General features: G+C 41.6%; 4 protein-coding genes and 1 long non-coding RNA gene across 8 annotated transcripts; 3 read left to right on the top strand and 2 right to left on the bottom strand.

Moving 5' to 3' along the window:
- Positions 1-13,485: 13,485 nt before the first annotated feature.
- On the top strand, positions 13,486-18,597 carry LOC308309334 (uncharacterized protein; the record flags this gene model as incomplete). Its single annotated transcript, XM_080754885.1, has 2 exons — positions 13,486-13,735; positions 16,664-18,597. The coding sequence occupies 2 exons, from the start codon at positions 13,486-13,488 to the stop codon at positions 18,595-18,597; spliced, it is 2,184 nt and encodes a 727-aa protein (XP_080611011.1).
- A 4,028-nt stretch (positions 18,598-22,625) lies between these two features.
- LOC308280483 (protein jagunal homolog 1-B) lies at positions 22,626-27,254 on the top strand. The gene is made up of 4 exons (XM_080720761.1): positions 22,626-22,718; positions 24,873-24,985; positions 25,186-25,258; positions 26,234-27,254. Exons 2-4 carry the CDS (start codon positions 24,897-24,899, stop codon positions 26,621-26,623), a joined length of 552 nt encoding a protein of 183 aa, XP_080576887.1. The 5' UTR covers positions 22,626-22,718; positions 24,873-24,896; the 3' UTR covers positions 26,624-27,254.
- A 13,110-nt stretch (positions 27,255-40,364) lies between these two features.
- LOC308309308 (voltage-dependent L-type calcium channel subunit beta-4-like) lies at positions 40,365-83,912 on the bottom strand (the record flags this gene model as incomplete). 4 transcript variants are annotated; one of them, XM_080754853.1, is made up of 15 exons in its annotated part: positions 40,365-40,625; positions 42,835-43,020; positions 44,637-44,732; positions 50,558-50,709; positions 51,272-51,381; positions 54,200-54,258; positions 59,820-59,900; positions 62,133-62,152; positions 63,889-63,965; positions 69,049-69,176; positions 69,919-70,041; positions 71,023-71,073; positions 71,155-71,220; positions 79,087-79,170; positions 83,850-83,912. In XM_080754853.1, the coding sequence occupies 15 exons, from the start codon at positions 83,910-83,912 to the stop codon at positions 40,365-40,367; spliced, it is 1,557 nt and encodes a 518-aa protein (XP_080610979.1). The 4 variants fall into 4 exon arrangements, with proteins under 4 accessions (XP_080610979.1, XP_080610977.1, XP_080610980.1 ...); XM_080754851.1 differs by having other exon boundaries at positions 71,023-71,220; XM_080754854.1 differs by lacking the exons at positions 79,087-79,170; positions 83,850-83,912 and adding an exon at positions 75,007-75,051.
- Positions 83,913-85,979: 2,067 nt separating this feature from the next.
- Positions 85,980-103,669, bottom strand: LOC308280125 (ATP-dependent RNA helicase DDX4-like; the record flags this gene model as incomplete). Its single annotated transcript, XM_080720388.1, has 21 exons — positions 85,980-86,057; positions 86,615-86,719; positions 86,814-87,084; positions 87,180-87,279; positions 87,869-88,014; positions 88,114-88,280; positions 88,443-88,572; positions 88,752-88,906; positions 89,550-89,702; positions 89,793-89,958; positions 90,048-90,184; positions 90,691-90,738; positions 90,978-91,028; positions 91,148-91,297; positions 91,730-91,783; positions 92,940-93,011; positions 94,136-94,197; positions 101,616-101,741; positions 101,884-102,044; positions 103,088-103,138; positions 103,470-103,669. The coding sequence occupies 21 exons, from the start codon at positions 103,667-103,669 to the stop codon at positions 85,980-85,982; spliced, it is 2,583 nt and encodes an 860-aa protein (XP_080576514.1).
- A 13,554-nt stretch (positions 103,670-117,223) lies between these two features.
- Positions 117,224-121,444, top strand: LOC308280429. Its single transcript, XR_013961729.1, has 7 exons — positions 117,224-117,424; positions 118,166-118,658; positions 119,267-119,340; positions 119,445-119,553; positions 120,088-120,163; positions 120,765-120,841; positions 121,125-121,444. It is a non-coding gene; the product is annotated as an uncharacterized lncRNA (long non-coding RNA).
- The last annotated feature ends 22,735 nt before the right edge of the window (positions 121,445-144,179 follow it).

Genomic DNA, 144,179 nt, shown 5'->3' with positions numbered 1-144,179 from the left:
TTTTTTTCAAACTTTTGAGACCAGCTCATAAATTGACTGTGACATCTGCCCAGCTTATATATTGACTGTGTCAATTCTTGTTCTTGCTCATTTGAGTTCACAAAGTTGGTCTTCAAATCCTTCCAAGTGCATAGCTCGCAGACAGCATAGTGGATTATCAGTTTGGTAATCGTCTCGCCTTGATTTTATGAAGCCTATTATTTATGTAAAAACTTGACGGACCACCATATCGTCACTGTCGGGCAGAAACCTCGTATCTCCAAGTTTCAAATTTGTAATTTTTTTCGCAAAGCAAAGCCCTGCTTCATCAGACAAGGCCATCGCACAAAAGTAGTGAAAACAGCCGATCTACAAGCACACAACGCCTCGCACCACAAGTTTCAAAAGAAAATTGTTTGAAAGTAGCAGTTCTATAAGCTTGCGCTTGCAGATGGGCTATTTCCTATTTTTGATTATCTGAAGTATAAAATGGCACTCAAAGGTGTTTCTTTTAACTAATTGTTAAATAGCTCTGTATTTCCATAACAATCATTGCTTAAGAGTGTTTTTTTTTCTTTCTTTTTTTCAGTGACGGGGCTCCCCATCTCGCTAGCTCTTCAGTAAACAGAAAATGCATTTTAGGATAGGATAGGATACAATTTTCATCCAACCAGGAGAGAGAACTTTAATCAGGATAAACAAGTAAAATAGGAAGTAGGCCTAAATACATTATCAGACACATTTCAAACTGGAACACAAGCAGATAAAGGATCTTTGAGGGGTTCTCTCTCTTCTTTATCGAATGAAATGTGTAACCCTTCTGAACATTTCTGTTTACTAAAGAGGTGGAGAGACCCCTGTTACTGAGCAAACACTCTACAATTGCAATTTTCCCCTCTCTCTTGTATATGCTATAGATAGACTGCGCTGTGGATCCAAACCTCTAGACTCCACAGTGGGGGGCAGGTACTTTACCCCTGTGCCACCCAAGTGCATTAAGACCAATGCATGCTGCACTTTTAGAGCCAAACTAAATTCGGTTCAGGGAGCCCTGCCAAACCTAACCATTTTCGGCTCTCCTAGTGTAGCATGCATTGGGCTTTACTGCAATGATTGCTATAAAAATATAGAGCTTTAGGTTCACCGTTCATTGTATAACTATAGTTAATTACAGTATACATAAATGTCCATAAATGTCTCTTCAATGCAGGGACATGCTGGGCCCCTGATTCAGCCCGGGAAAAAGAGTTGGAGAGGCCCTCATTGCACGCTATAGAGGGACATCTCTCTATAGTGCTGCTGCTACTCAAAGATTTGCCATTTCAGATCATGACAAGTAACAAGCCAGTGGGCTAATTAGCCAGTAGCTATGCCCCTCCCCTAAAAGCTTTTGTCCAATGCTAGCTTAGCAACCGGCAGATTGCCAAGGCTGTCGCCAAGGCAAACCTTGGCAAGCAGGACGTTATTCTAAGCTAGCATTGGACAAAAGCTTTTTGGGAGGGGCATAGCTACTGGCTAATTACATGAGTAAAATTTTGTTGTTGTTGGGTGGAAACCTTGTATGTCCAAAACCGTTTGTTTTGTATTTATCATTTTAAAAATGATTTAAACTAGTGAAAACAGCCGATCTACAGGCGTTGCGAGGCATTGTGTGCTTGTAGATCTGCTGTTTTCACTACTTTTGTGCGACGGCCTTGTATGGTGAAGCAGGGCTTTGCTTTGCGAAAAAATGTACAAATTTGAAACTTGGAGATACAAGGTTTCTGCCTGACAGTGACGATTTACTTTGTTGACTGCCCAGCCCCCAAAATGGACATTTTATTTTTATTTGGACCGGCCGGGAATGAACCGGCCGTTCGGGAGTTGACCCGCTTTTCCCAATGGCCAGCACGTCCCTGCTTCAATGGCATACTTGTTTTGGTGTTTCAGTTTACTCTGATGTGAAAAACTGTAGTATGCAGTGATGCCTTCAGACTGACCGGTTCTAGTGCATGTCTAAGTAGTGGAGCTACTGGCACCTGTTTCCAGCTCACAGTACATACAGGGCGAGAACACTGCCAGACTTTCTGTCCAGCTTTTTAAATGAGCTGTGTGATTCACGGCGGGGTCTTGTCTGGTAAATGAAATAGGATGTGTTTTTGTCTGGTTTCTCTCAGCAAGCTGAAGCAGAAATCCCGATTTGTACTTCACCGCGGGACGGTGTCGTGGACTGAAAACAGCAGGTCTATAAGCGAGGAACGTGCCGCTTCAGCCACACCTTGTGAGCTTACAGATCTGCTATTTTCCATCCTATGATGATGGCGCGTAAATTAGGCAGAAGTCTTGACGTGTCCTTGGAGTACGGGACGGGAAAGAACATGCAAGTATTTCAAAGCGCCGATCCGGCCTCCTTGTTTGTCCCGGCTCGTTGCCTTTATCAAGAGCACCTGATGTCCCTGCCAAGCATATGCTTTGATTTTTCAGTGCCGTCCTGAGAATGCGAGGGATTTCTGACTGTAGCGAAGTCCAATTCGACTTTGAGTAAAACATTGTATGACATGGCCGCTATGTCTGGTTCAGTTAACATCAGCGCAGGTAGTGGATTATGGCATTAGTTGAGACAAATGAAGCAGGGACCCCCACAACCTCTTTATGGATTCCATATAGTTTCATCTTTTGACTGCACAAACAGCACAATCCTCAGTGTATTTTGGAATCAGGTCAATTTGTGTTTTCAGATATTTAACCACTTGAACTGTCAATAAACTTGACCTTTCACTCTGTACTGTCTGTTTTTCCCCTCTACACCAAACCTCTTTGCCAAAAATAGCCGATCTACAAGCTTGTAGATCTGCTATTTTTAGCTAAAGTTCTCAGAATAAGGACGCTATAGTTCAAGTGGCTAATATAAAAAAGGAGAAAAATTTAACTCTGAGGACCCTCTAGGGGTCCCAGTCCCCCTGTTGAAGATCTCTGGATTATTGGAGATTGGAGGGACTCATTGATACAGTGTTGATTTTGACAGCAACTTTTGATTTGGTTTTAGTCATAGTCTTTTGAATAAAATGTGTCACGTTTAGTCGTCTAAAATGATTTAGTTTTAGTCTAGTTTTAGTCGACGGCATCAGTGAACCTTCTCGTCTGCTGTTCAGAAACCCCCCCCCCCCCCCACACACACACACACACACATGCACAAAGAAACACATACGTTTGTATTACTATAAACTTTTTTTTTTGTGGCATTTTCACCTTAACCCTAAAGCCTGACTTATACTCAGTTGCATGCCTGGGGTTTACACTGAAAATAGCTGATCTAAAGCATCAGCATGCGACATAACACAGACGTGTAATTAATATACAATAAATCATGCATAACTCTATAACCCCTAAATGCCTAATACCGACCCTAACCACAACCTACATCTTTTCCTACGTAAGTCGAACTCTACAAATCTTTTAAAACCATAACAACAACCGTTTCGCTTGTGAGGAGCAGGGTCTCTTTCTCAAATTCTACTATACTGAGGCGATGTTTGGCCCTCACACGTATAGTCATACAAGCACACAAGCCAACACACGCACGCACACACACACACGCACGCACACCCAAACGCTCGCAAAACAAGTAGACGTGTGTCTTGGGAAACTGTATCAAGGCCAAGTTCTGTCTGGTCGGGAGTGGCAACTCGGTGTTACAAACCCCAGCCCCCTGAGAAACGCCATGGAGCCTCACTGCCTGCCATTCAGCCTGGCTTTTCTTTTCCTCTTTGCACACAGCGACTGCTGGACGGCAGCGAGCGCCTGGCTGGATCCCCCGTGCGGCGTCAGAGCCCCCTCGCTCATGCCTCGAGCGAGTCCCAGAGCAGCGACCCAACGCCAGGGGAAATAGAGGAGGCCAAAACACCAGAGGCGAGCCAAGACAAGGCTTGGCTCATCGAACCAGACGAGGGAACCGCAGAGGGCAGAGGCCTTCGGCTCGCAGCGAGGAAAGGCCTCTAAGGTGATTACGTGTCGCTTTGCTATTTGAGAGGTACGGCCTTGTTAATTGACGTGTCACAGCAATTAGCGGGCGGGTGTGAACACATTGCGTTTGTACGGGAGGTGTAACCCGCATTGGGATTGGGTCGAGATTGTTATCAATTAGATTCAACATTCTAGTAGCCGCTATACATTTTAATATAACTACTGTGTCTCAGCTGATTTCCCATTTGCTAGATTCTTGCTTAGGTTGAGAACCTTCTTATATACATAGTTTTACACCAGTTGTATAATTAGTGGTTTTGATCATACAATCTGGGTAAAACTTTCTGATGGCAACAAATGAATGCATAAGACGTAATAGTGTTTACTTTATTACTAATTCAGAAAGAGAGAAAAACAAGGCTAGCACTTCCAACTCTCAATCAGAATATATTATATTTGATCTCTTTGGCATCTTTTTTCTTCAGTTTTAGAGCAACAAATAACCACAGCAGAGGAAAACATACATTCAAACATCAGCGTTTATTTTCACACCATGCTCTTGGCAGCGGTTTGCCAGCCTCTTTAGCACCGACATGTTTAAAGGATTAAGGAGCCCTGCAAGAGCACTCTGCGGTCTAAACCAAACGGAGGCACTCTCCGGGGCCCCTAATTGTTCATTTATGATCCGTCGTACAACAGTGTTGCGCATCGAAAATAACAAATCTTCAAGCTCATATTACGCTGCGTCCGCGACACGCTGCGAGCCTGTAGATCTGCCTTTCCCGGCACACGACACAGTTGTGCGACGTAGTGCAATTGTTACATCTCATGCAGGCACGCGCACACATAGACATCAAAGGGGGCTTGTATCCGTCTGTAAAAAGTGCCCTCTCCAGACCATGAAAGCAGTTTTTACTATGGTGAAAGAAATGCAAATGCCCTCTTTCCATGCCATAACTGAAGGCAGCATTCAAGAGAATTGCCTTGTCCAAACTCTCCTGAACTTGAATGCAGCATCTTATGTTGAAAGAATTGCCCTCTCTGTGTAGAAATCCACGTATCTCCAGTAGTGACTTGATTATGTTTAGTTCAGTGTGGTATCAAGCACCGAAAATAGCCGACCTCCAAGCTCACAACGCGTCGTGCTGCGACGCGTTGTGAGCTTGGAGGTCTGCTATTTTCGATATTTTTACCAAAAGGCCCTTTTAGAAATTTCAGCCCCTGCCTCTCTCTAACATTCTCTGCATGTCCCATCTCATTGGTGCTAACGTACAACTCCCAAGGAAATATGACTACAAGGCCTTTGGGTTGCTGTTTTTCAATGGATGTGTGAGTGAGGCAATTGAGATGGGGAAGGTACACATTCATTATTTTATTCTTTCCGCTGTGGCTTGACCTTGACATTAAAGGCTTGTGTGATTTGGTGGTAATTTATGATCATGGCACCGGACAGCTAGTAGGCTATAAAGTCAGCATAAGGCTGCTGTAAGAAGAGAGGTGGATCGAGTGGAGGAACATCAAATAGAGCAAACATTTTGTCGTCGGGTGAAAACCGTTAGTTTTGCATTTATCATTTTAAAAATGATTTAAACTAGTGAAAACAGACGATCTACAAGCATACAACGCCTCGCACCGCGAGGCATTGTGTGCTTGTAGATCTGCTGTTTTCACTACTTTTGTGCGACGGCCTTGTATGATGAAGCAGGGCTTTACTTCGCGAAAGAACGTACACATTTGAAACTTGGAGATACGAGATTTCCTCCCGACAACAACAACTTACTGATGAATTCTCCACTCAAAATGGAAGACTGGGAGATGGAAGCTGCAAAAATATTGTTGTATGGCCACTGTGAACTACTGTTTTTTTCTTTTTCTTTTTTTTTTGTGATCCTTGAGAGCTTGTCATCATGGCTGGAAACGATGCGTGATGCGTGTGTGCCCCCTTGTGGTGGAAATGTTGTGCTACAGATTTCAGCTTAACTGTAGTTGGAAAAGCCAAGCAGTGGCCTCCATTGTTGGATGAACACAGTGATATCCCACACATTACCAGACATGGAACTGATGTATCAATGATATCACATGTGTCCACACAGACAGTCATGATGCAGCAGTAGCTATCGTTGTCCATACACATCACATTATTATTGTCTCTACATACCAAACAGAGATGATGTCACAGTATTATCTATCCCATATTTGGCAGGTTGCCCGGCAGGCAGACCACGGCCACGTCATTATGACTCAGACATAAAGTCTTAAGTCGTAAACATATTGCACAAAATCCTTATTTTTTTAAATCATCAATTTGGGACCAAAAGTAAGGAGATGCAATGAGGTGTGCAGATTGTTTTATTTTCAACCCCGTAAAAGGAGGAAAACAAGAGAAAGAGAAGCAGTCCACAAAATGCACGGTAAAGTGAAGAACTTGTCTTAACACAAGCGAGAACCTTTTTTTGTCTCCTACTCATACAACTTTAATTTAAGAGAGAGAGAGAGAGAGAGAGAGAGAGAGAAACAACTGTGGTAGATAATGATAGGTGGGCGACTTCTTCTGTGAGAGCGTGAAGTGCAGCATTTGTGCTTGTTTGATATGCACAATGAGTGACGACCTTTTTTTATCATAATTGTTGATTTATAGTCCTGTGAATATTTAGTTGCTTTTACAAAACAGCAACAAAACTACTTTATTAGGAAAAACTAGTTAAAAGTTTAAAATCTATAGAGCTCTCTATCCCAATAGATTCTGTTCTCTGTTGTCCAGTGTTGTATATGATGTGCACTGTCCTTTGAGCTACACTGTCTTGCATACGTAATAATAATATACATAGAGTAGAGTAGGTCAAATTGGTCACAGCATCTTTGAGGTACATGGTAAATAAAATGGTGCATTTGTATACAGTAGAGCCTTTCTCCAAGGAGCTTTACATAGATTGTGCATTACATTCACCCATTCGCATGCACATTCATACACCGATGGCGAAGGAAACCATGCAAGGCACCCACCCAACCTGCTCATCAGGAGCAATAAGGGGTTCAGTGTCTTGCTCAAGGATACTTTGACAGTAACTCTGGGGGAGCCCAGGATCGAACTGGCCAAGCGGTCACTCCACCCCTGAGCCACCCTACTTTAGGTGTTGAGTGTTTGGTTCCTATAGATGTTAACCCTATGTGTATGTGTCTTACGTATGTGACTGATTGAAGAATTTATTTTTAGTAAGTTTACTAAGTTTTTTTTTTTTTTCTAAGTTTGCATTAGAAAAAAAGTACAGTTTCATGGCAGCACAAATCACTGGTACAAGGTCTACTAAAAGGAGATCCTAGAAAGCCAAGGCTTATTTCCACTGCCTGAGACTAGGAGAGTCATCCGCGACTGTTGCACAAAACTAGTGAAAATAGCTGATCTACAAGCACACAACGGCGCTTTGTGCTTGTAGATCAGCTATTTTAACTAGTTTAAAATGATAAAATGATAAATACAAAACAAAGGGTTTTGGACATACAAGGTTTCCACCTGACAACAACGATATATGAAAACCGATATTTAGAACCAATAACCGACGTACTGTAATCTTGCTCATGTAGGTTAATCGAATAATCATATCCAAATACTATCGGACAGAAGTCCTGAGCTGAGTGTGCTCTACTGTCATTGATTAAGACAAGGACAGATAGGTGTTGAGTCATAGACTCTCAGTGAATAGTTTACTCTATGGAACAAGGTGAATGCTTGAGCAGTGCTAACCGCTCCTACACTTGACTTTGTGTGTATGTCCCTATGTATGCAGTGTATGTCCCTATGTATGCATTACCAACAGCTGCGGTCACGCGAGACTAACATCATAGAAAGTATGCAGAGACCGACATCACCACAGCTGCTGTCACGGACAGAACGGCCCATATACAAGGAAGGAGATATGCATGTGTTTCGTGTTTGATACCATGTGGACATGTGTGTCCTTATGTCCGTAGTACGAGACTAACGTCATAGAAAGTACGCAGGAACCAACATCGTCTGATCGCAATTATTTGACATAATCACGATTCTTTTTCATAATCGTTTCCATGTTGAAAAATGTTCATATATTTTTTTTAAATTTAAAAATAGTGGAAATAGCAGACAAGCTCACAACGTGTCGCGAGGCTATCTCCACTATCAATGTTCTTTTTTAAGTATAAAGTTGTCAAATATGTCAGTAATTTCTTTGTATATTTAGGTTATCTGCCATGTGCAACTTCAAAGCCTACAAGCCAAACAGAAATGTAATTGTTGTCAATGACAAAAACACAATTAAATCGTTAATCACAATTATTTGAGTGACAATTAATCATGTAAAATGTCATAATCGTAACAGCCCTAGACATCACCACAGCTGATGTCACAGACAGAACGTGTGCCATGTGAATGTGATACATACATTTCTTTCTCAAAATGTATTTATTAACATGAAAAAAATCTAATTGTATGAATAAACCACTCATGTTATGTCACGGTGGTCAACAAAAGTTGTAGAGAGATTACTTTTCAGGAAATGTAGAAAAGCACATGTGTTCCGATTTGGACCCAATAGCTATTATTTGGTCACAGGCTGTAATACATTTCATTGGTTAAATATATGTATAAAACCCACAGACACGCTTAACCACTTTCACTTTTAAAACAGCAGATCTACAAGCTCACAATACGTTGCGTGACGCTCTTGCACGACAAAGTAAGGTATTATTTTATGGAGACAAATATTAAAAGGTTGAATGAAATATGTTGATAAAATGTTTGTGCCTGACAGCAACAATACTGTATGCTCAGTGCCGTGTGCATGATGAATTACATATTTGGGATGACGTCATCAATCTGACAACATCAATGAAGTCAGAGATCCACATTAAAGACCGTTATTAGATTCTGTCTGCATATACTGTAATAACAAGATATTTCTCTCAAACAGATTTTCTCTTATAGAAATGCTTGTCTGCATTGGGCATTCTGGGCTAGGGCTGTCACGATTATGACATTTTACATGACGATTAATTGTCACTCAAATAATTGCGATTAACGATTTAATTGTGTATTTGTCGTTGATAATTACATTTCTGTTTGGCCTTTAGGCTTTGAAGTTGCACATGGCAGATATGACACATAACCTAAATATACAAAGAAATTACTGACATATTTGACAACTTTATACTTAAAAAATAACATTGATAGTGGAAATAGCCGATCTACAAGCTCACAACGTGGCGCGATGCGACGCGTTGTGAGCTTGTAGATCTGCTATTTCCACTATTTCTGAAAATGTTTGTAAATGTATGAACATTTTTCAACATTCACAATTATGACAAAATATTTGCGATTATGTCAAATAATTGCGATTAGACGATTATGTAATAATTGTGACAGCCCTATTCTGGGCTACAGTATGTCAAGATGGATTAAGGCAGATTATGAACAGGGACAGGGAGAAATGATCTCTTTAGTTACCCTCTATCTCCCTTGATGACAGAGTCGTTGATGATTTACCGTACTAATTCAGTGATTCTCAGCCCTTGGTATATATCCTTTTAAAAGCGGCCATTCGTAACTCAAATATTTGCTTCTGGGGGGGTCCCTGGAACAACATATTTTGAGATGGGGGTCCGCGGCCAAATACATGTAATTTTGGGGGTCCTTGACATGAAGAACAGTTTGATATGCATTAGGATTAGGCCACAGTCCCAATTGATTCCATTTTGTACACTCTTAGAGTTTGGAGACCCTTAGATCCGAACTCTGGGAGTATACTAAACTAAAGAGAAACGGTATACTACTAATTAGTGTGGTTGCCATAGGCAACACACTATTGTATTCGGTCCGAGATTCTTTTTCCCAGCAAAGTGAACGTGTGTTTTGTAAACTTTCTGAGTGATGTTATCCGGGTTGTGCGACTGCACAACAGAAAAGTGAAGCTTGGTCATGATGCTTCGAGGATTGGTCATGTCACAATGAGGCTTGGAAGCTTGGTCATGTCACAATGCGCTGCGAGGCGCCTCGTGCTCACAACGCCTCACGCTGCGAGGCGCCTCGCGCTCACAACGCCTCGCGCTGCGAGGCGTTGTAACTAAGCTAGTAGATCGGCAAGGGAGGGAAAAGAAGAGCAGACTAGTAGGTATTGACAGTTCAAGTGGTTAAATACTGTATATGAAAATACTAATCCAACCCACACAGATGATGGTGCTGTCAAGTCTAAACTGTATGTACATTTTTAATCTGCAACCCAATGTTATACGATATGTATGTAGTGGGGGTCCCTGCTTCATCTCTCTCAGAGCTAAGAGGTCCTTGGCCTGAAAATGAAGACCCCTGCGTTAGAAGGCTGAAAGAGTATTTGCTGAAAAGACATCCACCGTACCGCACCTCTAACTGTATGCATAGTAGCGTCCGTCAGTCTCCAGAGACCAGGGCACACAGGTGGTGCTGATTGCATACATTGTTACATCACACGATTATCAAAAGGGTATATGCAAACAAATCTGCTGCTTATTTTGGAAAAGTTTGGGTGTTCATTTTCAGAAGCAAGGACAAACATTAGCAGGTTGCCATACTGTACGTGAGCAGTGATATATATTATTTACTTAAAGGGGAAAACCACCCATTTTCAATATTGAACTATGTCATTACTATACCTTAGACTAAGAGGAGTTGTGTGGAAATAAATAAAAAAGTTCCCCCCCTTCTGTCTTGCCTAGAACTGGAGGATTGATTTTGGGGTTTGTATTGCAAATCACACTGGTGTGATGTCATCACGTCGTGATTTGCAATACAATACAATTCAATATTGAAAATGGGTGGTTTTCCCTTAACTTCCTCTTCACTCTACAGACTGTAGAAAAGTCTCTAAAACCTGGACAATGAGAACATTTTAGAGATCTAGCCGAGTCCATCGAATACACTGACTGTGCTGTATGTCTGTGCATTCTGTGACTGTATATGTACTCAACATTATTATCATACATGGGTCTAAATATTTAGTCGGTTTCTTCTGTCACTCTTTATCTATGTCATGGACTTGCTGTATACAGTGGTGTAACAAAACGAAATACTTTAAGTATGGGGGGTCTTAAGCATTTTTGATGTATTTTTACATACATTAACCACTTCAGCCCTATACATTTTGGCCTTTTGAAAATAGCCGATCTACAAGCTCACAATGTGTTGCGATGCGACGCATTGTGAGCTTGTAGATCTGCTATTTTCAAAAGATTTCGTACACATATTATACATTTGCAATTTGTGAAATGGGACATTCTGCATAATAAGTACTTTCTGCTACTTTCTTTCATTTTGATACCAATTCTTTTGTACTTTTACTCAAGTAAATTCTTAATTTAATTTAGTATTTCTACATTGCATTATTGTTACTTTTACTTAATAAAAAAAAAATAGTACTTTTTCCACCACTGGCTGTGTTCAAGACACAAGACAAGCAGACCTAGCTACAATGCTATTTATGTTTCCCTATGAATATTGCACTTGCCAAGTGAATTATTTAAAAAGAAAAACCTGTGATAGCATTCATGTCTTTGGTAATTTTTTATTAATAAAGTTACACAGTTTATCCATTTATCAGCATAATAGTCTTTCTTGATAGTGTTCCAGTTCCATTGTAAATCTTTGGTTTCCACCACTGATCCAGTAGTGTGGACAATGTGGTTCATACAGAATGCATTCTGTCTAGCTGTCACTAGATGTCGCTGTTCTTTCAAAATGATTTCATTTCAGTCATTGTTATACTGTAGTTGTGCATGAACTCAACAGCCAAAATAAATTTGGAATTGGACAACATACTATTTTAGGTTAATAACCTGTCAGGCTAAACGACACATCCAGGGTAATTTGGAAAATAATAAATAAAATAAATATTCAAGATGTTGGACTCATGGTTCAAAGTTTGGTACATAGAGCTACTGTAATATATGAGCAGTGGGCATGATACGCTAATAAAATAGCAAATCTACAAGCTCAAATCATGTCAAGTTGCAATGCTGTGTGAGCTTGTACATTTGGCATTTTTTATGCTAGTTGCTCAACCAATATAACTATGCGTGGCACCCACATTTACGGCTTTACTGGGAGAACAGCTGCGCTCAATGAATGCCGCAAACCGAAACTGTTTAATTATCCACACATGATGGGCTATAGCTAAAACACTATAAACTACAAAAATGAATAATAAACACCTGCATGATAGTCGACGGCATGCAATGACTATTTTTTCAGACATGTCAAAGGAGCTTCAGCTGTCAGCTTTGTTGTTAATTGACAAAACACAAAACCACTGAGGTCTGGTCTTCTATAGAGAATGTTTTGTATGTCATAAGGCCAGAAACTACTAGTTATGGGTTATGGGTCCAGTTCAAGTTTGACCTGACATAACATTTAATAAAGTACCAATAATATTGTAGTAGTAGTAGTATTAGCCTCTAAATACACAACGCTAAATATCATACTCGATGTACAATATCGGGTTGAACATTCTTTACTGGAATAACTAGACTTTTAAGTAACAACTATTTATTCCTTTAAGCATGGCACATTTGGTGCAATGGTGTACTACTATGCACACACACACACACACACACACACACACACACACACACACACACACACACACACACACACACACACGTACGGTACATACAGTAGCCTACATACATACAAGCTGCTTGTGTAAATTGGTTGTGGCGGCTGATTTATTAACCTTTTCAATGAAAGATGTTGATCAGTTTGTTGGTGATGTCCAAAGGACTGTTTGTGCCGTCTCAACACTCTGGGCTTAAGGCTCTGCAAATTAGTTCACAGTCACAGTCCGCAGAAGTTATGAATGCATCTCAAATCTGCACATTAACGGTGGTTGTTACGACAGGGCGGTTTAATGTCATGCCCAGGACACTTGCAAAGGCTCTAGATGTAGACATGTAAAACAATAGTGGTTCTCAAACATGTCCATGTCAACGACCACCAAATGTACTGTATAGTATGTGTTTGGCTGCGGCCCCCATAAGAAAAGATCTGTCAAACATTTTTCAAAAATGGCATGATGCAGCCGATAGCCCATGACAAGACCAAGGCTCATAACGAGTCAATTATTTTGTATTCCCTTTGTATTTTGGATTTCCTCCTGGAGGCTGACACCTTGTAGGTCAAAAGTGCCGATCCAAAAACAGTGATTAAATGACATCATAATCATCCCCTCCCCTTTTACCAGTCACCCAACACTGTGAGTGTGGCTAACTTCAGCTGGGTCACCACCCAACTGAACAACCATCTAAATAACTTCAACTCTTTCTGTACACTCTTTTGGAAAAACTCCTCCTCCTACTATAATCATAATACCTGATAATCATGTGTTCGGGGGAAATAAATCATGGCACTGTATCTTTAAAAGAACACATAATTACAATACACTGGCAGTACAATATTATTATACTTGGACACATACTGTACACTTGGCGAGCCGAGTGACAAAGCGGCCTCTCTAATCTGATATGCCTCCCCTCTGACTGACTCCTCTCTCCTCCGCTGCAGACACCATGGCCATCCGACCTGTCCATCTCTGCATGGTGGCCCTCCAGCTGTGCACGTGGTCGTCTGTCCACGGCGGGGCGTATTACGGACACAAGCAGCCCCTCCAGCAGCACCAGCCCTTGCTGCAGTACAACGACGGCTTCCCCCAGCAACAGTTCCTGGGGAACGAGATGCCCATTCAGCCTCAGTATGTACAAGAACTGCCACAGCTGCCCATGAACAAGGGCAAAGAGAGGCCTCTGAGCGAGGGCAAAGGTGAGAGTGAAGTGAACCATTATTTCGTTGCTGTCGGGCCAAAGCCATTTTTGAGGTTTTCGGGGGGGTTTTTTGTTTCATAAATCGGTGCTTTTGAACATTGGAACATTGGAACCAATGAACTCCTATTGGATCCTCACACTTTCTGCCAAACCAACTAACTGCACCCATTTGGCCCACTTTTTCTTTTCATAAATCTGTGCTATTGAAGACCTTTTATGTCTGTGTGTTGGTTAAAACAATATTAATCAAACCAATGAAAAATAGTCAAAACTGCTTCGGCCAAAACCTCCTAATTCCACTTGAGCTTGATGTTTTTCTCATTTTTCTCAAAATAACATTTTGGAGTTGTTTTTTGTCCCGACAGGCAGAGATTTGCTCTTTTTAAAGTAGATCACCCTGTGTGCGTGCATGCGCGTGTGTGTGTGTGCGTGTGTGTGTGTCTGTCTGTGGCAGGTAAACATATCATATTACATGTATGCCCACATGTGGACTAGACATGCACTGTATGGCAAATAACCCTATTATTTGGAATGGACATGCCCGCCGTCAGTGTAAATCACTGTCTTTAGGCAGAGGTTTCTGTTGTGTGTGACAGCAAGCCAGAGCTTAACCAACGAGAGAGATGGAGAGAGAAGGGGGGGGGGGGGGGGGGGGATTGAGAATGGGAGGGAGGGAGCAATACTGGGCAAATGTATAACACCCGCACAAAAATGAAGCGTCAGCGTTAGTTTATGCAGGACATGGGAGTCAAGTCGCTGCAAGCTGTAGTCAGATGTCAGTCAGCTCCGTTCTCATACCTCATTATCATACCTGCTGGTCATTACGTCACATGACTGCCATACTCCAATCAAAGCTCAATCAGTAAGGAAGGCTCCTTTAAATACGGCTTGCTTTCTCTTCCTATGCTTGGTTTCCGAAGCTTCGGAATCATTTGCTGCTAGCTGCCTCCTCCACCCCAGCCTCCACCTTTGCACGATCAGTCTGGCTAAGCTCAAATACTTGTGATTGTCTGATTAAGTTACATGTCAATGTAAAGTTCAAATACTGTGATTTTGACTAAGTTACATGTCAATGTTATGCTCAGATACTGTGATTTGACTAAGTTAGATGTCAATGTATTGCTATTATTCTGCTATTGTATCCCTATGGGGGGTATTGCTTACGTTCCCTGATTTTGCTTAGCATGCTCAGGAAAGCTTGCACAAAATTTCAGGGAGCATCTCCTATCGCGGAGCCCTTTAAACGCCAAGATTAACTGTATTCCATTTATGCAATACATGGTTAAATCTGCTTATTGTGTATTCCATTTTGCAATAAATGGTAAATGACTTGACGTGAATGTTTCTGACTAAACTGTATACCGTGGTATAGTGATCTGAACATTGTGAGCGTGGCCTCGGGCTTGCTCGGACGCAGCACCCTGCGTCATTTCATCTCACGTTATCACACGTGGAAGCAGTAGCAGTAGACTTCGTGTAAATAACAAACAGAGCCGCGCATCTCCATGACAAGCGGTAGTGATATGTCTGAGACGTTTCAGACAGTGTTCTTGCCATATCTAAAATCCCCAGCTGTCTAACTCACAGATTGTTTGGACTGCTGCCAAAAGTCTACTCATTCATTTCACATCTGTCTTCTTTCTTTTGGTCATCCACGATGTTCCACAGTAGCAATCCAGATACAGTGAATGTTTGAAAATTGTTTGGACGGCCACAAACATCTGTATGCAAATCAGGAGGGTTAGGATTGGATCATTGAACCAAGCCCAATGGGCACCGGTCTGAATTCTCCAACATTACTTCTGAGACTTCCTACATTCAATCCCTCATATACTGACTGTGCATACCCCCCGGGGACAGGACTAGTTGTTAATAAAACACACTTAACTACTTTCACTTTCACTGTGGAGGGACAGTGATCGTGACATTCACAAACATAACAGCTGTCCATTACTGATGTGAAAATATTCATGAACTTGACAGACAGATAGACGGACAGGGGTGCAAACAAAATTCTCCGCCCTGCTGTTCCGTTCTCCATTCTCCTCCTCTTCTGCTGTTGGTGGAGAGAAAATTGGGATATAAGAATGACAGTAGAATAGCATAACAAAAATAAAATATTTATATATTAAAGGTATATTCAGTGATTGTATTTCATTCAAATAAAAATATAATTGGTACATTTTCCATTCATTCTCCTCACTAGAATGTGTGCTGACCATATAAAGACTTCCACCATGGCCCGTGTTACGAGCATAGCTAGATTCGGTTTTCAGAGGTGGCCAGCCAGTCCTCGACCAATCAGGGTAGAGTATGGCCGTAGTTATGTTATGATGTTTAGTTATGATGGTCAAAATACAAGTTTTGAGAACCACAGTCGCTCTGTCTGCTAAATGCCTAGATTGTAAACTACTGAACTCATAAAATGCCACAGTCTCGTAGTAAATCAGTATCATACATATCCTGAAGCTGGAGACGTAGGCCAACCAATATTCAGTGATTGGGTCTGATGATCAAAAGGAGAACATTATAATGGTGTAAAAAATCTATAAAAAAAAAAAAAAACATTTCCACGCTGTAAGGCCAGTAAGGGACAAGATGACCCCCGGCCACTTTCATTATCACTGAATACACCTTTAAGAGAAATGCTTTTATGTTGAATAACAATTGAAATATTGAACTAGTCAGACGCCCTAAGGGTGAGGTCTTGATCTCCATATATGGGCATAAAATCTCCATCTATGGGCATAAAAGGGACAAGGACGGAAGTGTGTAATAAATTAATGGCCATATATGGAGCGTGACTGACTGACTCACTGACATGAGGCGGAGGTTTTCATACGCAATAAATATTATATAATAATTCTGGATCAATCCTGACTACCATCCTGTAGGTGAATTTTTACCTTTCTCTTCTCGTTTATAGGACAGACCTTCCCCAGAGGAGGATCTAAAGGCCCACCTCCCCCTGGTCCTGGTGGAGAGGGTCTTCGAGAGGGGCCTGCAGGAGTCCAGGGACCTCCAGGGCCACAAGGTCCTCCTGGGATGCCAGGCCATGCGATGCCAGGCCCATCGGGAAAGCAAGGCCCTCCTGGCCCCCAAGGTTATCCAGGAATCGGAAAACCTGGAATTCCGGGAATGCCAGGAAAACCTGGACCACCCGGATTGCCTGGACCAAAAGGCGATCTTGGGCCTAGTGGGGGTGGAGGGCCCATAGGACTGTCTGGGCCTCCAGGGCTACCAGGTCCTCCTGGTCTGCCAGGGATTGGGAAGCCAGGCGGTCAGGGACTCCCAGGACAGCCTGGACCTCGGGGGGAACCTGGCCACAAGGGTCTGCATGGACTCCCTGGTCTCCCAGGGCCCAAGGGGGACAAAGGACATGGTCTGCCTGGTTTGCCAGGAATGAAAGGGCCCAGCGGCCCACCAGGCCCCCCTGGTCAAGGGGGCCTCCCTGGAATTGGTAAACCTGGTCTGAATGGACTTCCCGGGCAGCCAGGAGGACCAGGAAAACCTGGTCCTCCCGGAGATTCAGGACCGGCAGGGCCACCAGGTGATGGTGGTGTACCGGGACCACCAGGCTTGCCAGGACTAGGAAAGCCTGGCTTAGATGGTGCACCAGGAAAGCCTGGGCTCCCGGGTGGGAAAGGAGAACCTGGCCCAGGTGGTCTACCTGGGGGGCCTGGCTTGACAGGTTATGGCAAGCCAGGTTTTCCAGGCCCTAAAGGCCACAAGGGACATGGTGGCTTTCCTGGACTCCCAGGTCCAAAAGGTGACAAAGGTCAAGGAGGTCATCCAGGGGTCAGTGGCCCTCAAGGGCCCGGCGGAGCGCCTGGTCCACCAGGTCCAATAGGGCTCCCTGGGGGTCTTGGTTTCCCAGGACCAAAAGGGGACGCGGGAGCGGGAGGACACAAAGGGCTGCCAGGTGGAAAGGGTGACCTAGGGCCTCCAGGTCTTCCAGGCCAGCCAGGTTTACCAGGAGAGGGTGGACAGCCAGGACATAGAGGGTTGCCAGGACCAATCGGCCCTAAAGGAGAGCCTGGTCACAAAGGTTTACCTGGGCTCCCCGGTAACCCGGGATTACCAGGACAGAGAGGCGAGGCGGGACAACCAGCAGAGAAAGGCCCCCAGGGACCCAAGGGGATACCAGGATTTGCTGGACCAGGGGGGCCCATCGGTCCTCCTGGGCATCCGGGGCCAAAAGGTGAAATGGGTCCACCGGGTAAACCTGGATATCCCGGTGAAGGGAAACCGGGACTTCCTGGCCACACCGGCCCTCAGGGTACTACTGGCCCCAGTGGGCCCCCTGGCCTTCCTGGAAAGCCAGGAATGCCTGGAACCCCTGGCCCCCCAGGACCCTCTGCTGCGTCTCCTGACCTGGGACATATTCTCCCCGCGACAGGCCCTTACAACGGCCAAAAGCAAGGTTACACGAAGAATGGTGGCGATCTGGGCGGGAGCGGCCTGGAGATGCCGGCGTTCACTGCCTTGCTCGCGAACCCCTTCCCTCCTGTCGGCTCTCCCATCGTCTTCGACAAGCTTCTGCACAACGGCAACCAGAACTATAATCCCCAAACTGGCCTATTCACCTGTAGTGTCCCAGGGGTCTATTATTTTGCGTACCATGTCCACTGCAAAGGAGGAAACGTGTGGGTGGCTCTGATGAGGAACAATGAGCCAGTAATGTACACATATGATGAGTATAAAAAGGGCTCTCTGGACCAAGCATCAGGGAGTGCTGTGCTGCCATTGCACCAAGGGGACACGGTGCACGTACAGCTGCCATCTGACCAGGCAGCGGGACTTTATGCTGGTCAGTATGTCCACTCAACGTTCTCTGGATATTTATTGTACCCACTGTAAGTGAGATAGAATAATGACCCATTATGACAACTCTATGATGCTGATGAAATCTACTACACATCCAAATGTACTATGTAGAACCAAGGCGATTGATTTGGATGGGTCGTCAGATTGTAAGCAACTGTATACAATAACACTTTGACAGATTGTACTGTAATGTCTGAAATGAATCTTACAGACACAGAGAGGAACAAATGGGATTGTTGTAGAATCTGTATATACGTAGATATTCTGCTAAATAGGTAAATTCTTTGAGAGTTGAGTAACCGAGTAAAAGACAAAAGATACAAAGTTTGGAATAATTTGTGAGTATGCATCAGTTTCACAGGAAATATGTTTTTAAATAATAAATATAATCTATGTCACAAACAGTGCTATTGTTAATCTCATTTTCAACTGCCGATGTACGTATCTCAATCGTTTCATGTTATTTTTCATTGAGACTTCTATTGTTTAAATCGTGGATTTGTTGTTTTATTTAAAAAACATCATTGTGCACTGCATACCTAGATTCATATTGTTTAAGCCATGCATTATTGTTCTATTCATATCAGTGCAGAATACTTTTCTGGAGATTACCTTGAGCAATGAAAATCTGCTTGCATTAACTCAGACTATACTCACATTTTGGCACATAGGACCTTATTCGTGTTCACTGTACAATAATGCATTTACTCAGTTTATAACAATATATGGTTGGTTTATATTCATTTCCTCCATCTTTTCAGCAGGGGCCATCATGATTATTGTTGTGGTTACAAAGCATCAGAGAATCAATGTTTGTTTTTCTTTTCAAATGTTTTACGTTATGAAACAAAAAGAATAATTAATATGACAATAAAATAAGTGTGTATTTTGGATATTTTAAGTAGGTGGCCCAGATTAGTCCCCACTACAGCACAGTAATCAGATAGTGATATTTTCCCCTAAACTCAGAAGCTGAACTGTTCATCCCAAAAGATTTCACTTTTTTTCTATTGATTACTCACCCTGGAGACTTTAAAGAGGTGGTGCCATAGTTTTGTACTTTTTCTGTTTTTCATGTGTCTAGGAGGTTGAAAGTACTTCAATAAACCACCTGGTGTGGTTTTTATGAGCAATTATGTATTCTCTTGGTATTTGTTTGTTTTCTCTTGGAGGCTGCCACCTTGTGGTCAAAAGTGTCAGTTAAAAAACACACATACTTATTACATCACAGAATCAACTCCTCCCCTAATTACCATTCACCCAACACTGTGGGGTGTGGCTAACTTCAGCTGGGTCACCACCCACCATGACATCCATGCATACTTAATGAACTGGGGGTGTGGCCACATAAAAACCCAATTTTAACTCTTTCTGTATACTTTTTTGGAAAAAATCTTCCTCCTAGTATAATCATAATACCTGATAATCATGTTTTAGAGGGGGTGGGGGGGTCATGGCACCACCTCTTTAATTATTCATGGATATCTTTTAATTTTTGTCGCATTCCTAAGCCAATAATTTGATGACCAGCAGGGATTCCCTAATCCCTATGGAGACACAAAGAGCCTGCTTGGTTCACTATGGAGACACAAAGAGTCTCCTCAAAGTATTGGCTTAGGAATGCGACAAAAACAAAACAATATCCACAAATCAAGTCTCCATCAGGTGAGTAATCAATAGGGGAACATTTTTCATTTTGGGGGAACACTCTTTAATTAACAAACTGAGTGTAAGTTGCCTCTGTACTTTTGGTGCACTCTTTTTTTTTGGTCACTCTACACCAAATCTCTTTGAAGAACATAGCTCATCTACATGCCATGATTTGTAAAAGTTGAAACAATATGTGGGTTAGTTCTCCCATACAGATATCAAAGTCCTAAGGTTATGTGGTCTGGCTGCTCTCCTATGATGATGACCACTGCTGTGAAGCTCTCCTCAAACCTCACACAGCAATGAGATCAAGGAGGAAACTCTCCTCATCTTGCTTCACGTGTGACCAGTCACAGACTTCGCTGTTACTGATTACACCACCGTTGAGTCCTCATTGTTCCCTTGGTACTTTAACTATTGAAAAATAGCCGATATACAAGCACACAGTAGATCTGATGTTTTTGAAAATGAAAAAAGTCTTTGAATATTTCAAATCCTAAGTTTTTTTTTTCCTTTTTTTTTTAAAACTATGTTTCTATGTCAGTGTTGCTCAAACTTTTTCATGTGAAGGACCCCCAAAATGATATGTATTTGGCCACGGACCCCATCTCAAAATATTTAGTTCCAGGGACCCCCCAGAACACAATTTGAGTTACAGTTGTTCGCTTAAAAAATACTGTATATCTGCTATTTTTCAATAGCTGAAGTATAAAATAATTAAGGCCCTCCACCTTTGGCCCTAGTAACTCAGTCCCACTGCCCAGTTACTGAGATGCTTCAAAGTAATTCTATAGCCATTGTCCAAGACAATTAGTAGCCTACTGCTGGCGGACTTCCCCAGGGCCTCATCAAAGAACGCAATTTGTTGCTTGTATCTGCTATCCCAAAATAGGGTAGGGTTCAAGTGGTTAAAACCTTTTGAGCCATTTGAACATTTGCTTTACAAATTAATGTTTTGTAACCTGAGCAATAATAGCTCCTTGTCTATTCGTCAGTATTCCTTTATGTAATTTATTTGTATGACTACTGATTACCTGGAATTGTTATGTCGTGTTGAACGATGAATGAGGGGTTTTATTGCAAAATGACAGTGCCAGTAGGCTAATCCATTAAAACTAATATTGTTTAGAATATGAGCACGTCTCAAGAGATTAATATTAAAGAATATTGGTTATTATGTAACCAATAATTCAGTATAAACCTATCTGTCACTTCTCATAGGTTTACATTCAATAGTGGATTGATATCTAATTTTGGAATTAAACTCCTCAAATGTAAATATATTTTGTTGATATACAGTAAATATAATTGTACTCTGGACAAAGGTGCACAGCATAGGCAAACAAAAGTTTTTTTTTTCTTTCTTTCTTTCTTCCTTGTTTGTATAAAGATGAACCAATAAAATGATATTTGTCTTGTACATTCTGGATAATTGATTTTGTGTGTGTGTGTGTGTGTGTGTGTGTGTGTGTGTGTGCATGCGTGTGTGCGTGCGTGTGTGCGTGCGTGCGTGCGCGCGTGTGTGTGTGCGTGCGTGCGTGCGTGTGTGCGTGCGTGCGTGCGTGCATGCGTGAGAGAGAGAGAGAGAGAGAGAGAGACTGGGAAAGTCTATGTTCATATTCTTCCTCACTCACTTCACTGTAACACAATGAATTATAAAAAATAATACGTTATGTTATTATGATATGATATGATATGATATTGTTTACAGTAATAATTTACTCCCATGAATGATCCGGGTACAGTGTTCATTGGCCATGGCATATTATCCAACCACAGAGTGAGACGTCACACTTCCTGTGTTGTTCGTGACGTCACGGTAACATAGAGAGATGGGATTTATGGCTCTTTGAAGTGTGCCGGATCTCTGGGATCCGTTCCTTTCAAAGAGTCGTTCAAAAGACTGGCTCAGAGTCATTCTAGTTACTCTGTAGATTTTGATTATAATAATTACAAATAACTTCAACTTCATTTCGGACACACATAGGTACATACCTGTATTGTGAGCTTGTAGATCTACTATTTTCAAATTATTTTTCAACATTCATTATTATTATTCATTGGAAAACCTGTGAAACGGGACATTCTGCATAATGAGTACTTTCTACTATTGGTACTTTAGTGCATTTTGATACCAATAGCCTACTTTTGTACTTTTACGCAAGTACAATTTAATTCCTTAGTATAAACTTCTACTTGTGGCAGAGTATTTCCACATTGCAGTAGGCCTATTGATACTTTTACATAACAATTAAAATTAAGTGAAGAATGTTTGTACTTTTTTCCACGACTGTTCATTTAGAAAGGAATGGCTCCCTAGTGCGAACCGGATCCCAGCGTTCATTTCAAAGAGCCGTTCAAAAGACTCGATTCGTTTGTGAACGTCCCATCTCTAGGTCACATCCGCCGGCTGGCTGCAGCGCAGGAGAGGTGGTGGTGGTTGGCTGTTGTTGTTTGAGTTTTTATCTCAAAACTACATTAAAGTAAACTACATTGGATCGAAAGTAAGTGCCACAATGAACCGTTGTAACACGTGGTGTTGTTCTGTGCTGTTAAATCAAAGGCTACTGCCTGCTAGCTAACGCCACGCACGAGCTTTTTAAACTTGTTGTTAGCGTTTAGCTGCTCACAAATGGCAGCTGGTGACGATGTACATGTGGTGAATGAATGAATTGATGTTTACAGTACATAAAGCAGCGTCAAACTTATACTTGGCTAACCCGAGGTGGAGTCAATTCGATCTATAGCAACGTTTTCAGGCCAAGGACCCCTTAGCTGAGAGAGTGATAAAGCAGGGACCCCCACTACATATTGTATTTATTATTCCTAGATTTCTTAGACAGAGTAGACTTGTTTGACAGCACTATCAGGCTGTTGGTCTAATGTGTATTTTTTAGACATTTAACCACTTGAACCATCAATACTTTGTCTGACTTCTATTCTTTTTTCCCTCTACACAAAACCTCATTGCCAAAGAATAGCAGATCTACAAGCTCGGAGGCGTTGTGAGCTTGTAGATCGGCTATTCTTGTAGATTGGTTATTCTTGGCTAATGTTCCACACATAATAGAGATACTAGTATAGGGTTCAAGTGGTAGTGTAGGGGGGAAAAAGTACTTATCACACAAAGATTTGGAAGACCCCCTGTAGTAACTCTGAGGACCCCCTAGGCCTAGGGGTCCCGGACCCCCTGTTGACTATAGTTCAATAATGTAAACACTGTTGCTTGCTTTGTCTACACTTCTAATAACAGTGGAGAAATAAAAGCAACACTCAATCCCCCTCCACCACCTAAAGTCTGATAGAACAAGTTACTTTATCTGGATTAAGATACAAAAAGATCAAACTGATTCCATCCCTGAGGAGAAATGGCAGTGCCATAGCAACAACAACTAGCAAAGCAAATTGCAGGTGCTAATCTGTATCTTGCTTTTAGTTAAGCAGCAACGAGTCCCAGTCAAGAGCCAAACATAAAATAAAATAGCACTGACACAAAACATATGCATTGGGTCTCTGAATTAATGGTTTAACATTTACAGTCTAACAATTTAACTGATCAACTAACCTTTAGTCTTTTATGCTTTTAAATCGTGCCTTCCTCCTGTTCATGTGGACATTTCTGTTTCTGTGGTTTTACTGCTTCTCAACTTCTCCTGGTTGCGAGACATGAGCAAAGTTCATGTTTATTTATTTTCTTAGTACGGTTTTGATTGATTGGATACTATCATACTTTAATAACAGTATGCAAAAAAAAAAAAAAAAACGCGCGCGCGCGACACACACACACACACACACACACACACACACACACACACACACACACACACAGGTACAGATGTACAGAATACAGATCCATTCATACACTAAAAGGATAACCCAAGAAAGCTTATGGCTTGTTTCTATTGAGGTCCTTCTCAGTGGTGTAAAGTAACTAAGTACTCAGTAAATTAACTAAGTGGTGTAAAAGTAGTAACTATGTACTGTACTTTTACAGTTTTATTCCACTATTTATTTGAAAACTTTAGTTACTAGTTACTTTGCAAATGTACATGATTATATTATAAAACATACATTAATCCACTTAACCCCTATTTTATACCTAGGCTATTTGAAAATAGACTATCTACAAGCTCACAACGTGTCTCATCGCGATGCGTTGTGAGCTTGTAGATCTGCCATTTTCAAACATTTTGTACTTTTAAGTACATTTTTATGCCAATACTTTTGTACTTTTACTTACTGGACTTCTACTTGTAACAGAGTATTTCAACATTGCAGTATTGATACTTTTACTTAAAGAATGTGAGTACTTTTTCCACCACTGGTCCTTCTACCACTTCAATGAATTGAATACACTGGACCCCACCTGCTGTCCTTTCAGATAGCTCATGAATGACCTCTAGTGGTGAGTGGTGACCTCAACCTGCTCAGGGCTACAAAATAGTAAATATGCACACCACACCAAACATTTGTTTTCACCTAAACATGTGAAGAAGGACACTCCTTCACGCTCGTCTAAGACCTATGCTACCGGCAACTAGCTTGTCATAATAGTGTTGGGCTAATTCACTGAAATTAATAGGAAGCGTGCCATGCACACTGCACAGACAGAGTGTGACACTCCTTTCATTTCATACTTGGATGTGTTTCCCTTTCAGGGTAGAACAGAAGGAGAATCAGTCATGGCTTCGCGAGCGGGCCCCAGACCAGAAGGCACAGATGGCAGTGATTTCCAGCACCGCGAGAGGGTTGCCTCACACTACCAGATGAGGTTTGGTCTTTGATTTTACACTAAATACAGCACTAGTATCTAGAGGACACCAAATTTGACCTCCATAACAAGAATGAACCCAAATGATTAAAAATGTTTGATAAAAATGCACAGTATGCATTATTGTATTTGTATTGTTATAATCATTTGTGGAAACTGTTGTCCTTTGAGACGCTGTTTCCATTTTTTATTTCCTACAGTGTTGCCTTAAAGTCTGAGATCCGTAAACTTAACATCGTCCATGTCCTCATCTGGGTCCTGATGGCAGCTCAGGTAATGGCCAAACATCTTCTCTTCTGCAGCCCTTTGATTTAAAACCATTTGTCTGTATGTAGAAAAAACATATTTATTTTTGGACATCTTTGGAAGTGGGTCCTATTATGTAACATACTGTTGGGCGATACATCAATATTTGGCATTTATCGTTGTCATCATCGTGTTCTATTAATTCATTTTCATTTGAACTTATCAGACCGACACTCAGGCACTGTCAAATATATAGGCTATATTGTAGCGGCTGCTTCTTCTTTCGTGTGTCATCGTCCTTGATGATTGGTTGACAACATTTTATTTCACAAGATTTCTTATAATGTCCAAATAGAGATGCTATCCTCACCTGAAGAAAGCTTGTTATACTGTACCACCCATTACCACTTTTTGTATTAAGAAGAAAAAATAAAAAACATTTGAATTATAAAAAAAAAAAAGAAAGCTTGTTATACTTTTATCCATGTTGAGTGCAAGTCATTGGACAGCACCTGTGCGATTGAGTTACTAGGGCCCAAGGTGGAGGGGCCTTAAACATTTTATACTTTAGCTATTGAAAAATAGCAGATACACCAGCTCACAGCGCTGCACCGAGTGCCGCGCTGTGAGCTTGTAGATCTGCTATTTTTGAAAAGTCATGGAAATGTTTTAAGCGAACATTTTTAACTCCAATTTAGCTTTTGGGGGGTCCCTGGAACTAAATATTTTGAGATGGGGGTCTGTGGCCAAATACATGTCATTTTGGGGGTCCTCCTTCACATAAAAGTTTGAGCACCACTGACATAGAAACATAGGTTTTTCAAAAAACCTTTAAAGGATTTGAAATATTCAACGACTTGCGCACATTTTCACGATTTTTCAAAAATAGTTAAAGCACAAAATGTGAGTGAATCCTTGTACCCAGGGCCCAGGATTTGGTGCAACACCCCTGACGCTCGGAATACCAGTTCTCATTTCACATTGGTTTGGTCTTCACTGCAGGTGACCGTCAGCCAGCTGGGCCTGGTGTCCCACAAGGTGGTGGCCGCTCCATACCAGTGGGAGTACCCGTACCTCCTGAGCATCGTTCCAACCCTGTTCAGCTTCATGGCCCTGCCACGCAACAACATCAGCTACCTGGTCATCTCCATGATCAGTGCTGGCCTCTTCTGCGTGTCTCCGCTCCTCTATGGCGCCATGGAGATGTTCCCTGTGGCGCAGCAGCTCTACCGCCACGGCAAGGCCTACCGCTTCATCTTTGGCTTCACCGCCGTGTCCGTCATGTACCTGGTGATCGTCATTGCCGTGCAGGTGCACGGCTGGCAGATCTACTACAGCAAGAGGCTGCTGGACCAGTGGTTTACCTCCACACAAGATAAGAAAAAGAAGTGAGACTGTGGACACTGGCTGGGTGCATGCCAGGTCATGAACATTTGTGACTTGGTGACAAAGGGGGAATGGTTGCTACTAGCCAGTCCATGCCTGGCTCGATTTCTCCTTAAAAGACGTCTTTGTGCTCAGAAGATCTTTCTTTTATATTTGTAAGCATGTCAACAGTGATTATCTCGGTTGTGGTTGTTTTTGCGGAAGTCAGTCAGTCTGTCAGTCGTTGGACTCTCATTCTCAACACCTAGCACATAGCAACGCTAACGTGATGACAGCCTCGTTCAACTGTAATAATGAATCTTAAATGGTCTGTAGTATTTCTAGTGCTTTACAATGGGATCACTTTCACCTGTTCACGCACCAAGTGCGTGAATGTTACCATGCAAGGCATGGTAACATTGGGCCAGGGACCAGGTATTACTTATTACAGATACAGTCTCCCAGTACAAAACAGTTGTGAAGTTTTTGTTCTGTGTGCTTTTCTAAATGTAAAAATCCCATATTTACTGCTAATAAAGTTCTGATCATTTTACCCATATTTGTCTTTTAGTTTGAGATGACCAAAGTATAGCAGTTTTAAAGATCTCTCTGTTTGCTGTCAACGAAAGATGAATTCTGGGTGCAGAGTAAAACATGTTTTAAACAGTAATCTATATCTAAGTCATTCTGTCACAAATGAACCCTGATAATCGGTGGATGTGTGTGGTAGATTCAGTCATTCTGTCAGGGGGAGAGGATAGAGGTAGCCACATATGCGTAGAAAAAGTCGCAGCTCCCATCCACTCCCATGTTAAAAGAAAGATGAAAGACCTCTTCCGGGTTATTCTTTTAACATGGGAGTGGATGGGAGCTGCGACTTTTTCTACGCATATCTGGCTACACCCTTTGCTGTGGATTCTCATCTTTTGACCTGCCATCTAACCCTTCAACCTCAAATATGCCCATCCCATCGATGAGAAAGGCCTGGCTGCACAAGAGAAATGGAGATGCTTCACAAATCCGATCATTGGGGTGGGTGAGTGCCGCGCTGCGAGCTTGTAGATCTGCTATTTTGTGAAAAGTTGTGAAAGTGTGTGCAAATCTTTGAATTTATGTGTTTTTTTATGCGAACATTTGTAACTCAGATTTTGCTTCTGGGGGGTCCCTGGAACTAAATATTTTGAGATGGGGGTCCGGTCCGTGGCCAAATACATATCATTTTGGTGGTCCTTCACATGAAAAGGTTTGAGCACCACTGACATAGAAACAGGTTTTTCAAAAAAACCTTATAATATAATATGCACAAATTTTCACGATTAAAAGAAAATAGCAGATCTACAAGCTTGCAGTGCGGCACTCGCGCTGTGAGCTTGTATATCTGCTATTTTTCAATAGTTAAAGCACAAAATGTGAGTGAATTCTTGTAGCCAGGGCCCAGAATTTGGTGCGACACTCCTGTGTGGGTCACCTCACCTCTCTCCCCTCTGCAGGCAATCCTGTTGATTGGGAAGGTGCCAAGTATTGTAAAGGAGTAGGAGTGTTTGATTCATGTTTAAGAGCAATCTTATTTTAAAATAGTTTGAGTATGAATGGGCACCCCGAAATTCATGTTAAGTTGATGGTAAAACCTTCAGTAATTGTGTACGTTAATTCAGGCCTGGTGTTAGCATATTGTGAGTTAATTGAATTGCCAAGCTGCTCTGTCACTGTGTTTTGGTATGACTCACTACCTATAAAATGGACCCTTTTCAAATTGTAAGCTCAGTTGGACTTTGGTTGATGCACAGGTAACAGGCAAAGAGAGAGCTGCCAGGGCCCTTTGCAGTAAGGGTGTAGCCTGCTACAGCTTCTTGTCTCTTCAGATGTTTCTTATTATTCTTGTCTTCAAGTGTGTATTTTGTCAAAAAGTATTATGGCTTTTCTTATTCATCGTTTTTGTCTTTGCCAGCCTGCACTGTATTATAGACGGCACTGCTGGTGTTCGGGAGGTGAATTAAAAACTGCTAAACGTATCTTTTTGGAGTGTTGACCATCCGGCCAACTATCACTGGCCATTCGACCAACTTCACAGTATGATTATTTGGCTAACTGTTTTCAATTTCACCTAAGTAAAATCCTGCCAACTACTGTTCATCACATGGCCTGTTCCTTGCAGGAGTTGATGCAATAAAAGAGTGTTATTAATCCAGCCGCCACATGGACACAATGGTATATAAAATAAGTCATACTATATGTTGTCATGAAAAAAATATAAATCCAAATAGTACTGTTAAACAAATTCATGACACTTTGTACTTGTTGTTCACAGCACAACTATCTGTTTTTGTAGAGAAAATGAAGCATGAACAAGATGACCTGAAGCGAAAAGAAGAGGTGGTGACAAAAACAAGGAACGAGACGCCGACGCTGAAGGTGAAGAAAAAGAGGATGAATTCGAAGAGGAGGAAGAGAATGCGCCTGCAGAAACTGGAGAAGATGATGATGATGCTTAGCTTAACAACCGTTAACAATTAACATGATTGGTGTTTGTCATAATAAATACATGAAATAGAAATCATTGGATTCAATATACACGTTGTAAGAAAACTTTATTGTCCATTAGATTTAACATAACATGAAGATGTGCTTTTGGTACACTGGCAGCCAATATACAAACAATACGAAACATTAATACAATGCATTCCCAACCAGCTTTGAGGTGAAAGAGCAGGTATGGTATTATTACTGAACAGCACTGTTTAGGAACCTTATAGCCATATGTTTTAATGTACAAAGTCATCATACTTCATTTAACAAAAACAAAAGAATAAAGTTCTGGTTGATTGAAACTGCTATAGATTTGATCACATGAAACTAAGAAATGAATATAACAAAAAGGGTAGGCCTATGAATTTAAATATCCTAAAAATGAAAGCTCTCTCTGTTTGCTTTCAATGAAAGTGTAAATCTGGGTGAAGAGTAAAAAAAAAAAGTAACGGATGGTTTTAAACAATAACCTAAACATCACTTGTGTGTCTCTAGAGATGAACCCTGATCATCAAAGAGTGTACCTGTAGATTCAGTCATTCTATCAGGGGGAGAGGTGTTTGCTCTGGATTTTCATCTTTCGACTGGTCACCTCTCCCTTCAACTTCAAATATGACCTCCAACACTTCATTAGTGTGAAAAGCCTGGTGGCGCAAGAGAAAAGCAGAGGCTTCACAAGCTGAAGGTTGTGGGTTTGAATCTTGGTCTCAGTAAACCTTCATTTTTGGTATTTTTTGGTCTTTTTAAGGCAAGAATCCCGGAAGAAGCCCACCTCCCTCCTCAGCTCCTTGTAGGAGAGGGTGGAGCATGGAGGGAGACCACCTCCAAGGGGAGGAGTTTAATTTACATATTATTCAAAGGAATTATTTTTGTGATTTCACATTTATATATATATATATATATTTTTTTTTTTTCCCACAATTTTTACCAATTCAATTATTATGGTTTTATTGGCACATTGAGTACTGTTGTATGCTGTTTCAATACCCCTTAGATTTGTTAGGTCTTTAAGTCGTTTGAGTTGTCTTTGGTGATTTTTAGATTTGCTTTTAGTGTGTTTTGAACTTTGAACCTTAGGTTTTCAAACCCTGTGTTTATCTATTGAGCCACGCTGGCTTTCAAGATACTTCCAGGAATGTAATACTTAACCCACTTTTTGGAATTTAGATGAATGGTGAAAATGTGAGCCTTGAACCCTCTTCCTTCAGCTTAGGTTTTCAAACCCTGTGTTTTTCTATCGAGCCACACTGGCTTTCAGGCTTCTTTCGGGAATGTAATACTTAACCCACTTTTTGGAATTTCATTTAGATGAATGGTGAAAATGTGAGCCTCGAACCCACCACCTTCGGCTTAGGTTTTCAAACCCTGTGTTTATCTATCGAGCCATACTGGCTTTCAAGATTCTTTCCGGGAATGTAATACTTAACCCACTTTTTGGAATTTAGATGAATGGTGAAAATGTGAGCCTTGAAACCTCTACCTTCGGCTTACCAGGCATTTATTTATCTTTTGAGCCATGCTGACACAGGAGATTCACCTGAAAACATAGTATTAGCTCTCATTGTAGATTCTGATGGACTGTGAAAACATCTTAAGGAGTGTCAAACCCCTTACCTTTGATTTACAAAGCATTTATTTATCTCTTGAGCCAGACTGACATGGAAGGTACAACTGAGAATGTAATACTTAACTCACATTTTAGAATTTGGATGAACTGTGAAAATTAACTTTTTTTTTTAACCCTAAACCTTCCAATCTTTAACCATTGGTTTATCTCCTGAACCACTTTGATATGGAAGGTGCAAATGAGAACGCAATACTTAACTCACCTTATAGAATTTAGATAGACAGTAAAAATCACACCCGTGTGAAGTGGAGCTGTGTGTGTGTGTGTGTGTGTGTGTGTGTGTGTGTGGATCATGTGTACCGATTTTTGTGACATTTGAAGAAAATATGTAGGAAAAGGAGCAAAAAGTGTGTTTTGGAGAAAATTCAAGATGGCGGACAATCTATCATGGCGCAAATGGGCGTGGCCTATATGGGGAGATGCGTCATGGCCCAAGGAATCCAGGGAAAAAATATTTTTAATTTTCCGACCTACGGTTCAAGAGTTACAGGCCAAAACGTAAAGTGGGGTGTTATGGCGCCACCATGCGGCCAAATGACACAATTATTTTTCATTTAATCCTTGAAATCATTATGAACCTCCTCTCCAAGTCTTGAAACTCTAGCCCCTATGGTTTGCGAGAGACAAATAATTGAATGTGAGTTTTTGCGATTCCCATTATAAGTCAATGGGGAAAATTAATTCACTAATAAATTAATATCAATTAAACTATAGAACCTTTCTCTTAGAAAAGTAATAGCCCACGATTCCCGAGTAAGCCGGTCGATTTGACATATGGCGCGAGTGTGTGGTGGCAAAACTGTGGGACTAGTGGCGTGCCGAAGTTTAGGAAGTTCAGGCTACATACACACACACAGACACACAGACACACCCACACAGCCACGTATAGGGAGCCTGTGCTTCACACAGCTCCAAAAATGTCCTTTAAGAGCTTTGAACCATTTTCCTTCATTTAACCTCTTAAGCCCCAGGGGGGTCCAGGGGGAAAATCCGCCTAAAATGCATGCCCAAATTGGAACAATTGTGGACACAAATCTACAATGATTGTGGCTACTCTTGACTCACCAAATGTCAGCTAACCCTTGAAAATTCACAAATGCAGTGTAAAACCTCACATTTCTCTTACCAAATTGTCCTGCTATGATCACTTACCTAGGAAAAGATGATTGAAAAAGACCTCCGCCTATGGAAATGTTGCCTTTTGAATAGTGAATGAGCCTCAAGACCTCATTGAAAACATATATAGTGAATAGAGAAATTGTTCACCAAGGTGTCATCAATTGATTGGCAAAATGTTATGAATATATTCCAAACTATGTAAACTCTACAGATGTTTTAGTGAGAGTAGTGCTGTAATTTTAGTAATGTTAAAGTATAGGGTGAAAAATGATAAAACCGAGTAACAATACGTAGTAATAATACTGTAATAGGAGTAATTTATGGATGAAAAGTACAATGGCAGCTGTTTACTATGCTGTAGGCCCACTGTAACAATAATCAACAATGAAATTGTAGTTTTATTTGGTCTATATTGATTTATTGGCATTTATTGACAGCTGTTCAGAGGTCAACACCTTTTGCCCCCGCCGGCGGGGGCAATGGGGTTCAAGAGGTTTTTGATTTCTCAAGCATTTTAATATTTCCTTAGATTTTCTTTCTCACAATTTTATTGTCATCAACAGTTTGTTTATATTACTTTGTTCAGACATTTGAGGAGTGATGCATGTCACCAACCCTTTGATTTGATAGGTTTTTGAATTGTTTTAGGATGTTTATTAGTTTTGCTTTTAGGTTTTTGAATTGTTTGAGTTTTTTTAGGATGTTTATTAGTTAAGCTTTTAGAAACTTTCGAGAATGTAATATTTAACCCACTTTTTGGAATTTAGATGGACTGTTAAAAGTTTCTTTAGGAGGTTTGAACCTCTTCCCTTTGGTTTACAAGGCATTGAATTATCTTTTGAACCACACTGACACCGAAGATACACTGGAGAATGTAAAATGTAACTCACATTTTAGAATTAGAATGAACTGTGAAAAACACCTTTAGGAGATTTGAACCCTTTACCATTGGTTTACAAACCATTGAATTATCTCTTGCACCAGACTGACTTAGAAAGTTCATCTGAGAAGGTAATACTCACATTTTAGAATTTAGATGAAGTGTGAAAAAGATTTTTAGGAGTTTCGAACCTTAAACCTTCCAATCCTAAACCATTGGTTTATCTCCTGGACCACACTGACATTGAGGCTGCATTTGAGAACGTAATAGTTAACTCACCCTATAGAATTTAGATGGAGTCAGTCATTCTATCAGGGAGAGGTGTTTGCTATGAATTTCCACCTATTGACTCGTCACCTCTCCCTTCAACTTCAAATATGACCTTGAACACTTCACTGGTGTGGAAAAATCTGGTGGTGCAAGAGAAAAGCAGAGGCCTCAGAAACTAAAGGTTGTGGGTTTAGCCCCACCCCTCTTGTAACTGCTGAATACCCAATGACATTGCTTCCATGATCTTGGCATAAATCTAACTCACATCTGACCAAGTACATGCATGTCTGCCCCCTAGTGGACACGGTGCTTTAGTGCAGCTGTTAAGAGATCAAAACATCACTCTGGCAACATTTAAAGTGTCATTACTCATTTAATATGATGATGATGATGATGATAATAATAGTAATAGGGGTAACAATAAAACTGCTGTGTGTTTCTATAGAAAATCCTGTGGCCCATTTGTAATGAAGGCTGATCAAACGCTGGCAACTTCCACAGGGTGTCCAGTCAAAACACCACAAAACTGACTTCAATTAGATTTTTTTTTTCTTCACACATACCTGAGGTGCCCAGGTGCCCGGCGCACTTTCAAAGACATTTTGAGTTACTCATGCATATCTTTACAAAGATGCATTTGTTATATTGTTATAGTGATGTGTATTACCTGCTTTTTAAAGTCGCTTTGGATTAAAAGCGTCTGCTATTAATGCCTAAACTGTAAACTGTATTAACTGTAAGAACATTCCAAAGTACTCCATCATCAAACAGGTGGACTGGGGTTTGAATATAGAACCTCCCTGCTGAAAGTCAGATCATTAGACCACTCAGGGACGGATTAACCTCAGCAATGGCCCCTGGTCGATAATTTAATTCTTTAGTCTTTTGGATTGAAATTGAAGTGTTTAGATTGCTGTGGCCTATATAGGCTAACTCATGACAACTAGTGGTGATGTCTTCTCTATGTGATGACAAAACTAGTAATCAATAACCATGATACCTGGGATTTGGTCATGGCATCTCTGCTCTGAGAGTCTGATGAATTTTATTTGTAGACCTAATGGCACATTTCAAAACAAAGTAAGAAAGTGAAACAACATAGGCATGGCAAAACAAAAAACAAAGCATGAAACAGTTTTATTCACAAATATCAACACAAAAGAGTATCACAAAGCTAGAACAAAACAAAACAAATATGTATAGTTTAATAGTTCAAATAAAGTATGATAAGATTTGAACCAGGTGGTGGTGACTGGATTGGAATGAGCAGTCAGCACACTCCTTCATAATATCTTATGAATATCATGTAGCCTAATCTATCCATGGTCCCAATTTACCAGGATGATTCTTTCTGCTTTCTGTTCTTCTTTTAATTTACCTTGGTCCAGTTGTTGTTCTAACTAAATTATCTGGTGGTCCAAATGCCCTTACAGCCCACCAGTGGATCCTGTTGGGCCAGGGGTGGATAGGGTGGATGACATGAAACCTTGAATGATTACGATTGCAATTTCTTCTGTGGGTCAAATCACATACTGACTGGAGAGCCTGCATGATCAGTGGCGTCACAGTGGGGGGAAAAGTGGGACTGAGTGGCCCAAGGTGGAGGGGCCTTCATTATTTTATACTTTAGCTATTGAAAAATAGCAGATATACAAGCTCACAGTACGGCACCGAGTGCCGTGCTGCAAGCTTGTAGATCTGCTATTTTTGAAAAGTCGTGAAAATGTGTGCAAATCTTTGAATATATGTATTTTTTAAGCTAACATTTGTAACTCAAATTTTGCTTCTGGGGGGTCCCTGGAACAAAATATTTTGAGATGGGGATCCGTGGCCAAATACATATCATTTTGGGGGTCCTTCACATGAAAAGGTTTGAGCACCACTGACATAGAAACATAGGTTTTTCAAAAAACCTTAGAAAGATTTGAAATATTCAAAGACTTGAACAAAATGTTCACGATTTTTCAAAAATAGCAGATCTACAAGCTCGCAGCGCGGAACTCGGTGGGCTCCAAATGGGTTAAACCCCCTCCCCCTATGAAGAACATTCATGGGGGGCCCATAGTGAATCCTTGTACCATGCAGGGCCCAGAATTTGGTGCGACAACCCTGTGCATGCATTTTTTATTTTTATTTTTTCAAATAAAATATGTTGAAAATAGTACAATAAACACACATTACTGAGACAAATCCACCGGAGGCAACTTTATAACGACTCTTTATTTTGAAAAAGAAAAGCTTTTTTTTTTTTCACTTTAAACTTTGCCTTTTGACACAATCATCTCCTGTTTGACATGTTTTTCTTTTAATTCATTTTTATAAATTAGAATGGTATATTATGCATGCAATACCGCATTAGCCGTTAAGGTTTCATCTCCCACATAACAAAAAAGAAAAGAAAAAAAAAAGAAGAAAAGAAAATATTAACACAAAATTCTCTTAAGAGTTCAGATGAAAGCTGCTTGGAAAAGGTGGACTGGAGAAGCCACAGCAGGAAGCGATGTACACGGTTTGCGGTTGCATAGTACAGTACGTGACGTTCCTCATTTTAAAACAGCATGCCGTTTTTTGTATTGCACATTACTGAAACTTTGTATGCTGGACCTTGCTGCTGTTCTAAGTGTCCCACTCATTTTCAATGCGAGCACAAGTATACAGCAAATAGCATCTCTCAAAGACATTATGTACATGTATGTAATTTTGTTATAAAAATAATCACCAGCAAATATTAATCTATCACTTTTTTTTCCTATTGGGATAAATGTTTGTTTTTCGTACCTTATTTTGCAATTCCTTTTTCTTTCTTTTTTTCTCCTAAAGAAAGAAAACTTCCTTTTGTTGTATGCTCAACTCAACCGTTGGCCTCAATGCTGTTAAAGAAAACAGGATCTTGATGAAACCTTAGCTTCTTTAGACACGTTGAATTGGGGGTTGTCCGCTTAATTCTAAACAGAAAGACCATGACATTGTTTGTACTGACATATCTACACTGTTCAACGAGCAACATCTTCTTCCAAGAGGGGCATTCAAAGGGGGTGGGGGTTAAATTAATTTAATTTAAATTACTTTTACTTTACTGCAAAGGTCCATAGTTATGAATGAGCTCAAAAGGAGGAAAGCCAAACTCCTGGGAGAAAAGTTGATTTATGTGATGGTGAGGGTAGGTGGCCATTTCCTGTTGACTGGAATTGTAACAAACCCGGACCTCGCATCCACCCACACCAAAGGGCTGGGGAAAGGTGACAGAGGATGATCAACAAAGTAAAACAGATTAAAATCCCCTCTGATTGTCGTGAGTAGCCAATGAATGAATCTTGGCTGGTTTAAGCCCGCCATACTTTTGTTCGGCACAACAGAGCATAAATTAGGCATTAGCGTATACAGTTTGTGAATGTATACAGGAGGGGGCTTCCCTGTTAAATTATTATTATTTCCACCATAGGTCAATATTACAAAGCTGATGCCTGCTTATAAATGACAGTATGTACTTGCAATACTGCTCTCTATTTTTCTGAAAACATTTTCAGTCTCAAATGTAAAACAGTGGTAAATTTAAAAATAATTTGGCAAATAGGATCTTCAACCATACAGTAAATCCTTAATGATAATGTAATCCTTAATGATAGGGTACAAATGGAACCTATTGTACCTGTAAGGGTGTGTATTTGACACTTAACCTCTGCACTGTTTTACGCTAGTGACAAAGGTGATTTCAAAATTATGAATAATTAATCAAATGATTATACATAATCATTTATATAAATGATTACAAATCACAAATTAATCATTCGATGAATGCAAACTGGAATTGAAGGTGTGTAGTTACACCACCATAAAACAAAAAGATAACTGACTTCCTTGTTCCAAAATGGTAACAGTACCACAGAAGCACAACTTAAGTCGAGATGGACACACACACGCGCGCAGTGTTCTCATCTGTATTGTCACATGATGATACAGTATGCTTCTAATTTGAGGAATTAATTAAATGTGTATCTTTTTTTTATTGTCTCCACCAGCCGAAGGCATGGGGGAGAGTATGTTTTCCCCTCCGTCCGTCCGTCCGTCCGTCCGTCCGTGCGTGCGTGCGTGCGTCCGTCCGTCCGTCCGTCTGTCCGTCCTCGCAGTTTGTGAGCACCTAATCTCAGTCGCCGTTGGCCCAATCGCTGCCAAAGTGAGCACACACATTCCCTGGATGCCAATCTAGAACCTCTGCCCTAAATTTTTTAAATGGGCCTTTTCTAGCGCCACCTAGTGGCCGATGTTCGCAAAACACATTTCTGTGCACTACTCTTACAGATTTTGTCCAAAAATCATACAAATCGGTAGGCAGTATCTCGACAGTCATGTGATCGACACGGATCTGTCCGATTTTGCATATTCCATCCTGATTGGCTAAGATTGGCTTCCAAAGTTTGTAGGATCGAGCCGTTTTGAACAAAATGCCTCAAATCACAAACGCAAAGTGCGATTATCATGAAATCGCGCACACACGTTCCCACTAGGCCGAGGAAGAAATGCCACTTATTATTTTTTAAATCAGCCTCATGGTGGCGCTATAACAGGCCGATTTGTGGTTTTACCTATAACTCCACCGATCAGTTTCAAACTTTGCAAGCACACTCCCTAGAAGCTAAGGATAAATCTTTGCCCTGCATTTTTCACATAAGCCTTTTATAGCGCCACCTTTGGGCCGACTTATGTAAAACACATTTTTGGATATTACTCCTTGAGATTTTATCCAAAAATCACGCAAATCGGTACACAGTATCTCTATAGTCATGTGATCAAGTCCGATCCGTCTGATATTTCATATGCCATCCTGATTGGCTAATATTAGCTTCCAAAGTTTGCCTGGTGGAGACCTGTGCTCGGAAGAGCACTGCTTCTAGTTAAATAAATGTAATTGACTCATGGTTACCAGCATGGATATCCTTACTTTCATTGATATAAAAGGGTACTCAACACAGATTTCAATCATTATAAAGGAAATGTAAAACATTTTGTAGCATTATCGTCTGTCGGGTGGAAACCTCACAACTGTTACCCTTCAGGATTAAAATTCAAAAATATCAAAAGTAGCAGATCTATTTGCCGAAAATAGCCGATCTCCAAAAATAGCAGATGTACAAGCTCTCAACGCCTCGCAGTGAGAGCTTGTAGATCTGCTATTTTTGGCTAAAGTAAGGATTACTTCAAGTTGGTACGTAATTTAAAGAATTATCCTCTCACACAAGGATTTGTGGCCCCCCTGTAGTAACTCCTGGGACCCCCTGTTGAAGACCCCTGTTTTAAAGGAAATGGTTGGGTGTCACGGGGGCCAATTAACCAACTCTTCAACATCCATTCCTAACATCACAAAGTGCCAGACGAACAACAAAGCCGGGGAAGTATTCAACAGTTAACAGTTTAGCCTCTCCTTAACCTTTACAGCGGAAAACTGTGCTGACTAATTATGACATAATAAAAATATATAGATGCATGTCTTAATGTCTTCCAAGATCGGGAGTATGAATTAAGAAAAATCCCACCCTCATTTGAATCATGCACTTCGCTAACACGTGGTTTAGGCATTTTGGAAATCAAAAAAAAGAAAAAGAAAAAAAAAAGTATGAGGGTTGTCTTGGTAGTGGCATTACCGTTCATCTGCGTTTTTGGGCCATCTTTTTTTGGGGGGGGGGGGGGGGGGGGGGGGGTGCACGACATCTTCCTAAAGACTTTCACTTGATAACACTAGGATTTCTATTTTACTATTGAAAGGATCATGCTCAACATGCCAGCTACACGGAGAATGGACATGATGCAAAGGGAAACCTGGGTTGAGATATTACCCAATGTCAACACAAATAACTTATACTTCGTCATACGACGCCGAGTCACGTTTTTCAGTTAGAAACCGGTCATTTTCATGGAGTGACGCGGTCGCACGACCAAGCATAAATTATAAGCTTTACAGTAGTTGAGAACTTCTCAAAACCTCCAGATTAGGAAAGAAACAAGAACCCAACAGGAAGCCACATGGATGGTGATGGACCAATCACACAAGGCCGATCAGCGAATAGACCACCCTACTGTAGTTGACTTTGTTTTTTTTTATGTTGCCTCAATGTGACTTTCACCATAATGTTTGCGATCACAAAACAATTGGTCAGCAAGAGATGCTCTATTAACCCCAATCCATCTAAACATCCAGTTCCTATTGTTTTAATGAAGCCGGCAAGTGAGAAAATCCAGAAATGTTATGCTGTCTTATAGCGTGACAGCATCAATTCCACTCTCTGAGCGCATGTCCCCAGACGACATCAAATAACATCTCATATACTCATCTTCTATTGTAGTTTTTTTTTGTTATACCTCTGTTGCCGTTTCCTAAATGTCCAAGTGCTAACTGTTGAGAACAAAGCCAGCATCGACAGTCCCCACTGCGTCGAGATCTGATCCCAGCACCATCGGACATGCTTAAGCTCACGAGGACGAGGCGGGTCTTCAATCTCTACACGCCTCAAAATAAAAATCGTAAACGCTATGCTACTGAAAAATGCCGGCCAACCTCAAACTGAATGTCAAAGGGTATATTATCTGGCAAGTGGAAAAATTGCTGGTTGACAAAACCAGCAGGCAGACCAGTAGTCATTGAAAAACCGGGGCCTCCGCGTCAGCGCCTCACCGCAGAGTAGTCCCATGAATGGCGGGTACGAAACCTCCGCGGAGTGGAGGTTGATACTCCGTCAGCATGCAAACAGCTAAGTGGTGAAGAGGATTTACATTGAGCACGGTGGGAGTCGGGGACAGCCGCGTGTCTATGTGCAGCGGGGTTCGGTCCAAGGCCGGTGGCTCCTCCCAGGCACTTATAAAGCCTGTACACGTGTACCATCCAACCGCACTCCCCTGTGGACCTCGCCGGACACTATCGCCCGGGGGTCAGCCTGCACTGCGTGTCCGCTGAGCGTGCACCCACTGAGTACTGTAGTGCAAACGAACCCAACAGGTCTCAGAAAGAAAAGAAAAAAAATATATATATATATATATACGGACGGTTAAAATAAATCAGAGATCACAGCAATTAGCTAATGGTGGCTCTCGCTCTCATGCTGATTAATCAGAGTTTTGGATCGACAGGGTTTTCCTGGCAGGCTAACTGGACAAAATATGACTGTAGCTTGTTGGACTTTGTTAGAGAGGAGAAAAGAAAATACAGGACAACAAATTAGTACTATCAACATAAAAAAATACATATGGGAGCCTCTTGGTTCTGTTGCAGTGTTTTCTTTTAAGGGGGCAGGGTGTTGGGGGAGGGGGAGCTTCGGTTCAGGCCATAAGTAAAACTGGAAAAGGTAGGGGTTTGCTCAGAGCCGGTGCCGGGAATCATGGCTGTAGCTACCCGGCGAGCTGCGGTTGCGGTGGGGCTTGTAGGCGTCCTGATAGGGGTCCTGGTAGTCCTGGTAAGGGTCCTGCTGCTCCCGGCTATGCTGTGAGCCCGACGACATGCGGTTGCGTCCCTTGTGTGCACGTTCGTTGTGGTAGTTCTCGTCCGACGTCATCAGGTTGCGGCGTTCGTTGGGAGTGGAGTGGTCTCCCGTGTGGTTGCTCTGCTTCATTCTTTGGCTCTGCTAATGTTAACAAGAACACAGATTAGAATGAGAATGAAGGAAAAACAGAGGTTAGGTTCAAATGATGTGAGCGAGAACTCAGATTATGCTAAACAATTATTTGGTGATAACACTATCAAACCAGTCATTTTGACCATTAAAAAGACAAAAAATGTTGGCTTTGTGAAAATAAAACCCTTGTGTTAGTGGTGTTTTTAGTATTGTAGCATTATTTCTTTTTAACTATGATTAGCTTGAGATTTCAGCAAGTCATTGAAACGGAATTTCATTAATTTAGGCATTTAATGTATTTTTGAATGACAATAAAGCCATGTATCTATGTATCTTGTACTGTATCTATCTTAGGACACCATTCTGGGAACCCATTGGTTAGAAATACTGTACATATACTGCACGTATATTTCGTGAAGGAGATCTGATGGAGGCACAAGATAGTGACTGTCCTACACTTATCCTAACATTACAGATCCATGTATTTTTAGATGTTATGCTGATTATGGGAATTATATGCAAATATCATATAATGCAAATATAATGATCCCTATGGTCATTCTAGTTTATGAATTCAAGGTAGAATGTTTAGATTAATTCATGCAATGTACAGTAGAGCACTGGTTCTCAACCTTTTCAGGCCACGAGCCCCAAAATAATCATAGTGAACTGGGGACCCCCCACCCGGACGAGCACTACTTGGATTTGGAAGAGTTGAGGGGTTACATTTTGTTTAACACGGTTCTACTGTGAAAATAGCAGATCTACATGCTCACAACGCCTTGCGTTGCGAGGCGTTGTGAGCATGTAGATCGGCTATTTTCACAGTTTCTGCCTCTAATATTATTTTTGGGTTAGGGTTGGTTTGTTTAATTTTTCATTTTAGAGGTATTAACAAAGGTCTTAAAAGTCCTTAAATTGTCACTTTAGAAATGTGCAGATACCCTCTATACACTTAAACTGTATGTTGGTTTGTTTACTGTTGAGTGAGAAAACAATGTTACACATTATGCTAATCATCTGGGGACCTCCCAAAATCATCTGGGGTAGCTTGTAGATCTGCTATTTTTGAAAAATCGTGAAAATTTGTGCCAGTCTTTGAATATTTCAAATCCTTCTAAGGTTTTTTGAAAAACCTATGTTTCTATGTCAGCGGTGCTCAAACCTTTTCATGTGAAGGACCCCCAAAATGATATGTATTTGGCCACGGACCCCAATCCAAAATATTTTGTTCCAGGGACCCCCCAGAAGCAACATTTTTGTTCCAAATGTTGGCTTAAAAAAACATATATTCAAGATTTGCACACATTTTCACAACGTTTAAAAAGAAAAAAAAAAAAATAGCAGATCTACAAGCTCGCTCTGAGCATGTATAGGCCCCATCTGCTATTTTTCAATAGCTAAAGTATAAAATAATTAAGGCCCCTCCTCCACCTTGGGCCCTAGTAACTCAGTCCCACTTCTCCCCCCCCTCTTGTGACGCCCCTGGCTGAGCTAGTACCTGCAGTCCAGAGATGGTGGTGGGATAGGGAGAGAGGGCAGTGAGCTAGTACCTGCAGTCCAGAGATGGTGGTGGGATAGGGAGAGAGGGCAGTGAGCTAGTACCTGCAGTCCAGAGATGGTGGTGGGATAGGGAGAGAGGGCAGTGAGCTAGTACCTGCAGTCCAGAGATGGTGGTGGGATAGGGAGAGAGGGCAGTGAGCTAGTACCTGCAGTCCAGAGATGGTGGTGGGATAGGGAGAGAGGGCAGTGAGCTAGTACCTGCAGTCCAGAGATGGTGGTGGGATAGGGAGAGAGGGCAGTGAGCTAGTACCTGCAGTCCAGAGATGGTGGTGGGATAGGGAGAGAGGGCAGTGAGCTAGTACCTGCAGTCCAGAGATGGTGGTGGGATAGGGAGAGAGGGCAGTGAGCTAGTACCTGCAGTCCAGAGATGGTGGTGGGATAGGGAGAGAGGGCTAGTACCTGCAGTCCAGAGATGGTGGTGGGATAGGGAGAGAGGGCAGTGAGCTAGTACCTGCAGTCCAGAGATGGTGGTGGGATAGGGAGAGAGGGCAGTGAGCTAGTACCTGCAGTCCAGAGATGGTGGTGGGATAGGGAGAGAGGGCAGTGAGCTAGTACCTGCAGTCCAGAGATGGTGGTGGGATAGGGAGAGAGGGCTAGTACCTGCAGTCCAGAGATGGTGGTGGGATAGGGAGAGAGGGCAGTGAGCTAGTACCTGCAGTCCAGAGATGGTGGTGGGATAGGGAGAGAGGGCAGTGGGTCCCAGGTTGCGTCCCAGCAGAGGGTTCAGCGGCGTGGCCAGAGAGGTGTGGGTGGCCTTCCAGTAAGCCTCCAGATACTCAGCTAAGTGCTCGCAGGCGTCTTCCAGCTGGTTCTCGTCCAGGATGATGTCAAACATCTCCTGTTGGGAGCCCAGACGGCGGGTGGAGAGAGAGAGTGAGAAGAGGGTTCTGCTTAGTGGGTGGGCGATGTGATGATAAATATCGTTGAGACGACGCAATGTCTCCACGATATGCCTTTTCGGAGATATCATATATATCGTGATACAATAAGGGAGGGAGCCTTATTGAAAATCCTGTTGAATTGCTAATACAGAGCTTCATTGCAGAATTCAATTTAAACTTGCATTTTGGTCTAAATCAGTAGTTCTCAAACTTTAAAATGTCAAGGTCTCCCATTAACTCTGACAGTATACAGTGAGGGTCCATTTGGTTTCATTGTATACTGTCAGAGTTAAATACTTGTAAGGGTCAATTTAGACCTCCCAAAAGGAACCCAAAGAGTCCCTGGACCCCACTTTGAGGACCGCTTTTTCTTTTAGTTTTTGTTACCTTGTAGGTGGTTGTACTGTTAAGTAACTTGAAAAAATAACCATAAAAACCAACATGAAAAAGAATCATGATAAGATCGTGTATCGTGATACAGCTTGGAAAAATATTGTGATATTGTATTTTTCCATATCGCCCACCCAAAGTTCTGCTGGTATGTTAACAGTGCATGCACACCAGAGCCGTCTATTGGAGAGAGCGCGTCATCTCCCGTTCACTTCATGTGGCCAGGTCTTCTACATAAGACTTGTGTTGGCGAAATGTGACAAAGCGCTGAATCGGACGTTTACGGAATGCATTGAAGTCTATGGGGAAATGTCACTATGTCCCCATAGACTCAAATGCATTCTGTAAACTTCCGATTACATGAACCACGAGTTACATGAACCACTTGACCACTGCTGTTTTCTGCCCCCGCAATGGCGCAACCCTCCAATAGATGGCTCTGATGCACCATAGAAAACAGGTTTACATATTCCCTGTAAAACAGTGGTTCTCAACCTGTGGTACATGTACCACTGGTGGTACTTGAGCCCCCCTCTGGTGGTACACAGAGGGGTCTCCCAAAAAAGAAGCAAAAAGATAAAAGTGGAGTGAAATATTTATATTATACTACAGGAAGTTCTGATTTAAGCACTTAGTTGAAAAGGGCTCTCAATGTGACAACTGCAGGAGTGAAAGGGGAAAAAATGACTTATTTCTATTGATTACCCATGAAGCCTTTCGTGGTGATGTTTTTGTTTTTGTTGCATTCCTAAGCCAATATTTTGATGACCGGCGGAATCGGTCCGATTGACCCCATCATCAAATTATTGGCTTGTGCATAGCAGAACAGGATGGGATATTATGGTGGTACATGGAGAGACAGATATGTTCTAAGGTGGTACTTGGTGTAAAAAGGTTGAGAACCACTGCTGTCAAACACAGGAACTCAGGAAGTAACCAAAAAACACACAAGGAAGACATATTTGCACATTATAACCACACCTGAGGGTCTATTAGACAATATACCCTCAGGTGTGGTTATAATAATTAGAGTAACGTTAACTCCATTACAAAACAGAAAAAGTACAAAACTATGGCACCACCTCGTTAAGTTACCACTAAAATAAAGTTGTATGGTGTCTGTGTGGCTCCACTGAAAAATCCGAAAACCATATGATGATCAATGAGTTCCGTTGGTTCTCACCGGTGGACACTGGGCCAGTTTGTCAGCCGCCACCAGCTGTACGTTGAGGTGTTTGCTCTGGGACTTTCCTCTGGACTTCACCAGCCTCTGCAGAACCTAGATGCAGGGGCGTCACAAGGGGGGGGGGGGGAGTGGGACTAAGTTACTAGGGCCCAAGGTGGAGGGGCCTTCATTATTTTATACCTTAGCTCAAGGTTCCCCAATTAGTTTTCCCCAAGGGCCGAATCATGTCTAGGGTACCAAGCCGAGGGCCACAACATTGCTGGGGGCGACGGTGGCGTTCCCACTACTCCAGCGACAGTTCAGATATCGTCGTTGTCGGGTGAAAATCTTGCATGTCCAAAACCGTTCGTTTTGCATTTCTCATTTTAAAAATGATTTAAACTAGTGAAAACAGCCGATCTACAAGCACACAACGCCTCGCGGTGCGAGGCAAAAGTAGTTTTCACTACTTTTGTGAGACAACCTTGAATGATGAAGCAGGGCTTTACTTTGCGAAAGAAAGTACACATTTGGAGATACGAGGTTAATTTCCATCTGACAACGACGATATACTAATGTTGTTGCTGCTCTTATACCACCATTAATACTGGGGTTGGTGGGGGCCTGACAGTAGCTCCCCGCGTGCCGCAAATGGCCCGCGGGCCGCCTATTGGGGAACCCTGCCTTAGCTATTGAAAAATAGCAGATATACAAGCTCACAGCGCAGCACCGAGTGCCGCGCTGCGAGCTTGTAGATCTGAATAAGGACACTTATGGGTTCATGTGGTTAATTGACTTGACCTTTTAAATGAGACAGATGTATCCCAGTGTTCAAAGAAAAGGGCAGCAGATGTGCAGACACTTTTCCATGCATGGTGACACGTATGTAGGGCTGTCACGATTATGACATTTTACATGGCGATTAATATTGTCACTCAAATAATTGCGATTAACAATTTAATTGTTTTTTGTTGTTGACAATTATGTTCCTGTTCGGCTTTTTAGGCTTTGAAGTTGCACATGGCAGATATGACACAAACAAAAAATATGTATACAAAGAAATTACTTACATATTTGACAACGTTATACTTAAAAAAATAAAATAAAACATTGATAGAGGAAATAGCCGATCTACATGCCCAAGCTTGTGAGCTTGTAGACCTGCTATTTCCACTATTCTTTTAAATATTTGAAAATATGAAAGATTTTCAACATGTAAACGATTAAGACGATTATGACAAAATAAATGCGATTATGTCAAATAATTGTGATTAGATGATTATGTAATAATTGTGACAGGCCTAGTGACATGCAATAATCAATTTCAGTTCTACAGCAAATGTTTTATGTCCATGATACATAAACATATCACCATATTGCGTAAATATCGCAATATCACGGTAATATTGGGCCCATTTTGGGTCCACGCCTATTATACCTATTGCATAGCATACACAAAAATGGCTGCATTTATATTGTGAGGTTCAGACAATAAAATAGGGTATTTTTTAGGCATCACATAAATAGCAGATATACAGCTCACAGCGCGGCACCGAGTGCTGCGCTGCGAGCTTCTAGATCTGCTATTTTTGAAAAATCTTTGTGAAAATTCGTGCAACCCTTTTAATATTTCAAATGCTTCTAAGGTTTTTTGAAAAACCTGTTTCTGTCAGTGGTGCTAAAACTTTTTCATGTGAAAGAACCCCATAATGATATGTATTTGGCCACGGACCCCCATCTCAAAATATTTAGTTCCAGGGACCCCCCAGAAGCAAATTTTGAGTTACAAAATAATATGCATAAAAAATAAATAATATTCAAAGATTTGCACACATTTCATCACAACCTTTTCAAAAATAGCAGATGTACAAGCTTGCAGCTCGGCACTCCGTGCCACACTGTGAGCTTGTGCTATTATTTTTCAATAGCTAAAGTATATAAAATAATCAAAGCCCTTTTAATTAAGGCTATTTTTTAGGCATCACATTGCTTGTAGGCTAAGATACTGCAAGGGTGAGGGAGGGGACAGTCTTCATCTGTGCTTTCAGCAGGGGGAATTCATATTTACAGTGTTCATGCGCTTTTATCAACATTCACAATCAATAAATCCCAATTGAGGCATTCTGTGTGACAACAGTGGACAAGTCGAGAGATGCAATTAGTGCTCCCCCCTTTTCCACCTCTATGTCACCTGTTTTCCGATCAGCTACGCAAAGACCAGACGACGAGGCCCTGTGACCCACTAAACACTGCTGGTCTGAGAGGAGAAATAAATGTCATTGAAATTGGCTACCTTTGTAAGTATGAGTTTGTTATTGTCACAAATAGATGCTACCCGTGTTGATTTTGTTGACTAAAACTATGACGAAAAATGATTGTCAACTAAGTTTTTTTCACTGATGAAAACTAAATGAAAACTAAGCTATGGTGACTAAAACTAGGACTAAATATATTGACAATTTCGTCAACAAAATACAAATTGTCTAAAACGTTTGGGAGGGACTAGTGGAGAAGAGAGTAATGTTATGTTTGGTTGCTCTCAGGTGTTGCGTCTGTGACGCGTTGTGAGCTTGTAGTTTGGCTATTTTCAGCACGCAACCAAGTGTAAAATCAGTCATTAAGATGCCATCAAGGCCTGCCAAAATACATCTTATGATATTTAGTCAACTAAAATTAGACTAATACTAAAACTTTTCAGTTGACTAAATTATGACTAAAACTAAAATACATTTTATTCAAAAGACTATGACTAAAACTAAATCAAGATTTACTGTCAGAAACAACTGCTTTGTAAGTATGAGTTTGTTATTGTCACAAATAGATGCTACCGTACCAAACCTCACATCAGAGAGGCGAAGGCCAGAATGTTACTCAACCTTAGAGATCTTATTGAGAGGAGCTTCTTTCTTTTTTTAAATGCTGTATTCCTTCGAGACAGTGGTTCTTATTAAACCCTCTAAAATAAGAAATAAAAGAAAATACTTACGCTCCCTTTCCCCTTCAACAGCAAATATCTTCGCAGAAACTAGCTGATCTACAAACATGCTCACTTGTCGCAACTTGGGTTGGGTTCCCAAACACCTCCTATACATGTACAGTAGGTCCAGTATCTTATCCGCCAAAATGCGTTGCAATGTGTTACTGTATGAGCTTGTAGATCTCCTTAAATAAAGTCAGCACAAAAAGAAAGGAAACTTGACTTTGGTCCATTATATCTCCTTTAATCATTGCGACCGTAGGTCGCACTTACTATCAAAACCTGCACAAACTGTGAGTGAGTCCGTCAGTCCGTCAGTCTGTCTGTCACACCTCACACGTCACACTATTGCCCTGCTCATATCTCCGCAACCGTTGCCCCGATCCATGCCAAATTTTGCACACACGCTCCTTGACTGCCAAACTACAACCTCCAAGGACCCCCGGAGCTAAAACTAAAATACATTTTATTCAAAAGACTATGACTAAAACGAAATCAAGATTTACTGTCAGAAACAACTGCTTTGTAAGTATGAGTTTGTTATTGTCACAAATAGATGCTACCGTACCAAACCTCACATCAGAGAGGCGAAGGCCAGAATGTTACTCAACCTTAGAGATCTTATTGAGAGGAGCTTCTTTCTTTTTTTAAATGCTGTATTCCTTCGAGACAGTGGTTCTTATTAAACCCTCTAAAATAAGAAATAAAAGAAAATACTTACGCTCCCTTTCCCCTTCAACAGCAAATATCTTTGCAGAAACTAGCTGATCTACAAACATGCTCACTTGTCGCAACTTGGGTTGGGTTCCCAAACACCTCCTATACATGTACAGTAGGTCCAGTATCTTATCCGCCAAAATGCGTTGCAATGTGTTACTGTATGAGCTTGTAGATCTCCTTAAATAAAGTCAGCACAAAAAGAAAGGAAACTTGACTTTGGTCCATTATATCTCCTTTAATAATTGCGACCGTAGGTCGCACTTACTATCAAAACCTGCACAAACTGTGAGTGAGTCCGTCAGTCCGTCAGTCTGTCTGTCACACCTCACACGTCACACTATTGCCCTGCTCATATCTCCGCAACCGTTGCCCCGATCCATGCCAAATTTTGCACACACGCTCCTTGACTGCCAAACTACAACCTCCAAGGACCCCCGGAGCTCCAGGGACCCCCAGGTCCCTGGGGGACCCCCAGATGTAAAAAATGACCAAATGTGCTAAACTGACCAAATGACCACCCCAACGGGGCTGCTCACGGGGAATTCCCAGGGACCACCCACTCCTGGTGCTCCAGAACGGATGCAAAAGTGGTGGCGCCCCCAGTGGAGGACCCCCTACACTGCAGCTCACATAAAATGCCGTAACTCCGGCTAGGAGCGACCGGGACAGCCGGGGCCGGTACCTATTCGTCCGCCTTGCCGGCGCGGAGACCCCACCCCTCATTTCTCACATGGCCCTCTTCTAGCGCCACCATGAGGCCGATTCTTGCAAAACACATTTTTGGACACTGCTCCTACAATTTTTGCCCTAAAATCACGCAAATCGGTACACAGTATGTCTACACTCATCCCATCAACATGAATCTCTCCCATATAGCGCCACCTCCAGGCCGAACTGAGTGACCAGCACAAGTAGAAATAAACTTGCAACAAGAATGACCAATAAATATACATTTATTAGTAAAACTACTAATACTGAATACAGTACTACTAGTACTGATGAGACTCTCATCAGTAGGCTAGTGGTTCTCAACCTTTTCAGACTGCGCCCCAAATAATCATATTTTAACTGGGGACCCCTCCACCCTATAAGCGTTCAGGCAACATTTTGTAGGCTATAACACGGTTCTACTGTGAAAATAGACATGTGAGCAAGCATGTAGATCTACTATTTTCACAATGTCTGCCTCTAATACTTGACAATTTGGCCAATGTTTAATTTGTCATTTTAGAGCTATTTTGTCACTTTAGAAATGTGCAGATACCCTCTATACACTTAAACTTTATGTTGGTTTGTTTACTGTTGAGTGAGAAAACAATGTTTCACATTAAGTTAATCATGGCGACCTCCACAAAATAATTTGGGGACCCCTGGGGGTCCCGACCCACATGTGGAGAACCACTGCATGGGCTACTGGGATTCTTCCCTCTAGTAGAGTAGTAGACTAGTGTAGGCCTAGTGTTGGTGCAAACCTCCCTATCTCTTCTAAAGCCCTCCTCAGAATATGGGGATATTAGGGTTCAAGACATAGTAACCCATGAAATTATTGCGCGTGGGCTCTTTCGTGCATGCGCTCGCGGGAGGCAAGAGCTGGATTGTGGTCATCTTTGTGAAATATTGCCCGGCGTTTACTCGCGGAGCGAGTGTGTTTCTCCACCGCGGGGGCGGCGCGATACCCGGCCCCGCAGATCGAAGCGAGAAAGCCGCCGTCTGTAGGGCTCTCTCTCTCGCTCCGTCGCCAGCATGTGTGTATGTGTAGAGGGGAGAGAGAGTGGAGGAGCAGAGCAGCTGCATTCACTGCGCTTAGAATTCTCCGTGCGACTTTTACCGAGTGAGAAAACCCCCGCAACTTTCGGGAGAGGTCTGTGGGATGGGCCGGATGGCTGTAAAATTGCGTGAGAAATGGCATGTGTGGCGTGTGGCGTGAGAAGAGGTTAAATTGCGTGACTCTCACGCTCAAAGCGTGAGACTTGGCAGCCCTGAGAACAGTATTGCAAGACATTTTGCCATTTTGGTTGGCGCTAACCACACGTTATGTAGCTCATGACTCGAATGCCGATGCTTACAAGCTGTACCTCAGTGTAAAGGTGACGAATCAACGATAAAAATGATATAAAACACAATACAATTTGGTATTATTAAAGGGGAGATATAATGGACCGAAGACACGTTTCCTTTCTTTTTGTGCTGAGTTTATAATTGAAGGTTACATGACTTTTAAACCCCCCTCTACCATGCCTACCTTTGGCGAGGAGACCTTCACATGGACAATGATGGGAGCTAGAGAGGTTTTCAGAAGCTGGGCAGGGTGGTTTATCGTGTCAGCATCCAAGACCACGAGCTGGAGGGAACGAGCGAGCTCGAAGATCCTCTCAATTTCACTCTGCACCTCCGCTAGAAAGGAGGGCAGAACCAAATGGACTGTTTATATTGATTGCAATGACTCAATGTCTTCAACATTCACAAGGTTCACAAAGTTTCTGGCATGAGTAGATACTAAAAGCTATACAAGTAAATTAATCCATTCAGGGGCGTCACACCAAATTCTAGGCCCTGGGTGCATTTGTGTAAGTAAGTCTTTGAATATTTCAAATCCTTCTAATTTTTTTTAAAACCTATGTTTCTGCGTCAGTGGTGCTCAAAACTTTTCATGTGAAGGATCCCCAAAATGATATGTATTTGGCCACAGACCCCCATCTCAAAATATTTAGTTCCAGGGACCCCCCAGAAGCACCATTTGAGTTACAAGATTTGCACACATTTTTACGACTTTTCAAAAATAGCAGATCTACAAGCTCGTATATATCTGCTATTTTTCAATAGCTAAAGTATAAAATAATGAAGGCCCCTCCTCCACCTTGGGCCCTAGTAACTCAGTCCCACTCCCCCCCTTCCCCCCCATGTGATGCCCCTGATTCCATTTACTTGTATTGCTTTTGGGAGTGTCATACTGTACCTAGGCTGGAGCGGGTGTTGGATCTCTCGATGATGGCCCTCTTACTGGGATTATTTAGAACGGACCGCTTGGCTAACGATATATCTGCTGTCACTCGTGTGATGGATATCCTGGAACAGAAAAGGAGAAACTCTTTAAGGCAGTGGTCTTCAACAGGGGGTCCGGGACCCCTAGGGGGTCCTCAGTTACTACAGGGGGTCCTCCAAATATTTGAGTGATAGAAACTTTTTTTCTCCTTTTTTATATTAACCACTTGAACCCTAGCGTCCATATTCTGAGAACTTTAGCCAAAAATAGCCGTTGTAGATCGGCTATTTTTGGAAAAGAGCTTCTGTGTAGAGGGGAAAAAGAGCAGACTAAGTACAGAGTGAAAGGTCAAGTTTATTAAGTATTGACAGTTCAAGTGGTTAAATATCTGAAAACACAAATTGACATGAATCCAAAATACACTGATGATTGCGCCGTCAAACGATAAACTATATGGAATATATGAACAGGTTGTGGGGGTCCTTGCTTCATCTCTCTCTCAACTAAGGGGTCCCTGGCCTGAAAACGTTGAAGACCCCTGCTTTAAGGGACTTTTGGAAAAAACAGACAAAACGCAAACCTCAGTTGGAAGTTTTCTAATTTCTTGAAAAGAGAAAAGCTCCTACGTCAACATAAAAAGTACTTTATTTTGCTGGCAGGTACAGCTGGGGAAAAGTTTATTCTCCAAAACTGGGAAGCTGAAAATCCTCCCTCTCAAAGACATTGGTTTGAACGAATTAACTTCCTATTGTACTCCTGAAAAGATCTTGTATAACGTCAGGAGGAAACAGGCAACATATGAGAAAATATGGGGTCCTTTTATGTCTTGGTTACCATCATTCCGCCCTTGTAACTGAATGGGATATTGTATTATGCTGTTAATCATACAAATGTAAGGAGGAAACTTATACTGTAACTGGGGTGTGTGTTGGGTGGGTGGGTTATTTGTTTTGTTTTATTGTACTTGTTGTTCTTGTCTTTGTTATTGTGTAAAATTGAAAATCTTGTGACTAAATAAAAAAAAGAAAAAAAAAGAGAAAAGCTCCTGTGGTGAAAACCTCATTGACTTTTAGACCACCAGGAGAAAGTTGACCTGAAACCAACAACGAAATCATACATTCCGCTGTTACAGAACGCAAAATTCCTAGGGTTATTATTAGCATGATTCCATGAGGTGCGGTGGACTGGAGGCCTCTAATAAGCGTTGCCTTCTGAGCGTATCAAAGCCAGAAATAAGGTGACACAGTGGGTACAGGGGTGTCGCACCAAATTCTGGGCCCCGGGTACCAGGATTCACTGCGTTATTTTGTGCTTTAACTATTGAAAAATAGCAGATATACAAGCTCACAGCGCGGCACGAGTGCTTGTAGATCTGCTATTTATTTATTTTTTAATCATGAAAAAAAGTCTTTTGAAAAACCTATGTTTCTATGTCAGTGGTGCGCAAACCTTTTTATGTGAAGGACCCCCAGAAAGATATGTTTTGCCACGGACCCCAGTCTCAAAATATTTCGTTCCAGGGACCCCCCTGAAGCCGAATTTGAGTTACAAATGTTCGCTTAAAAATACATATATTCAAAGATTTGCAAACATTTTCACGACTTTTCAAAAATAGCAGCTCTACAAGCTCACAACGCGGCACGAGTGCCGCAGATCTATAAGCTTGCAGCGTGGCACTCGGTGCCGTGCTGTGAGCTTGTATATCTGCTATTTTTCAATAGCTAAAGTATAAAATAATTAAGGGCCCTCCACCTTGGGCCCTAGTAACTCAGTCCCACTTTCCCCTCCCTTGTGACGCCCCTGACAGTGGGTAGGTAGTGGTACACATAGGTGTGCTTTGCCCGACAAAGTCAAAGAGCACTGAAGTCTGGCTGGCCTGGTTTGACTGGGAATAAGTGAATTGAATGTTTACACTGTTCTTTGCAAGTGATCAGATCAGATTTTTTTTGTATTCAGACATCGTCGACCAGCATTGGTTGTGGTAATGACGTAACTAAATAGACATACCAGTAATACTTTGTTGTATCTACAGTACAAGCTCACAAGGCACCATGACACTTGTAGATTTATTTTATTTTGAATAAATCAGGCTTCAGTGTCCAAGTGACCAGACTGAGACATATCTTTAGAAATCAGATTTTAATCAGATTTCAATCTAACTAGTAATGTGGCTCAAATCTGATTAGCAAAAATCTGTTTCCATGGGGTATTTTTCTGTTCAGAAAGATAATCTGATTCCAATCTGCATAGGCCAATGAACTCAGGTTTGGGCTGCCAGTCTGAACATAGACCCAGAGGTACTGTATTCAGTGTGAAAATCTGAACTCCTATTCATTCACATTTAAATCAGCGCTGGCAGGGACATGCTGGGCCCCTGATTCAGCCCGGGAAAAAGAGTTGGAGAGGGCCTCATTGCGCGCTATAGAGAGAGATCTCTCTCTATAGCGCTGCTGCTACTCAAAGATTTGCCATTTCAGTTCATGACAAGTGACAAGCCAGTGGGCCAATTACATGAGTTATATTTCTTCGTTGTCGGGTGGAAACCTTGTATGTCCAAAACCGTTTGTTTTGTATTTATCATTTAAAAATGATTTAAACTAGTGAAAACAGACGATCTACAAGCACACAACGGTGCGAGACGTTGTGTGCTTGTAGATCTGCTGTTTTCACTACTTTTGTGCGACGGCCTTGTATGATGAAGCAGGACTTTGCTTTGCGAAAAAGTTAACAAATTTGAAACTTGGAGATACAAGGTTATTTACTTTATTGGCCGCCTAGCCCCAAAATGGAACGAAGGCCGACATTTTATTTTAATTTTTTTCGGCCGGGAATGAACCGGCCGTTAGGGAGTTGTCCCGCTTTTCCCAATGGCCAGCACGTCCCCGGGCTTGTTCAGCTTACCTGCCGTCAAATCTGTGCTTGAGGAAGTCGAACAGAGCTTTCTGCATCATATCTGTTACCTAGGACAGGACAAGAAAGATCTGTCAACTTATTAGTAAAGGCTACAGTTGTTATCCTGTATAGACATCTATTTGTTGCCTTAGTTTGTTGCATTTCTTATTCTTTTCTTATTCTTGGCCATGCTGTGACGCAAGATTTTACTGCCAGCAATGTTACTACCAGCTGTACAATATACCTGCATGTCACAATACAGGGTTCCCACAAATTTATACCAATTAATTTCCAAAACTCTTCCAGAATATTTAACCCAATTTCCAGGACTATATAACAATAATTCAGCTCAATAACAGGTTGCTTACTCCTATGCGCAATGCCCAAAGACAGGTAGCGTATTCCAGTGGTTCTCAACCTTTTCAGGCCGTGACCCCGAAATCATGTTTTAACTGGGGACCCGGCAATAGCCGATCTACATGAGCATGTAGATTTCCACAATTTCTGCCTCTATATATTTGACAATTTGGCCCATGTTTAATTTGTCATTTCAGAGGCATTTACAAAATCAATAACCAAAGACAATGCATAGCTATTCTTTCCAGGACGTTCCAGGACCCTTGATCAATTCCAAAACTTTTCCAGTACTGGAAAAAAAAAAATCTAATTTCAAAATATTTCCAGGAATTTCATGACCGTGGGAACCCTGCTCGATCATCATCAGCAGGTGAAAGGTGCAAAAACTGAGTAAACACAGGGAGCTGATTTACTGCTGAAATAAGAAAAGATACTGGCTGCATCTGAATAGTATTTTTTGGCTAAATGATTGAAATCACCCAGAGTATCTGAGTGGCAGCCATGATAAGAGCCAGTCCTATCTCTAAAGTCTAAAGAAAGGCTCTTCAATGCTTTCTTATCTCCTCGCATGGGGAACACTGCATCATCCTTTACCAAAGGAAAGGAGATTTGCCGCCCCACAATTCCTTCAGTAATATTAAAAAGACAGTACAGTACCTATCAATAAAGGCTCAGCAATGCCTGAAAAAATAACTTTAAAAGACGAGGGAAAGAAATCAGCTATGAGTTATGTGGCGATTGAACACAGATCTGTAATCAGATCATCCTATCATTCCGCCATGACTGTATAAAATTATTTAAAAAAAAAGATCTATGTGTGTTGCACATCATAAAGAATAAACCTCCGGAAGGAAATAATAACCTTGCACTCCTTGTGCAAATGTGCATGATGGACTGATGCATCTTTATTCCAGTTTTACATAATGAACGCCTTTAAAGGACAACTTAGTTTTTTTTTTTTTACAAGGGTTCATATTTTAGATAGTCATTAGAGAAAAGAAAAGATGAGTGTTCAAATGTTTTCATTTACTTATTTCTAACGATTTGCATACATGCCCCCAGGTTGGGATACATGCAAGTGGCTATTCCCAAGATGCACCGCAATCTTTCATGGGCAGATGTGACTTATGGGGGCTGGTGTGAATAGTAACAAAGAAATTGCTGGCTTGTTGTGTCTAAAAAGACATATTTAGCCACTTGTACGCATGCCCCCACCCACTGAAATCAAAATACCAAAATCGCTAATAGCAGTAAATGAAAACATTTAACATCTTTTCTTTTCTCTAATTATAATCTAAAATATGAAGCTCTGTTGTAAAAAAACAAAGTTGTCCTTTAACATCGATGACCTTTTATTATACAGGCATCATATTTTCTTATATTTTTCAGGCATGGGCCTGTTTATATAACCTACATGATATTACATAGAATTAATAGGTCCTGTGAGTGTATTTGTGTGTGTGTGTGTGTGTGTGTGTGTGTGTGTGTGTGTGTGTGTGTGTGTGTGTGTGTGTGTGTGTGTGTGTGTGTGTGTGTGTGTGTGTGTGTGTGTGTGCATGCTTGTTAGGTATAAGATATTAGTCAATAAAATGTAATATATAGCAATTGTCTTAAATTGTTTTGTTAAATGTATGTCTTCTGAGCCTTGGAAAAAAAAAGTCAATTTATCTTTATCTTTTATCCAAACACAGACAGTTACACCCGCATGCATAACAGACGAGAGAGAGAGAGAGAGAGACACACACACACACACACACAGAGAAGCATACATTTACATACAATCTCACACACACACACACACACACACAGAGCATTCAGGGGCTTCGCTGCTCTACCGTTCTAATTTCAAAGCTTGTTCTACTTCTGATGCATTTGCACCCAGAAGGTTGTTACCGCGGCAACAGTGCACACTGGGGGAGGGGGGGGGGGGGGGGGTGATTGTGTTCTCTCCTTACAGGAGAGGAGGAGAAGATAGAGAGATGGAGGAAGGGAGAGGGGGAGGAGATGGAGGGAGAGGGGGAGGAGATAAAGAGATGGAGGGAGAGAGAGAGAGCGAGAGAGAGGGGTATGGAGAGGTGATGGATGAATTAAGCTACAGATCATTCATATCGTTGTTGTCGGGTGGAAACCTCGTATCTCCAAGTTTCATGTGTACGTTCTTTCGCAAAGTAAAGCCCTGCTTCATCATACAAGGCCGTCGCAAACAAGTAGTGAAAACAGCCGATCTACAAGCACACAACGCCTCGCGGTGCGAGGCGTTGTCACCCGACAACAACGATATCCTAAAGAATGGATGGAGGGCTGGAACTATCGAATATTTTCAAAGCGATTGTTATCCCATCAATGATTTCTTTAGAATAATAGTGAAGACCAAACAAACCTAACGTAGAGGTTATCTGCACATGTCTGTGACAATTTAAGGACGTTTTAATAGTAATAGGCCTACCTCTAAAATGACAAATTAAACATAGGCCAAATTGTCAAATATTAGAAGCAGAAATTGTGAAAACATGTGTGTGGCTCGGCTGGAAGCTAGTGATCTATAAGAGGGTCTGTCTGCGTTTGACCTGGAGCTAATCTATCACACCGTTGAATCATTACCAGATTTCTCGTGCACACTGCCAGTAAGCCGAAGAATTACTGTGCCTCAGTAATGTTGGTACCTAATTGTGGGCTCGCCTGGAAGGCAAGCACACGTATGTTATCTTCATTATTTATTTCTATATTTATATACTAGTCAGTATCTCCTCAAAACTTTGGCGCGCTTCATCTCTTAAACGCTTACACCTTTCAACACCATTCAAATTTTTATGTGTTCAGCTTACTGAGGACACGTGTGCTTGTATTTTTGGTTTTGAAATGTTTTGTAGTATAAATATAAAAAAATAAAAATGTTTAACTTTAAGCACCCAATGCATTTCCAATGGGTTTAGTGAGTGGGGACAGAGTGGAGAGAAGGATAATAGACCCATGTTTATGTTAAGGCGCTGTGGCTGCAGTGTTCACACTTCAGATATGCTATCTATATCATTGCGTTCACACAGGTCTGCTCTCTGATTTGATCCAAATGTCTAAGCTGTGTGATGTATAAAACTATAGTTATAGTTAAAACTATAAATAAATGTCCCTCTCCACTCTACTGATTACACAGCTGTGATCAAGAATCAAGTCCGGGCGATGGGAAGTAAATCCCATAGCCATATATCCTAGAGCCCGCAGGGACAGTCAGCCATATTAGTGGTTGTTGTTGGTTGTCAGGGAGATATCAAAACCAATGCATTTCCAAGTCAGATCCACAAACACAATAAAAGCCATGCTCCACTCCTCAGTCTGGAGTGGCCACATAGAAGAACGCCTTGGTTAAAGACATAGTGGAGGACAGATGTGATCTGGGATTGTTAGCCTACAGTATATGCACTCAATATACTCCACTACAGTTGGAGTCCATTTGACAGTTGCTGGTTCCCAAACACAGAATCAAAAATGTAGATCTAGAACACATAGAATATGTACAGTACAGTAAGGTTCAGTAGAGTACAGTAAAAGTACAGTAAGGTTCAGTAGAGTACAGTAAAGTACAGTAAGGTACAGAAAGGTACAGTACAGAAAGGTACAGTAGAGTACAGTACAGTAAGGTACAGTAAAGTACAATACAGTACAGTAAGGTACAGTAGAGTACAGTAAAGTACAGTAGAGTACAGTAAGGTACAGTAGAGTACAGTAAAGTACAGTATAGTAAGGTACAGTAGAGTACAGTACAGTAAGGTACAGTACGGCACAGTAGAGTACAGTACAGTATAGTACAGTAAGGTACAGTAGAGTACAGTAAAGTACAGTACAGTAAGGTACAGTACAGTAAGGTACAGTAGAGTACAGTAAAGTACAGTAAGGTACAGTACAGTAGAGTAGAGTAAAGTACAGTACAGTAAGGTACAGTAAGTTACAGTAGAGTACAGTAAAGTACAGTAAGGTACAGCAGAGTACAGTAAAGTACAGTACTGTAAGGTACAGTACAGTACAGTAGTGTACAGTAAAGTACAGTAAAGTACAGTAACGTACAGCACAGTAAGGTACAGCAAGATACAGTAGTGTACAGTAAAGTACAGTACAGTAAAGTACAATACAGTACAGTAAGGTACAGTAGAGTACAGTAAAGTACAGTAGAGTACAGTAAGGTACAGTAGAGTACAGTAAAGTACAGTATAGTAAGGTACAGTAGAGTACAGTACAGTACAGTAAGTTACAGTACGGCATAGTAGAGTACAGTACAGTATAGTACAGTAAGGTACAGTAGAGTACAGTTAAGTACAGTACAGTAAGGTACAGTACAGTAAGGTACAGTACAGTACAGTAAGGTACAGTAGAGTACAGTAAAGTACAGTACAGTAAGGTACAGTAGAGTACAGTAAAGTACAGTAAGTTACAGTAGAGTACAGTAAAGTACAGTAAGGTAAAGTACAGTAGAGTACAGTAAAGTACAGTAAGTTACAGTACAGTACAGTACAGTACAGTACAGTAAGGTGCAGTACAGTATAGTAAGGTACAGTACAATACTGTAGGGTACTGTACCTTACAGTACCTTAAAGTATCCTATTTGTTGGGTTGGAATCGAGCCCACACTGTTTCGAAGGAACAGTATTTCTAGTTATAGTATGTTTTTATCAATCACATTTTGTTTGTGTTTGAAAAACAGTTTAATTAACACTCAGGATTTGACTGTGTACAGGGGGAAACAGACAAGACAGAGGAAATGACAGACTAGGGATGGGACGATAAACGATATTATAGTTTATCGTGAAAAGAAAAACTCATGATAATCGTATGGTGGAGATTTAATTTATCGTGATATCGTCCTCCGTCATGCACTGGGATCAATTCACCTTGTATTTGCCAAGCTGCATTTCCAGCACCACTTAAACCCTCTTGGTAAAAGGTACTTATACGTCTTTTTTCCATTCTCTATCAAATGTCTTTGCCAAAAAATAGCCGATCTACAAGCTGCGACGCGTTGTGAGCTTGTAGATCGGCTACTTTATGGCAAATGTTCCGCCCCAGGATAATGGATTTTGATGATCGCGATATCGTAAATCGCGATTTCTTTTGTCACAATAATCGTGATATGAAATTTTCATATCGTCCCATCCCTACAGAGAGAGAGAGAGAGAGAGAGAGAGGAGGTGGCTTCTCGTCAGCCCTTGGAGTGAGAGCAGATGGTCGAGAAGAACCACGTGACTGAAAGAGGGCTACTGTATGCCCGCTGACAGCCGCTCACCTCGTAGCCCTTGAGCGAGGGTCCCACCAGCACCACAGGCCTCATGGAGGGAACCACGTCGTATGGGGGCACGTGTTCTGTCTGTGGGGGAGAAGAGGGGAAGGGGTGCCGGTCAACCACCAAGTGGACTCACTCTGGGCAAAGGAGACGGACATCAGCAGCAACATCTAGCCATCCAATAGCCCACACCTTAAAGGAACGTACCACCGTCAATGCATGTCATTGTCCATTCACGGCCTCAACCGTACACTGTATATCTTACATAAACGGAGGCGATTTTAGCACATCGGCTGCCCAGGATTAATCAAGATGTTATCGGCAGGTGCCCATGGCAACCCGCCATTTTAGCTGTTTTGGTAGCTAAATGGAAAAAGTTATCCGAGTAAATGTAATCCGAGTATGTCCTGTTTATTTTCACTATAGTATTTTCTGAACGTGATATAAAAGTCAGAAAAATTCACATTTGTTTCGCAGCGCAACACGCATGTCTATGAGGGAGACAGGACTTCCCGGTCACGTGATCTCGCTCTGCATTTCGGGAAATGGAGTGTTTCTTTTCACCGCGGTAGCCTGGTACAGTAGCTACAGATTAATATAGTTTACACTGTACAACGTGTCAAACGCGTCACTGGGCACTGGGAGTTTTCCACGTTGGCACGTCGTGGGCACCTGATGATGGCTTTATTTTTAGATTTGTTTTGTTTTGTATTTTCTTTAATGATTTAATTAAAGCAAAACCTGATAAGTACATGCTGGCTAACGTCACAAAGCCTCCTGATGAGAGGCGTTGTGTGCTTGTAGATCTGCTATTTTCACTACTTGTGTGACACTTTTGTATGATGAAGTAGGTATTTGACTAAAAAAAACATACACATTTGAAACTTGGAGATACAAGGTTTTTTGACAGACAGAGACGATATTCATAATTTTCACTCCCAGCACCTTATATTTATAGCATATTCTAGCGATTTATGTTGTGAGGAAAACGTTGAGATAATAGCCAATTTGGTTAGAACTGACTGAAAATAACTTTGTACTTCAAGTTTAAAATTATACTAAATATGTTTTTAAGTGTCCAAATAATATTATTATATTAATAATATTATCGAATTATCTCACGGCACCCCTGGACTGCCATCACGGCACCCAGGGTGCCCCGTCACCCACTTCGAAAACCCCTGCATTAAACCATAGCATGCTTTGGAAAATGGTGGCAGGAAAATTTCGAGTATAGCACGAGTCATAGTCAATGGACTAAACATGCCAGACACCCGGTATGGTCCTTTAAGATCTACACAGGGTAGCATTGCTTAATATAACACAATGAAAAGAATCAGCATGAGAGGATGATTGCAGGTTGTTATATCCGGTTAGATTTCATTAGAACAGTGGCTGGTGGAATGGAGTGTGTTGTGTTGAATGGGATGTCAACACTGTTTCGCCGATGGAATTTTCATTATACCACGCTTACAGTATAACTTCTATAATACACTAGCCACTATGTAATATTGCAATACCATATAGTACCACAATACCAATACCAATACCAATGATTATTATAATAGCATGTCATACTACAATACCATGTAATATATACAATGTAATATTACAATAATGTAGTATCGGGATAACATGTAGTATCACAATACCATGTTGTATCACAATACCATGCACTATTATAAAACCAGTCGTATGTCAATTAGTAAAATGTTGAATGTCATGGAAGGTTAGAACATCCACTGGAACAGAGGCAGACTAATGGTGAAAACAGGCAGGCTTATGATTTTTTTAGTTTTTTGTACCGTCATTCCAATGATTTAAATTTGTAAATGTATAGGGACATTTTTACACATATTTTAACACTAGCTGCTGCCCCGTATGGACAATTTATACTGTTATAGTGTATAAATTGAACATTTGTCCACAATACTTCAGAATCCTCTAGTATCAAGTATTGTGAGGGACCGGTATTGCAGATTTTGGTAGTGTGGTAGTAGCGTGCAATGCATCCTGGGATGTGGCATGGAGTCCTATATAGCCCGAGTTATACTTGGCCGCACATCGTGTCCCCCACCGAGAACAGCAGATCAAACAAGCCCACATCACATCACGCTACAACACATTCAGAGCTTGCAGATCGGCTATTGTCGGCACAAGACACTGGCGCACAAACAAGTATAAATCAGGCCTAACTGCTTGTTATTAACTCCTATTGTTGTTGTTTTTTTTAGTTTTTTCTTTTTGTCTTTTCTACTGGCAATAACAAGATTCTAGTGGATGGCAAATGATCCGGTGTCACCGTCACCAACTTACCACTTTCTGTTTCTGTTTTCCTGTGAGGAGGGAAGAGAACAGATAATCGTCAGTCACGAAACATAGCAGGAAACGTTACATCATCAAAGAAAAAGAAGGAAAAAAATACTTCAACGTGTCTGAGCACTTGAAACCCATCAAGGGCATGACTAACATCAAAATATCGTCACTGTCGGGCCGAAACCTTGTATCTCCAAGTTTCGCATTTGTACGTTTTTTCGCAAAGTAAAGCCCTGCTTCATCATACAAGGCCGTCACACAACATCTGTGAAAACAGCCGATCTACAAGCACACAACGAGGCGTTGTGTGCTTGTAGATCGGCTGTTTTCACTAGCTTAAATCATTTTTTAAATCATTAATACAAACAAACGGTTTTGGACATACAAGGTTTCCACCCGACAACGACGATACGTAAATACATCATGTGTACAGTATATATATTGTTTTAATTTAAAAGAAGGATCTCTGTGTCCTATTGTGATATTCACAAAGTGGGGGGAGGGGGGAGTGTCATAGCCTTGTCGTTGGTTTCACACTGTGGTAAGCCCCCACGCTCAGAACGCCTGCAGTCCTCAACTGGAGGAAGAGGAGGATCATGGGAGAATGTACCAACAACTCTACAAACTCTACGCAACGCAGCAAATGACAACATGAACTTATAGGCTCTATGTAGCTCTGGTCCATCGCGTCACCTCCAGTGACGCTCTGACAGAACCGCCGGCAAATGAATAGACCGCGTTTTCTCAGCCCCTACTAGCGCTCAACTTGAGTCAAAATAAACAAAACTACTTCATTACTCACCAAACCAAAGGTAGTTTGAGTTGTTGAACGTCTATTCTCCACGGTGGTGAGCCCCTCTTTACCCCACCCAATCTGCCAAATACACTATTTGTGGCATGAAATAAAAGTGCATCCAACTCGGCCGCCGCTAGGGGCTGAGAAAACGCAGTGTATTAATTTGCCGACAGGTCTGTCAGAGCGTCACTGGAGGTGACGCGATGGACCAGAGCTAGGCTCTATGCAGAGGCATGGGAATGCTTTAAGCATGGTTCTCTTTCTCTCTCTCTCGCTCTCTCTCTCACACGCTTTCTCTCTGTCCAGGGGCGTCACAAGGGGAAGGAAAGTGGGACTGAGGTACTGGGCCCCAAGGTCGAGGGGCCTTCATTATTTTATACTTAAGCTATTGAAAAATAACAGATTTACAAGCTCACAGTGCGGCACGAGCTTGTATATCTGCTATTTTTGAAAAGTCGTGAAAATGTGCGAAAATCTTTGAATATATGTATTTTTTAAGCGAACGTTTGTAACTCAAATCCTTGCTTCTGGGTGGTCCCTGGAATTAAATATTTTGAGATGGGGGTCCGTGGCCAAATACATATAATTTTGGGGTTCCTTCACATGAAAAGGTTTGAGCACCACTGACATAGAAACATAGGTTTTTTTTTTTTTTTTACTTCAAAGACTTGCACAAATTGTCATGACTTTTCAAAAAACAGCAGATCTACAAGCTCGCAGCGCGGCACTCGGTGCAGCGCTGTGGGCTTGTATATCTGCTATTTTTCAATAGTTAAAGCACCAAATAACGCAGGGAATCCTTGTGCCCACCCAGGGCCCAGAATTTGGTGTGACACCCCTGTCTCTGTCTATACGATGGCTCGGGTGATGGAGGCTGGGCTAGTGTCTAAGCTAGCGGCTGCATGGCGAGTTAAGAAGCAGCCGTGCCTTTTCCTCCCCCTCCTTGTCCGATGCGCTCACCTGCGGAGGAGATGAGGGGTCGGATTGAGGCTGACACCTCATCCTCCACACTGGAAGAGGAGTTCCCCCCTGACTTACTGTGAAAAGACAACAAGGGGATAAAAGGAAGACACAAACATACCATGGCATTAATGTGGAAAAAATAGAAGTGAGGGGGAAAACGTTAAACAAAAAAATCTAATCAAACGATACAGGGCTAATATATCGATTGTTATCAATCAGGATCACACAGCTCGGAGATGAGGTGCTGATCAAGGACAGTTAAGGGGTGTCATAGTACAGTCTGCGGTGATAAGCTATCACCGCGGTGTAGTCTTTTAAAGTCAGAAAACTACAACATTGCGTCATTAGACCTAGACATCTCTCCTCAGTTTTTACTTCCAGACATCTCCCCATCACCCCGTTCACTGATTGGTCGATCTTGACCAATCAGTGTGCCCCCTGGTTCCAGAGGCACAGAGGCGCGGGCGGTGATAGGACTTCACCGTGAGTCCGTGACTATGATGGCCATCACATTTTTAGGTGGTAACTTATCACCTAAAAGTTGAGGCTCTTCACCTCGGACTCTGATAAAGCCTTATTGGGAGAAGCTTTGGGAGAAGCTGGGTTAAAGGGGGACTATTGAGCAAACGCACATTCCGCAACATGTATTTTGGAAGATTATTAAACTAAATCTAAGCTATTTTCTTTCATTAGTTTTTTGTCAGCCTGTTGATGTTAGCGGGTTTAATATTTACAGCAGCTATCTCCACTGTAAACATGTTAGGGATTCATCATGTTGTATCAATAACAGGCATAAATAGACTACACCCCACAACTACGTGTGTGTGTGTGTGTGTGTGTGTGTGTGTGTGTGTGTGTGTGTGTGTGTGTGTGTGTGTGTGTGTGTGTGTGTGTGTGTGTGTGTGTGTGTGTGTGTGTGTGTGTGTGTGTGTACACATAGCCTTTGAGACCTGGGGCAAGTTTTGTGGAAAATTAGAAAATAATCGATGGGATTTATTTTTTAATCTAGAAGATAATTTTACTTCCATGTAAAGGTAAAAGCATCTAAAGGCACAGGCTGAGCTTGGTTGCTCACGTTTAATTCATAATGGGTGTGTTACCCAGATACCCGCTATATATCTTAAACTTTATGTTGGCTTGTTTACTGTTGAGTGAGAAGAGAAAACAATGTTGCACATTACGTTAATCATCTAGGGACCCCCAAAATAATTTGGGGGCCCCCCTGGGGGTCCTGACCCACAGGTTGAGAACCGCTGGCTTACATCACAGTGTAAGCAACACAGCCTGATCTTTTACCTTTAGATAGCAGCAAACTAACAAACTTGTCACAAAAAACTAGTTCCCCTTTTAACAGGGTGATGACTACCAATGCAATGAAAAGGGTCAGGCTTAAATCCCAGCTCAAATTCAGACTTTCTCAATCTAACACAAATCCAGCCCAGGTTAATGGTCCGAGGTCAGATCCCTTTGTCTGAGAGAGTCTAGGAAAGACACAAAACCAACCTAACCTAGAGTAGCTGTACAATTATGCAGAATTAGCGTTAAACCCAGCAGCCGAGCTCCATGCGCAGCTTGAATGGATGCGCGTAGGGCATAAACCCTAGGTGACAGAAAGTTCAAGAGTGATTATATGGACATGGCTGCTACAGTAGGAGGATGGAGGGATTACTACTAAATCCAGCTCTGAAAAATTTACAAATTGCTACATTCTACATAACCTCGCCTCACCAGGCTTTCTGGGGGAAAGCCTAGTATTCGTTTACTAAAGAGGTTGGTTGATCCGGTCTAGACCGGATGATATCTTACGTCATTTTGTATTCAAAACGGACTACACTTTGGCCGGAACTACCGACCGGAATCAGTTTTATCCCAGTTAGCGCATGCGCAAAACCAGGTTAAAACTGATTCCGGTCGGTAGTTCCGGCCAAATTGTAGTCCGTTTTGAATACAAAATGACGTAGGACGTCATCCGCTCCCGACCGGATCAAAAGCCCGAAATTGGAAGCGATCCCAGGCTACATTCTACACAGTGGTGTGCAGTAACTAAATAGATTTACTTATTTTTACTACTTGAGTATATCTAATTTCTGATACTTTTACTTCTGCTCCACTACATCTTGGATCCAAATATTGTACTTTTACTATAAATGACACTTTTACTCCACTATAATTAATTGAAAACTTAAGTTACCAGTTACTTTGCAGATATTAATTATAGTATTATAAAACATACATTAACCACTTTAGCCCCATTTTATACCTAAGCTATTTGAAAATAGCCGATCTACAATTTTGTACTTTTATGTTTTGATGCCAATACTTTCGCACTTTTACCCAAGTACATTTTGAATTCTGGACTTCTACTACAAGTAACTACCGGTACTTGTATTTCTACATTGCAGTATTGATACTTTTACTGAAGTAAAACATGTGAGTACTTTTTCCACCACTGATTCAGCATGAAGAGAAAAGCTGAGAAATGGATTAATCTGGTGATTCTCAACCTGTGGGCTGGGGGCCACTGGTGGGCCGTGAGGATATTGCATGTAGCCCCACAAATAATTGGCAAAACACGAACACAAGATTTGAATGATAATGAAATAACAATTAATAGAAAACAAATAATGTAAAACAAAACCATGGAGTTTTTTTGCTTTAAAACCTTGAAAAAATGCTTTTGATACTGATATATAGGAACTTTCAAGTATACTACGTTAGTTCCTTTGAACCAAGCTGGAATGAGAAGGGGTATTTCACTTTCTAAAATAATCAGGCTTTTATGAACACCCTGAACAGTATTTAATTTGCTTGATTCAATATGTAAATGTTATCAGGCCCTCCTCCTGCAGGATGCCTCCCCATACACACCCATTGTAACTTAAAACTCCATTTTAACCATGATAAATTCATCAAAAACACCCAGTATGAGGCACCAGAAAAAATAATGGGTGTTTTTAATGAATCTATCATTCATGGTTAAAATGGAGTTTGAAGTTACAATGGGTGTGTATGGGGCCCTCATCCTGGAGGAGGACTGATGGCATTTACATCAAATATCTAAATATTGAATGAAGCAAATTAAAATCTGTCCATAGTGTTCACAAAATCCTGATTAGATGACCAAAAGTTTTTTTGAAAGTGAAATATCCGTCAGTATACAGTTGCTAATCCATATAGAGTACCTAATAGATTTTTTTAGGCATAGGCAGCCAATGCATCAAAACTATTTTTTTGCCATCTGATTGTATTAAACGACATAAAACTCCAATATTGAGGCTGTATGGAAAACTTGAAGTATCCTCTTTCTATCTGAAAAGTGTTTGTTTCATAAAAGACCACCGTAGACATGTAATGAGTTACTATCTGTCAATAAATCCGAGCAGACATGGTTTTTTTTCCTAAGTGTTTGGAAGCGCTCGTCTTCATACCGCAACGTCCCGCTGCCTCCTACATAATGTGAACATTAGAACCAGGTGGTACACTGGACCGTGAGTGATTTCCTATGAGCGCTTCCAAACTCCAGCACATGTCTACGGTGTTTTTTTATGAAACAAACACTTTGCAGATAGAAAGAGGATACTTGAAGCTTTCCATAGAGCTCCAATATTGCTGAGTTTGATGTTGTTTAATACAATCAGATAGCAAAAAACTGTTTTGATGCTTTGGCTGCCTATGGGAGGTATTGCAACCCTAAAAAATCTAGTGTTGCAATTTGCGGCTACTAATAGCCTATGTATTTCAGAGGGTAATTGACTTGGCTTGGCACATACAGACTCAAGCCTCAAGCATGTGACAAGACACAGTGGAACTGAGAAAGAAATATACACCTTAAAGGTCCATCCAATCCATACTGTATCAAACACCATTTGCATCTTGATAGGAAGTAATCGTATATAACATTTATTCCTCTATGCCTGCTAATATGGAAAGGCCAAAATTAACCCAAGTCTGGTCAGGAGGACAATGGACACACACTGGGTCAGCAGTATTTATAGATTCATAGACTTGTTTATGAATCTATTTATACTGCTGAGACAGAAGGAAGCCAACAACAACAGACTTGTTTGACCCTTAACCACTTAAAATCTTAAATCGTCGATACTTAGTAAACTTGATCTTGGTCTGCTCTTTTTTACCTCGACACCAAATCTATTTGCCAAAAATAGCTGATCTACAAGCTCTCAACGCCTCGTGCGACCTGAAAATGTATTTTCTGTTTATTAAAGAGCTGGAGAGACTATTACTGAACAAACACTCCATAGCAATGATCAGAATATATAGTTATTTAACACTGATTTTAACAAAGCAACAGTTTATTGTGCAGTGCCTGTTAGCATTAGTGACTTGTTAATTCTCTGGATAGATATGCAGGCTCTATTTTTTTTATTTCCTTTTTATTGTAGACTCCATCCAGAACCCATTTGTGAGGACTGGGTCTTGCAAGGACTTAGGCATAATCTATACTTCGTCGCACAACCATTTTGACAAGTGAGGCTCAACGAAAAATGTTGTTTTCAACTCGCTTGACCTTTTCGATAAGAGCCAAACAAAAAACATTGATTTGAATTTCAACAGTTGAAAATAGACAATTATTTGTATCGAACAAAAGGCTGGTGCGTTGTCATATAAATCAGTGGTTCTCAACCTGTGGGTCGGGACCCCCAGTGAGGTCCCCAAATTATTTTGGGGGGGGTCCCCAGATGATTAACTTAATGTGCAACATTGTTTTCTCACTCAACAGTAAACAAACCAACATAAAGTTTAAGTGTATAGAGGGTACCTGCACATTTCTAAAGTGACAATTTAAGGACTTTTTAATACTCTAAAATGACAAATTAAACATTGGCCAAATTGTCAAACATTAGAGGCAGAAATTGTGAAAATAGCTGATATACATGCTCAAATGTGAGCATGTAGGCGTTGTGAGCATGTAGATCAGCTATTTTCACAATAGAACCGTGTTATACAAAATGTAATGCCTCAACTCTTAGTGCTCGTCAGGGTGTGTGTGTGGGGGGGGGGGGGGAAGTCCCCAGTTAAAATATGATTATTTTGGGGGTTGCGGCCTGAAAAGGTTGAGAACCACCGATAGAAATGAACCTTAAATTTTTGTATATATATTTTTTTCTTTCTTCCGTGGTCATGTGTCTTTCTTACCCTTGCATGCGGCCTCTTTTCTGCTCCTGCTGCAGGCGGATGTTCTCGAGCTTGAGTGGGCTGGGGATGAAGCCGATCTCACAGCCCTCCTTCACCAGCCGGCCGATCCACCAGTCATTGTTGAACTTCTGAAGAGGGCAACGATAAGGACAAAAAGGGGAGTAATTACGCTGAGCACTTTCTCTCCTTTTGGCAGAGTTCTCTACCGTAAAGACTGCAACTATCGATTATTTTCTTGGCCATTATTCTATCAGAGAAGTGTTTTTTTCCACACACGTCACACGCGCGCGCGCACACACACACACACACACTCTTATTTTACTAGAATCGATTATTTTTTATCACAGATTATTAACTCTGACAAGAACTACATGGCAACTTACAATGAATCAATGACAAACCTGGAAAAGAAAACATTTACAGTATGTAGTCAAGCCCACACAGAATGTCCATGTTTTTAATTTGTCTGGACGGGTACACATTAAAGTGTATTACCCCCTCAGGCCGGGAACACATTTTTGTGTATTATATGTAGTACAGTAATTTTTGAAAAAAATATTTTAAGTTTTTCAGATTTTTGTCTATGAAAGCCAAAGGTGTAAGCTATCAAATATTTTTGGAATTGTGTTTCTAACTGCTACAGAGGCCGAGTAATACGTTTTCCAGAAAAACAGTGGGTAATTTTCAAATCGGAGGTCTATAAGGCTTTATTCAAATCGGACTTAGGCCTAAATTGGTTAAATCAAACAAAATAGCAATGCCAACAACAGCCTACCGTACACCTTTTGAGTTGTCCCAATGGGTGTGTAAAATAGAGGCATACAGTATTCAGTAGTGTACCCTCATAATGTTTCTGACCCACTCATGTACCTCTTTTATGTGGAGAAAGTCTCTGGCATCGAAGGAGATGGCAGTGGCGGGCACTGGCACATCCTCGTCCAACGCACCGCAGTAGCTGACATTGGTCTTCACTGCAAAGGCCACGGCTTTAGTCTGAGGAGTGGTAGACAATAGGATGGAAGCAGCACATACAGCATACTACAGGGGTCTACAACAGGGGGTCCTCAGAGATACTACAGATCTGGGGAAACCCCGGGGGTCCTTGAGGGGGTCGGCTATTTGAAAATAGCTGATCTATAAACTCACAATGCGACACATTGTTAGCTTGTAGATCAGATCTGCTATTTTCAAAAGATTTGTATACATTTGAAAACTTGAAATGGGACCTTCTGCATAATGACTACTTTCTACTTTTGGTACTTTTAAGTACATTTGAATTCCAGAGTTTTACGTGTAACAGAGTATTTCCACATTGCAGTATTGATACTTTTGTACGACGTCACTGTCGGGCAGAAACCTCGTATCTCCAAGTTTCAAATGTGTACGTTTTATCGAAAAGCAAAGTTCGTCATACAAGACTATCGCACAAAACTAGTGAAAATAGCCGATCTACAAGCACACAACACCTCGCTTTAAATCATTTTTTAAAATGATACAATACAAAACAAACGGTTTCGGACATACTGTACAAGGTTTCCACCCGACAACAATGACAAATTCTGGGCCCTGGGTACAAGGATTCAGTGCGGGCCCCCCATGAATGTTCTTCATAGGGGGAAGGGGTTTAACCCATTTAGACTGGGAACGCATTATTTTGTGCTTTAACTGTGGAAAAATGGCAAATATAAAATTTTAGCAAGTATTTGGCCACAGACTCACATCTCAAAATATTTAGTTCCAGGGACCTCCCAGAATTTAGTTACAAATGTTCACTTGAAAAAAGATTTGCACAAATTTTCACGACTTTTCAAAAATAGCAGATCCACAAGCTCGCAGCGCGGCACTCGATCTGCTATTTTTCAATAGTTAAAGTATAACGTAATGAAGGCCCCTCCACCTTGGCCTAGTAACTCAGTCCCACTTTCCCCCCCTTGTGACGCCCCTGCCACTGACAGTGGGAGGAGCGTAGCGTACCTTGGCTCTCTCCAGTTGTATGGCGGCCTGCTGCTCCCTCTCCTGCCGGCTCTGCCCTGGCGCCTGGCCCTGGCCCTGGCTGGGGCTGGGGCTGGGGCTCTGGCCCGGCCCGCTGGGGACCTGGGCCGGCACCTCCCGCTCCTCCTCCAGAGAGACATCCGAGTCCGATGGTCTGCTAGTGTAGGAATCAGCTGAGCCCTGCGCGACGAAGCAACACAAGCAGTGTACAACAGCACTATACGTTAAGACCACCGTTTACCCAAAACAATGGGTCACTCTGGACACATTTGTGGGTGCTTTTGTTTTGTTTTTTTGTCCTAGATTTAGTTTTTTTTATATTATTCAAAAATATTTTCAATAAACATTCCCCCAAAAAGCTTTTTTTTCATTGCCACAACCCATGCCTTGTTGCTCATCCCACAAATGCGTGTTCTTTGCAAATGGGGCACCGCTTAAAAGGGAAATAAACAGGCTTTCCAATGGCATAAAAGTTAATGCCTAGAAGCATTGTTACAACAAAGATATAATCTACCAAAAAACTATTTCCAAGGAAGAAAATACGATTGACATTTATTTATGTATTATTTGATACAGAAATTAAAAGTGTTAGGTCTATGCAAATGCCCTTTACTGTATTTCGTCTGTCACAATATTTTTGTCTTTATCATTTTACTTAACTGAAAAAAGACTAATTATCACAGTTCAAACTGGAAAAGATGCATAGATATTTTGTCCAAGCTTTGTCATTACAGAAAGACATCTGAGTAAATAATATCTGTCATTATTTCAGTGATCCTTGAGCCTTCAACGAAAGGATAAACACAAAAGGTGTATAAATAATAACAACAACGGATCTGCTAATGTAGAATGAAGTTATCATTTAGATACTAATAAATACTGTACAGTCATACTAAATATAGTACATTAAGTAATCATGCCTACTTGTAGAAACATCGTAAATACAGGTTTTGGGCGAGGGACGGACGGGCGCAATTAAATGCACAACTCCCGATGCTGTCTCAATCTTCTTACTGTATAGCTTTTCCCCAAATTAGGGAATGAATGTTCCAAGACGGGTCCGGTCACATCTTGCGGGAATGCAATCTACAAATAGGAGTCCTTCACAACCCTCTCTTCTGCCTTTCCCCACCAAACTGTCCAGCAGAGCACAACATCCCTACAACAAATCCCCCAAAAACCAACTCGTCACCTTAATTCCCAGTACGTTACACTCTTTGTTTTGCAGCAGCAGCAGTGGCAGAGTTACGGGCGTTTTTTTGCATTTTGCCAGCAGTGGTGTAAAGTAACTAAGTACTGTACTTAAGTACAGTTTTGATGTATTTGTACTTGAGTATTTCCAATTTCCAATACTTTTACTTCTACTCCACTACATCTCGGATCCAAATATTGTACTTTTACTCCACTAAATGTTTTTGAAAACATTAGTTACTAGTTACTTTGCAGACACTAAATTATAATATTATAAAACATACATAAACCACTTTAGCCCTATTTTATAGCCTTGGCTATTTGAAAATAGACGATCTACAAGCTTGTAGATCTGCTATTTTCAAACATTTTATTACTTTTAGTACTTCAAGTACATTTTGATACCAACACTTTCACACTTTTACTCAAGTAGATTTTGAATTCCGGACTTGTACTTGTAACAGAGTATTTCTGCACTGCAGTATTGATACCTTTACTTGAGTAAAAAATGTGAGTACTTTTTCCACCACTGTTTGCCAGTTTGTCAGTGCCATGCAGTGAGGAGGGGGGCAGCAGTTTTCTTTTTCTTTTTTTTCTGGGACATGATGACCGGTGTAGCCTTCTGCTGTGTTCATCTTAAATGTTCAGCAGTTAACGAGATAGCTTTCGCCTCAGAAAGACACAGAAGCTACTGTAGTCATCATGGCGAAGCACTTTTTTTTTCTTTTACAAGAAGCAAGCCATGACTGAGCTTTACTTTAGCACACCACTACATTGAACCAGTAAGACCGTCAGGTCGCAGCGTGATTTTAGAGCAAAATGTGTAGGAGTAGTGTCCAAAAATGTATTTGAAGAAATCGGCCTGATCGTGGCGCTATATGGGACAGATCCATGTTGATGAAATGAGTGTAGACATACTGTGTACAGATTTGCGTGATTTTAGGGGAAAATTTGTAGGAGCAGTGTCCAAAAATGTGTTTGAAAAAATCGGCCTGATGCTGGCGCTATATGGGACAGATCCATGTTGATGACATGAGTGTAGAGATACTGTGTACAGATTTGCGTGATTTTAGAGCAAATTCTGTAGGAGCAGTGTCCAAAAATGTGTTTTAAAAAATCGTCCTGAAGGTGGCGCTAAATGGGACAGATCCACGTTGATGATATCAGTGTATACTGTGTACCGATTTGCGTGATTTTAGGGAAAAAATTGTAGGAGCTGCATCCAAAAATGTGTTTAGCAAGAATCGGCCTCATGGTGGTGCTAGAAGAGGGTCATGTGTGAATTGATGGGTTAGGGTTAGGATCCATTTTGGCATGGATCGGGGCAACGGTTGCGGAGATATGAGCAGGGCAAAAGTGTGACGTGTGACAGACAGACTGACAGACAGCTGGTCGAGGTTTTGATAGTAAATGCGACCTGACGTTCGCAACTAGTGTGTGCGTGTGTGCGCATTCGCAACTAGTGTGTGCGTGTGTGCGCACGTGTGCATGAGTGTGTGTGTCCAAGCAGAAAGTGCCAAGCTTGGGAATCTATACAGTGAGGTTTCTCTGGCGTCTGGCGTATTTTGACAGAATAAGCACATTCTATATATAGTCCACTCTATGGGCTTCTAACAGTGATTGAGAAGGCACCATTTTAAACAAATTCATAGATTTAAGACAATCTATGACTGCAATCGAAATAAATACTCCCAAGATGTAACCCCGCCAGTACCATCACAACAGGAAAACCTAGATGTTGTTTTACAGTGAGTGTTATGAAAGCTGGTCGCCTGGTGGGTACGTCTATCTCAGATACAGTATATACGCTACACGATCCAATCAGCCATGTTTGAGGCATTCGTGACTCACGTGACTCATGATGTGACATCACTAACCCACACGATGCCCGATGCATTTTCGTAAAAAAAAGAAAAAAAGAAAAGGCACGACGCGGCACAGCAAAAGGAAATAAAAGCAACCGAAGGCATCAGAAATGTGAACAGACTGCACCTTTAACAAAGGCTGATGATAAACGCAGCGGGGGAGGGGGAGGGGGGGAGGCGGCGTGACGAGCGAAGATCGATCAGTCCTTCCCACCCTGCATGGTCCCACAAAGGCGGCAAAAAAACGGGCCTTGGGGAGGGAGGGAGGGAGGTGGGTGGCAGTGAAATAAAGGTCCTTTTATCAATATTATTTTATGTGTTTTTCTTTTTTTTTTTAGATGAGAGCTACAACGTGTGATGTACACTAAATGGCTCCGCCAGTGTGAACATAGCCGCACATACACGAGAGAGAGAGAGAGAGAGGGGGGGGGGGGGGGGGGGGGGGGGGCTTGTGGTGGGCGAGATGCGGCCAAATTCAGGGTCCATTGGACTAACGCCATGCATACAGCATAGCCGGATGATCGGATGCACCCACCACCACACACCCCCACACACACGTAACGGTGTGCGTGTCACACATCAAGCCGCCATCTCCCTAATGTGTGCACCAGCCCCCCACCTCGTCTCACGCTACACTGTAATGATGGTTACAGCCACTGAAAGGCCTGCGTGTGTGTGTGTGTGTGTGTGTGTGTGTGTGTGTGTGTGTGTGTGTGTGTGAGAATTATAGCTTCCCATCAATAACCACACACACACGCGCGCGCGCACACACACACAGATGGCAAAAACATACTCATACCAAAGAGGGCTTTTAATCAGCACCCCTCACCACATATTACCCATGTATCTCTCTCTCTCTCCATCTCTCACACACAAACACACACACACACTCACTCACTCACTCACTCACCGCCTCCGAGTCTTCAAATCCATGCAGGTACAAATTGTCATACATGGAGGTCTGCTATTCCAACGGCAGCTCTAGAAGAATGGAGGAGGGGAGAGGAGGAGGGAGAGAGAGAAAGAGAGAGAGAGAGAGAGAGAGAGAGAGAAAAAAGCGAGAGTGGAGAGGAGGAGGAGGAGGAAGAGGGAGGAGAGTGGGGGGGTAGGAGCCACCAAAAGAAAAAAAAAAAAAGGATGGATAAGGGATGGAGAGGAAGGGGGCGGGGTGGGCTTTGGGTACGGACGTGGACGACAGCGGTCCCTTCTCTCAGCGGCAGAGACGCGACGAGGAGGAGATGGAGAAGCAGCAGCAGAAGACCAGAGGAGAGCAAGAAGAAGGAGGTGGAAACGAATAAATAAGAGAAATGGCTCCCCTCTCCCCTCCTCCTCCGAGACGCTTTCGGCACAAAGATGCTCCTCTCTCCTCACCTCCCACCACCTCCTCCGGGTCCACCACCCGGGCCCGGTCCCTCTTCTCGAGGCCCCGGCGTTCCGTTCGACGGATATAGCTTTCCACGTCTCTACCCCCACCCCCGAGTATCCCCCCCACACCTCCCAGCTCCAGCCAAAACGAATAACCCCCCCACCACCCAAAAAAAAAAAAAGAAAAAAAGAAAGAAAAAAGAAAAAAACACAACAGCAGGCCCCCCCCGCCGCTAGCTTTTTACATTATAGGACCGAGACTCGCTCCCCAGAGGTGGCCCGCCGAGCCCAGCATTCTAAATGCTCTGTCTCTGCCGCGGTCCAAGGGCACGCTCGCTACCACACACAAAACACAACGCAGGGAGGAGAGCTGCTGGCTGTATATGACGGCAGTTAAACGGCGAGAGCGGCGGAGGCAGCACAGCAGAGGCAGCACAGCAGCGATAGCGGCAAAGCATAGAGGAGAGAGAGAGAGAGAGGAGGAGAGAGAGGAGAGGATTCTTCCTCGATGCCAGAGCTGATGACAGAGCCAGTGTGCAGGGAGCCGATTGGCTGGGAAGACCTCCACACTCAGCTTGGGGTGCACACTCTCCTTGATTGGAGAAGGGGAGGGGGGGCGGGGGGAATGTGCTGGGAAACAGCAGCGGTGCCCCTCACCCCCACCCACCCTGGCTGTCTCTCCATTCCTACTGTATCGCTCGTCTGTCTATCTCTCCACGCTACAGTGCAGGCACGTGGACACATAGATATCGAAGGGGGCTTGAGCCCCTGCCCTTGTATCCGTCTGTTAAAAAGTGCCCTCCCTCCAGACCATGAATGCAGTTTTTACAATGGTAAAATAAATGCAAATGACCCCTTTCCATGCCATACACGAAGGCAGCATTCAAGAGAATTGCCTTGTCCTTAACTTGAATGCCTCATCTTATGTTGAAAGAATTGTCCTCTCGGTGTAGAAATGCATGCATGCCGTTATGCCACATCTCCAGTATTGACTTGATTATACTTAGTTCATTATGGTATCAAGTATGGTATCAAGAAAATAGCCAACCTCCAAGCTAACAACGAGTCATGCTGCGACACATTGTGAGCTTGTAGGTCTATTTTCGATATTCTCATAAAAAAGCCCTTTTAGAGATTTCAGCCCCTGCCTCTCTAACATTCTCTGCACGTCCCTGCCACAGTGTGTGTGTGTGGGAGAGGGGGGGAGAGAGAGAGAGAGAGAGAGAGAGAGAGAGAGAGAGAGAGGGATGGGATCTCTGTTATGGAGGAATGCGTTCGAGGTCTTGTGGATTCTGAGAAATGGCAATAGCTAGAAATTTGTATTTGATTACATTTCTACGTTGTGTGTGAAGTGTTTGGGCTTCTGAAATGAATTGAAAGCGATATTGTGATCAGTGCACAGATTGGCATAATGGCACATACATAAGACTCTAGATCGGAGGTGTCGTGTGAGCGAGCGAGCGAGCGTGCGTGCGTGCGGTGTACACATGACGCGTGACGTGGAACTCGTCACGTTCCTTTCGGCAGATTAGCGTGTGTGACTCATGGAGCAGCATCGCAGGAGGTGCACCTCACTGTATGAGGCATGGAAATTCAAACGCCCTACAGTATGTAACCATGGGCAAATGACCATGGTTACATATATCAGGGTTTCTCAAACAGCGGGCCATGAGATATTTTAAGGACCAAGGGAACAAACCTTAACCCATTAATACCTGGAATTATTTTATACTTTAGCTATTGAAAAATAGCAGATCTACAAGCTCGCAACGCGGCACCAAGCTTGTAGTTCTAAGAATTATTTTTAAAGCGAAATTTAAATATTTGCTCTTGGGGGGGTCCCTATACATATTATTTTGAGACTGTTTGAGGAAAAAATAATGTTTTTTCAGAAACCTTAGGATTTCTAAATCCTTAGGATTAGAAGACAATAGAATCGGGTCAAAAATATTCAAAGACTTGGACAAAAATAGCAGATCTACAAACTTGCAGTAATTTATACTAATTATTAATAATCTAATTTAGCAATTATCAAATTAATTACGATGACAACTTTTTCTTAGCATTTGGTGTGTGGGTCATTATTGGGACTCTACACAGTATCATCCGACTCTAACTGTATGGATCAATGCAGTTTTTGTTTGTACTCAAGTTGTACTTGAATACAGAACATAAAGGAGTAGTTCATCGCCAAAATGACTTTTTTTCTATTGATTACTCATGCCATGGAGACTTGAGTTCAATAATATTGTTTTGAATTTCTCGCATTCCTAAGACAAAAACATCGATTATAGTAAATTTACCCCTATTGATTCCGGATGGGGACCCGGATGCATGGACCTGGATGTGGACCCAAATGCATGGCACTGGATAGGGAAACCGTCAGGATAAATGTACTATAATCAAACTTTTGTCTTAGGAATGCGACAAAAAACAAAAAATGTTATTGAACTCAAGTCTCCATGTTGTGAGTAATCAATAGAAAAAAAAGTCATTTTGGGGGTGAACTACTCCTTTAAGTAAATGTACGTGGTTACTTTACGCCACTGACTGCATGCGAGACCGGACCATCAAATGTGACCCATCCCTGTCGCGTTATTAGGAATCACACAGATGCACAGATGTGGAATTGCTGAGAGGCATTGAAAAATCTGTACAGTGTATACCATTCAACACACTGTACAACATCCTGAGGGTTAATTTGTGTCAGAGGGTGTACGGTTCTATTTGTACACACTCAGAGATAAATTAATACTCAGGATTTCGCACCAATAGTTCTCTTCTATTGAATTTATGTACAGAAAAACTGTTCAATTCAATTCAATTCTGTATACTGATACTCTATGCATGTACAGTATATACAATGTTAGCCATCACACTATCACACTATCGTCACATTATCCATATTGAGGTATTAGGTAAAAACTATTGTGATGTTTGATTTCACCAGCCCTAGACAACAGTAATCATTCTGGTTTCCCATTGGCCCAGTCTCCAGGGATCGGAAAGGGCAATCTTCTGATCACAAGCTCCACTTTTCACTTCAGGGTTCCCACACATTTTTACCAATTAATTTCAAAAACTTTTCCAAAACCTTTCCAGAATATTTAACCCAATTTCCAGGACTATTATAACAATAATTCAGCTCAATAACAGGTTGCTTACTCCTATGCGCAATGCCCAAGGACAGGTAGTGTATGCCAGTGGTTTCAACTTTTCAGGCCGTGAACCCCAAAATAATCATGTTTTAACTGGGGACCCGGCACCCTGACGAGCACTAAGAGTTGAGAAATTTTGTATAACACGATTCTATTGTGAAAATAGCAGATCTACATGCATGTAGATCGGCTATTTTCACAATTTCTGCCTCTAATATTTGACAATTTGGCCCATGTTTAATTTGTCATTTCAGAGGTAAATCAATAACCAAAGCCAATGCATGCATAGCTATTTTTTATATGTGAATATAAGTTTACAGAAAGAGCGGGCTGAATAGGATTTGGACAAGCAAATCAAGCAAAAAAGGAGCGGGCTTGGCTGGAACTCGGCTCCGGGACTTGCCTCCTGCGCTCGACCTCCAAGTACCTCAATTCACTGTTCAAAAAAAACGGTTGCACCTGTGTACCTGTCTGAGGATGAAGCTGGTGGAGGTGGTGCTTCCATCAGACCTCTTCAACCGGCTCCTCCTTGAGTACGTCCCCCGGTTCACCTGTAGGGGGTGAACAAACAACAAAATTCAATGATTTTCTTTCAGTAATTTTCATGACGAAATCACGAGAAGAAATTCCATAACTTAGATTCCAAATGTTTAAGAAGTATTGAAAATAGCTGATCTACAAGCTCACAACGTGGTGACCGCCGAGAGCTTGTAGATCTGCTGTTTTCACTAGTTTGGGTCCCAGGCAAACGTCTAAATTCTCTTTTGGATCACAAGCTACAATGTTTGGGAACCACTGCTCTAGGCCAGTGACCCCCCAAATAATCATATTTTACTGGGGACCCCCCCAGAGTTGAAGCATTACATTTTGTATAACATGGTTCTATTGTGACAATACGCCTTGCAAAAATCAAAATGCCACTCGCAAATTTCACACATGCCAATTTGACCAACTCACTTTCTGAGTTGGTAAAATTCACACATGCCAATTTTACCAACAGATCTGGCTCTGTTCTAGCACTCGATGCCAAAAGCTAAAACTATCTACTACTAATAAACAACTAAAATGTCATGACCGTGACAGCCCTAAGTGGGAGGAGCATGGATGTAGCCAGGTGGGGAGCACCATATTTGTTTGAAGTTCAAGTTTATAACCTCTTGCTATAGGCTAGTGGCCCCTTTTAGCCAATCAGAGTAAGATTTATTCATTGTAAATCGTAAGAAACGCCGAACAGAAAAGAAAAACCTTTGATCATAATCAAACTGACCAGAACTCAGTCTTAAGGGACATTCACACTGAACACTATAAACGAAACTATTCAAAATATAGTTTTCAATAGTTTCAAAGTCAAGTGGATGGCAGTGTTCACACCAACTATAAAGAAAATACAATGATATCTTTAAGTTTATACTAGTTATTGTGCCCAGTGGGAATGGCGCTTTAGACCTTCCATCCCTTATTGTGACCGTAGGTCGCTACTTAGTATGAAAACCTCCAGCTCATGTCCGTCTGTCACTCTTCTGACTTCACAATGACACCTCATCCCAGCTCCGCAGAAGGATATAGCTGACCTGTTCTGACATCACAATGATGTTGCAAATTAATTCCGTACTTGTCTCTTTTATGCCCATATATGGAGATCCCTGATGTCATCAATATCATCCCAGCTCATCCATATTTGGGAAAATATGGCCACATTTTGTCCAACTTAAACAACCAACCGCAACGCGAGTCCCACTTGCAAATTAATTCCTTCCTTGTCCCTTTTAATGCCCATATATGGAGATCCCTGACGTCATCAATATTAAGCCCATATCTGGGAATGCTCATATATGGACATATTGTGTCAGTCTCAAGCGGTCTATGACATCACACATCTATGATGTCAGACGTCAGTCCAACATAATCAACCAATCATTTTTTTTGTCAAAGTTGATCCCATTAATTGTCTGCAAAAGACAAAGAAGCAGCTGCACACACTGTAGTCAAAGTGCCAATATTTATTTTAGGACGCAGAGGGAAAGACAAGTTGATCCTATGCCAAAGCACCAGCACGGGTACACATTATTGTGTATCATTATTTTATGCTTTAACTATTGAAAAATAGCAGATATACCAGTAAGACTCCCTAATCGGGAGATAAGCGACCGTTGGTCGCTTATCTCCACAAATAGGCCAAAAGTTTGTTTTACCAATTATCAAGACATACGGGCAGTTGACAGTTTGCCATGGTTACTCATTGAAGTTGAATCTCCATATATGGAGATAACCTACGCATCACACTAAGTCTGACCTCACCAGCCCATATTTGGGCATGAGCAACTTATGTCTCCATATATGGAGATATGATGACATCACACAGTCCTCAGCCGATGATGTGGCGTGATGTCATACAATACACAAACGAGCCCTACAGTATAAAGGGGCAATTCTTGCCAGGAAAGAAGCATTTCTTCGACTCAGACCTTATCGCCAGGGTTGGCTTATAGCAGCTAACAGAATCCCTTTTATGCCCATATATGGAGATCCCTAACAGAATCCCTTTTATGCCCATATATGGAGATCCCTAACAGAATCCCTTTTATGCCCATATATGGAGATCCCTAACAGAATCCCTTTTATGCCCATATATGGAGATCCCTAACAGAATCCCTTGTATGCCCATATATGGAGATCCCTAACCGAATCCCTTTTATGCCCATATATGGAGATCCCTAACAGAATCCCTTTTATGCCCATATATTATGGAGAAATCCCTGCTCTGAGTATCTGACATCAGTGTGATGTCACCTGTTTATGCCCATATATGGAGATCCCTGCTCTGCGTATCTGGTTGCTATGGTAAACAGTTGGTTGCTAGGGTAAAAAAACATGGTTGCTATGGTAAACAGTTGGTTGCTAGGGTAAACAGTTGGTTGCTAGGGTAAAAGAACATGGTTGCTATGGTAAACAGTTGGTTGCTAGGGTAAACAGTTGGTTGCTAGGGTAAAACCATGGTTGCTAAGGTGGTTGCTAACGTGCACTAACAGACCAGCAACAACAGACTGTTGCCACAGCAACGTACACAAAGGTTTGTGTACACATGTGGTGTGATGTCATACTGATGCGGAGATATGAGCAGGGCAAAGGTGTGACATGTGACGTGTGACCGACGGACGGACGGACGGCCGGTGGAGGTTTTCATAGTAAACTGCTCCCTGACGGTCGCAACAAGCTCACAGCCGCGCTGCTGTGTCTTTTGAATCCTTCTAAGGTTTTTGGAAAAACCTATGTTTTATGTCAGCAATCTGGCAAGCCGTTGTCAAAGAAAAGGTCCTTTTCACTTAAATGGAGCTCAGTTAGTGTGCTCTTTTCATGTGAAGGACCCCCAAAATGTATTTGGCCACGGACGTCGGACGCGCATCTCAAAATATTTAGTTCCAGGGACCACCCAGAAGCAAAATTTGAGTTACAAACGTTCACTTTGAAAATATAATATATTCAAAGATTTGCACACATTTTCATGACTTTTTCAAAAATAGCAGATCTACAAGCTAGCAGATATACAGATATACAAGCTCACAGCGCGGCACCGAGTGCCGTGCTGTGAGCTTGTATATCTGCTATTTTTCAATAGCTAAAGCATTCAATAATTCTAGGCCTAAATACTCTTATTAGCGCAATACTAAAGCCCGTATCAGAGTGTACGGTGGAGAGCTATCCACCGCAAATTTGAGGTGGAAAGCTTTCCACCTCAAGTCAGAAAATAAGTGCAGGACATCATAGTCACTCACGGTGGAGTCCTGTACACCGTGACTGACTGGTCTAGATCGACCAATCAGTGAACGGGGTGTAGAGCCTGTCTGTCTGATAGTAAAAACAGAGAGATGTGTTGGGACTTGCGGTGTAAAGCTCTCCACCGCGAGGAATGATGTAACGTTGTAGTTTCATGACTCGAAAAGACTACACCGCGGTGTAAAGCCTTCCACCGCCCAGGCGACTATGATGCCGGCTTAATGTTACTTGTACTGTAGTACTCGCTTAAACCTACTTGCTAGTTAACTCGTGCTAACACAAGCACACAAGGGAGGATCTTGTAGCCTACAGATATATGGCCCAGTTTAGATGGCCCTGTTTTATTCAATTTGGGGGAAGTAGGCTAAGTTCAGACATTTCAGCGTCGGTGACATTGGTGCTAACCCTGGAGAATTTAGCAGAAATGGGGCAAATCACTGCTAGATAATTAACTTGTCTCTCCAGAGATAACCGCTGATGCTATATTTGGACTGAAGCGTTTTGGAAAAGCTAAGGATGGAAATTAAGGAATGAAGAACAAAAAGAGAGAAAGAAAGGATGTTGGAGAGATAGCAGTGAAGAAATAAGAGATAAATAGAGAATGCATTAAAAATATAAAAGTATGCCTATAGGTAAATTTGAGAGGCCTGCCCTGTGAGATGTAATAGCTGACCACAATGATTCCTAATTCCAGACTGCCCTGGCATTTGATGTCCAACATCTCTCAAATAGATCCATTTAATTTTGCTTTACATTTTTGTTATGAAGTCCTAGTGCACCACACAAATCATTTTACCTCTTTCCTCAAATAAAATCAAGTAGCAAGCAGTAGGCTCTTTCATTGCCACACCACAACACACCAAAAATAATAAAAGATATCTAGTACACCATGAAAGTGATGATAAACTTGCAAATCATAACAAACTGAAAACCTTTATGCTGACATTGCCCGCATAAGCAAACAAACATCCCCCTAAATTGACAAACTTTAAGGAATCTGTTACTTGAGCTATATGCCACAATAACTCAAACTACTATTCTATAAATAATAAAAAGTGTGGGCCCAACTTTTTCAGATCAAAAAATTGTCATCAGTGGTTCTCAAACGTTTTAGCCAGAAGAGAAATTAGTTTGCCCGGGACAAACTAGTGAAAACAGCAGATATTTTCACTACTTCTGAAACATTTATTATATTTTTCATGTATTTATCAATGAAATTACTCATAACAATCTGTTCTTTTCTCATTCAAATCTTTATATATATATATATATATATATATATATATATATGTATGTTTTGAAATAATCATTAAAAAGGTAGGAAACCAACAAATTAATGGTCCTATAAAAACGTGCCCACGACCCACAAACGGGTCCAGTTCGAGTCCCGACCACACTGTTTGGGAAACAGAGAAATAAGAGGAATCTAATCTCCCGATTATGACCTTATAGCTACCTGGAAGATTGGCGCTTGGATGCCCTCGCCGATCTTGTTCCGTATGTAGATGTGTCGGGACATCTCGGCCAGGACATCGGTCCAGAGGGGTGGCGGTTGCCGCTCCTCCGGCCCAGCAGCCCAGTGGAAGTGTGGCGGCGGCGGGTCCTGGACTGCTTGCTCCAGCTTTCAATCACCTGAAATGTCCGCAGAACCAAACATGAGTGGAGCTGGAGGGAGCACACACACACACACACACACAGGCAGGCAGTACTTCTCTCAACTGGCAGTGGCTACGGTTAGTCTGAATATGATGGGTGCGCACGCGGCTCACTAACACACATGGCTCGATGAGGAGAGGAGTAGCCTATTTTGAGGCACGAGAGCTAGTCGCCTCCTAGGAGGAGACTGCGTCTACCAGTGGTGGAAAAAAGTACTTGTATTTGTTTAGTTGTATTCCTAAGACAATAATTTCATCACAATAAATGTACCCCCTTTGATTCTGGATGGGGTCCCAAATGCTTTTGAGTAATCAATAGGAAAAAATCATTTTGGGGGTGAAACTAAAAGTGTCAACACTGCCATGTTACGATGAGTAGGGTAAAAGTCCGGATACATTTACTTGAGTAAAGGCAAAAAAGTATTGATGTAAAAATGTAGCCTACCTAAAGTAGCTTAAGTAAAAGTAGGCTATTCATTATGCAGAATGTCTTATTTCAAGTTTTCAAATAAGAATATTTTGAAATTGGCAGATCTACAAGCATTGAGCTTGTGGATATGGATTCAAATGGCCGATATGTAGGGGGTATGTTTTGTAATACAAAGAAAGTAACTTGTAACTTTAGTTTTCAAATAATTGTTAAAGTACATTTGCGTGAGATGTGGAATAGAATTTAAAGAATTGTGCTTAGTTAATTTACCAGTCACCGCTGATGGGACAAGTTTAGGCATGAGGGGAGGTCCTCCTACAGTAGCTGCCTCGATCCTTACATGAAACGATCTAGAAGTTCTAGTAGTCTACTGTAAATAGATGCCAAGCAGTCAAGTAATAGATGTAAAGGACTACAAGTTTCCACCTTGCTCTCAGGCTGCAAGTCTCTCAGAATGCTCCACCAGATGGCAGAATTGCACTTAACAGTTAATCAACAGTGGGTCAACAGTTACATAATAGTATAAAGGGTCACAGCAGTCTAACTCTGTCTGACTGTCACTAGCCAACACATTTTAAGATCAATGTTTAAATCGAATGAGAAGGAGTCAATCTTTTCATTTTGCCGTCACTGTTTAATATTAAACTCCATTCAAGGCATTTGTTTTACAAGTGGCATATTCTTTGCACATCACACAATGCACCAATGCTGTCCACTGTTAGTAAATGTTTTGTCCAATAAGACAGAGCAGCAGGGCGCTCACTTTGAAAAAAACAGATGGAGAATGGAGCTGCCATACTGTAAGAAATCTCAGCCCCAGCATGCAAATCAGGACATACTAGAACCACTTTAACACGTTTTTTTTTTCCACATTTACGAAAAAACGTTGAGAACATTGAACTGATTGAATACAGCACAAGGTACAGTCAGATGTTTAGGCTAAAAGGATAACACAAAGCCCTGGGGATTTGATTTCTCAGATCTGGTGGGCTACATTTGAGGGCTTGGAGGTCCATTTTGTTGACCACTCCAAAATATACTCTCATGTCTTCCCATAGACAGACCACCTTCAAGGCCAAACACACTAGTTCTGCAATAAAAGGCCAATTTAATAAGGGACCACAAGGTCCCCAAGGCCTTTTGTGTTATCCTTTTAACAATCACAATATCGTAGCACTTTACTATTTGCGGCTACTAAAGTATTCAATCAATAATCAAAAAACAGATGGCCACAGCAGGTATCAAATACAAAACAAATACAATAACTCAGATTATCTTAAATGTACAAACGAAAGTAGCCATGACCTCACAATAAACCGTATTTAAACAAATAAAAACAAGTAGCCATGGCCTCACAATAAATCTTTTTCAAACAAATAAAAAACAAACAAAATGTAAATTTAAGAAAAAAGGAACCGCACACTTAACAAAAAGCATGCATTAAATCACCCGCATGCATTAAGTATTTAGAAAATAAACAAAGTAAATAAACTGTGGCAATCTATTCCCAATCATCATCTCCTCCTCCATTCTGGGCAGCAGCTGCTTGCGGCTGGCTGTCTGTGTTGAAAGCTCCCCCCTGAGGGCAAAAACGGAAGCCACATTAGCACATTGACATCAGACTTGTTCCCACACAGGAAAAGCTCAATGTAGTAAAATATTCGAGGCTTGATGAATCCGGGTATCTGTCCAATTCTTTTCTTCCAGTTCCGTGTGCATTCAGGTATGCATTTTTCTTTAGCCGATATACTGCAGTTGTATGAACAGCATAGTACCACATCTGCCTGTTCCCATCCTGCCTTTTCCAGCTTACCCATGCTTCATGAAATCATTCAGGCCATGTGTATGACGTCTGCAAATGTATATGCTCTGTACATGCTTAACGAATAAAAACATTGTCGTTGTCGGGTGGAAACCTTGTACGACCAAAACAGTTTGTTTTGCATTTATCATTTTAAAAATGATTTAAACTAGTGAAAACAGCCGTAGATCGTCTGTTTTCTGTGCGACTACCATGGAGTCATCATGTTCTGAGCTTGTTATTTACAGACGTAATCTAATTCAACGACGAGCCACCTCCTCACTAGAGGATAGCTTTTAGGATCACAGCAGATCTCCTTAATTCACAACAATTACCTTCCTAGAGTCTGTGGAAGCAAAGGTGCGTCCTGGGTTGAAGCCTGCAGATCCAGTGGCGCCCATCGCTGAATCCTCAAGCCATGCTGGCACCTCCTGCTGAGCCTGTAAACCCAGTCAAACCAATAGGAACCATTAGAGATGGCATTGCTTTTTAAGGCATTGTCAGAGCTGTGTGCTGAGGAGTCAGATCACTTACACTAGATAGAATTTTGACCAGGGAGCGAGCCATTTGGTTGTCGTTCTCACGGTCGTAGAATGAAATGGCCTTGCCAGTGTTGCCACAGCGACCGGTCCTCCCGATGCGGTGGACGTACTCGTCAATGGCTTTGGGGAGGTCAAAGTTGACCACGTGCTGCACATCTGGTATATCCAGACCTCGTGCAGCCACTGAGGTGGCCACCAGGACGGGACATTTTCCAGTGCGGAAGTCGTGTAGTGCCTGCTCTCGCTCACGCTGCTCGCGGTCGCTGTCAGAAGACAACAGTACATACAGGTCAAATGCTGCTCTGCAGAGCATGCTGTAAAAAAGAAGGCTGAACCACTGCGCCAAGCCACCACTTACCCGTGGATACTAGTGGTTGCAACCTTCTCCTGACACAGGAATGTGGCAATGAAATCGGCTTGTCTCTTAGTCTCCACAAAGACCATGGTGCGCTCAGTTCCTGCATGAAATCAAAGAAAAAGCATGGAAACAGTTGTCATTGTTCATCTTTTTCAAGCCAAGTTCAGGTAGATGATTTAAAACAGCTTAACACTTATGTTGCAATGATTTTTTCCGGCCAATGTCCCGCGTTGCCATGGTTACCATAGACTTCCATGTAATTGTGCAATTGTGTAAAAAGTGCACGCCCATGCCTAGATGATGCACCACGTGTGTGCAGGCTGTTCACAGCTTTCAAACAAAGAAATCCGCTTGGAAATCCGTTCAGGCATTCATGATTTATGAGCCATTATGTTTTCTTCAGATGTAAACAAACATGGCTGCCATGTTTGAAAGAATGGGTTGGTAGGGGGGTTAAACATGCAATTTCGCGATCGCGATCATGCCTAACACATTTCTGGAGGTCCAAAACATTTTTTTGAATTTTTTTTTTTTTTTTAAACGAGAAAAAAAAAAAAAATCAAAAACGGCCCAAACTCGGGAAACTCGGGGTTGGCACAGCACTAGTACCAATACAAACTCAGGAAACTCGGGGTTGGCACCAGATGTGTTAACAGAAGAGACTGAGGTAGTGAGGTTAGACACATTACCAGTGGTCTTGAGGACATCAAGCAGTTGATCCCTCTTTGAGAACTTGGTGACCTCAATCAACTTCTGCTCCACATCACTGCAGGCTCCGCCCACCACACCCACAGCCAGGAACAAGTAGTCAGTCTTCAGGAAGTCAGCGGCCAGCCTGTACAAAAACACCACCACCATGCAGAGAAATGCATCAGCATTGAGGCGTTTCACATTTAAGACATCCGGTAGAAGATAAATAATGCTGTGTGTGTACCTTTGGATGTCCTCAGGGAAGGTGGCACTGAACATCAGGGTCTGGCGCTCTTCTTTTGGTGGCAAACCAGGAGAGCCCACCAACTTGCGCATGTCAGGTTCAAAGCCCATATCCAACATCCTGTCTGCTTCGTCCAACACCAGGTAACGCACCTTGCTGAGACCCACCTTGAGGACAGTTATTTTACCAAGTTTAACTTGAAATTCAGCTGTTTAACTGTTAGTATAAATAGATACACAATGCATCTCAACAAATAGATATAAGCCTTCAACTAAGAAACAGCTGAAAAGGCTCACCATCATCAAAAATAAATAACTGGTCAAGATTACCTTTCCTCTTTGGATCATATCCAACAGCCTCCCTGGAGTCCCGCACAACACGTTGCATCCCCTGCAGATGTCTCTGATCTGGTGTCCAGTAGCGATCCCACCGTACACCACAACGGGACGCACACATGTCCTACACAGGTCAGGAGAGAACAAGAATGACGAATGTCATACTACTAGCACAGCAACTGGATATAGACCAGCTTGTAAATATTAGTAAAATGACTGAAGTGGACACAACACCATATTAGATTAATACTTTAATTATTACTTTCCATGTGCAGAACATTAAATTGTTGTGACAATACACACCCATGGGCGAACTTCCTGGCCTCCATGTAGATCTGGTTGATCAGTTCTCTGGTTGGAGCAACGATCACCACCTCAGGTTCCTGCAGCTCACTGAACTGACTGGCTGCCACTCCGTCTGCCATCAGCTGCTGGAGGATTGGCAGCAGGAAGGCAGCCTGTAGGGAGGAAAACATTACAATCAGACAGGAAACTAAGCTCACCTCCACTTCTAATAATAATGGATCGCATTTTTATAGCGCTTTTCTCAGGTGCCGGCTACACAGAGCAGGATATTTCTGAAGCTAGACATTTCTTTGTGTGGTTGGGGCTTGCAGCCACTCTAAGCTGGATATTTCGGCCGTAAAACTGGATATTTTTTAAACCGGATAAATAAGTGAAGACATTGAAAAATATCCGATTCACTGGATCCGTGCAGGCATGGAACCCGGATATTTCTGAAGACTTTACTGTGTGTGCTTGTCCCCCTAGTGGAGGTCTGGGGACTCAGATTATTTTAGACCTAGATATCTTTGTCATGTGGACCTAGATATTTTTTTATGTGGATATCTGAAAAAAAAAACAGGATATATGAAATATCCAGCTCCGTCTGACCTAGGCCTAAGTAAGTTGCAAACTCAAAGCACTTTACAATGGTCCATTCATTCATACATTGGGACAACTTCTGGACAAACTATTCTACTCTATATGCAACATTAGAGATTATCATGTACCGATTTCATCCATTTGACAATATTTACAGTAATTCATTAGTTGCAGTTTGTTTATTTATTCCAGACAATAGCATCAGCTGAAGCTCACCGTTTTGCCTGATCCAGTCTGGGCACAGGCCATGAGGTCTCTGCCCGCAGTGATAATAGGGATGCCATGCTTCTGCACTGGAGTTGGCTTCACATAGCCAGATTTGCTCACGTTCCTTTTCAGGGACTCGCAGAATTGTGCCTCCTCGAAAGTCTGAAGATGGAAACAGAGGTTCATTGCTGTGAAAACAATTACGACAAAATTATTGAACAGACGGTGATAAAGCCAACAACAGATCCATACCATGATGGCCTTCGGTGGGTTGTTTCCACTAACATCCACCATGATCTGATCATACTTGTCAAAGTTGATGCCAGATTCATAATGGGAGAAAATGGATGCTTCATCGTCAGGGAGCTCAGCGGGAATATAGGTCACTCTGGGTCCTGGGGAAGGGGACAAGGTTAGTCTGACAAACAAAGGCATAGTAGAAAAGACATGATTTTATGCGTGTTCACAATAGATACATTCACTTACTCTCTTCACCACCATCTTCACCTCCGTCTGCTCTTGGACCTATCACAGATGCAAAGAATTATACCTGCAGCATGCTTCCCCAAGTCCCAAGCTGACCAACTCAAAACCTGATTCACAATTACCTTTAGAGAAGACTTCTTCATCTTTGCCACGGTATCCTGCAGTGTCACACAAGAGCGATCAATTGACAATCACTCATGAACATGATTCAGTAATTCAATTTATTAGTTATAAGGTTTAATTTACCTCCTCCAGAACCTTCGTTTCCATCTTCCGCCCCACCTTTAAAGACATCATCATTAGACTTCAACCACTTTAATTTTATTACAGTTAATTCCTCAGCATATAATTAGTTCAGGCATACATATTACTTTGCCTTTTCACTCACATAAAAAAACACATTAGAAAGATTACAACAACATTCAGGTTTACTATATTTTTTTGAGACAAAATAGTGCAGATTACAACTAGTGCACAATGGTTAATGTACAGTAGGAAATCTTTGGGGTATGCAAACTCTATACTTTGAAGATCTTGTTTTCTGTCTTGTTCCATTTTAACATTATGGAATGCTAAAAGCTTGTTTCCAGAATGAAAGCAAAATTCTTAAGGTTCAGAGCACATTATGAGAGGATTCAGTTGTTGGTTGTTGAGTAATAGATACCTTGACGGAAGCCTCCCCTGCCTCTCCCTCCACGACCACCTCCAAAGCCTGAGGAGAAATTATATTTATTATTATTCACACATTTCTGTATGGAAAAGTTGCTAAATCATTTTTTTTTTTCAAACTAGTTGAGGAACTTCATTACAGATTTACAGAATCTCAAGACACTTGGCCAATGAGCCACGTGTAAAGGTTGGCACGGCTTAAAAAGTACTATCAGTAGAGATTTAGACAAACATCATCCGTTTCCAGTTCATCCAGTTTAATAGACCTCTCCCCTCCATTACCTTCTCTGGATCCTCCATCATCTCCATCACTCCTACCTCCTCTGCTGCCCCCTGTGAGGTATATTACAGTGGATTTCAATGGATGTCTTGTTCTTACAAACATCTAATTAAAAAGCTGCTTCAGTGTGAATTACATGTACTGCAGAACTGTCAGCCAAAGCCTGTCTCACCTCTGCCTCGTCCTCTGAAGCCTCCCTCTCCTCCTTCACTGTTCCAGCTGCTCCCTCCTCCACTGCTACCGCCACCACCGCCTCCACTGTTCCAGCTGCTGCTACCGCCACCACCACCACCGCCTCCACTTTTCCAGCTGCTGCCTCCATCTAAACACAATTACACAACTCAGACATGGTATAACACAAGCACTAGTCTGAACAGTTTACTCCCATCCCAAAAAACACAGGTACTAACCATTCCCGTTCTCATCAGCTCCTGAAAAAGAAAAGGTCAAAATAAAGAATATTAACTATGTGTATTTGTGGTTTGATGATTTTTATTGTCATAATGTTGCCTCATGTCCAAAGTATAACTGCTTTGATTGGCCTCTATGTAAATGTCTGCTTACTTGAGAATCAACATTTAAATCCACCTCTCTTTTAACACTTGGGGACAATTTTAACACCAAAAAGGGGTTAACAATTTTGAACATGCCACATGGACTCGAACCAAAAGCCATGCATGCTAGTTTTGTTGCATTATTGGCAAATGAAATTGATCCTTTATAATAACAGTGTGCAACCCAAAAGTAAGTTTACCTTCACTCCTAAATCCTCCCCTTCCTCGCCCGCCTCGGCCTCTTCCTCCACGACCTGTAAAAAACAAATGCAACCTCCATTACATAAACTAGCCCTTACCCGTTCAAAGATATGAGCTCCAAAATGATGTGCAGTGTGTGGGTTATGGGATGTGCACTGTGCATACAGTATATGAGGGATGAAAAGTAACTTTAACTGGTGCTTGCATGATAATATGTAGGAGCATCAATGTAAGAAATACCCGTTTCGTTTAATGGCTACCCCCCCCCCCCCCCCCCAGCCCACCCACCCGCCTGCGCACACACCCGCCTGCCTGCACACACACACACACACACACAGAGCTGGTTAAACATTTTGCCTCATGCTAGATGCAGAATAGATGTGCCTCATGCTAGATGCAGAATAGATAGTAGATACACCATAAAAATGCTAATATACAGCATATGATTTGTGAAAGTGACAAACAGGCTTCACAGTTATGTCAGGTGTGTTCATATGCTAATGGTGATGCGATTTCAGATCAATTGCTCCAGCCACTGAGGAGAAACGCTGTTTCAGACAGACAGACAGACACTCACTCACTCAGACATTTGCAAAATTATAGTATAGATGACATCTACTGCTAAATGTTAATTCCTGTATGTATACACAAATAATACTTATAATCACAGTGTGTTCCTTCTAAGAATCTACATCTTTTAAGGGATCACCCAGTCTGTTTTCACAATTTGGGACACCCATTTTGTTTTCACAATTTGGGACACCTTCAGACAGCTGCTACCCGTGACTTGTAAATAGACTAAGCCCCATGCCCCCCCCCCCCCTTTTCTGCCTTTGTATTTGAAGTTATGCTTTTGAAACTGATATTATCCTAGATAAAGTACTATGTTCTATCCGTCTGTCTTTCAATGTTATATGAGATACTTAAAGTGTGGTTCCTGTGGAAATAACCCTCGGCTTTCTAGGATCTCCTTTTAGTTGACCTTGTACCAGTGATTTGTACCGTCATGAAACTGTACTTTTTTCTATTGCAAACTTCTAATAAATTCTTCAATCAATCAAAAACACACATTTTGCATATACCATTAATTAAGTCAGCTACCTTTATCAAAGTTTCACTTGAGCCTATTCTTGCAACTAAATATCAGGTCCCCGACCCAGATGTGGAGAACAAATCTAAGGAATCACATTTCCCTTCCCTAACACTTACCCCCTCGGTCATCTCCTCCTCCAAATCCACCGCCGCCACCTCCAAATCCACCGCCGTCTTTCCAGGAGCTTCCTGGATACAAAAACAACTCCATTCCATCACCCATATGAACATTCAACTGGTACATTTTTAAATGGTTTCCCCTACTGCATACATGGGCAACTGGCGGCCCGGGGGCCGCATCCTTCACTTAATGCGGCCCGCAGGTTAATACTGGAATACCAAACATGACCTGCTTTAATTCCGTCAGTCTATGTTAGTAGCTTAATGACTAGCATAGATGTTAAAATGTTTTTTTTTTACTTTTTTTTTTAACATGAGTATATCATTAAATGCGTTTGAAATTAAATCAAAATGTTACATTTCAGGATTCCAATTAAAATATAACAAAAAATAAATCAGGATTCCAATTCAAAAGATGCAAAAATAGCTTATCTACAAGCTCAAAACGCATCGCAGCGCGATGCGTTTTGAGCTTGTTGATCTGCTATTTTTTCTTATTTTGAATGAGATACTAGAATGACAAAGTAGGACGTAGCAATATGCAATGTGGCCCTCTGGAGTGAAGGTGGAAATATAGTGGCCCTCGTCATCATCAAAGTTGCCCACCCCTGCCCTACTGTTACACATGAGGTTATTCCATTAGTGATTGTCTGACTTGTTTAAATTAAGTCTGCAATGGCATAACACACTATAATCGTGTTAATCAAACCCTGAGCAGTGAGTACATTTGATCTCAGTCATAGTTAGGGCTGTCACGATTATGACATTTTACATGACGATTAATTGTCACTCAAATAATTGCGATTAACGATTTAATTGTGTATTTGTCGTTGATAATTACATTTCTGTTGGGCTTTTAGGCTTTGAAGTTGCACATGGCAGATATGACACATAACCTAAATATACAAAGAAATTACTGACATATTTGACAACTTTCTACTTAAAAAATAAGATTGATAGTGGAAATAGCCGATCTACAAGCTCACAACGTGTCGCATCACAACGCGTTGTGAGCTTGTAGATCTGCTATTTCCACTATTTCTGAAAATGTTTGTGAATGTATGAACATTTTTCAACATTCACGATTATGACGATTATGACATAATATTTGCGATTATGTCAAATAATTGCGATTAGACGATTATGTAATAATTGTGACAGCCCTAGTCATAGTTAATTGAAAAGTCAGGAACCCACCGCTGCTTGAAGCCTGGCTGGTGAATGCACCACCGGTGCTGGTGCTGGCTGAGGCTCCCTGTAAACATGGACACAAATTTAACATATTAAACCTGTTTAGGACTCCAACAGAGTTTGAATCAAGCCAGTTCAGTTCTCTCCATTTTAAAGTTACCTCGTCCCAGTCGTCCGACATGATCAGTCAGCGGTTTTACAGGTATATCGCGGATTTACAGGTATATAGCCTGCGAAGAAAACAAAAAACATTTAAATTTTAAATACAAACACTACCAACAGTCATTTATAGGGCAGTGGTTCTCAAACATGAATTTTCCCCAGGATCCCCATATCTATACTATAATTTTGCGAATGTCTGTCTGTGTGAGTGAGTGAGTGAGTGAGTGAGTGAGTGAGTGAGTGTCTGTCTGTCTGAAACAGCGTTTCTCCTCAGTGGCTGGAGCAATTGATCTGAAATCGCATCACCATAAGCATATGAACACACCTGACATAACTGTGAAGCCCGTTTGTCACTTTCACAAATCGTATGCTGTATATTATCATTTTTATGGTGTATCTACTATCTATTCTGCATCTAGCATGAGGCACATCTATTCTGCATCTAGCATGAGGCAAAAAGTTTAACCAGCTCTGTTTGTGTGTGTGTGTGTGTGTGTGTGTGTGTGTAGGCAGGCAGGCGGGTGTGTGTGCAGGCGGGTGGGCGGGCTGGGGGGGGGCGGACAGTATCTCTGTAGCCATTAAACGAAACAGGTTTCTTACATTGATGCTCCTACATCATGCAAGCACCAGTTAAAGTTACTTTCCATCCCTCATATACTGTGTGCAACCCATAACCCACACACTGCACATCATTTTGGAGCTCATATCTTTGAACGGGTAAGGGCTAGTGATACTAAACGGCTGTTTAGTGTTTGCCAAGGACCCCTATAACATCATTTCTGTTTGATTCAATTGAGAACAGAATACTATAACTGTAGATGGGGTGATTAACAGCAGAGAGTGACACTTTGGGTTAACTTGGACCCAATAAAATAATTTGTAAAATAATTTGGCCTGCACCCGACATGAGTTGAGAGTCACATGATTCTCATACAGACCCAGACTACAGTGTGCAGTCAACTTCAATCTCAAGCTACATGAAGAGGTGTTGATAATTACATTAAATGAATACATATTTCACATCGCTGTTGATCACAGCAGCTAGCGTTTGAAGATAAGGACCTTTGCACATAGGCTAGCTCTGGTCCATATGCTATGGAGCAGCTCAAGTATACATAATACATTTTACTTGTCGCCTACAAGAGGTGCATGCAGTTACATTTCATAGGGATACAAGAACTTGCCATTTAGTCACAACTTGTCTTTTGCGATGTGGATTAATTGAACAAACCGTTGTTGCGAACTTGCGATGTGGATTAATTGAACAAACCGTTTCAACAGTTTATTATCAAGTATTCTTCGGGGACTATATTGCATCTTTAGGAATCCTGTATACCGGTATGCTACCATTTGAGTAGGCCTATTTGGTAAATACAAAAAAATAAAGTGCACCATGGTTGACACGACGACAACCCTACATGCTACAACATCGGTGTGCCAACGTCATTTAATGCACTCTCAACCAGAACGTGGTCCGGGGACCACCAGAGGTCATTAAGGGGTTCCAGACAGTAAATGATGGCGTTGGTAACCAAATGGACCCCGATAGTATTAGAACTTTAACTCGAGGAAAATTAAACCAAATGGACACTTATGGGTTCATTTGATTTCATTTTAAGCTCGCAAGAGTTACATTAATTGTCAAACGCCTGTATTATCCAATTTACAATAAGCCTACACAATTTAAGAATGCAGAAGAATTATTTTTAAATTTAATCAACGTTTGCATGTTCTCTCCTATGGTAACAACATCAAAAATGGTGGTCTGTGGATCGAATGCCAAATAAATAGTGGACCTCGATATGGAAAAAGGTAAAAAAAACACCTTTGTAGGCTGATGGTTTGTCAAGTAAAGGCTTGGGGGCAGCCATTGTGTCCCCCATGCCATGCGTGGTTGCGGCGGCGTCGTCTACAACAGTGTTTCTCAACCTTTTACATTTCAAGGTCTCCCCTTAACTCTGAGTACAAATGGAACCAAATAGACACATTTGGTTCCATTTGTGTACTGTCAGTTACAGACTTGTAAGGGTCAATTTAGACCCCCATAAAAGGAACCCACAGAGTCAAGCCACTTTGAGAACCACCAATCCAACAAAGTTCCGTTGTATACTTAAAACATGTCAAAAACAGTCAAATTCCTACTAATTATTAGCCCACTCTCACAGAGTGCACCTACATGAAGTATTTCGACACCAAAGTCAAACATTTGGGGATAAATCAATGAATATTAGTGTTCTCGTCGTCTTTACCGACCTTACCCTTGCGATGTTCAGAGGAAAAGAAGGATAATTGGGGAATTTGACGCAGGTGTGACACTGACACTCCTGGGGGAGTCGGCGTTATATTGATATGATTGACAGGCCGGTTGGCCTGTTAACAGGTAGAAGAGTGCTATTAGACCCGCCCCGTCACGCCCCCTGACGGCCCCAGTAATAATAAAATAAAATAAAATAAAGTTTAAAGGTATCAATACTGCAATATAAAAATACTCTGTTACAGATAAAAGTCCAATTGAAAATTAACTTGAGTAAAAGTACAGAAGTAGGCCTATTGGCCTTCAAATGTAGGCTACTTAAAGTACCAAAGGTAAAAGTAAAAGTATGCAGAATGTCCCATTTCAAGTTTTCAAATGTAAAGAAATCTTTTGAAAATAGCAGATATACAAACTCCCAATGTGTAGCTTTGCATTGTGAGCTTGTAGATCTGCCATTTTCAAATGGCCAAAATGCATACAGAATACAGTAGGCTAGGGCTGAAGTGATTAATGTATGTTTTGTAATAATAATCCAAATCTACAAACCAATTAGTAGCCTAAGAAAAGCCTGCAATCACAGAACTTTGAGATTAATTTACACCCAGAATGTTGCAGTGCAGAAGAAATTTGAAGTAATTTGCATCTATGATCTGGGAAAGCAGACCAGCTACACCAAAGTGTGGTGAACAGAGAGAGCACTGAGGGGGCAGGTGTTGCTCAAACCTCACAAAAGGTCACTTCTGCACAGTGTGGCACACTGATTTAGGGGTGTTTTTTTGTGGGGGGCCCCTTGTGCCATTTCACACCAGAAATGTAGTAGCCTAACAGTGAAATAAAGTTGTTTGCAGCTGCAATAAGGTTAACAAGGTGGGAGGGCACTTGGCATCTCTGCATCAGGTGAAACTAAAACTGACTGATGGCAGCCAGCACATTTAAATTATAAATAATTATTATCGTGTTCATGGGCAACGGATGTTGGGGAGGTCATTTTTTCCTATTTCTTTCATTATTCGATCTTCCAAAAGAGCACTTTGAGGCAAAAGGGCAAACATTTTTAACAATGAAGCTCAACCTGGTTCAACAGATAGAGAACATTGGCCAATGATAAAATAAAGGTGGCTGTTGTCAATCATTTGGACATGCATAAAAATGTAGGCTACTGTCAATTCCGTTTACTTCCCCATAGGCTATTCATACAACAAATAGTGAACATAGTCAATCTATCTACAAGCTCATGACACTTTAGATGGCAAGTCATTATTGTAGATCTGCTATTTTTCCTATTGTGGATTTAGTTTTGACCTATTAGACATGAAAGTGGTTAAGAGTTGCAGTCGCTATTCTTCCACAAGATGGCAGTATTACCAAGGATAATGAATGACATACCTTAGCCTAGTGCTAACCCTGACCCGGAAAACTGGCTTTAATAGTGTCTTTTAGTAGCGGAGATGAAAGCTGCATTTTTAGTTTAGTAAGCATAGAATGCACAATAGTCAGAGATATAGAGCTACCTCACACTACAGAGTAAAATCTTACTGTATTGAAATTATGTTTCAATATTAAGGCAAAATCTACTCCTGTGTTTTAATTTATTTATTATAAGCAATTAGTACTAGGCCTATTCAGGGGTCATCACCATACTGGAACATGGTGGACATCTTTTTGCCACAGAAATGGGGCCTACAAAATGAGTGGACAAACACATTAAGAGCTAGCCCTAAATGACCCTTACAGGTAAAAATGGATCCAAATGGACCCTTAGAGGTCATTTGTACACTCAGTTAAGGAGGTCCTTGACAATAAAAAAAAGTTTGTTAACCGATGTACCAGTGGACTCCGAATATGCCAGATATTGTCATAGTAAATCAGTGTACATATACTGTATAGTCTAAAGAAAAACCTGGAGACTCGTGTGGCTTTAGTTTAGAACAGATTCTGATGCAGGTGACAATGAAAGATGGACACAGTCAAGGACTTTCCCCCAATATTACAATATTTATTAAATGATTAAGCAGTATTAAAAGTACTTTATTGTACAGTATCAAATAGTTAAAAAGTCAAAAACATAAGCTGCAAAGAGAAAGGGGAAAGTGAGTACTACAGGATGGTTAAAGAAGGAAGCTGTGAGCCTATCCACCTAACCCTCCACAGTCCAGAAGTTCAACGTGCACCAATCATGTAGCAGTCAAAAAACACAGAAGAGAAGGATGGTTATAGTCAAAACACAACTCTATAAGAGCATAACAGTGTAGAGGTACTTATGGACTACTTCTTGGGGGGGAAATACATTTATTGCTACCAATACGTTTCAATAACAGCCATTAAATACAACAAATATCTGAAATGAATACAAACATAACAGCAGTGGCAGTCTATCTACAAAAGAAATACATGACAACACACCATAAAGCATATACCGTATTTTCCGTACTATAAGGCCCACTGGACTATAAGGCGCACTGTCAATGAATGGTCTATTTTCGAACTGTTTTCATATATAAGGCGCACCGGACTATAAGGCGCACATAATAGACGCTACCGTTGCGTTTAACAGATGGAGCTGTGCTAAAGGTAATGTCAATGTCAATGAATGATCCATATATACAGTAAGGCGCACTGGACTATAAGGCGCACTGTAGTTTTGAGAAAATTAAATGCTTTTAAGTGCGCCTTATAGTCCGGAAAATACGGTATATATATATTATATAAAAGCAACCAAAAGATACATTTACCTCATAACTAATGCACATAGCCCAAGTGGAGGCAAACACAGGGCATCAGACACAGGGCATCAGTCTCTAGGGAGCAGAGCCTAAGGTGTGACAAACAAAAGGTCAGTTTCAAAGGCAATGTTCTAATGGCATTTCCCCATTACTGACTATATGAACCACCCAACCAGGGCATGGCACAGAACAGTCTCATAAAGTCCATTCTCCATTGAACTCAAAGGACTTTCGGGGAGGGTGACGGAAAAGTTAACCGAAAACCGGTTTACTCTACGTGAAATACAACTTTACAGAAGCCTTTACAAAAATGTCCATTGAACTCAATGGACTTTTGAGGTTACAGAAAGTTTAATCTAGGGGAAATAAAAGTTTCCAGGAACTTTAGGAACACCCCGGCACAACAATAGACTGATATAGGGAAATGACTGCTAAAGAATTTATATACAAATGTAAAAAAATAGTCTATGGTATATTCCTCCATATACATGCATACATAAAGAAAATGAAATATCATTCCCCCTCAGTCCCTTGCAGTGCAACATAAAATCATCAAGCCTGTCTGAAAAAACAAAGGTCCTAAAACTAAAGACAACATACCCAACATTTAGGGTTGTCAGCCCTGTGCCCGACCTCCAACCTGGGGGACCAGTGGATCGCTCTTTGTCAGACCTCTACCCTTCGACCTGTCCAGCATGGGTGACCCTACCAGGAGAATATTTCTCCTGCTGGCATAGCTCTATGGGTCACTGAGGCACGCAAGATCCTCTACCACGGCAAGGTGGCGATCCTCAGAGGACAAAAAGTTAACGGCACAGTAAAGTGCTGTTGTGCATTTTAAAAGTGCAGTCATGTCCGGTCCACCACAAGCCAATCAATTAAGGTCAGTTGGCCTGGGAGCAGGGTGGGGGATAGGCAGGGGGCGCAGCGCATTGTGTAGCCCTTTCAGATCAGATCCAGATCCACCTGCAAGAATTTGGCAAACACACACACAGAAAAAAGTTAAGGTACGATCACACGAACACAAGGCCATGTCAGGGGGGGACCTAAAACCCAAATTTCACACATATAGGGCATTACAGCAGTGTTACAGCAGTGTTTAACCACAGTCAAACCAGCAGGAACCATTAGGATGGCGTTATTTTTAAGGCATTGTCAGAGCTGTGTGCTGAGGAGTCAGATCACTTACACATCTGATTATTTCACTCAGGGAGCGAGCCATTGGGCTGTCCGTCTTAGGGTCGAAGATGGAAGTGAGTGATTAAATAACTACAAACCTTTGGTTGTGCGTGGTCGGGTTCATTGGCCTCACATTAAGCGAGGCCGTCACATGTTGTATCTCCACGATACAACATGCCAACAGCAGCACCTGATGCTCCTCCACGAAGCATCAGGACTGAGGCTACAGGATGTCTGCCCACCTGCAAGAATTTGGCAAACACACACAAAAAAGGTTAAGGTACGACGCACACAGGGCCATGTCAGGGAGAGACCTAAAACCTACATTGCACCCATATAGGGCATTACAGCAGTATGCTATTTCTCTGCAACATTGTTTTCTCACTCAACAGTAAAAAAAAAAAAAAAAAACAAAGTTTAAGTGTATTCATGTTATTCCTGGCCCCGCCCCCGGCTTCCTGTTCATATCCTGAAAGAGGCGGAGGCTGAAAAAGCTGGCCTGAAAGACATCATTTGTTTTCCTGTTGTCCTTGCATTAAAGTGTCAGTAGTTGGTGTTCTGGGCTCTGTACCTGGGTTGTCTGCTTATAATAAGCAATTTGTGTCTCTAAAAAAAAATAGTATAGTTGCTTATTGGGCTTACTTTCTAATATTTTTTAAACCAGTGGTTCCCAAATCTTTTCATATCAAGGACCCCAGATTTAACATATTTTGTCCACAGTCGCAGACCCCCATCTGAAATATGTGGTGCCAGGGACCGCCACACAGATTTGTGTTGTTAAAATGTTTCAAAAATATCAAAATTTTCGCAATGTGACACATTGTGAGCTTGCTGATCCGCTATTTTCAAATGTAAATGTAAAGTAGTATACCCTAGTTGCTTCTGTTGGGCTTATTTCTTTGGCAAAATCTGGCAACAGACAATTCCGTGTCACTTCCTTACTTTTGAGGAAGTGAAAAGATGTTTTTTGAAGCAGCCCCTGGGCCGCACAATGCCCAGGTCTGGTATAGAGGGTATCTGCACATTTCTAAAATGACAAATTAAACATTGGCCACATTGTCAATTATTAGAGGGTTGATTATTGATTATGATTATTTTGGGCGTCGCCACCTGAAAAGGTTGAGAACCACTGCTTCACACCACCGCTTGCAGCTTCATTCCTACCTGCAGACACCACGCCCAGGCCAGCTTCATTCCTACCTGCAGACTCCACGCCCAGGCCAGCGGGCGGCGGGATGAGGGACATCAGGGAGGTGGCGGCCGAGGAGGAGGTGGTGGTGTCGGCCTCCCCTCAGGTGTTGGTGGCCAGCATCCCAGGAGGAAGGACGGTGAGGTGACCATATTGGGGGGACAGCGTGAGGATTTGTGAATTGCTTCTGAGCTGCATCGCTTCTTTCCACAGGGCTTTCACTGTCTGGGACCATTATCTCACGGTCGCTCAGTGGAACTCTCGCTGGACAGTGACAGCGAGGACATCTCGCTGGACAGTGACAGCGAGGACAGAGGAGGAGCTGGTGGATGTCCTCGCTGTCACTGTCCAGGGAGAGTTCCACATCCACCAGCTCCTCCTTATCAAAATGGATAACCTCCAACCTGTAGGACAGACATGAGGGAAGGGACCATACGCCATATTATGGTTTATCGTGATAAAAAAAAACATAAAAATCGTATTGTGGAGATTCAATTTATCGTGATATCGTCCTCTGTCATGCACTGGGATCAATTCACCTTTTATTTGCAGAGCTGCATATCCTGTACCACTTAAACCCTCTATAATTGGTAAAATACAGTCTTTTTTTGACTATCAAATGTCTTTGCCCAAAAATAGCCGATGATCTACAGACACATTGTGAGCTTGTAGATCTGCTATTTTTTGGCAAATGTTCCGCCCCAGGATAGTGGATTTTGATTATCGCGATAATATCGTAAATCACAATTTATTTTGTCACAATCATCGTGATATGAAATGTTCATATCGTCCCATCCCTAATGACATGAGGTTAGAATATGGACGTGAGGTTTGTGCCTGACAGTAGATCAGGGGCCTTCAACGTTTTCACCCCCACAACCTGTTCATGGATTCCATATAGTTTCATTGTTTAACAGCACAATCATCAGTGTATTGTGGATTCATGTCAATTTGTGTTAGATATTTAACCACTTGAACCGTCATACATAACTTGACATTTCACTCTGTACTTAGTCTGCTCTTTCCCCCTCTACACCAAACATCTTTGCCGAAAATAGCCAATCTACAACGCCTCGCGCTGAGCTTGTAGATCTGCTATTTTTGGCTAAAGTTCTCCGAATATGGACACTAGGGTTCAAGTGGTTAATATAAAAAAAAAAAGGAGAAAAAAGTTTCTATCACACAAAGATTTGGGGGACCCCCTGTATTAACTCTGAGGACCCCCTAGGGATCCTGGACCCCCTGTTTGAAGACCCCTGCAGTAGATTATTTGCTTTGATTAAATAAATCCTATTACAGCGTCTCACAACATCACAAGTTAACAGATCCACAAGCTCGAAACTCAGCATGAAGAGACTTGTAGGGAGCTTGTAGATCTGCTTCTTTCTCCATTTTAGAATTCCAATTGTCAAACCTCTTGGCGTAAGGGTGGTCAACATTGGCTCACCTGTTGTCAGGACAGGACATCAGGACTTCCTCTAAAGCCTGCAACAACCGCCTGCAACAACCGCCATACACTTCTTAAGGTTTCTAGAATGAAAGAGTGACAGTTTATACTAGTATTCAGTTCCTTTTTTTTTTGCTTTATTCACTGCACCCATATTAGATATTTGTACATGTTTGTGATATTAATGCAAATCAACATATTTGTTCTATTATTATTATTTCTCCAAAATTGTAGACCACGGAATAGAATACCATGTTAATACCACAGGGTCATCTCAACTCTCTATGACACTGACTTTAATCAAGTTTGCGCTATATATTTATATATTGTATAACTTTTATACCTAAATACAATAATAATGCCAGCAGTGGCGAGCCAATACTGTGTATCATTTCCTGTTTGCAATGCTTCCTGCCGGAAGTAGAAGCAGCCAACGCCTCCGAAAAGATTGATCAGGTTGAAGATCTGGGCATCTCGAGCATCACGTCCATCGCCATCGTTGGGCACGTTGAGGTTGAACACGTTGACCACGATGCGCATGCGTCGAATCAAATCCTCCCAGTCGTCATCCCAGTCATCCATCTTCTGTCGCTGGTGATCGCGGAGAGCGACTGGCTTGCTTGGTGGCTTGCTTGGTGGTTGTCAGCGATCTTGAAGTGTAGCTGGCTACTGCGGTGGCTCCGTCGAGGTGCTGAAAAATGGCGACTGTGTCTATAGGCTGTGTCTATTAGGCTATAATTATTTTATACTTCAAGTGACTGTTCAAAGTTTTTTTCATATAAATTAAGACTTTTGTAGTTTGTACTTTTTGTATGACGTACATCGCAGGCTGTGTTCATGATTTAGATCTATAGAACATGTATGTTGTGTTTGGCTCGGGGTTTCAGCTGTTTCTGAGGCAGGCCCTTTGATGGGCATTTAAGCCGGACTTAATCTTGCAAATTTTCTGGCACCTAGTGCATTTCAAGTCCTTTTTTTGCGGCAGGAACGATGATGTTTATAGCCCGATCTGCGATTTGCACATCTTCTGGCAAATGGTACACAAATGGATCTGGTCATCTTGTCTCTAAGGAACAAACAAACAGAGAGTAATGTTTATTTTCGGGTAACTACATGTAACAAGAACAAGGGTTTATGTTGAATCCCTGTAATGCTCTGAAGATCGACTGAAATGTTTGGAACGCAAGCCTGACAAATAAAACTGATACTCTTAAGATTTCTTTTTTACAATTTCAGTAGTTTCCCAGTGTCAAGTCTCAAGTGTACACATGTCATGAGCTAATGCCTCATTTTTTCCATTTTCTCTTTTGGGCAAAGTGCAATTGATATCACCTAAACACAAGCTCAGATGAACTCCCATTTCCTGAAAACCATTTTCCAAGCAATTCAGGCAACACTGCAAAGGCCTACTTAAAAAACATTGTTGCCTTCATAACAGAACTTTCAAAATTTGCATCTGGAGTTATTCTCTCAATATGTAATTATGTAGGTGTCCACACACAAGGTCGCCATTCTTCCACAAGATGGCGGTATTACCAAGGATAATGACATATAGCCTAGTACTCCACTCCACTCCTAGTGTCTTTTAGTAGTGAAGGCGGGTGAAAGCTGTATTTTCAGTTTAATAAGCATAGTATCAGAGATATGGAGCTATCTCACACTACAGAGTAAATCGTACTGTATTGAATTTGTTTTTCAATATTAAGTAGGCAAAATCCACTCCTGTTTTTTATTTTATTTATTATAATCGATTAGTAGTAGCCTAGGCCTAGTCAGGAGTCATCACCATGCTAGAATGTGGTGGACATCTTTTTGCCATGGACATAGGGCCTACAAAGTGAGTGGACAAACACACAGAGCTAGCCCTAAATGACCCTTACATGTCTGTGACTCTGTAAAAATGGAACCAATTAGAACCAAAACATTTATGGACCCTTACTAATCAGAAAGCAGAGGTTCTCTAACTGTGTGGGCTGCAGTAACCCTTATGTATACTGATTACTGAAGCTAAGTAACACCTTCTCCTGACTACAGCTTTTTGCTTATATTTCCATCAAAAGTCCAAGTTCAATATGTTCAGAATAAAACAGCAAAACTAAACATTGCTTTCTATTCAGTAACAGTTGTACTGGTCGAGGTATTGATGTCTTTTGGTTTAATAATTTACAGATGAGCAGCTTCACACAAAGACTGTCACTGTTTTATCATTGACCATAACAGTAAAATGCATTATTCCCATTATCTAGTGTTTCCTCAAGTACCCCTGTAGTACACCCACGTACCCCTAGGGGTGCACACACCCTCATTTGAGAAACACTGCTCTAAACCAGGGGTCTTCTACAGGGGGTCCGGGACCCCCAGGGGGTCCTCAGAGTTACTACAGAGGGTCCTCCAAATCTTTGAGTGATAGAACGTTTTCTTTTCTCCTTTTTTATATTAACCACTTGAACCCTAGTGTCCATATTCTGAGAACTTTAGCCAAAAATAACAGCTCTACAAGCTCACAACGCCTCGCTGATCTGCTATTTTTGGCAAAGAGGTTTGGTGTAGAGGGGGGGAAAAGAGCAGACTAAGTACAGAGTAAAAGATCGAGTTTATTAAGTATTGACGGTTCAAGTGGTTAAATATCTGAAAACACAAATTGACATGAATCCAAAATACACTGATGATTGTGCTGTCAAACAATGAAACTATATGGGATCTATAAGGTTGTGGGGGTCCCTGCTTCATCTCTCTCTCTACTAAGGGGTCCCTGGCCTGAAATCGTTGAAGACCCCTGCTCTAAACCATTCACTCTATAAAGCGATGTTTTCCCAAACTGAGATCCAAAAAGGTTACTGGACATTTTCTGCTTTTGTCCTTCAGTTCTGTTCTGTTGTTGACAGCCTCATTTAGTTTGTTCTCCCAGGCCTTGTTTAATGAATAAACCTTGTTATACTGTTTACCAAGTCTGCTCTCCTCAAGCCATGAAATGAGCCAGTTGTGACAATAATACATACCTTATATCAGATCTACAAGCTAAATGATGGATACATATTGTCCCTACCTTACACACATATCTATATCAGATCTACAAGCTAAATGATGGTCCATATTGCATTCATACCTTACACTCCTCATCTAGGATCATAACATCAGATCTACAAGCTAAATGATGGTCCACCCTGCATCCATAGCTTACACTCCTCATCCAGCAGATCTAGGATTCCCAGCCTGGCTTCTATCAGGTCGATGCAGGGCTGGTTGTCATAGAAGTCAATCCGAGTCCAGGGAATTTGCTCTTTCATGTACTCTTCTTGTTCCAACTTAAATACATGCTGTACATATAAAATATATTTAATATTAATCTGTTCCTTCATGTACTCCTCTTGTTCCAACTTAAAAACATGCTGGAAATATAAAGATATTTAATATTAATGTGTTCTTTCATGTACTCTTCTTGTTCCAACTTAAATACATGCTGGAAATATAAAATATATTATTATTATTAATGTGTTCTTTCATGTACTCCTCTTGTTCCAACTTAAATACATGCTGTAAAACACATTATTAATATTATTATTAATCTGTTCCTTCATGTACTCTTCTTGTTCTAGTTTAAATACATGCTGGAAATATAAAGATATTATTATTAATGTGTTCTTTCATGTACTCTTCTTGTTCTAGTTTAAATACATGCTGTAAAACATATTAATATTATTATTAATCTGTTCCTTCATGTACTCTTCTTGTTCCAACTTAAATACATGCTGTAAAACACATTATTAATATTATTATTAATGTGTTCTTTCATGTACTATTCTTGTTCCAACTTAAATACATGCTGGAAATATAAAGATATTTAATATTAATCTGTTCTTTCATGTACTCCTCTTGTTCTAGTTTAAATACATGCTGGAAATATAAAATATATTTAATATTAATCTGTTCTTTCATGTACTCCTTCTGTACTAGTTGTGGGCTCGCCTGGAAGGCGAGCACACGTATGTTATCTTCATTATTTATAGTCAGTCAGTCAGTATCTCCTCAAAACTTTGGCGCGATTCATCTCCTAAACGCTTACACCTTTAAACACCATTCAAATTTTTATGTGTTCAGCTTACTGAGGACACGTGTGCTTGTACTTTTGGTTTTGAAATGTTTTGTAGTTTAATTATAAAAAAATAAAAATGTTTAACTTTAAGCATCCAATGCATTTCCAATGGGTTTACTGAGTGGGGAGAGAGTGAGACAGGGGAAAGGGACCCATGTTTATATTAAGTCGCTGTGGCTGCAATATTCACACTTCAGATATGCTATTTATATCAATGTGTTCACACAGGTCTGCTTTCTGATTTGATCCAAATGTCTAAGCTGTGTGATGTATAAAACTATAGTTATAGTTAAAACTATAAATAAATGTCCCTCTCCACTCTACTGATTGACACAGCTGTGATTAAAGGCTTGGCTGTCATTGGCTGTTCTGTGGTGATGTAGCCTTACATAAGTCGGCCCTGCAGTGACAATGCGAAAGTCTCGGCAGAGTCGTCTTAATGTAAGGCTAGTGGTGCTGCAAAGTAACCAAGTACATTTACTCAAGTATATACAAACAAGTACTTGTACCTACAGTACAATTTTTAGGTACTTTTACTCTAATTTCCATTTTTGTTACTTATACTCTACTATAAATACAGCATTTGACAGCTTCAGTTACTTTTTATTTTGCAGATTTTATTATTAATAATAATAATTATTATTAACACGCACGCACGCACGCACGCACGCACACACACACGCATACACACACACTGACACACAAACAACTGTTACTGTGTTACTGTGGAGACGTTTGCTTGTATTTGTCTTTGACACATGTTTTGTAGTGTTTTAGAAATTTAACTTAAAAAGAATAAGGTTCCCGGGCGATGGGATTTACAGTATATATCCTAGAACCCGCAGGGACACTCTGTGTGGTTGTCAGGGAGATATCACAACCAATGCGTTTCCAAATCAGACGATCAACCGAAGTGGACCCACCTGGCAAAACCACACCCCAAACACTTTAAAAGCCATGAATTTCAGCCTGTCTGCATTTGAATCCTAGTATATCCCATATGCATTTGGATCAGCATGTCCCGTACTGTATACCAACTTTTACTTTACACTTTTGTTACTTATACTCCACTGCAATTGCATTTGGCAGCTTTAGTTACTTGTTACTTTGCAGATTTTATTATTAATACAAAACATACGGTAGATGAATCACTTAATACTTTGTCTAATTGTAAGAAGCTGATCTACAATGTGACATTGCGACATGTTGTGATCTTGTAGATCTGCTGTTTTTAAAAAGCTTGTCAATATTAGGACCATCTGCGTACTATTACTTTGATGTGGTTTGCTGGTTTGCAAAGTGTAGTTCAGGGACCCCTAGGGGACACACACACACACACACACACACACACACACACACACACACACACACACACACACACACACACACACACACACACACACACACACACACACACACACACACACACACACACACACACACACACACACACACACACACACACACACACACTCTACTGGTCTCGAACTTTTGTTGTTGGTTACCCGTCCACATTATATTTTAATTTTATTTTGATTTAATTGTCCATACCGTTAAAGGACCAGGTCACCTCTGGGACAACCAGATCTTATTTTATTGTTGTGTGGGACACGATCAACACAATCCTGTAATTTCTTGTGTTCAATCTGTGTTTTTAGATATTTTAGTATTTCAGCATGCTACAACTGGTCATATGATGCTTTGTAGCATGATATTGCATCATCTCATGCATCATATGATGCAAAATGCATCATATGACCAGTTATAGCATACTGAAATACTAAAATATCTAAAAACACAGATTGAACACAAAGAATAACTCAACATTGTGTTGATCGTGTCCCCACACAACAATAAAATAAGATCTGGTTGTCCCAAAGGTGACCTGGTCCTTTAAGTTCATGTAATAACACTGCTTGTCTACATTGTATTTGCATTACCATTTTACGTCAGTAAAATTAAAGAGAGCATTGCCTGGGAACTTGACACTTTTACTATTATTGTTTTGGGTTGGAAGCGAGCCCACACTGTTTCGAAGGAACAGTTTTTCTAGTGAGAACTTGATATTGTCATATCAAGTTCTCCTCAAAACTTCGGTTCCTTTCTACTCCTACATACTTAGTGAGAAAATGAAAATAAAAACATCAATGTGTTCAGCTTACAGTGGCGAAGTGTGCTATTATTTTATACAGCAATCGGCCAAATGGTGGCGCTGTAGGAAGCCTTCGAAAGTGCGAACTTTGAACAGGTAGAGCTCATGCTCTGTTATACGTACAGCCATGAAACCTGTATACACGTATGCGTCTCCTCATGCCGAACAACTTTTACGCTCTGACTTTTCACCTCTGACCTTTAGATCCCCCAAAATTTGGAATTATATGAAAAACAGTAAAAATCTATCTCCTCCTGGGATTTTCGCGTTATGCTCACAAAACTTTTTTCACATGAACTTTGGACCAATACAGTCAAACTAGTCTCGCCGGATTTCTTTTAAAGTGAAATATATTTTTTTTATAATTCAATCTATATTGCGGTTTTATGCAAATTATTCTTCGGCCTCTAAATCATACATGCAAAGTTACACGTGCATGGCATTTGGCAAAGATGTAGAGGGTTAGTCAAAGTATCACTGAAACCAATTTTATTCCAATCGGCCAAAGGGGGGCGCTATACGAAGCGTTTGAAAATTCAAACTTTAAACGGGCCTAAGTCATGCCTCGTTTCGTTTGAAGACATGCAACTTGCTTACACGCGTGCTTTGACTCAAGCGGAAGACATCTGTGTCTTTGTTGAGTAAGCTCCGCCCTTAGATTTTCTGCCATTTTGAGCAGTTTGTAAAACACTTAAACCCACTTTTATTCTGGAATGTTCGCGTCACGTGCACAAAACTTTTTTTACGTGAACTTTGGACCAATATCTAAAGATCTGTCAGATCGGATTTAAAAAAAAAATTTAAACATGCTTTTTTAATAAATTCAATGAATATTGCAGTTTTATGCAAATTATTCTTCTGCCTCTAAATCATACATGCAAAGTAACATATTCATGGCATTGGGCAAAGATGTAGAGTGTTATTCCAAATATCACTAAAACCAATCTTACCCCAATTGGCCAAAGGGGGGCGCTATATCATTTTGAGCAGTTTGTGAAACGCTTAAACCTGTTTTTATTCTAGGGTTCTTTTTTGCAATTTGCATGAAACATTCTACACACAATCGAAGGACCTTTATCTAACATGCCTATGAAGTGCACAATTTGTTTTAAATAATATTAATAATAATAAATATTGCTGCAAGCAGCGATAAAGTGGCCAAAAACACCTCAAATCATGAACACAGCCTGCGATGTGCGTGAAATTTTGCAAGCACATTCCCACTAGGTCAAGGAACAGATGCCGCCCTTCTCACATTGGCCTGTTATAGCGCCACCAGCGGGTCAACTTTTGCATAACACATTTTTGGAACAAAATGCCTCAAATCACGCATGCAGCGTCCGATTGCGTCAGTAACGTCAAAGACAGCACTGCCTGCGATCTTGACATTTTGTACTTTTATAGCCATTGTTTTCCGGCTTGAAGCGAGCCCACAATTGTTTCGAAGGAACAATATTTTTCTAGTTTAAATACATGCTGGAAACAGTGTTGTTTTTGACAGCAAATTTGGATTTTTCATTTTAGTCATATATTTTTGAATAAAATGTAATTTAGTTTTTGTCATAATTTAGTCGACTAAATATCATAAGTTTTTAGGCGACTGAATCTACAGTTGATTTAGTCAACTGAAATGTATTTTGGCAGGCCTTGATGGCACAGACACCTTTACACTTGATTGTGTGCTTAAAATAGCCGATATACAAGCTCACAACGCCTCGTGCTGACGCGTTGTGAGCTTATAGATCTGCTATTTTCAGCATGCAACACCTGAGAGCAACCAAACATAAATTGACTCTCTTCTCCCTTACTAAGGATATCCTGATTAGCCTAATCAGGATTATACAACTATTCAGCCATACCTTAATATTCAATTATTTTTACTTGCATAACAGTGAGGTCAACACACCAACAGTCATAGGAACATCTCAACTAAAACAGTATAAATGCAAGTGCCAATATTAGGAGCAATACTGTTGTTGTCCTAGTAGAACAAGCTCACAATGAGCTCATAGCCTATATTATCTTCTCATTTCGTCGTGTGCCATGCGGCACGGTGAACGCCAAGTAGACCTACTTGACTCATTTACATCGGTCACGGTCGAGATTTAAGCGATTGGGAGATTTAAGTAGACAAGTAAGTACACTGCATTAATTGCATAAAATAAAAAGGTCCAAGTTCAAATTATCGATTTCAAAAGAATAGCATTAAACATGTATTTAGCCTACAAGCCTGGGGTTTCATATGCTGCAACATGGATTGTGGGGTGTGCCGCCACGTGGTGGAGACGCGTTTCGCGTCTTAAGTTGTTAAAACACATCATACAACGATGATTTTCATTCATCTACAAATAGGCTAATGAATGAACAGGTCAGCCGATGCATTGCCACAGCAGGTCAAACGATTTCATTACTGGCGTCTTTCTTCCACATACCTAAGGTCTATCTTACTATCTATCCACTACTATATATTTAAACATTATACATTAACTATACAAACCTTTGGTTGTGCGTGGACGGGTTCATAGGCCTCACGTTAAGCGAGGCCGTCACATGTTTGTTCCTCCACGAAACAAACATGCCAACACCAGCACCTGATCTCCTGCACGAAGAATCAGGACTGAATGATCATTAATAAGGGGATTCCAGACGGTACGCGGTCACCGCCTGCTAGTAATTCATTTTCAATGAGAGGCGGGCGGCTATTTCGTCCGCGCAGCGAAGTTTAGAGGCGGCGAGGCGAGCGGGCGCAGTCCCCCCAGCTGGCACACGACGTCCGTTGACGTTGATTTTTGGTTGGATTTAGGTCGCGACGTCAGCTAACCAAAATCCAACGTTGGACCAACGTCAACTTCCAACGTTGTATCAACGTATTAATTTGACGTCAATTGACGTTGATATTTGGTTGGTTTTAGGTTGTGTTGGTAACTGACCAATAACCAACGTCTGTTCAACGTATTATCCCAACGTCATCCTGACGTCGAATACTGACATTCTGTTGTCGGATTTTTGACCAAACCTCAATGTCTGCCCAACGTTATTATGACAACGTCCACACAACGTTGCAGTCTAACATCATCAGACGTTGATATTTGGTTGGTTTTAGGTTGTGTTGGTAACTAACCAATAACCAACGTCTGTTCAACGTATTATCCCAACGTCAGGTTGACGTCGAATACTGACATGCTGTTGTCGGATTTTTGAACAAACCTCAATGTCTGCCCAACGTTATTTTACTAACGTCCACACAACGTTGCAGTCTAACATCATCAGACGTTGACATTTGGTTGGTTTTAGGTTTTGTTGGTAACTAACCAATAACCAACGTCTGTTTAACCTATTAACCCAACGTCAGGTTGACGTCGAATACTGACATGCTGTTGTCGGATTTTTGACCAAACCTCAATGTCTGCCCAACGTTATTTTACTAACGTCCACATAACGTTGAAGTCTAACATCATCAGACGTTGATATTTGGTTGGTTTTAGGTTGTGTTGGTAACTGACCAATAACCAACGTCTGTTCACGTATTATCCCAACGTCATCTTGATGTCGAATACTGACATTCTGTTGTCGGATTTTTGGACAAACCTCAATGTCTATCCAACGTTATTATGACAACGTCCACACAACGTTGCAGTCTAACATCATTAGACGTAGAAGTTTGGTTGGTTTTAGGTTGTGTTGGTAACTAACCAATAACCAACATCTGTTCAACGTATTATCCCAACGTCAGGTTGACGTCGAATACTGACATGCTGTTGTCGGATTTTTGACCAAACCTCAATGTCTGCCCAACGTTATTTTACTAACGTCCACACAACGTTGCAGTCTAACATCATCAGACGTTGACATTTGGTTGGTTTTAGGTTGCGTTGGTAACTAACCAATAACCAACGTCTGTTCAACCTATTATCCCAACATCATGTTGACGTCGAACACTGACATGCCCTTGTCGGATTTTTGACCAAACCTCAATGTCTGCCCAACGTTATTTTACTAACGTCCACATAACGTTGAAGTCTAACATCATTAGACATAGATATTTGGTTGGTTTTAGGTTGTGTTGGTAACTAACGAATAACCAACGTGTGTTCTACGTGTTTTCCCAACATCAGGCTGATGTTGAATCACTGACATGCTGTTGTCGGATATTTGACTGAACCTCAGTGTCTGTCCAACGTTATTATAATAACGTCTACACAACATTGCAGTCTAACGTCATTAGACGTTGACATTTGGTTGGTTTTAGGTTGTGTTGGTAACTGACCAATAACCAACGTCTGTTCGACTTATTATCCCAGCGTCATCTTGACGTCGAATACTGACATGCTCTTGTCTGATATTTGACCAAACGTCAATGTCTGCCCAATGTTATTATGACAACGTCCACACAACGTTGCAGTCTAACATCATCAGACGTTGATATTTGGTTGGTTTTAGGTTGTGTTGGTAACTGACCAATAACCAACGTCTGTTCGACGTATTATCCCAACGTCAGGTTGACGTTGAATACTCAGATGCTGTTGTCGGTATTAGACCAAACCTCAATGTCTGCCCAACGTTATTTTACTAACGTCCACATAACGTTGAAGTCTAACATCATCAGACGTTGATATTTGGTTGGTTTTAGGTTGTGTTGGTAACTGACCAATAACCAACGTCTGTTCGACTTATTATTCCAGCGTCATCTTGACGTCGAATACTGACATGCTGTTGTCGGATTTTTGACCAAACATCAATGTCTGCCCAATGTTATTATGACAACGTCCACACAACGTTGCAGTCTAACATCATTAGACGTAGATATTTGGTTGGTTTTAGGTTGTGTTGGTAACTAACCAATAACCAACATCTGTTCAACGTATTATCCCAACGTCAGGTTGGCGTCGAATACTGACATGCTGTTGTCGGATTTTTGACCAAACCTCAATGTCTGCCCAACGTTATTTTACTAACGTCCACACAACGTTGCAGTCTAACATCATCAGACGTTGACATTTGGTTGGTTTTAGGTTGCGTTGGTAACTAACCAATAACCAATGTCTGTTCAACCTATTATCCCAACATCATGTTGACGTCGAACACTGACATGCCCTTGTCGGATTTTTGACCAAACCTCAATGTCTGCCCAACGTTATTTTACTAACGTCCACATAACGTTGAAGTCTAACATCATTAGACATAGATATTTGGTTGGTTTTAGGTTGTGTTGGTAACTAACGAATAACCAACGTGTGTTCAACGTGTTTTCCCAACATCAGGCTGATGTTGAATCACTGACATGCTGTTGTCGGATATTTGACCAAACCTCAGTGTCTGACCAACGGTATTATGACAACGTCCACACAACGTTGAAGTCTAACATCATCAGACGTTGATATTTGGTTGGTTTTAGGTTTTGTTGGTAACTGACCAATAACCAACGTCTGTTCAACGTATTATCCCAACGTCAGGTTGACTGCTTAACTTACAATGCTGTATGCATTGCAAAGGATTATGCTTTGCTGGGGATAAAAACAGAACATCTCTGGTTAAAGACCACATAAAGTATGCAGTTTAAGGGACAGTAAGGTGTCATTACAGTTAGGGACATCTGAATGTTTATGAAATTAAATTAATTTGGATCATAGCATTCATTGGACTATCAGTGTCTCTCTTGAATGTAATGGTAGTTACAGGTAAGCATGAGCATTCAGTTAATCTTGGATGTGAACAAGACCAGTATAACGGGGGAGTTTATTGGCATGGACATAGTGAACAAGGTATCTAGCAAGAATGTCAAAGTTCCTTGATAAGCAACCCCTGAGGACACTAGCCACTTCATTGGTCCAGCGTACCATTACATTGGCTCAACAAAAAACTAAAGATAGGCCGCAACAGTGCCGATTATAAATGAATGTGGGTTGTCCTTAAAGTCCAAGACCATTTCAATTTCAATGTTTTGAATCCTAAATAAGAGCTAGTGTATCTAATCTGAAATGACAGGAACTTAGAGGACAAGTAGGCCTATATTTCTTCAGTGGGGGTATAACAAAATGCATTGTGGCCTAAACTCGGGCGATAAAGAGAGAAAGACAGACAGACAGATAGGCACACCATGATGCTTATCTAACAGTACACAGCAGAATGCTGTGACAATGACCTCTGTATCTTGCCTAGAGTCCATGATTAAAGGCATATCATTCAGCCACAGAAGGGCTTACATAGGCTAGAAATGGCTAACTGTTAATGGAAAGGTCTTGACCTCAGCTGTAATAGGTCATTGTTGAACATCTATGGGACACCATCAAATGGGGTATACCCATTTAAAGATAAAAACAACATATCCCATAATATCTCCTGGCACAGGGATCATCAATGTCTGTACATTGACACATGTGGCGAGACTTGCCTTTGACCATGGTAGATTTTAGATTTTGTTTTTAAATAACAATGTTGTAATTTTGATCATGAGACTAAATTTCTGTCCCAGTCTCCAGGGTTTCTTCAGGATATGTATGACACTATATTCCACTAGTACAGTGGTTCTCAATTTATTTGTATTATTATTATTTTTAAGGACCCATAACTCTGAGAGTGTTTATGGGTCCATTTGGTTCCATACACTCTCAGAGTTACAGACCTGTAATGTTCGATTTGGACCGCATTCAAGGAACTTTGAGGTCCCTCTCAACCTGCTTTGAGAACCACTGTGCTAGTAGACATTTGAGACTGGCTCTTTGTGTGCTACTGGTAACATTATTGTCCACTCCATGGCAAAAATATCATTCAGACAAAAATGTCCACCGCAAGCCAGCCTGGGGTATCCACAGTTTAATACCGCATACTATTAACTATGAAGTTTATCAATGTAAAACATTATAGATGTGACATAGAACAAAGTGTACAAATCAGCCCAACATACACAACCCATTATGGACGGGAACCCCTGTTTTATCCCTCAGGCGTTTTTTTCTGAAAACTTAGGTCAGGCTTTAGAAGGTATCGACCTTATGTCTTAATGGTTTAAAAACAGTAAAGATATATGGAATGGCAACCTGATATTAACTGCATTTGTTCTCGAAGTGGGGTCCTTGAGGGAGTTCCAGGGGGTCCCCTGCTAAATGATAGTTAGGAATGAAATGGACCCTTATGGGTAACTCATAGAGTGTACAAATGGAACCAAAATGGACCCATTAACATTGATTTTACAATAAATTGGGGTCTCAGATAGAAATGCCATAAAATGGAGGTCCGTACTTAGACTAATGCATGTCAAACTGGGGTTCTTGCAATTAAAATAGTTGAGAATCACTGCTTGACTCATCAAAATCTTCTCTAATGGAAATGTTTCTTCTTTGAAATGTTTGAGATCCACTACCATACTGTATTCCTCAATGCTTCAGAAGCTTAATATAAAACTATCCTGCTTGAAATGAGTATAATACAATAAAAACATCATCCTGACGTCAACCTGACGTTGGGATAATACGTTGAACAGACGTTGGTTATTGGTTAGTTACCAACACAACCTAAAACCAACCAAATATCAACGTCTGATGATGTTAGACTTCAACGTTATGTGGACGTTAGTAAAATAATGTTGGGCAGACATTGGTTATACAAGCAAATTATCATCTGTAATTAAATCTGATTAAAACACATTTTAATGCCTATCTTTTGGGATATTATAGTTTGGAGGAAACATATGAAAGATGAAGGGAGCCATCTTTGTAGTTACAGAGAGGAACACAATATATGTGTGTTTATGGAAAGCAGTTTGAAAATCAACTACACTGCCCACAATGCAATTGCAAATGCCTGATTGGCTGTGTGTCATGTGACTGTGATGTGGCCAGCTACCACTGGCTCTGCTGAGAGCACACCCCCACTTTGAATCCAAACAGCCCACAGCAGTTACATTTGTCACCAACAGCAAGCATTGAGAGCTGCTTGTCTAAAAGTGATTTAAGATAAAACTAAACTAAATAAAATCACTGTTGATTGTTGAACAGGAAGATAGGTTGCTGCCAGTCTATTTGTGGGATTAAATCTACATTATGGAGACTTTTTGCACACAGAGAAGGAGTTTTGGAGCAGGGAGATGACACAGGTATGTAAAGCTATTTTAATTGATTGCTTTTGCTTCCAGTACTTTTTACAACTTCACTATTTACAATTCATACTCCAGTGTTTTCAGCCCTTTTCATGTCAAGGACCCCAAAATCCAAAATGACTATTTGGCTGCAGACCCCTTTTAATATATGACAGGAACCCTCATTCCTGTAAAAAAGTTTCCATTATATAATGTTTCCAAGGTCCATTATTTATTCAGCAGTTAAATAGTGTTATTGTGACAGTAATCATTGCTATTTATATAGTGTTTGTTTAGTAATGTTAGGTTGGTTCCAGCCTTCCAGGTGGTCCCCAGCTAAATGATGGGGAGTTGATAACCAAATGGACCCCTATAGATCTTTTAATTACTGTAAAATCAAACCAAATGTACAAGCTAAATTATTTTTTACACATGATCTGTATTCCTAAATTATTAGGTATGAGACTGAGAGGCTAAATCTCACTAAATGGTGGTCCATGGCTCAAATGCATTATTGACAAACACTGATTTTGTGCCATGGTTCTCAAAGTGGGAGTGGGAGCTAGAAGTGATTAACAGGAGTGTGTGTGTGTGTGTGTGTGTGTGTGTGTGTGTGTGTGTGTGTGTGTGTGTGTGTGTGTGTGTGTGTGTGTGTGTGTGTGTGTGTGTGTGTGTGTGTGTGTGTGTGTGTGTGTGGTACATGGCTCATTTGTAATGTATTTTGTAGTCTTTCAACTTTTGTTTTTCTTCTGTCAACAGAAAATTCCAACGTCGAAAAGAAAACCAGTCTATGCAATATGGTAGGTTAAGTCTCCTCTTACCACCCTTTAGCAAAGTCCTTTTTAATCCAGGAAATCCAGTAGTAATCCACAATAGGAAAATAAAAGGTATCTTCATCCTGTGGTATAATATCCAAGATCCAATATAGAATACAGCATGACTTTTGCATGAGACTTCTCCTTCTCTTCTTACCCTGTACTGCCAAAGCTGCACTTCACAGGTGTTACAAACACGTCTGAATGCCAATCTACTGCAGCCAATCACTGCAGGAACTAGTCAAGTACTAAATAATATACTGTACATGCTCATATTATGCAATGTGTTCTTGTAGATAATTTTGTGTCTAATGCAACATTGTTGTTTGATGGAGTATGATAAAATCTAACCTATTCATTTCCTTTTTCACTCTCTCTCTGTTACATGAGGTGTCTCTGTGGTGGTATGAGGTGATCCTGGGAGCTAAGCCAACCAGGTAATTTACTTAATTAATAATGATTTATTTGAACTGAGAAGCCATTCTACAGCCTCACATTGTGTGTGCTTGTAGATCAGCTATTTTTGTGACTTCGGTCCATTATATCTCCCCTTTAATGATTGAATGATTGCACTCTCCCACAGTAATAAGGAAAAGAAAAAACAACACATGTTGACCATTTTTACACTTTGTTAATTTTAAGCTCAGTGTCAGGGAAGCCCACAATGAGAGTAAATGCCAGCAGAACAATATTGCAAGCCATTTTGGCAAAACCTTGATCGGCGCTACCCACACGTTAGGTTGTGTAGCTCATGCCTCGAATGCCCGATGCTTACAAGCTGTACTTTGTTGTAAAGGTGACGAATCAATGATAAAAATGATATAAAACAATACAAATTGGTATTATTAAAGGGGAGATAATGGACCGAAGTCAAGTTTCCTTTCTTTTTGTGCTGATTTTATTTCCTTTCTCTCTGTCTCAGGTGCCGTACGTTGGGTGGCTGCTTGTTCTTGTGACGCAGTGTCCAGTCCTGTCTTATGTGGAAGCAAACATGTATGAACTAGTCACTAGTCTGTTTTCACTTCTCCCTCTCTCTCTCTCTCAGGTGTCTGCTGTGCTTGTCCCGCCTTTCCTTTGGGATAGACATGGTGGTTTCTACTCTTGGGAGATAACAACCAGGTAGTCTGATCATTGTTTTGTACTAAATAGCCAATCTACAAACTGTTGTGCGATGGAAAATTATAACGCTTTGATTGGGTGTCTAACCTCTCTTTCTCTCTCAGGTGGCGTGACGTGTCTGATAGTCCTTTCGGACCTGGTGCCAGTGGTTGACAGGATAGAGGATGGAGAGAGGAGCAACATCTCTGTGATGACCAAGCTTTTAAGACCTTGGTAGGCTTTATATGAGTCACAGTATAAAGTGCATGTTTCAACAGAGGAGGTTCGCACACTGTTCCAGAGCTCCGGCAAATAGTTATTATTCTATCCTAATAAACTATTTACTGGAGCTCTGGAACAGTGTGTGAACCTCCTCCTTCCATGGTGTGTATATTATATATTCCTTGGTTCGGCACCTGTAAATCTTTGGAGATGTGCTTGCTTCCCTCTCTGCATGTTTCAACATACAATATGAATTAACCCTTGTGTGATGTGGTTTTCAGTGTCTGCATAATTATTTGTTTAATTATTCTAGGCGATGGCCTGTCTGCATGTTTTCATTTTTTCGCAGCTTAACCACTGGAACCCCCTCTTATGACAATGTCATGATATGTGAAAATTATGTGAAAATAAATAAATACAATTTTGCATGAATGTAGGGACCACCCTGGGCCACCTGATCAACAAGGGATCAAGAGATTATATGCCATGTTTACAAAAGAACCTTACCCTATATTGTTCACAAAAATGTAATATGTTTTTCTTCAGGCTCTTCGGTAACCACATGAAGGGGGAAAAGGAAGGTGGCTTTGGAGAAGACTGATGTATTTTAGAGCAATACAAGGTAACTTCATGTTGACCAAGGACAGACAATTGGCACACACCAATCTGTAAATAATGTAATTGGGCAAAACATGTCCTTCCCTTTGATACAATGGCAAGTGTCTTTGATTTGGTGTCTAACCCAGGGGGTTTCAAACATTTTTGACTCGGGTCACCTCGCCCCTGTAAATAATATTTTAATCCACAGCACCCTTGAAGTACACTGTAAATATTTTGAATCTTACACCATTGGAGAAATATCAGTTTCCATTAGAACTGACTGAAAATAACTTTATACTTTATGTTTAACCACTTGAACCCCAGCATCCCTATTCTGGGAGGAAGGTTCACCAAAAATAGCCGATCTACAAGCTCACAGCGCGTCGTGACATGTTGTGAGCTTGTAGATCTGCTATTTTTGCAGAAGAGAGTTGGCCGTAGATGGAAAAATAACTCCTCACAAATCAGTTTTACTTAGTGAACTGATATTGATGTAGTGATATTGATGATCAGATTATTCTGAGACACCCCTGGACTGGCATCAAGGCACCCTAGGGTGCAACAGCACCCACTTTAGGAAACCCTGGTCTAACCTATTTCCTTCTTTCTTCTCTCTCTCTTAGCTGGCGTGATGTGTCTGCTTGGGTCCAGTCGTTGAGAGGATGGAGAGAAGAAGCACCTCTGTGACCAAGCTTTTTAAGTAAGTAAGAAGTAATGCACAGCATAACACAGTATAAGGTTTGGGTGTTCTGTGGTTTTCAGTGTCTTACAATTTAATTCTTCTGGGTGAGGGCCTGCTTAACCAACTGAACTCTTGTTATTTTAAGGTTATGAGGGTGAACATGATGTGAAGTTTTCAAGTTTTTGTATGCATTGTGACCTTGTAGACACACCTGTAAATAATTTAATTTGCAAAACATGACAATGTGGTGGTGTAAGGTTATGACAGCATGTTACATATTTTGTATTCTCTTTTTCTACAGATGCCGTCATGACGTTCAACCCAGAAGCAGAGGACAACCTAAAGCAGCAGAGGCGGGAGACACAGGGGAACTGTCCATTTCAAGAGGGACACTATGGACTGATATAACTTGAATTAGTTCTGGTTGGACCTAAAACCTGGTAGCTCACTGGACATGCAGGCAAGAGGAGGCAGCGGGGGACACAAACGCATGCACTCAGAACTGATTGAACTGACACTGTGAATTCTGGGGGATCTTGGTAGTTCTGTTTGGACCTACAGTTTAATCTGGCAACTCACCGGAATACATTTTTTAAATTATTTTTTGTAGTTGTGAACTCACCGGAATATATTTTTTTAAATAATTTTTGTTGTTGTGAACTCACTGGATTATATTTTTTAATTATTATATTTTTGTTGTGAACACACCGGAATATATTTTATTAATAATTTTGTTGTTGTTGTGGGACATATGCAAGTAAAAAGGAAACTGTCTGGAAGTTCTCTCTGAGGTAGGCTGTGCTATTATTTCATGTATTTCTTTATTTGTCCAGTGTTAAGGTAAAAAAAAGGTGAACTGTTATGTTCTTTTCTGGATCAAGCTTAATCAGACCTAGTGACTGCTGTGTGAGCTACCCTCTATTCACTATTCAGTACTTGACACAATTTGGTGTCATACTGTCATATGTCTGGAAGTTGATGTGATGTTAGCGTTGGTTTTCACGCCCTCTGATGTTTTGCATTTCCAACTTTGGTCATTGATGTCAACCTAATGTTGGGTTTTGACAGCAATGCACCTCTTGCTTACATGTCTAACCAACATTGGAGGATGACGTCTTGCCAACGTTGGGTTATGTTCATTTAACCAAATTAGAACTTGTATCCAAATTTGGAGTTGAACCAGTAATCGTCTACATAACATCTGAGATTAACATCAAGCTGACGTTGGATTATGTCAGTCCAATTTTATTCAACTAAAATAACTTTTATCCAACGTTAGGAGACCAACCAAAATTCAATGTCAATATAACATCAGATGCTAACATCAAATCAATGTTTGCCTTATGACGTCAATCCGATTTACTTTTCAACAAAAATACATTGGGAGTCTAACCTTTAATCAATGTCTACATGACATCAGAGATTGACATCAAACCAATGTTGGGTCATGACGTCAATCAAACTTAAAAACCCAACGTTGGGAGTCTAACCTTTAATCAACGTCTACATAACATTAGAGATTGACATCAAACAAATGTTATGTTATGACGTCAATCAAACTTTGATTTTCAACCAAAATACAACCGGTATCCAACGTTGGAAGTCTAACCTTTAATCAACGTCTAAGTAACATCAGTGATTGACATTAAATCAACGTTAGTTTAAGATGTCAAACCAACATCAGGTTATGACATCAAACCAACATCGGGTTATGTCGTCTAACCAACGTTAGGTTATGACGTCAGACAAACTTTCTTTTTCAACATCCAACGTTGGGAGTCTAACCTTTAATCAACGTTTACGTAACATCAGAGATTAACATTAAATCAACATTAGTTTAAGATGTCAAACCAACATCAGGTTATGACGTCTAACCAACGTTAGGTCATGATGTCAGACAAACTTTCATTCACAACGAAAATACAACTGGTATCCAACGTTGGGAGTCTAACCTTTAATCAATGTCTATATAACATCAGAGATTAACGTTAAATCGACGTTAGTTTAAGATGTCAAACCAACATCAGGTTACGATGTCTAACCAACGTTAGGTTATGACGTCAGACAAACTTTCATTTACAACGAAAATACAACTGGTATCCAACGATGGGAGTCTAACCTTTAATCAACGTCTATGTAACATCAGAGATTAACGTTAAATCGGCGTTGGTTTAAGATGTCAAACCAACATCAGGTTACGACGTCAAAGCAACATCAGGTTCTGACGTCTAACCAACGTTAGGTTAGGACGTCAGACAAACTTTCATTTACAACCAAAATACAACTGGTATCCAACATTGGGAGTCTAACCTTTAATCAACGTCTATGTAACATCAGAGATTAACGTTAAATCGACGTTAGTTTAAGATGTCAAACCAACATCAGGTTACGACGTCAAAGCAACATCAGGTTCTGACGTCTAACCAACGTTAGGTTAGGACGTCAGACAAACTTTCATTTACAACCAAAATACAACTGGTATCCAACGTTGGGAGTCTAACCTTTAATCAACGTCTATGTAACATCAGAGATTAACGTTGAATCGACGTTAGTTTAAGATGTCAAACCAACATCAGGTTACGACGTCAAAGCAACATCAGGTTCTGACGTCTAACCAACGTTAGGTTAGGACGTCAGACAAACTTTCATTTACAACCAAAATCCAATGGTCATCCAACGTTGGAGTACAACGTTGTCCCAACGTTGTACTGACGTCGTGTGCCAGCTGGGCCGTGAAAATCCCCGCGAGCGTGCTCGTTTGTGCATGCGTACGCGGGCGGTGAGAGATGGATTGTGTTCATCTTTGTGAAATACCGCGCAGCGTTTACTCAAAGAGCGATTGTGTTAGTGTATCACCGCGGCGCGGTCCTCGCAGATCCAAGCGGGAGCCCCGGCGGCAACCGCTGTCCGTCTGTAGAGCGCCTTACTCTGTCTGCTTGAAGCAAATGAGCCCCCAACCACCTGACATCTAAGCTGGCACAGCATTGGCCTTGGCATTTATTGGGTATTTCTCATTTGCTGGCTGAGCAAAAGCCTCCCCCAATTAGGCTATTAATTAATGCTTAAGGCCAGGAATTCGGTAGCCCCTTACGTTTCTGAATTTACCTTTTTTTATATTTTGATGACGGTAAATACAGTCACTTGCTTGTCCGTTGGGTCTCTCTGATACGCAACGCTACCACTGTCTGGTCTCGGACGAATACAGCGTCGCTCAGATGTTGTTGAGATTCTTTAAAAATACCCAGAACTGCACTAGGAGAGCGCGGAAACGTGTGCAAAGCGCCGCAAATCGGCGATGCCGTTAAGTATCATTAATTTATCTGTGAAAAGTTAGTAGCTTTTTCCGCGTGATATTGAAACGTAACGGCATTGCCGCATAGAGCGCTCGTTTTCACAGTTATTGTCCACGACACTGCAAGCGGCGCGAAGGCCAGCGGACCTTGCTCCTGCTCTTCGCACCCGAGCGCCGCAGGCGCGAGTGGCCGCGAAGAGCGGGCCAGGGCCGCGCGGCCGGCGGAGCGCCGCGCGAGTTACGAAGCCGTGGTGAATGCAATCGTTCTATTTATGCCCAAGCCGTAAGGCCTGGGCAAGCGCACGATAAACGCAATGATAATTGGGGTTTGGTGCACCTCGCGCGGTCCAAGAGACCACAACGGAGCGCTCCCTACGTCCGGTTCAGCCAATCACAAGCTTCAAAAATGAGTCCGGGGCGTGGCTTGCGGCAATGCCGTTACGTTTCAATATCACGCGCTTTTTCCAAACTGTCTCTCGCTTCCTTATTACGTCACATGTCCCGCCTCCCCACGGCGTCTTTTGGCTAGCTGGTAGCAGAGCAGCAGATCTCAGCTCACTTGAGGAGCTGGAGTTACATACCTATAAGGGTCTATTTGGTTCCCATCTATGGTTTAGCTGGGGGCCCCTGGCCCTGGAACTCCCTCAAGGACCCCTTTGGGGTCTGCTGACCCCACTTTGAGAACCACTGGGTATTTGATATGCAGTAGGCCACCTTCAAAATGTAGAATGGCATCTTCCAGCATAGCCTGCTATGTTTGTATGGATATTAGTAGGCCACCAGTGTCTCTGCGTATTCAATACACAGAGACATACTGTATAAGGCTTAGAGGTCTGTAACTCTAAAGTAAAATTCCATTTGTACACTCTCAGAGTTAAGGAGATCCTTGAAAATAAAAAGTGTGTTAACCGCTGTAGGCCTACCAGTGGACTCCTAATATGCCATCGATAGTGTCATAGTAAATCAGTGTCCTTACATATTCTAAAGAAAACCTGGAGACTGGCATCCAGTAATTGGATCTTATGTTCAAAATAGCTCCTTTCGGAACCCCTCACTCCACTGCTACGCAGCTCCGAGATGGGGTTCCTACTGGTAGCATGCCGGAATCCTGCGGCTGGATCGCCGATCCGCCGTTAGGGAACACTTCTTACCTTTTGGTGAACACTCTATCCAAAAAGTGACCGGTCTCTGTTCATCTATAATCCTTTTACTTCTTTAAGGTGGAAGAAACCCGAAGCAAGGGGGTGAAATAAAGTTTTTATATCGCTCGAAAGACCAGCCGGCTCTGTGTTTTCCCGTGTTTTCCCCGTTGTAGTCTCGCGTGGCTGTGAGCATTTGACCAAATCGCGGAGGCAACTGTCTGGCCACGCGAGACTACAACGGGGAAAACACGGGAAAACACAGAGCCGGCTGGTCTTTCGAGCGATATAAAAACTTTATTTCACCCCCTTGCTTCGAGTTTCTTCCACCTTAAAGAAGTAAAAGGATTATAGATGAACAGAGACCGGTCACTTTTTGGATAGAGTGTTCACCAAAAGGTAAGAAGTGTTCCCTAACGGCGTATCGGCGATCCAGCCGCAAGATTCCGGCATACTACCAGCAGGAACCCCATCTCGGAGCTGCGTAGCAGTGGAGTGAGGGGTTCCGAAAGGAGCTATGTTCAAAATATGAACATTATAATGGTGTGTGGAAACAAAATCTAAACGGACACATTTGTCAGTTTACGGACACGTTGATGACCCCTGGTACTAGTATTATCCTGCCTCTAGCTTCTGAGCTGGTCTCTGTGCGCTGCTGAGTTAGCCTGACTGCAAGCGTCAGACTCAACACACCACACCCCCACCAACAGGGGGTGGTGATGTGCGGACTGAACCCACTGAGCACGCCATCTAAAAGTGGTCTAATAGACGTATAGATTTGAACGTTTTTTAGTTGTCTAAACTTAGACTAGACGACTAATAGACTTCTTTTAGACGGCGTGCTCAGTGGGAAGTATCAGGCTACTGCTGAGTGGCTACCCCCACTGCTCCTAATGTGGGTTTAAACGCAGAGGATTAATTTCTCCACAGGGACCAATACAAAATAACGTAATCATTTAAGAAGTTATTCTACAGTTTAGTGATCATTTTGTAAACCGTGGGTGATGTGAGAGTCCCCTGTTCAGCTGAACCACTTACAAGGCAAGCATGACATTAAGATTCCCATCCATACACCCCCACACCCAGGGCGTCACTAGGGGTAGGAAAGTGGGACTGAGTTACCAGGGCCCAAGGTGGAGGGGCCCTAGTAACTTAAGCTATTTTTGAAAAGTCGTGAAAATGTGCGCAAATCTTTGAATATATGTATTTTTTAAGTGAACATTTGTAACTCAAATTCTGCTTCTGGGGGGTCCCTGGAACTAAATATTTTGAGATGGGGGGTACTTCACATGAAAAAGTTTGAGCATCACTGACATGAAAACATAGGTTTCTTGGCACACATTTTCACGATTTTTCAAAAATAGCAGATCTACAAGCTTGCAGCGCGGCACTCGGTGCCGCGCTGTGAGCTTGTATATCTGCTATTTTTCAATAGTTTTTTTTTTTTTTAATAATATGTTTATTAATTTTTCAAACATACATTATTTGGACAACAACACACTATACAACACACAACACTATACAAGAAAAGGAAAAATAGACAAACAAACTGAAACAACAAAAACAAAAGAATAAACATAACAAGCTCAGGCAATAAGATAAATACATGATGAGCGAAGCACACAATCCCCAGCCCCCCCACAACCCCCTCAGAATGGAGAAGGCAGGCACCCGAACCAGATCGGAACTAGATTCACTGAGCACAGTTCAGCACCAGTCAAGAAACTTCAAGACAAGTGAAACAGCGACAGATAGAAGTCAAGGCCGACATGGGAACCCTTTAAGCACAGTAGCAGACAGTGTGGGCCCGATAAATCTTAAAGTTGTACTATGTAACTTTTTTTATAAAACAAATCTTAAAATTCTCCTAACTATTAAATCACAAAAGTTTTAGAAGATCCGCGCCGTGAATTTCAGCCTGTAAAGCCTTCTCTGTATGTAAACTGAGATCCTTGCCGTGGACCGGATCTCGCGCCAAAATTGCGTCATCACACTACCGGCCAATCACAGCGAGGGTTATACAACTGCCGGCCAATCACAGCGCATCTTGAAGTGGGGTCGCTATGGCAGCCATATTTGTTGTCGCCCGTTTGTACCATCCCTTCTCTAGGTAATTTCGCCTACCAGGCAGGGTGAAGGAGTCCGTATCTCTGGAATTACTGAACGCACAGGAACAAGGGACCCCTTAAAAGATAGATCTCAGCGAGGTGGAGGCAGACGCGGGGGTCTGAAGGTACGAAAAACGTCCGAAAGACGCGGACGCGACCGCGGTTTGCTATAGGGCTAATGACCACTAGTTGGGCATCTTACACAGTATGGCTTTAAGTAGGGGTCCCAGATTTTATAGAAGGCGTCTATCTTGGAGTGTAACATACATGTTATGTATTCACAAGGAATACATTCCATTATAATATTGTGCCATGACTTTTTGGAAGGAGCAACATCCTTGATCCAAAATAGGAGAATATTCTTCCTGGCAGCGAACGTTAACACATTGAATAGCCTCTTATGATTGGCATTGACAATATGACCATCTGGGAGACCAAGTATAAGACACAAGGGGTCTGGTTCTATGGGGACACCGAAAATGGTTGACAGTTCTGTTACGACATCAGACCAGTAGTTCTGGAGCTTCACACATGACCAGAGACAATGAACGTAATTACCAATTTCTGTTTTGCATTTGAGGCAAAGTGGGGACACACTAGGATCCATTTTGTTTTTAAGGACAGAAGTTATATGTATACGATGTAATATGCGGTACTGTATGGATTTAGTCCGATTGCAGACAGAAATCTCCTTTGCGTACGTCCACATTTCATTCCAATCAGCATTATCGATAGATATGTTGAAATCTTTCTCCCATAGCTGTTTGACAGCATGGGAGTTTGTGGAGGAATTTGAATTCAGAACTTGGTAGAAAATAGAGATAAGGTTTTTAGCCAATCGGAGAGAAAGAGTACTTTCCACCTGTGAAGTCGAACAATTGGTTAACAGTGAGGTGTCTTTAGTAATAAAAGCTCTAATTTGGAAATACCTAAAAAGTTCAGGTCTCAATAAACCAAAACGCTGCTGCAGCTGTGCGAAAGACATCAAAATTGGACCTTTAAATAGATCTCCGAGCTTCCTGATGCCCTGTGCCCGCCAGACCTCGAACCCCCCATCCTCATAACCTGGCTTAAAGTCGGGATTACCCACTACTGGAGTAAGAGGAGATGTTAGTTTAGAACGGTTCTCGGTAGAACGTGTAGCCCTCCAGGCCCTAATTGAACACAGTGTGATGGGGTTAGAACATAGTTCCTTCACAGATTTAAAGTCTTTGATAAACAATAAGTTCCAAAGTGAGCATCTAGATTGAGAGGATTCAATATCAAGCCAAATTGAAGATGGGTCAGGAATACGCCAGCCAGTAAGCACCCTGAGATGTGCAGCCAGTTGGTAAAGCCTAATATTAGGCAGATCTAAACCACCATCCGCACCGGCCATCTGAAGCTTGGCCATTCTCAGGCGAGGCTTCCTCCCATTCCAAATAAAGGAACTCAACCAACCCTCTAACTGCTTTATGACCTTGTTTGACAGTAAAACAGGAACCATTTGTAAGGGATACAGTATTCTCGGGAGAACGTTCATTTTGATAAGGGCTATTCTACCCAGCCAAGAAAGCGGTAAAGGGGCCCATCTGACTAAATCCGTCTTAATGGTTTCTAGGAGAGGAGGGAAATTAGCTTGGTACATCTTATCGAATGTAGGTGTTATAGAAATCCCTAAGTAAGTAAAACCAGCGGGTGACCACCGAAAAGGAAAGGGTTCAGATAAGTTCGGGATAGAAGTTAATGTTCCAAGTGGCATAGCTTCAGACTTAGTTAAGTTAATCTTATACCCCGAGAAGGCGCCAAATCTGGATATCAGTTGCGTCAGACATAAAACAGACGTGCGGGGTCTGGAGAGAAAGATTAATACATCGTCAGCGTAAAGAGTAATTTTGTGCTCCCTTTCACCGATCACAACACCAGGAATCCGGGCAGACTGTCTTATTGCTTCCGCCAGCGGTTCAATAGCAATTGCAAAAAGCAGCGGACTGAGCGGGTCTCCTTGAGGATTCCCCCGTTGGATGGGAAAGTTGCCAGATCTAAGGCCATTTGTCAGAACTGCTGCCTTACGAGAATTATAGAGAACTTTGACCCAGTTGATAAAGTTTTCACCTATGCCGAACTTCTCAAGCGTTAAGAACAGATAGGGCCATTCAACGCGATCGAACGCTTTCTCCGCGTCAAGAGAGAGCACCATAGCGTCGTGATCAAAGCTCTGAGACAGCTGAATGACATTGAGAAGTCTCCTCATATTGTCATGGGAGTTACGTCCTTTAATAAAACCTGTCTGGTCTTCTTTAATAATGAAAGGGAGCACTTTTTCTAGGCGCATAGCCAAAATTTTGGAGAGCAGTTTCTGGTCAGAATTAAGCAAGGCAATAGGCCTGTAGGAGGCGCACTTCTCGGGGCATTTTCCTTTCTTGAGGAGAAGGGAGATGTTAGCTTCACGTAGGGACTGAGGCAATATCCCGGTCTCAGCCGAATGGTTAAACATAGCCAATAAGGGGTCTAAAAGAATGTTGTTGAATTCCTTATAAAATTCACATCCGAACCCGTCCGGCCCAGGGGCCTTCCCCGAGGGCATACACTTCAGGGCAGCCAGAGCCTCCTCTTTAGTAATCGGGGCATTTAACATAGTATTCTGGGCATCTGTAGTATTAATGAGGCGCAAGTCTTCTAAAAAATTCAACATATCTTCCGGAGGGGCACCATCAGACTGTTCGGTTTTATAAAGGTTAGAGTAGAACAGAGCAAACTCCTTGTTAATAGTTTTGGTATCAAAAGACCTAACATTATTGGAGTCCGAAATGGCGGCTATTGTTTGAGAGTCAGCTCTCTTTTTAGCCAAGTTAGCTAAATACCTGCCGGGCTTATCCCCAAACTCGTACATCCTCTGTCTGGCATATTTCAGAGAATGCTCAGAGTCTTGAATTAAAAGAGTATTTAAGGCGGTACGAGTGGCAGTAAGTTCTTTAAGTAGATCCGGGCTTGGTGCAGAAACATGTTGTTTTTCAAGATCAGCCAATTTGGATTCGAGGAGTTTGCGCTGTTCGTCCTTTTTACGTCTCTTGGAGGCAACATAAGACATAATCAATCCACGAGTGTATACTTTACACGTCTCCCAAAGGAGAGAAGGGTCATCTGTGCTTGATGAGTTAATTGAATAGAACACTTTGAATTCCGAGGAAAAGTAAGAAATGAATCTGTCATCTTTAAGAAGAGACGAGTTAAACCTCCAGCGTTTTGATAGTGCCCTTTCCTCAGAAAGAGAGTAAGTCATATATATAGGAGCATGGTCTGATAAAACAATACTTCCGATCGTACAGGAGGAGACCAAAAACAGTTTAGAGGAGGGGATAAAGAAATAGTCTATTCTACTGTAGCTAGTATGAGGAGCACTAAAAAAGGAAAATTTCAAATCGGACGGGCAAAGGGCTCTCCAGACATCAGAAAATCCAACGTCTGAACATAAAGATTTAAGAGTCCTGGCCTGCCTCGTGGGGGGAGTCGTACTAGGTGGGAGTTTATCCATAGAGGGATCAAGGTGACAATTGAAATCCCCCCCCACAAACGAATCCCCAGTGGCCAGGATTGCAAATTCTGCAAAAACCTTGGATAGAAAATCAGGTGAGTACCCAGGGGGTGCATAAACATTCATGAATGTCATATCTTTACCTTTAAGAACACCCTTGACAATAACATAGCGGCCTTGGCTGTCCACTGTAGTAACAAGGGATTTAAAAGCAAGATTCTTATTGAACAGAATAGCCACGCCCCTACTGAATGAGGAATAAGCGGTAGCAAAAACCTGTCCCACCCAATTCCTTTGAAGCTTAACAATATCCTTAGCCTCCATATGAGTCTCCTGTAGAAAAGCAATAGAAACGTTCTCTTTCTTTAAAAAGGATAGAACCGCCTTCCTCTTAGCTAGTTTCTGTAGGCCCCTGACATTCCAGGAGCAAAGCTTTATATTATCCATATTGGCCATAGAAAATGAGCAATAGATTAGTCAGATTAGGCCTAGAGAGGCCAGGGGACATGTCATCCCCGCCCATCAAAGAGAACAAACCTGCGTGACCTGAGCTAAACAAAAAAGAAACATATAACACATACAGTACGTAGAACACATAGAAACATAGAAACGCCCTACAAGAGAGGGGCATGTCCCCAAATGTACAGGGACCAAACATCTTATCAGAAAACCTTCAAACACACCCAATGCAAGACTACACCTCTCAAAAGCCGCACTCCCGCACTGGTAAATACCACAAAAGAGAAGGATGAAGAAAAGAAGTATAGGTTGTTATAAAAAAATATATATATATAAAAAAAAAAGGAAAGGATGTACACCTATGTACCCATATGTACTCTTAATGTGCACAAGGATGCGCATACATGCACACACAGCGTGAGCACAAGCATGCGCACCCATGCACCATGAACAGAGCAAACAAAGATATTTGTAGAAAGAGGATAAAAATAAAAAAATCAACAGGATGTACAACCATATATAAATGTGTAAACAAAACATATACATGAATACATGAGTGCGCACGCATGCGCCCACAAGCGTGGACACATGCATGCGCATCCACGCACCAAGAATAAAGCAGCTCGAAATGCTTACTTCTTCCAGTAAGAAAACCAAAACAATCCCCCACCCCCCACCCCCCCCAACAAACCCCTAAATACTGTGAAACTGTTGAAAGTATATACGGGTAATTATAAATAATAAAAACAGCATTGGTTATAAAAAAATGAAAAACAAATAAATATCAGAAGTTCCAAAAAGTAAAATAAATAAGGCATTAAACAAGCTATTCCACTTAGAAATATATCCAGTCTGTCAAAAAAGGCACTTAAACATCCCTAAGGCTATCAATCCCAAAGCTAAAAAAAAACTAGTCTCAAAGAGCCAGGGTTACCACCGTAACCTGCAGTATAATGTGGTGCAATTAGTCCGTCGAAACGAGAGGGGGCGCTATGTTGCCGGCACATAGAGTTCACGGGTGATGACGTGGCCGGACGGCCGCGACCCGGAAGCGGAAGTCAAGCAAGCGGCTAGCAGCCACGATGTGGCTAACAGCAATGCTAATAAAAAAAACGTATAGGCTAAGTAAAAAGGGGCCGCATTTATAAAAAGAAAACGTCAATAAAAGCATTCCAACGACATCGGACAGAAACGTAAAGCACCACATGCTCTTGTACTATTGTCCACGAAACAGGAACATTTAAATAGCGACAGAGGATTATGAATAAATAAAAACAAAACACGGGAAGTATGGCGGTTAGCTCCCCCAGCAATGCGAGAGACAGAGCAAATGTCGTAATAATAAAGATATCAAAAAGTGGAAAAGAAACAAAACAAATGTCGACGTGTACAAGCTATATTAGTCCTAGTACCATCCATAATGACAAACATGAACTAAAACGTCAATTAGATAAATAAAAGGGGAAAGTATGGTACTAGGCGCGATAGTGGTAGCAAAGTGAAAACAAAGAAAAAAGTGGACCAGAAAAAAATAAATGTCGACATGACCTGGCTATTTAAGCCATATTACCGTCCATATTAACTAATACGTTCTAATAGGTAAAAAGTGGGAGAATAAAGAGAGAAAACGTTACGCTCAGTAGGTTAGCTGGAGGCTAGCAGGTCTGGAGGGTGAACTCATCGTCGGTGAGAGAGCGAGGCTTCGCCCCGGAGACGACGCTGGCGGCCCCGGAGGCTTCGATGTCGATACGGCCACATCATCCCTCCTTCCCGGCTCCGCTGGTGTCGAGGTAGCGCCGTCATCTCCTCCTCCCGGTTCTGTTGGCGGCGAGGTGGTTCTCCCGTCCTCTCCTCCCGGCGGCGGTGACGCTGAAGCAGCTCTGGTCTGGGATTTCAAGAAAGCAGCAGCCTCCTTGGGGGACGATAGTTGTTTCCTCTTGCCGTCTTTGGTGGTAATGGAGAGCCGTGCAGGGTAAAGCAGAGACGGCTTGAAGCCCTGGCGCCATAGGCCGCTCATTACTTCACGGTATTTAGATCTTTGCTCCAGCACCTCCGGGCATAGGTCTTCAAAGATTAGAACTGGTTTACCCTTGTAGGATAGGGAACCTCTCTTCTTCCGAGCCTCTCGCACAATGGCCTCCTTAACTTTGTAGCGGTGTAGACGAGCAATGACCGCTCGGGGCTTGGAGCCGGGGGGTCGCTTGGCAGTCAGCGCCCTGTGACAACGGTCCAGTTCTGGCAGCGAGGGAAGCACGTCCTTGCCCAGAATGTCCACCAAGACCTCTGCAAAGAAATCAGTGGGCTGTACACCACTACCAGGCATAACTGACTCATCCAAACCAACTAAAATTATGTTGGAGCGCCTGCTTCGTCCCTCGAGCGAGATCATCCTGGACATCAGCTTGTTGTAGCTTTCTTCCATGGAAGAACACCTAGCCTCCACCTCCTCCATGCGGTCGCTGTAGCGGTTTAGCCCGTCCTCGACTGTAACCAGGCGCTGGTCCTGGTCAGAGATGGCCATCTGATGGTTATCTAGTCTGGATTCGAGGGCGGCAAAGGTATTTCTGAATTCGTTGGTGAGAGCGACTCGAAGTTGTTCCATTGATTGCTCAATCATCTTAGCAACGGCGGCTAGCTCGGAGGAGCCAGTGCTAGCAGCACCCTCAGGCCTCCTGCTATCCTGCCGCGTCGGCGGTTTGTTGCGGTCAGACATCTTCTGGAAAGTTCTGGTCAAATAAAAACCCAACACAAGTAGACGGGGTCGTGTGGGGAAGGGGTTAGCGAGGAAAAATCAACCAAATGTGGTAAAAGGAGTCAGTTTTATCGTAAAATTAAAGTTGCGGGAGCTCAGCGATGCAACGTGCGTCTTACTCCATCTGCGACCCCTAGTGGTCTCCTATTTTTCAATAGTTAACATTCATGGGGGGCCCGGCCCCGCAGTGAATCCTTGTACCCAGGGCCCAGAATTTGGTGTGACGCCCCTGCCCACACCACTTCCACTACCGTTCCAATACTGACCGCTGGTTCCTCAAAATGTATGTGAACTGAATACAAACGTTCTCAGAGAGAAAGAAAGCTAAATGTTCCTCAAAGTCTTGACGTTCCTTGCAGAATTGCAATAGACAGCCCAAGGAGACGTTCAGGTCCAATTTACGTCAAGTCTCAGCAGTGATGGAATGTGTTGCTTATTTATTCACAAAGATGGCCATTAATCCTCACTGGCAGAGCAGGTGAACTGCACTGCAAGAGTGACATGCCAGCAGGGGTGTCGCACCAAATTCTGGGCCCTGGGTACAAAGATTCACTGCGTGATTTTGTGCTTTAACTATTGAAAAATAGCAGATATACAAGCTCACAGCGTGGCACCGAGTGCAGCAGTTGTGAGCTTGTAGATCTGCTATTTTTGAAAAATGCAAGTCTTTGAAGGTTTTTTGAAAAAGCTATTTTTCTATGTCATTGGTGCTCAAACTTTTTCATGTGAAGGACCCCCAAAATGATATATGTATTTAGCCACGGACCCCCATCTCGGACCCCCATCTCTTAGTTCCAGGGACCCCCCAGAAGCAAAGTTTTAGTTACAAATGTTCGCTTAAAAAATATATACATATATTCAAAGATTTGCACACATTTTCACAACTTTTCAAAAATAGCAGATCTATAAGCTTGCAGCGTGGCACCGCTGTGAGCTTGTATATCTGCTATTTTTCAATAGCTAAAATATAAACTAATGAAGGCCCCTCCACCTTGGGCCCTAGTAACTCAGTCCCACTTTTCCCCCGCTTGTGACGCCCCTGCATGCCAGCCAGCCTGCTCCATTGAGTGAATTCACACTCTGTAATAGGTAGGAATGCTGAAGGATCTAAATTGGCTTGAAAGGAGTTTTGTGGTTGTGAGTATTTACATGGGCAGAAAAGCTACTTGACCTTGATCACATCAAGTCTGAGGTAGACTCTTTTAATGGGTTTTTCCAAAGAAAGGCAAAGTCCGGCTTAGTCCCTGTTTTTTATTTTACTTTTGTTGTAAAGAACTTTCTTTCTCTGAGCATGTACAGGAAATTCTTTTCACTTCAAGTAGCTAAGAGCCAGACAGAAAAATAAAATAAAAAATAAATTGTGCCTTGCTGAAAATTCACCTCCATCTTGAGAGGTTGGAAAAGCTCAAAAGGAAATAAAAAAAGACTGCAATTTGTAGCAGAGGCTTCAATTCACCTCCCCAGCTGGACAAAAATACCAGAGCACACATTATAGGTTACTAGACTTTAAAGTTAGCAATAGCTACCTTCCTTAGCTATCTCTCCCCATTCCAGCTTGCTCCTTTGTAGTCACCTGAGTGATGGAGGAAGTAAATGGAAGGCTTTCCCAGTCACTCAAGGACTGAAAACAAGCACTCTTTCCCAGGGGTGTCGCACCAAATTCTGGGGCCCGGGTACAAGGATTCACTGTGGGCCCCCCATGAATGTTCTTGATAGGGGGAGGGTGTTTAACCCATTTAGACTGAACGCATTATTACTCATCATACTCAAAATTTGCGCAAGTCTTTGAATATTTCAAATCCTTCTAATGTTTTTTTTAAAACCTATCGTCGTTGTCGGGTGAAAACCTTGTATGTCCAAAACCGTTCGTTTTGCATTTATCATTTTAAAAATGATTTAAACTAGCCGATCTACAAGCACACAACACCTCACGGTGCGAGGCGTTGTGTGCTTGTAGATCGGCTGTTTTCACTACTTTTGTACGACGGCCTTGTATGATGAAGCAGGGCTTTACTTCGTGAAAGACCGTACACATTTGAAACTTGGAGATACGAGGTTTCCACCCGACAACGACGCTATGTTTCTATGTCAGTGCTGCTCAAACCTTTTGATGTGAAGGACCCCCAAAATGACATGTATTTGCCCACTTGTGACGCCCCTGCTCTTACCTCTGCTGCATCCAGCATCCTAACCCTTTGGGCTCAGAATAGAGCTCTCCTTATAGGTTTCCTAACTTGTCATTAGGGAGTCTCTTGAGACATTGTCTTGGATGAGCTAAAAACACTGAGGTCCTCTGGCATTTGATTCCACTTATAGAACCATTTTTCAACTCACTCAACAAAAAAAAGTTCAAATTGAGGCTTTCAAAGCACTTTACAATGTGCGCTATATTCTCAGATTCACACACATGAATGTAATCGTGCAGACATCAACCTGCTCATCAGGAGCATTTATGGTTAGTTTGCTCAAGGACAATTCAAAATGAAGTCTGGCGTAGCTGGCATTCAAACCGGGAACCTTCCGGTTCAAAGGTGGCCGCTCTACTTCCTGAGGCACTTTATGTATAGCAACACTCACTGAAACCAGAGCTTGACATATAGTAAAACAATATGACATAGCAGGATATTCTGTGTAGCTGTACATTGGTCAGTCCTGGGTCAAATATTTCCAAATAGTTATGAATCTGCCTGCAACAAAGCGTGACAGTGAGTTGCAATAGGTCTCACAGATTCAAAAGAATTCATGGAACTTGTAGAGAATGAGCAATAGGTTGAACGGACAGGTCACTTCCAGTTTGAAAAGGTGAAGGTCACAGTTAAGGTCAACATTCGAGAATGGATGGCTGGATTTCCAGGAACCTTGGTAGGAATGATCAGTATGCTGACACGAAGATATGATTAACTTTCGCTTTGAAAAGGTTGAGGTCACAATCGAGAGACATAGAACAAAGTAGTGTATGCCCCAGGTGCACTTAGTTGTTTCATTATGGTTTATTTGAATCTGCCACATACAGAAGGTTGTACAATACTCTAGTTCAGGGGTCTTCAGGCCAAGGACCCCTTAGTTCAGAGAGAGATGAAGCGGGGACCCCCACAACCTTTTCAGAAATTCCATAGTTTCATTGTTTGACAGCACAATCATCAGTGTATTTTGGATTCATGTCAATTTGTGTTTTCAGATATTTAAACACTTGAACCATCAATACTTAATAAACTTGACCTTTCACTCTGTACCTAGCCTGCTCTTTTTCCCCTCGATACCAAAGCTCTTTGCCGAAAATAGCTGATCTAAAGCTTGTAGATCTGCTATTTTCGTCGAAAGCTCTCCGAATATGGACGCTAATGTTCAAGTGGTTAATATAAAAAAACACACAAAGATTTGGAGGACCCCCTGTAGTAACCCTAGGGGTTCCGGACCCCCTGTTGAAGACTCCTGCCCTAGTTGGCAGAATGCTTCTCTTTCTACTGTGCAATGAAATAGAAACGTAGACGCGTGACATACAGATATCTAAAAAGATAAAGCTCCTACTGGTTTCATTATCACCCTTTCTTCTCTTGTGGCCATAGGGTCACCACTGTGATTAATTTGGTGGTTCCTGTCTGGTTCCCTCTGGCCATCATTAAAACATGTCTGTCATAGTTGGAACGTCAAGGTGCAGAGAGCCAACCCAGACTAGCAGGGGCGTCGCACCAAATTCGGGGCCTGGGTACAAGGATTCACGGCGGGCCCCCATGAATTATTTTATGCTATAACTATTGAAAAATAGCAGATATAGAAGCTCACGGTGTCACGCTGTGAGCTTGTAGATCTGCTATTTTTGAAACATCATGAACATTTGTGCAAGTCTTATATTTCAAATCCTTCTAAGGTTTTTTGAAAAACTATGTCAGTGGTGCTCAGACTTTTTCATGTGAAGGAACCCCAAAATTATATGTATTTGGCCACGGACCCCCATCTGAAAATATTTAGTTCCAGGGACCCCCCAGAAGCAAAATTTAAGTTACAAATGTTTGCTTTAAAAATACATATATTCAAAGATTTGCACACATTTTCACAACTTTTCAAAAATAGCAGATCTACAAGCTTGCAGTGCCGTGTTGTGAGCTTGTATATCTGCTATTTAAGTATAAAATGATTAAGGCCCCACCTTGGGCCCTAGTAACTCAGTCCCACTCCCCCCTGTGACGCCCCTGACCCGCGAAACAAAGGGACACCTTCGTGATTGATTCACACGTCCTCTTTGACTCCAGCAGAGATGTGAAAGTGCAGGATTATTTTTTATCCATGATCCTTTCCAATAGAGATGGTAAGAACTCTGACCAAAATGTATATTACGGTATACTGTATAAATCTAAATCAGATATATTTTGGACAATTTCTCCTCTGTGGCAGAAAATAGTGTCACTAGTTAAAATATACACCTAAAAGATACAGTGTGCATTTCTACAGTATTTATATGTTGATGTGGGATACGAATTTGATAATTTCTTTGCAATATAACCTTGTTAAATCAGGTCACTGTTTGCCTAATAGTCTACATACAGTAAACAGTGATTTATATGACTAAACATTAAGATATAAATCACCAACATTACCCCTTAAAAGCAGCGGTATGAGACAGAATACTGTCATTACTCAACCTAAATTCCACAAAGCTTTTCAAATGTTTAAATTCAAAAAGATTTCATTTCAAATCTCACAAAATGAAATGTGATTACGAGAGGCCAGAACTGCCTTTGAGGCTACATTTGATGTGAAGAACAAAAGAAGGACAATTCTTTCCACTAGCCCCAATCTGTCTTGGGGGGGAATTATGTCTTCACGTGTTAGGAGAAAGTTTGATCAGACAAATCCGCTAACAACCGGACGCTGAGTGTGGTAGATTAACAGGAGTTAAAAAGTTGAGGATTAAGTTGTTTTGCTTTATTGTAGAACCACCTGGAGTCATTGGTCAGTGGGTCAAGCTGTTAACCACACACTAGCTGGAATATTTGCTTTTAAAACTGAATACGTTTTAAAAATGATGGATAAATATATTATGGATATGAATGTTATCCATATTATGAATTTGTGCCTAATCTGAATGTTCATTTTGTCATCGTCAAAAGTGCAATTTACCGTAATTCGGTTTCATTTATTGTTTCATATATTATAAGAAATCATACAAAAATCATCATAAAAAGATTGTGGAGACAAAAAAGAAATGCCTTTGCCATGCTGAGATGCAAACAATATTCTCTTTCGCAGAAGAACATTAAACCCACCACCATAACCATAAGACATACTGCGTGACAAAACTTCAAGTCGAGGTACAAACTCCTTCCTGTGCTAATAAGTGGTTAAGATTTCAGTTTAACGAAGGAAATCATTGCAGAGTGACCTCTAGAGTCTATTTAATATAAAGTGAACATCTTTGATCTGGTGTGCTCAGGCATGGTGTGTACAGTACTGACATCAACCTCAGAGCTAATCAGTCACCACTGACCTATTCAGGCCTGAGACTGCATCAAACGATGTAGGACAGGGGTCTTCAACAGGGGGTCCGGGACCCCTAGGCCTAGGGGGTCCTCAGAGTTACTACAGGGGGTCCTCCAAATCTTTGCGTGATAGAAGCTTTTTCCTCCTCTTCTATATTAACCACTTGAACCCTATAGCTTCCATATTCTGAGAACTTTAGCCAAATAAAAAAAAAAATAGCCCCTCCACAAGCTCACAACGCCTCGCGCTGCGAGGCGTTGCGAGCCTGTAGATCGGCTATTTTTGGCAAAGAGGTTTGGTGTTTAGGGGAAAAAAGAACAGACTAGGTACAGACGTACAGAATGAAAGATCAAATTTAATTGACAGTTCAAGTGGTTACATATCTGATAACACAAATTGACATGAATCCAAAATACACTGATGATTGTGCTGTCAAACGATGAAACTATATGGACTCTGGGTGTCCCTGCTTCATCTCTCAATCAGCTAAGGGGTCCTTGGCCTGAAAACTTTGAAGACCAGTGATGTAGGACGTGAAAGAAAGAAAGAAAGAAAGAAAGGATGGGGTGAGTGCGTGAATGGATAGATGGATGGATGGATGGATGGATGGATATTTTCTCTCTCTCCCCTTATAAAAACTTGAATTCTCTTTTGTTTGGTTATACGCATTAACTCATCAATAAATCAATATTGCTGTTTGAGCAATGCGGTACTGCTGCTTTGGCACCTAGACAGTCGAAGCAGCTTTATTAAACCAAGTTCTACACTGAAGTGGTCTATAAGTCAGAGGGGAAAACCTGATGTGCTAGATTTCAAAGAGCTTTTTCTCCCTTTAAAGAAATGTAGAGCCTTTTTTGGAATAATTAATTTTCTGTATTTCTCTCAGTAGGAGAGGAATGGGTTTCTTCACAGCTGTTGACCTATGTGATTATTGTAACCTGGACGTAAAATAATGTAACCGTAACCCCCACATGGTGCCATTCTCTCCCTCCGATTGTGTCTGTCCATTGACAGTGGCCTCATGAGATAACAAATCCTTAGCATCAGTTTAATTCAGAGAGTAAAAAAGGACAGAAATGCACCATTTAGGGTTAAAGCACCAAAGTATTTATTGTGCACTTATGACTTTTTCACCTACTTCCCCCAGTAACTACAATGTGACCTACATTTACTCTCTGGGCTTCAGCGCCAGGCAAAAAATGAATACGAAATTGAACTATAACGTCAATACTGCTTCTTATGAATAAAAAATGTGTCAATATGAATGGGAAGTGCGGCGTAAAGGACAGAGAAAGTGAATGAAAGCGCTCTAGTGGATGTGAGTGCATCCTTCAGGGCATGTTTAATATTTAAGGGCTATCTCCAGTTTGCAAGTGTTAAATGGAATGGGAGGAGACAGAAAGAAACCAACAGGTAAATAAACAAGGGTGGACTAACAGTAGGCTATACAGGGCGTGGGTGCGTGCGTGTTTTACCCATGAACTAGGCCAGTGGTTTTCAAAGTGGGGGCAACGGGGGTGGCGGGGGTGTGTAGACAGTGGGGCAACTGGAAGGAAAGGAAAAATTAATCAAAATCAAAATCATGGCACTGCATCTTTAATAACCCGAGGATGATTTTAATTTCATGATACTTGGTGAAAGCAATCATTAGGCTGCCCCGAAGAGATGCTTAACCTTTGCGTCGAAAAGCTCAAGGTCACAATCGAGAAAAATACAACGAGAGGTGCTGTTTCGAACCCCCAGGCGCATATGTTTAATATAACGGGTCTTGCAGAATACCAACCGTAAAAAATGCAGTTTGACCAAACGCCCCTTTAAGACAAGTCCTTTCTTTCTCCTCTCCTTCTTCTCTCATTTCTGTCCACAGCTGTAATTAGAAAGGTTAATTAGAGGCACGCTGCAAATAGCAAACCCATCAATTCTCACCAAACAGTGATCAGGGCATGAAGTGGACCACTGCTGTGTACACACACGCACGCACGCACGCACACACAGAAGACACACGCTGCACATGCGTGTCTTCAGCATAGGTTAAGGGGCTGCGAAAAATCACTCTGTTCCCAATGGAGACCAGTGTTTTTGCCAAATGTTGCATTCCTTAAACAATCAGTGATCAATACAGATAATCCATAGAACTAAAAGAAGAACATAGAAAATGGATTTGCCAGGACAGTGAGTTATGTCAGTATGTCAAGGTAGTACAGTAGATACATGCCGGGAGCCTGTGTTTTTCATGCAGAAGTAACCTAATGGACACTTTTTTTATATATAATGGCCACATTTTCTATAATGCCTGCGTTTTAATGCAAAGAAAGTTAATGACACAAATATGAATTGCCAAAATGCAATAGTCCAGAGATTAAAGGTCACTGGTGTTTTCTGCCTTAAAAGTATCCCTGGTTAATACGACAAATATGCCTTAATACATTATAATTGTCCTCTACTAGAATATCGCCCGCCTTCGGCGGGCGAATCCTAGTGTTCGCACATAAATCCTTAGTCTAGTTGTGGGAAGAAAAGGATATCATCATCATCATGGCCCCAAATAACTTTTAAATATCTTGCAATTGGCGACGAGTCTCGACTCTTAATAAATCGGCAAGAGTGCCTCTCATTTTCAATACAAAGGCTAAGCTATATAAGCTCTCCATCATCAGCAATAGTAGTCAGTGGTGCGTGTTCCCCACACTCCCAAGCCCCCACCGTTGCGCTTAGGTTCACCGGGAAAAACTCGGTCGCGAGAGGCGACATGGGTTCTGAAGGCCAAGGTGGAGTCAGTGACGTAGCGGCGGCTCCGGCAGAGAAGTATAGGTTCCACTTGCGCAAAGGCACGTCGCATCCGCATACGTCAGGGACGTTTACTTGAGAGACACGGAAGAAGGAGAGACTGTAAAGGATAAGTGATTGTCGTCTCAGGAAGAAGGACAGACCTTTCAGGAAGAATGATATGTGACGTAGCACCGTTCACGGCTGAGGCAGAAAAGCGGGGCAAAGAAGGTAAAAGAATGCATAAAGAGACAATAAATAGCGACGTTCCAAAAGCGAGAGGTATGATTGTGCTGTTGGTTAAATGGTTTTGGGAATTGGGCCGTGGGTCTGTGCTAACATAGCTGCAGTGTAGCAGCGGGATACAGTACACGGGGCGTGATTAACTTCTCAGGGAGTGGCTAACTTCTAAATTGTATATAAGGATAACTACAATGCAAAATTAAAAACACCCTAAATATTTTATTTCTTCTAGAAATAGCTAATCTTTCACTCAATAGGGGAAATGCCTGTCGCAAGTTGATGATGTCATAAATGTCATGTGTGATCAATCCCTATGGAATTTATGGCATGCATGTGCAAAAAACACATTTGAAATATTGATTTGATGCTCATATTAACCATAGGAAGTATTAAGTTTGTTTTTATTTGCACATGCATGCCATAAATTCCATAGGGATAGATCACACATGACATTTATGACATCATCAACTTGCGACAGGCATTTCCCCTATTATATTGAGTGAAAGATTAGCTTATTTAGCATATTTGTCGTATTAGCCAGGGATCCCTTTAAAGTACACATTTTATTCAAAATTCCATAATTTCAAAATCTGGAATGTTCATAACTGGAGAAAATATTGTTAACATGTGTCCATATTAGGGTTGCGTACCCCTCTACCCTCCTCTAAGAAGGGCACTAAAGGCAAAAAAAAAAGTCATAATATGGGCCCTGTGGGATGATTGATAGAGTGTGAGAGACCGCTGAATGGCCATCGCTGCGCGGACCCCACTGCCCTCCTAAGCCACCTGTCCAGCGTCAATGGGGAAACACAAACACAGGATTACTGCCTTGACCATGGAGAGCAGGGTTTCTCAGAAATGGGCCAGACAGCACCTTTTATACCATGGGAGCGCTAATCCCCACCAGCAGTGAAAAGCTTGGATAACCTTTCTTTTCTTTCTTTCCTTCCTATCGCAGTACAGGCCACTAGATGAGATCAAGGCACTGTAATTCCGTTTGAACTAATCTATGTACAGCTTTTCGCTCCATGTCGGACACGGGAACAAAAGTATACATAGTATGAGCTCTTTGTCACGTAAGGTGTCACATAACATTTAATACCATGGTAAAGGTATTGTGCTTCATATTAAATGACAATATAACGTTATGTATAAGTACAATAATCCCACCCACCCTCTCACCTATTTAAATCAAATCCCACCTGTTCACATTACACAGTCCGTCCATGCCCACAACTCAATCATATACGGTATACACTCACCAAGTTGCTGTGTATACTGTATGTGTTGCTGTGACAGCACACGCGCACGCACTGTGCATAGGAACATACATGGGTTGTTGATGAAGTACGGTTGTGTTTGAGCGTCTGCATACAACCACATAAATAAAACACACAGATCTCTGCCAGTGCAACTTTTGTTTAGTGTTTGTGCCACCTCTTCATGGGCAGAAGTGAACGGGCTTTTGGAAGTAGATTCTAAGGTGCCTCATCAACATTGCAATTTAGGTATGATTTGCACTCAAGATATTTGCGCTTTTCTTTTGTGTTGAAAATGGGCATGGCCTATATGGAGAGTTGCGTCATGATGACCCAAGGATAATAA

The sequence above is a fragment of the Nannobrachium achirus genome (genome assembly GCF_963921795.1).
Source record: "Nannobrachium achirus genome assembly, chromosome: 24".
Lineage (NCBI taxonomy): Eukaryota > Metazoa > Chordata > Actinopteri > Myctophiformes > Myctophidae > Nannobrachium > Nannobrachium achirus.
This window is presented reverse-complemented; position numbering and strand designations above follow the sequence as displayed.

What these genes read in the sequence shown, in the direction of transcription:
- LOC308280483 (XM_080720761.1), top strand. Translation starts at nt 24,897, where the DNA reads ATGGCTTCGCGAGCGGGCCCCAGACCAGAAGGCACAGATGGCAGTGAT. An exon ending in GCCTCACACTACCAGATGAG is followed by an intron (nt 24,986 to 25,185) that starts GTTTGGTCTTTG and finishes TATTTCCTACAG; the next exon opens with TGTTGCCTTAAAGTCTGAGA. An exon ending in GGGTCCTGATGGCAGCTCAG is followed by an intron (nt 25,259 to 26,233) that starts GTAATGGCCAAA and finishes TCTTCACTGCAG; the next exon opens with GTGACCGTCAGCCAGCTGGG.